Genomic DNA, 144,179 nt, shown 5'->3' on the forward strand with positions numbered 1-144,179 from the left:
GTGTAAAAATTGTAATGAAATTTTCATTAGAATCATCAGAGACCATTCTCAGTTTCTTGGCAATGGACTCTCAAAAAAGACAGTTTGCTTTTCCACACCAGGAATAAAGATAATCTATTGGCATGATGGATGTTATAATCTTCTCTAACCTAATCACAGATGTGGCATCCCTCAATATTACTCTATTTTATTTTTAGCAGCAAGTTCCTCTAGGGAAAAGGGAATACCAGTAGGTGGGTGTAATTAAGGGCTATCTTAGAGGGTGCATAGTACTCACCAAAACCAGATAAAAACATTGAAGAAAGGAAATCTACAGACCAATATCCCTCATAAACATAGATATAAATATCCTCAAGAGTATAACAGCAAATTGAATCCAGTGATATATACAGGACTTGTTTTAACCTAATACAGACTATCTACTAAAAATCTAAAGCTAACATCTTTTTAATGGTGCTCCCCCACTATTGTGTACTGAAATGTTTTCACCCCAAATTCCTATGTTTATACTCTAACCTCCAATGTAACTGTATTTGGACATAGGACTTTTAAAAGTGTAAAGTTAAATGGAATAATAAGAGTGGGGGTCCTAATTCAATATGACTAGTGTCTCTGAAAGAATAGGAAGAGACACTAGGGATGTTCATGTGCAGAAAAAAGGCCATGTCTGTATAGCTAAGAAAAGGCAGCTGTCTGCATGTCTGGTAGAGAGGCCTCAAGAGAAATCAAACTGTTGCCACCTTGGTCTTAGACTTCCTGCATCTAGAACTGTGAGAAAATAAATTTGTGTTGTTTAAGACTCCCAAACTGTGGTATTCTGTTGTGGTAGCCCTAGAAGACTACTACAAGTTTGTGAAAAATGCAAGGATGTCCTCTCTCACTATTCTTCTTAAATATTATATGGGAAGTCCTAGCCAGTGCAATTGGCAAGAAAATTTTTGCAAATATATAAAGCCATCTTTATTTGTAGATGACATGATTTTTATACAGAAAATCCCAAAGAATATACCCAAATTTCCAAGATTTCATAAGTGAGATTAGAAATGTTGTGGCATAAAAAAATATATATATATACAAATGTCAATTACAATATATCATCAACGAGCTAATATTGATATTTGATACTGGTATTTGAAATTTAAAAAATTACCATAGCCCCAATAGAAAATAAAATATTTGATATAAATTGAACAAAGTGTTGTCAGTAGCCATTTGCTAAAAAGCTACAAAAAGCTGATGTAAAGAACTGGCAATAAGCTAAATAAATGGAGATATACTACATTCATGGATTAGAAGATTCACAATTGTTGTGATGCTAATTACCGCCAATTTGACCTAAAGATTCAATGTAATTTGAAATCCCAGCAAACTTTTTGTAGATGTTAACAAGGTGAACTCAAAATTTATTCAGAAGAAAAAGGGAAGTATACAAACAATCCTAAAAAATAAACACAGTTGGAAGACTCATACAATAAGATTTTAATATTTACTACAAATCTATAATAATAAAGATAGTATAAAGTCAATGAAAATATATATACACAGATTAATGAAACAGAATAGAGACCCCACCAAATAACCCACATAGGGTCATCTGATTCATCACAAAACTGCAAAGGCAATTCAATGAAGAAACTTTAGTCTCTTCAACTGATGATGGTGGAACAACTGTATATCCAAATGCAAAAAGTTTAATTTAAACCCTTATCTCACAACTTAGACAAAAATTAATTCATAATGCATCACAGACATTAATGTAAAATGTAAAATTATAATATTTGGAGAAACATAGGAGAAAATCTGTGTGACGTTGGGTTTTGCAATGAGTTTTTCTAGACGGTTGTGTTGCTGATTAACATCTGAGTACCAATGCACAATTAAGCCTCATCCAAATCCCACAAAAACTTCTCAGCTAAGTCCAAGCCTAGTTGATAAGTTACAGAATCATGAACTAAATAAGTGGCAGTTGTTTAAGACATTAGATTTGGGGCAAATCTGGGGGTCAAATAACTGTTATGCATGAAAAGCTAGCTTTAAACAAAATAATAAATGTGATGGGTGACTGAAAGAATTTATGTTAGGTCCATAATCAGACACTGGTGTAAATAGGCAAATATTTGAAGGTTAAACTCTACATATAGAAAAGATATAAAAACACTTTATGTCTAAACCTTTTATTGTTAATTCATATCAGTAATTTGTAATAAATAGCATTTTTAGGTTAATTTAAGGCAAATTCATTTCTATTTGCTAATATGCACATCAAAATAATATTTTCACTAACCTATTAAATTGAGTACATGATTTAGGTATTAAATCTATCTGGTTATTAATGATTCCAGCAAATCACAAAATACTTTGGTAAATACTGTAAATATTAATAATTTAATCTTATTTCTCATTCCATATGGAGAAATTAATCCCAGTACACACATTTTAAGTGATTATGCCTGAAAAGTTAGATAAACCTATCCATGGAGACTTGGAACAAATTTTGGATTTAACTTTAACATTGAAATTGTGTTTGATTACACCAAGAAAAATTATATTTAATAACAAAATATTTCAGCATGATAATCTATGGTAAGGTAAGTGACAAAGAATGATTTACATTAAAATTCTGGAAAATAAAAATTTTAAATGTTAATCATGTTTTTTAAAGCTTACTAAAGTAATTTAATCTTTTTATATAGTTTACTTATGTTAATTGATTGATACATCACTTAAAAATACAAAATGACATATTTTCCTAAATAGTACTCACTGATAACACAGCTCAAATTTAAAAATGCTTTATAAAATTTGCATAAAGACATATGCAAATACTTTCTCTTTATTCTTGATGAAGGCTCAAATTAAGTCTTAAATTTCTGATTATACTAGTATATTTAAATTTGGAGTTTGTCTTTCAATTTTCTTCTTTCTTTTCTCTCTTCATTCTTTATTTTGCACTTTCTTACTACCTATCTTTTCCTTCTTTCCTCTTTCTCTCTTCCCTCTCTCTCTCCCTTTCCCTCTCCATAGCCCACCTCTCCCTCTCTTTCAATTTAAACTAATAGTTTCTAGATAATATTTTTTCTTTATCCCCAGAGATGGGACATTAAATTATTTCTTTAAATTAATACTATTTCTACCCTCAATACTAAATCAATAAAATCAGTAATTACTCTTTTTTTTCCAATCAACAATTGAGTCCAAAGGAATCTTATAGGTTGATTTTATAAATAAGACACATTGCTTTGAGTAACCCAGGCTACATTAGGGTTACAAGACATGCATTAATTTCTTCAAGCTTCATCTATATTCTAGGATCTTTGGGTACTTGGTTACAGAGGATGAAAGAGGAATTTATTCCTGTAGTTTACTAGAGGAATTCTTTAGAATTACAGGCTTAAAAATAAGAAGGAATAAAAGGAGATGAGGCAGGCACTTACCCTGAGAAACTTCCATGTTCATTGCTGCTTCGTTCATGATAGCCAAGATATGGAAACAATCTAAATGCACAGTGACAGATGAATATTTCAGGAATAGGTAAGGAAAATATGCACACACACAATGGACTATTATTCAGCCAAAAAATGAAGGGAATTCTGCCATTTGTAACATGGATGGGCCTGTAGGTTATTATGCTAAGTGAAATAAGCCAGACACAAAATGGAAAATACTGTATGAGCTCACTTGTATGTGGAATCTAAAATAGTAAAACTCACAGAAGCAATATGTAGAAGAATGGTTGCCAGTGGCTGGGGAGAGGGTGAATCGGGGAGGTGACGGTCAAAGAGTATACATTTACAGTTATACAAGATAAATAAGTCTGGAGATTTACTATAAAGTATAGTGCCTATAGCTAGCAGTGCTTATTGCATACTTAAAATTTGCTAAGACAGTATATTTTTTGTTCAGTGTTTTAGCCACAAATAGTATTAATAGTAGCAGTAGTATGGGTAGTAGTAGCAATACAGGGGCAGAAGGAAATTTGGGAGACGAGAGATAAATCTGTGACCTTAATGATGACGATGGTTTCACAGATGTATACTTATCCTCAAATTCATTGAATAGCATATGTTAAACATGTACAGCTTTTTACATGTCAATCCTACTACAATAAAGTGGTTAAAAAAATTAAATGACTGTGATTGCTTTCAAATCACCCACCTATTAATGGACCTCACCATCATCAGATCATTGCACACTCACACATACACACGCAAATGGTTTTATACCAGCTAGAAAAACCATTTATGGATTATATGCATCTATTTCAGTTTAAAATGTTGAGAGTCTTTGCCATTACTCAGATGGACAGTGAAGAGGATCAAAGAGAATATACATATGAATACATTTTTAGTACAAGAATAGTAAATAAAAAATAAACCTTAAAATTAGAGCACTGTAATAAAAATCAGTGAATAAACACGCAGAGAAAGCTATAGAATGTATAGCTTTAATATACAGAAGTTAGAACATGTTAGAAAGACTCTGCTTTGAAAATTAAATGCATTCTGAAAAATTTAAAAATGGTGAGCCATATAAAGAATAAACTCATGAAAATAAAAAGTAAAATTTAATGAAAATTACACTGACTAGATAACCCTAGTAATAAGATTTCCATCTTAGGAAAAGTATATAACAGAGAGATATAGTTAACCAATGAGAAATATACTTTACAAATGCATGGAAAAGAAAAAAGATAAAGATGGTAAGAGACAATTATAGGTATGAATAATTCAAAGCATATATAAATCTATGAATAACCAAAACCCCAGAAGCAAAAAATTACAAAGCAGTAAAAACATTGGTAAAATAAAACTTAGATTCTTGAAAGAATCAGAAAACATATTTAGAGGATTCATATTCTTGGGTTGAAGAGGGAATATATTATTGAAGGTTTTGGCATCCTTATAGCACTGAGGCAATGCAAAATCTAAGTTCTGTGTCTGACAAGCATAAGCTATAAACATTAAACGAGGATTCAATGTGATACAAGTGCTATATTTACAGACTAGGGTAAAACTGAAGGTGTCAGGTGTACTTAGTCTACAAATATGCCTTGATTGGGCACAAATCCTGATTACTTACAATCTTTCTATGTCCATGCTAATTACCAGAAAATGAAATAAATCCTTTACTAGGGAGTAACATCATCCACAGTTCCCTCCTTTTTTTCATACAAAATGCCTAACATTCACTAAAAACTAACTAGCAAGCTTTTTGTTTAATAGCAACTGAGAAGTTATTAAAAATGTACAGAAATGAAAGGAACCAAAATGTAGTAGAAACAGTTTTTGCTGCAGGACCTAAACTACAAAAATGCCAATAATTTCTATAAAGTTCAATAAGCAAGACAGTATGGTATTGCTATAAGAGAAGATTATAGACCAAAGGGATGATATGTTAAATTCAAAACAGACCTAAACATTTAAGGACACTTGATTTGACAAAATGACTTTACAGGTTAGTGAGTAAAGGAAGAAATTTTTAATAAATAGTGCTGGGTAAATAATCATATAAAACATAGTTTTCCAATTAGTCCTCAAAAAGAAAAGGAAACATAGATTGAAAACATAAATAGATACTATTCAGATCTACCAAAATGGTTTAATTCAAAGAGACACAATACTTAGTATTGGTGAAGGTATAAAGCAACTGGAACCCTCTTACATGGCTGATGAGGGTATAAGTTGGGACAACTACTTTGGAAAAGTACTTGACAGTATCTTAAAAAACTGAAAATAGGAATACCTCATGATTCACTGACATATGTATCCAAAATGTGCACATATTTATTAAAAGTACATGCGCAAGCATGTTTATAGCAACATAACTCATAAGGGGAAAGTATAAAATCAACTTAAATGTTTAGTAATTACATCATGGAATCAAGTCATAAACTGAAACTACAAATGACAGCTAGATAAATCTAAAAAAAAAAAAAAAAGTGATGAAGGAAGCCAGGAGCCAGATACAGAAATGAAAATGGAGTATGATTCCATTTAAATAAAGTTTGAAAATAGAAATATTTAGATTTAGAAGTTAGAATATTGGTTATTCTCACATGATCAGAATGGGGCTCAAGGGGGATTTGGTGGTTGTAATACTCTATGTCTTGATTAGGATGTGGTGTTAGGGGCGAGTTCACTTTGGAAAAATATAGTGGAGTTGTACGTTTCAGATTTGGTCAAAATATTTCTAAATTGAAAAGTATCTACCGAAATTAAGTTTTTTCTTTTTATAGTCTTTGGAACGTTTCAAAAGTTTCAGAGAATGAATTACTGTTAATCTGAAACTAAAATTCTATACTAAAAAAATAAAGATACTACAGCATTAAAAACAAAAATTGGTGGAGGGGGAAAAGAAGAATGACATAGATATTGTAAAGTAAAGGGACATTCACTTCTGTGACCTCATCTTGATAAGTGGATATTCCCTTACGTGAAATAAGGCAGGATATATCCCAAAATAATATTAGATAAATATACACATATGCAGGTGCTTTACAAGCTATTTCTCCTTGCTCTTGGGCTTAAGCAAAGTGTGGCCTAGTATTTTTCATAATATTGTCATCAGCAAAATACATATGTTTTTTAATTGAGGTATGAAACAATCAGTGAATTGAATCCAGACACGACTAAAAAATATTAGAAAATGTAACTGTTCTGTGGTTCCAAGTTATTTTGTTGTTGTTGTTGTTGAATAAAAATAAGAAATTTAAATACAGTATGAATAAGATGGTCTGGGGAATAAATGTGACCAGTTATTTGAATGTATAAAAACTACAAAACATTTTTCCTCAAGCCAAAAATTAAAAACATACATTTTGATATTAACTTATTTTCTAACTAGTAGATTTTTTAGGGTAGGAAAATGTTGAAGAACAACACTGAAGATAAAAACAGACATAAATAGCATAAACATGTTTTTTAGCCTAAGCCTGTACCTTAGATAAAATACTTTTAGGCCAGTAAAAGACATTAATTCACTTGTTATTCATTTAAATATGCTCTTACAGTCTTGTGTAAACATTGAACTTATATGTAAAAAATTAAGGTAATGTTCCATGCCAATTACAACACATAAATTGTGTCCCACAATTCTGTCTGTCCTTTCTCTAGATGGCAATGTCCTCCATCTGCCCTTTGGCTGCTACTTTGTGGAACATTTATTTTTGTTTCCATAAACCCTTTAAATAAAAAGCCATTTAATTCAGTCATCTGAAGCATAACATATGTTTTTTTCAGGGTTATCAAAATATCTTACTCTTCTTTTAAAGGATCTTAACTATGCAATTCCAGTTTTGGGCTTTCTTCCAAACAAGACTGAAATAGAATTGCAGTTGCAAAATAAACAAGAGTTGCTAATTGCCAATTTTGTAGAATTTCTTACAAAAAAAGGAATATCACTTCAAAATGTGTTCTGATGGAACTTTTTCCTCTCTATTCATCTTGTTTCTGATAACTCAGGACTATTTCTTTGCACTTGTGCATTTGAATTTTGCCTATGTTTTGAAAGACAAGCTTCTTTTGTTTAATTTTCTCTTCACTAAATGCATTTTCTGCTTTTCTATTCTAGAGTTAGAGTTGTAGTAATTTTCAAACTTTGTAATTTATCTTTACAGCATTATGCTTATGTGTTCATCTTCAAGTAGAAACTAAGAATCTTAAAAATCATGATTAAAACAAATGACTTTAACAATGTAATCAATAGAGTTTATACTTACAATCATTTATCAGTGTGTTGATGTTGCCCTCTGTTTTATTTACATTCACTCCTCTGGACTCCTATGTGCTTAATTTTGAGATAAAATATCATCTTTAAGAAGGCCTAATTGCCAATGATTAAAATAAATCTCCCATTAGGAGAATATGAACAGCTTCAAACTTATTTTACCTAATTCTCTTATTATGAACTATGATTTCTATATAATAGCTATTTTCCCCTGTGATTCACAAGAAAAGTTTGAAAAAAAAACATACATGAAATTAATTATATATTAAAAGCATGGGAAGGAATGATTATTAATGAAATCATTTGAACATGACATCTACTTCAATTGATTTTTTCTTAAGAACATTATAAAATAATTTTATACTACATATTTTGTAGCTGCTTAATATAAAATCTCCCAAACAAATCTCTCCCACTAGCCTTTCCAGGATACAGAATTCTTTATAGGTTTCTGAACTACCAAGCTGTCAACTTCTGAGTCAACTGAGAAAGTTTTTATATATTGTTCTTTACCTCCAACCAACGCCTTTCATCCTCTGATCTTTCTCTCACTCATGTTTTGGATCTAAGCTAATAAATCACATTTAATACTCCTTGATTCCTTACTAGTTAAAATCCCCTTGCTATGTGTTTCCATAACTCCCCTGTGTAGTAAGTTGAACATATACTTGCAATAACATCTTAATTTTAGGATTGTCCCAATGACTTCAATCTTCTTTATGTGCAATATTGATCTATATTTCCAGGAGCTAGAAATTTTGTTGTTATATCTATCATCTATCTATCTATCTATCTATCTATCTATCTATCTATCTATCTACCATCATTATTATAGATTATAGACAAATATAGATAAATTTAGTAATGAAAGACTGTATTTTATGTGAGCTATTGAGTAGTAGAGGGATTCTGGACAGCAAAACAAGTGGGAGAATTCTCATAACCAAGAGTTTGTAACTCATATCAGATTATAAATATTTGAAAGAACTAACTTTAGGAGGAGAAAACAAAATTTTGAGACAACTCAGGCCAGAAATGGCTTGAGACATATTTGGGTAAACCATGTTTTGAATTAAGAGATGAATCCCATATGCAAGCCAGAAAAAGGACCACTGCCAGCACTATGGAAGCCAAAGTCAGCTTGATCAGCTCTAGGAAGCCATCAGTGGAGTTAGTTTTGTGAAAGTTGCATGACCAGTACCTATTTCCATTCCAAGCCAGACAGGCAAGCCCAGAGACTGGCTTACAATTTCAGTAAAGGAAGCATGTTGGAGGTTGGATTTGTATGTGCCAATGCCTCCTGCTGCCTGTAAGCAAAGGCTATGGCACAGTTCCTGATTGTGCAAAACCTAGCCAGTACTTTCAGCCCAGAGGCAATTTTTCTGACACAGGCCACATGCTAATACAAAACCATGAAGTGAGGCAATGAAGTGCAGGTTGATATAAATATAAATAACTGTTATAAGGTACAAAGTGTCAGACTGTTTAACAGAAGTGTGAGAATGTATGGAGGGACATTGCTAATGACAGCTCATCAAAGACGGTACACAACAGAAGTTTTTAGAGAACGGGAAAAGGTAGAGAATTAGGATAGAGTATTAAGTGTCCTGAATAGAATCTAAGTGGTAATAACCTGGGGTTTAGGAATTCTAGTGCTGCTGCAGTGAGTAGAATGCTTGTCTTTTAGAGAAGTGGTTTTGAAAGTATAGAAATGACTCCCAGGTTATATAAAAACTTCTCAAGGGGAACATGGGTGTGGCAGTTTTAATAACTTCAATTTTAAGTATGTATTCTCTTAAGAATCAATCTTCATGAGATTGCTCTTTTAAGAAGATGCAGATTTCCATTCCCACTTTTCCTTTCAAAGCTCTCATACTCCTGCAGTGTCCTGCAATTCAAACAAAACAAACAAAACCCTCCAAAACACCCTCTGGGAGACCTAGCAAAAGGACACTGAAATTGATATTGGTGTGTTAATATTAAATAGTTCTAAAGGCTTCACAGCAATTCCACTTTCAAATCAGATTTCTACTCTTTGTTTTCTAGTTATTTAAAGAGGGAATCAAAGCAATTACCAGCTAATAGGTCATGATAAACAGTTTTAGATTAAGGCCTTGGATATGGTTTAATTGTCTTTAAAAGGAATAAAATTTTTCTGCTGATAAGGAAAGAATAATAATTCTAGACAAAAGAACGATATGGGTTTTTTTGGCTTAAAACTCACAAGTAATTCAAATATCTGAATGATATTCCCTATGTCCTTATTTATATGAAGAGAATTATTAAGATTTTAGTTCTATAGAAACAGAAAACAGAATAGTGACATAGAATGGATGATAAATACTATCTTACAACAAGACATGAAATTTATTCAAGTAAATGTACATTGATTGTGAAAAGTACAATCTTAGATCATTAAGAAATTAATTTTAAAAGCCCTTTTATGTTCAATGGCTATTTATCCAGTTTTGAAGTATTTTTACATTGTTTTAATCAATCGTGTACAGACATACCTCTGAGACATTGTAGGTTTGGTTCCAGACCACTGCAATAAAGCAAATATTTCAATAAAGCAAGTCACACAAATTTTTTGATTTCCCAGTGCATATAAAAGTAACATTTACACTACTGCATTCTACTGTGTGCAATAGCATTATGTCTAAATAATATATATACCTTAATTAAGAAATATTGCTAAAAAATGCTAATAATCATTTGAGCCTTCAATAAGTCATAGGAGCAACATCAAAGATTACTGATTGATACACACTGCTATGTATAAAATAGATAAACAAGGACCTACTTTATAGCACTGGGAACTGTATTCAATACCTTGTATAATGGAAAAGAATCTGAAGAAGAATATGATATGTAATTGACTGAATCACTTTGTTGTACACCTGAAACTAACACAACATTGTAAATCAACTGTACTTCTATAAAAAATTGAAAGAAAAAAACAAAGATCACTGATCACAGATCACCATAACAAATATAATAAAAATGGCACCAATAGACTTGTTTGATGCAGGGTTGGCATGAACCTTCAATATGTAAAAAATTTAGTATCTGCAAAATGCATTAAAGCTAAAAGCAATGAAATAAGGTGTACCTGTAATCATAAAGATCAAGCAATCCAGAAGACATTTTTTAGTACTTAGACTCCTACTGGAACAATAACTACAACAGAAAATTATTTACATTCAGAGAAGTATTATAATTTAAATAATTTTAAGAATTTCATATGTCAGTGAAGTATATGATTTTATGAGAAAATAGAAATAGACTTTGTGGAAACAAAATCATTTAAAGATTCTCACTATTAAAATTATTGCTCAAAAAATTTGCTCACACATTTAATTTAACTTTATTAGAAACATTTTAGGCATATAGAAAAGTAGGGGGAACAATATGATGAACCTACAGTACCCATAATGCATCCCCAACAATTATTCATCTTCTGTAACTCGACTTCCTCTCTCTATTCACAGTATTTCAAAGGAAAACTACAGACAGCATATTCTTTTGCAGATGATCACTTCCACATGTATTCCTAATATACATTTTTTAAATATAAGCACAATAAATTATTAACAAAATAGACAATAATCCCTAAATGTTATCAAGTAACCATTTGATTTTCAACTTTACACAATATCTTGAAATTGTTTTTAAAAACAATTGGGTTCTTTGTTCTTGCCCAGTCACTGGGTTCATCAGTACCATTTTTTTAAGATTCCATATATCTGAGTTAGCATACAGTATTTGTTTTTCTCTTTCTGGCTTACTTTGCTCTGTATGACAGTCTCTAGGTCCATCCATCTCACAAATTGAGTTCTTTGAATCAAGATCCAAATAAATTCCAGAAAACCCATACCTTATATTTGGTTGATATAGCTCAAGTTTCATCTAACATATAGACAACCATTCATTTTTTCTTTTTTGGTAAAATTCCTCACACTCTGCCTATTGTTGAATGCATCTGGTTTGTTTCTTAAAATCATATGTTTGGTTGTATGGTTGACCAATTTATTTCAATACCCCAAAGTATCTCAAAATTAGTATGGCTAATGAAGAATTCATGAGATACAGTGACCCCAATTTTGTTTCTACCATTTATCTTTTCTCTTTGCTAATGGTTCAATCCACTACTTTGCTCACGGAAAAAAACTTTAGAATTATCATGAGTGCTCATAAAAGTCCTCTGAGGACTCTGCTTCCTCTGACACCATTCCCAGCAGAGAATTTCTATTGTAAAAAAAAATGAACCATTTGATTAAAATGGGAGATAATACATTTTGAAGACTGCATAAACTTTTGCAAATGTTTTTCTGCTGTCATATACATTTTTCCTCACATCACTGAGAGCTGGAATGTTGTTCAGTGTCTTACTCTCCATTCTTGATTCATCACTCTATACGATTTAATGTCTCTGTGTATTAGTTTTGAACCATTAATTTTATTCAGTTCCTTGACTTTCTCAACTTCAAACCCCTTCATGGAAGTTCAAATATTTATAGCTGTAGTCTTAGCATAAATCTTGTTAGAATGCTAACTGGCTTGCTGATGAAAATCTTTAATTCAAACAGTGTAATCAGTAATAACTACCCAACTGTGTGTGCATTTTTAATAATCCTAGATTCCTAACACACATGTTCCTGCTGCATTTGTTATTTGGACTTATTAAAATATTATATTCACTTTTTCTCCCTCAAAAAACTTTGTCTTTGACTTCATTTCCTATTTTTTTCTATTCATATATTCACTGTATGTTTTATTACACAGAATATATGCTAAGGTTTTCCTAATAAATACATGAAAAAATAACTATAATGGCTTAAGCAAGATAGAAGTTTATTGATTTAACACTGGGTTGTCAAACTATAGTCAAAAGGCCAATTTCATCTGGATTCCTGTTTTGCACACTGCAGTCCAGGAAGGAGAACATTTCTGGCTAATGATAAACAATAACAAAAAATAGTAAAATCTATCATTTTCTGCCTCTTTTATATCTTTTTTACCTCCTGTGAATAACTTCTATTATAAGGTTTCTGTAATATTGCTAAATTATATATTTATATGTTCATGTACATGTGTGTGTTTCAATATTATGTCTTGCATTTATTTAAGAATTTGAAGCTAGGACTGTCTTTTTTTCCCACATTGCCAATTTCTAACTCAGTTTTCTTATGTACAGTAGGCACTATATAGATATTTGTTAGATAAGGCAAGGAATGAATAAATTGGTCATCCATGAATGGAGTAATTGCTTTTGGCATTTTCTAAGCATAATATTTGTTTCATATGGTGGTTTTATTTTTGTATTTATTGCATGTATTATTAAATTATAGAGAAATTTTATATTATTACCCAGACACTAAATACTATGATAAATATTGTATATTTTTATGAATGAATATGCTCTATTTACTTAACAATTCCCTGGTAATTGATATTTTACAAACTTTCAATTTTCAAAGGTGGGGCAGGGGCAGGCAAAATGTGTGAAGTGGTCAAAGGTACAAACTTCCAGTTATAAATAAGTTCTGAGGAAGTGATGTATACAGCATGGTGACTATATAGTTAACAATAATGCATTGTATATTTGAAAGTTGCTGAGAGAGTAGATCTTAAAAGTTCTTATCACAATAATAAAAAAAAATTGTAATTCTGTGTGGGGATGAATGTTAACTAGACTTACCCTGGTGATTATTTTGAATATATATGTATTTTGCATCATTATATTGTATACCTGAAACTAACATAATGTTATATGTCAAGTATATCTAAATTAAAACAAATACTTAAAAAGCTATTTGTGCATATGCCCTATATTTGAAATTATTTTCATGTACGTATTTTCATTTGTAAAAATAGTATTCTCTGGTAAAAAATTATATAATATTTATACAAATATATACAGAATAACAATGTATGTATATATTTAATATCCATGATACAATTTTCTATGTTTATTTTAATGGGTTATGAAATATTATTATTCTAATAATAATATAAAAAAATTCACCTAGCACAACAACTTCAATAACATCAACTGTTATTCAATAACTGTAATTCAATAACTGTTAGAAATGATGGAATATTTCAGGTACACATGATAGAAACACTGCAAATCAGAAAGACTTTAAAACTGTGCTGTTTGGAAAAGAAATCACTAGATAGAAGTCCCTTTTTTTTTAAGTTTAAATTAAATTAATTGCTATTAGATAAATTAAAACTTTGGTTTCCTAAGTCATACTAACCACATTTTGTGTGCTCAATAGTCTTATGTGGCTAGTGGCTACTATGTTGGAAAGGATAGATATAAAACATTACCATCATCACAAAAGTTTCATAGGAAAGCACTGTCTAGAGTTTCAGGTACTGTACAAGAAACAATTGTTGGAGGATGTGGGAAAGTATCTGTATACGTGGTATTCTTTTTTTTCAGGTTGGAGGTCAACAAACTACAGTAAGTCCCTGATGTATGAATGAATTCCTTTCTGAGAACACATTCATAAGTCCAATTTGTTTATAAGTCCAGCAAAGTTAGCCTAGGTACCCAACTAACACAATCAACTGCATAGTACTGTACTGTAATAGATTTACAATACTTTTCACACAAATAATACATAAAAAAACAAACCCCCAAAATAAAGAAAACATTTTTAATCTTACAGTACAGTACCTTGAAAAATACAGTAGTACAGTACAACATCTGGCACACAGGGGCTGGCATCGAGTGAACAGGCAAGAAGAGTTACTGACTGGAGGAGGGAGAAGAGGTGGGAGATGGTAGAGCTGAAGGATGGTCAGCAATAGGAGGTGGAAGGCAAGCTGCACTTTCACTTTTGCCTGACTTTGATGGCACAGGTTCTGGTTCCCTGCCAGATTCAATTCCATCTACCCTCTTGAAAAAAATGATCCAGTGATGTCTGGGTAGTAGCTCTGTTTTTCATGTCATAGATGACACAGTAGCACTGGATTGCATTCTGAAGGGCTGCTGCAACCTTTGTGTACCATCGTACGTTCGGGTCCTGTGCCTCAAAAACTAACAGTGTCTCCTCAAATAAAGAAAATCCCCTTGCCATCTCCTGTGTAGTGAATCTCTTTGGTTCCTCAGTTACTTCTTCCTCTTGTTTCTCTTTGTCCTTTCTCTGGGCCTCCAATTCCATCTTTTCTCCTCACTCCACTCTCTCAATTATTTTCACTTTTGTTTCCATTGTTATCACTTGGCACTTCTTAACAGTACCAGCCATGCCACCACTGCTTTTATGCTTGTTTCTGGACAGCTTGGGCTTGAAATAAAGATGCTGTACTTCTGTACTCTATGTAGTACTTTACAGTAAAGTACACAAAAGCACAACCACTTGTAGAAGATGCAGGCATATGACAATGCACGCCAGATGTGTGAACTAACATGTGACTGGACATAAGAATGCACATTCACATCTTTGAAAGTTGGCAACTTGAAGGTTCATATGTAGGGGACTTACTGTATTAGAAGAAGGTTGAATTCTTGCCCACTGCCAATATCTGTATGGCCTATAAGATAAGAACAGATATTTCGGCAGGGAGGGGGCATTTCCTTTTTAACGGCACATGGAAATTATTTGAATTTCAAATTTCAGGGTTGATGAATTATTTCTTAGTGAAACATAGCCACTCACATGTATTTAAATATTGTTTTTTCTGTGCTATAAACATCATAGTTGAGTAATTGTGACAGAAAGCTTAAGTCCTATCTCTCTCTCTCAAAACTTTTGAGAGTCAGGATAAAGAGAAAAGGAGAATGAAGAGAAAAAGGAGAAAGGAGAGCTGAAGCCAGGTAAGCAGTATCACCCAATAGATTTTCATATTTCATCTATTATCTTACACATACACTACTTCCAGAAATAGGAGTTATTCGCATTACATTTGCATAATAATATCCAAAATACTGATGATTATTCTTATAAATATGTTTCTTTTACAAAGTGAGAAATGGGAGCATTTTGGAAAAAAAAAACATTTTTTTTAAAATCCAATCAATAAAATGGTATATTCACCATTTAAAAAATTATATTGGATAGATTGTCAAATATTAATAAAGCAGAAAAGGGTGAAGGGGATCAATTTTATGGTAGTGGATGGTAATTAGACTTTTGTTGGTGATTACTTTGTAGTGTAAACAGATGTTGGATTAAAATGTTGTACACCTGAAACTTATATAATGTCATATGTCATTTTTACCTCAATTAAAAAAAAAGAAAGCAGGGAATTACATATAACTGTATGTGTGTGTGTGTGTGTGTGTGTGTGTGTGTGTAATTTTAAAAACAGCATTGTCCTTAGTGAAAATTTAACTTTTCAATACTTTTGAGGGATCTACAACTACCAAAATCTCTATTATTTTTACTTTGGTTTTAAGTGGTGTCTAAGTTTTATGAATAAAAGAAGTTAAAATCTTTTTAATTGCTCTTACCCCAGATGGAAATGCCAAGGTTTTTCATTTACGGTCTATGTTTTAACTGGGAAATTTGAGGAGAGCTCAATAAATCATCTCCATACATTGGTGTGGGCTGGGATAGGGAACCTACAAAGGAAACACAGCACTGCTGGGCTACTCACAACAGGACAGTTCTTCTAACCCCAGCACTGAAGGAGCCAGACTGATAGAGAGGAGGCATATATAATATCCCAGAAATCTTCAGAGAGCAGCTAATACAGGGCTTTGACAGCCCCTAGTCTGGCACCTGACTTTCATATTTTAGTGTCTAGTGTGAGATGAAGATCAAGGTTCCTAATCCTTCTTGTCATTCAGCAGGTATTTTAAAATTAAACATAGACATACATAAATGCAGGGTTCATACACATGTGCCCGATTAAACACAAAAAGCGTATGCACAGTCCTCTTAAAGAACAGCAATGCTTCTTAGAGAAAGCAAAGCCTCCATTCATGTGATGGAAAGGCTACTTTGATCTAAATATAAAATCATATACTCAAATTGTCATGCATATAACAGAGAAACCTTTTATGTTATTTTTTTATAAAAAGTGTTGTTCCAGTTTTGTTCACCCCTGCCTTCTGAATGTCTTTTCTTTAGAATAATTCAGTGTGGCTTCTCTAGTACATATAAAAACAACCATTAAAGAAATGCAGACATTTTGAACTCCACACACTAGGTAATAAAGTCCTGAACTAAAATTTGTATCCAAAGTCAAGGTGATATTGAAGTGCACATGGGAAAGCAGGACACATGTTCCCCTTAGAAAATGTTTCCTCTTACAAAAACATGCTCACATCTAAAACATGGGTGGGTTGATCACAGAACGGTTTTATTTCTAGCCCCTGGGCACCTACCCTGGGCCCCATCTGGAAATACTGACCCCACAAGCTAAAATACCTAGTATCAAGTTTTGAAGCAGGCAAGATCTCTGTTTAGCAGACTTAGCAACCTGTCCTAAAATTATGACAGACTTCATAAACACACACACATACACACACACACAAACACACACATACACTCTTGGAAGGATGTTGTTTCCCCACACAACAATAAGTCATTTTCTAGAAGTGTAGTTTTGGATTCTTCTACCTTGTTTTTAGTTGCAGGGCATGTATGTGTTAAGCACATATAAGGAACAACCTACCACTAATCATTCAAAAAATGCCTTATTTTCATTTTTAATGATTTAAGATTTACATTATGCTAAAATAAAATAACTCCTTTTTCTTTCATATTTAAAACTGTCTATATACCTGTATCTTGCTCTCATTATCACTCTTTCTCCTTCTATTTCTTCTGTTGCTGATTAATTAAGAGAATGCTTTGCCTATTATATTTGCAAACAATGGGTACATAAACAGGTTCCCAGGGCAACTCTTCTAGATAAATCAGAAGAGATTAGAAGCTTTGACATCTCCTTCAGGTGTTAGCAATTCCATCTTCCTCCTCTAATTCACTGTTAACTTCTCTACATCTGTTACTAATTGGTTTAGAGAGAGAGCTTTTTTGCATTGTTTGGGGTATTGTTTTTTAGGAAGACCTTTAGTTATTTAATTAGAGAGGACAAAAATGCAGGTTTTCAACTACATCTCCTATGGTCAGTAAATTTGTTCAATAATTTAATTTAATTTGTTCTATTACAATTTCTGTATAGACAGAGTCCACAAGATACTACACAGCTAATTATGAGCTAATATATTCTATTGAAGAATTTACCAGAAGTTTTCAAATTACAGGGTTATAGCCAATTTACTCTTCACAGTCCTGCCTATCATGTGGCTCTTTGGTTATCATGCCAGATCTTTAAAATACGTCAGATAACATTATCAGCCAAGATTCTTCTCCCATTTGAGACTGAGCCAAAGTTTGAAGAATAGTGGTAGAGGTGGCTTGATTTTCATAAATTATAGATTTTATTAATAAAACCAGAAATCAAATGTTGACATGCAGAATGGTCACTATGGTCTCTCTTTTATATGATTATGTGAAGATTCTTTAAATTCTATAGTGCTTTACAATTTTCAAAAGTTTCACACAAATGATTTCATGGTCTCTCTTTTTATGGACATCTGGATGAAGTAGCTGATAAAATCCCTCCTGTTCTGTCTCATGCATTCTTCCTGTGTTTCACATTGATTTAGAGGACATGCCATATGGAGGTAAATATGTAGTTCATATTAATAGCTGAAACTAACTTGTCATTACTTTCTACATCTAAAACCATTAAGGATAATACCAAGACCATGGATTACTATAGATAACACAAAATAGGTAAGGCATCCTGTATCAATTAGGTTCTGGAGAAAAAAAAAAAATTGGACAACTGATCTCCCAAACTAAATGGCATTCAACAATAACATCTCATGCTCAGTAGCCTACAGATCTACTTTAGATTAGCCAATCTAAACAAAGCCCAATTTGGGGACTCTGCTTCTAGTCAGGGACCCAGTTTGACTCTTCACTGCAAGTTAGTATGTATCAGTGTGTTACAACTGGGTTCACTCTGGGACCCAGGCTCAAGGAGCAGCAGCTACCCAGGAAAACCTTCTCTCTGTGATGGTAGAAGCACAAATGGGCCATGGAAGCACAATAGAAGCATCTGCAAATATCACATCAGGTAATATCTCATTTGTCACAGTGAGTCATATGGCTGAATCCATAGGCAAACTGGAAGGATAATCAGCCCATCTTGTAGCCAAAGCCCAACTAAATTGGACTTAAATATTTTCTTAAGGAGATAGGAGGTGGGAGTGAATGATGATGAGGAATAATCTAATCTATCTCAGAATTTATTTTAAATTTTATGTGTTGCTTTTAACTACATATTGTTTGAGGACACAATAATGAAATTGTATTCTTTAGAAATATATATACATATGTATATATACATTTGGAGAGTATTGGTGTTGCCTAAATTATAACAATCACACATTGAAAACTAATGATTCTTTAAAAAGAAAGACCATGGATTTTGTAATTTTCTATATTCAGTCTGTTCTTCCTCTTTTTACTTATCCTCCCCAATGAATTTAGGTATTTTATTAATCACCATGGGGAGATAAATTTTTTAATTAATTTGAATGTAATTCAAATTTATTAAACACTCAACTTCAAACACAGAAACATGAAGTTGCAGGTTTAATGAATTTGAGTGTAATTGTTATTTGAAAATGAGTTAGAAGTAAACTTTTGAAGACATTTTAGATAAGCATTATTTTTTAAATGTCAAAATTTTACTGAGTCAGTCACTAAAATAATGAACCAAAAACTTGTGTTAATATATTAGTAATTGTTTAATCATGAAGTCAAAATAAATCAATTTTCAAAAGTATTAGAATAAATTGTATCTACTTTAGTTTTTTTTTTCAGTAATAAACAATTATTTATGTTCATGTGGGATCATGAGAAATAGCTACCAATTAAAATAGCTTAACTGGCATAGTTAATTTAAAAAAATACAAATTCTTAAACAATTACAGGTAAGGGCTAAACTGAAGGTATTTAAAGAAAAACTTTTAAAAGAAAGCAAACTGCCATCTAGCACAGCAGTGAATTTAGTGGTACTAGGCACACAGACTATCGTTTATATTGTAACACATTTTAACCTAGGACTGGAAAAAAGGCTAACATTTTCCCTTTGCTATTAACAAATCATGTCATTGAAAAGTGTCATTATTTCAAAACCTCCAGCCATTTCAATTAAAAAAAGCAAGCTGCTAATAATCCAGATGTTTCATTTTAATTACACCAAGCATCTGGATATTTTAGAACATCTGTTTGGCTCTGTTTTACAACATCCAATTTTAACTTTCGAATTTAACCATAGCATTTGTCTATTAAGAAATATGCAGTGTACATACACATACCCATAAGCTTATATCTTCATGTAAAAACTGTCTCTAAAATCATAATCCACAAATAAATTAATGACTGTAACAGGCCTTTTAAAACCACATTTAATGATAATTTTATTAGCAGCCTAATAAAATATGCATACATATCTGTTTATATCTGTGCTTTGTGCACACATAGGAATGTGGTTTATATAATCACATAAACAAAAGGAAAATTAGGATGTTTAAGGTGACTAAAAGAATGGTATCCTGTGGTTAGCAAAAATGAAATCTATGTCATATATTAGAAAGAAAATCAATTTTCCTTTAAATGCCATCCTCATGTTGTTTCCAAGATACCTAAAACTTGTTATTGAAGTTTAAACTCAAAAAATTTAGAAACCTGACACAAAATCTCTATTATTTTCTAGCAAATACATGGAAATACAAGTCCCTAATCTATGGATGTCCCTTTAACTAGTATAAACAAATCTGAATGTAAGTTGTTAATCCACAAATTGTTAGTGATCGTGAATGTGCTCTTCCTTTTAAAAAGTTTTAGAATAAAGCTGTAATAATTTTAAAATGATGAAATTTGTTTCCTTATATGACTAGTTTTCCCTAAATAAGCTCAAATATGATATTTTACGTATTTCATAACCTGTTTTGATAATAATGCCACTATTTCAATGAAGTATAGCGCTACCAAGGAGTACTTAGAAATGTACAGCATTCAGTTTGGAAATAGCACAAAAGAATACAATGTTTTCACAAATACTTGAATTTTTACATGTGTAATTATGTTATAATTGCATGATATTGTGACATATATCTGGAAACAAATCCTGGCTAGTGTTTTGAATATTTACAGTTAAAATTATTAACTGAAGAAATGCATAACTCAATTTTCTGTAAATGGATAATTAATTTATAATCTCTTTCATAATAGTGTGCTTTTATTTTTTAATATGGTGTGAGAAAGTAGTCCAGTTTAATTCTTTTGCATATAGTTGTCCAATTTTCCCAATATCACTTATTGAAGAGACTGTCCTTTCTCCATTGTATGTTCTTTGCTCTTCTGTCATAAATTAATTGTTCATATGTGTATAAGGTTTATTTCTGGGCTTTCAGTTCTGTTCCATTGATCTGTGTATCTTTTTCTGCCAGTACCATGTTGTTTTGATTACTATAGTTTTGTAATATAATTTGAAATAAGGGAATGTAATACCTTCAGTTTTGTCTCCCTATCCTGCCCCCTCAAGGATTGCCTTGGTTATACAGAGTCTTTTGTGGGTCCACATAATTTTTAGGATTTTTTTGTTCTATTTCTGTGAAAAATGTCACTGGGATTTCATAGGGACTGTATTGAATCTGTAAATTGCTTTAGATAATATGGACACTTTAACAATGTTAACTCTTCCAACCCAAGAACACAGAATAATATCTTTCCATTTCTTTTTGTCTTCTTCAGTTTTTTCAACGTCTTACAGTTTTCAGTGTATATACAGATTTTTCACCTTCTTGATAAAATTTCTTTTCATTGGGATTTTAAATGGAATTGTTTGTTTTTTAAAAAATATTCATTGGAGTACAGTTGTTTTAAAATGTGTTAGTTTCTGCTGTACAGCAAAGTGAATTATTCATACATTCTGCTAGCTCGTTGTTAGCATACAGTCATGCAACACATTTTTGCATGTTGATATTTATTGAACAACTTAGGGGTGGGTGTGTGTTGACCTCTTATGCAGTTAAAAATCTGCATATATATATACATATATATATATTTTTTTACAGTGGCTTCCCCATATCTGCAGTTCTGCATCCACAGATTCAACAAACTGCAGATAATCTAGTACAGTAACACATATTTATTGAAAAAAATTGGTGTATAAATGCACCTGTGCCATTCAAACCCATGTTGTTCAAGAGTCAACTGTATTTTATGGTTTTGGATGCTACTGTAAATGGCAATGTTTTCTCTATTTCTTTTTTCAGATAGTTCAACTTCATTGTTAATGTCTAGAAATGCATCTGACTTTTATGTTAATTTTTTAATGCAGACACTGAATTTGTTTATTACTTCTAACATTTTTCAGTGATTTTCTATACACAAGACATCAGCAAAGATATTAATTTTTTATGTGGATTGCTTTGTGTGGATGACTTTTATGTCTGTCTTACCTAACTGCTCTGGTGTTGATTTTCAGTACTATGTTGAATAGGAATATCTTGTTCTTGATCTTAGAAGGAAATTTTTCAACTTTTCATCATTAAGTATGATGTTAGCCATGGTTTCCTCACATATGCTTTTTATTGCGTTGATGTATTGAGATGATTACATGATTTTTCTTTTTGATTCCATTGATGCAATGTATCACATTTATTGATTTGCACACATTAAACTACCCTTGCATCCCAGAGATAAGTCCCATTTGATCATTGTGTGACTTCTTTAATGTACTGTTTAATTTGGTTTGCTAATATTTTGTTTGGATAGACCTAGAGTCTGTCATACAGAGTGAAGTAAGCCAGAAAAAGAAAAACAAATACTGCATGCTAACTCATATATACGGAATCTTAAAAAAAAAAAAAAAAGGTACTGTTCAGAATTTTTATATAAGCATACGTATTGTGGGTTTGGTTCCAGACCACTGCAATAAAATGAATATTGTGATAAAGCAAGTCACAAGAATTTTTTTGGTTTCCAAGTGCATATAAAAGTTATGTTTACACTATACTGTAGTCTATTAAGTGCACAATAGTATTAAATCTAAAAATGTACATACCTTAAAAAATACTTTATTGCTAAAAAATGCTAACATCATCTAAGCCTTCAGTGAATCATAATCTTTTTGTTGATGGAAGATTTTGCCTCAATGTTGGTGGCTGCTGACTAATCATGGTGTTGGTTGCTGATGGTTGGAGTGGCTGTATAGTTTTTTAAAATAACACAATGGTGAAGTTTGCCACATCAATTGACTCTTCCTTTCACTAATAATTTCTCTGTAGTATGCAATGCTTTGATAGCATATTACCCCCAGTGCAACAATCTTCTTAAAACCTGTCACTGCTTTATCAACTGTAATATTCTAAATCTTTTGTTTTCATTTCAATAATCTTTACAGCATCTTTACCAAGAGTAGATTCATAAATGGCTTAAAAAATCAGGAACACAGATAATATATTAAAAAACTCTATTTAGGTATACCATTAATCTTTTTTATTATAAAATGATTTCATGAAAGACCTAAAGTATATATAATTAAGAGTTTAATCTATCAAGTTTCCTTTTGATAACTCATAGTTATCAATATTATTTTCAGTTCTAGAAATATCAGCCAATCTTTTTGCATGTTTTTAACATTTCTCATTTATTGATAAAGAATAAAGGTAACATTAAACATAGATATTTGTGCAGACTAAGTCCTAGTGACTAATGCAGTCAAGAAATTTAAAAGATGCTCAACATTACTAATCATTACAGAAATGCAGGTCAAAGCCACAATGAGGTATCCCCTCACACCAGTCAGAATGGCCATCATCAAAACATCTAGAAACAATAAAAGCTGGAGAGGGGAGAAAAGGGAACTCTACTGCACTGTTGGTGGGAATGTAAATTGGTACAGCCACTATGGAAAACAGTATGGAGGTTCCTTAAAAAACTAAAAATGAAACTACCATATGACCTAGAAATCCCACTACTGGGCATATACCCAGAGAAAACCATAATCCCAAAAGAAACATGTACCATAACGTTCATTGCAGCACTATTTACAATAGCCAGGACATGGAAGCAACCTAAATGCCCATCAACAGATGAAGGGATAAAGAAGATGTGGCACATATATACAATGGAATATCACTCAGCCATAAAAAGGAATGAAATTGAGTTATTTGTAGTGAGGTGGATGGACCTAGAGACTGTCACACAGAGCGAAGTAAGCCAGAAAGAGAAAAACAAATAACATATGCTAACTCATATATATATGGAATTTAAAAAAAAATGGTTCTGATGAACCCAGAGACAGGTCAAGAATAAGGTGGAGATGTAGAGAATGGACTTGAGGATGTGGGGTGGGTGGGGAAGCAAAGGGGAAGCTGGGATGAAGTGAGAGAGTAGCACTGACATATATACACTACCAAATGTAAAATAGATGACTAGTGGGAAGTTGCTGCATAACACAGGGAGATCAGTTCAATGATGGATGATGACTTAGAGGGTTAGGATAGGGATGGTGGAAGGGAGTCACAGGAAGGAGGGGATATGGGGATATATGTAGAAATACAGCTGATTCAATTTGGTGTACAGAAAAAAACTGTCACAACAGTGTAAAGCAATTTTATTCCAATAAAGAGCTTAAAAAAAAAAAGAAATCTACAACCAAATTAGACTGACAAGATAATACTTACTAGTTTCTAATCTTAAGAAAAAAATCATGATTGAGTCTGCTACAAAGTATACACTTTATTTCAGTAGGTTAGAAAAATGACCAAAACTCGATTTTTGACAAACACAGAAAACAGAGACATTTCTGAATCCTGACTAAACAGTCTGATTGCAATATATCCCATTGCACAACACTGAATTCCAAAAGGCATTTTAAAATATTTTATGAATTATTTGTATTGCTCTCCATTGAATAAGTTCTAATTTTCAGAAAGTTAATATTATAATTAAATATATGTATAAAATGAAATATACATTTATAAAATATTTATAGATGTTTATAAATTTTCATACATGCTTATAAAATAAACATGCATCAAAGCTTTTATATAATTCAGTATGATTGTATCTGATAATATTTCTGATAGTGTATTTCAAATATCTCCTATAACTTACTATATTGCTTATCGTAAACAGGAGAAAAAAAATCCTGCAACCAGATGTGATTCTTAAAAATGACTTTCATCATTAAAAAAATAATGCTTATTATGAGGTTGACCCAATTTAAATGTGCCTAACAGTCCTAAAAAATTATAAACAAAACAAAGCTGGAAGATCATACTTCCTGATTTCAAAACTTACTACAAAGCTGCAGTAATCAGAACAGTATTGATATTGAATAGTGGCAGACATACAGACCAGTAGAAGAGAATAGAGAGTTCAGAAATAAATCTTTGCATGTATGTTTAAATGATTTTTCATGAGGGCAAGACAGTCTTTTCAACAAAAGAGTGAAGTTGGACTGTTACTTATGTCATACAAAAAAATTAACTAAAAATGGATTCCTGACCTAAGTGTAATACCTAAACCTATAAATTTTAGAAAAAAAAAATACAGCAAAAGCTTCATTACATTGGATTTGGCAAAAATTTCTTGGATATGATACCAAAGGTACAGGCAACAAAAAATAAAAATAGACAAATTGGACTTCATGAAAATGTTAAAAAAGGCAACCAACAGAATGGAAGAAAATATTGGCAAATCATATGTGTGAAACAGATTTAGCAGACAGAATATATAGAGAATTCCCAGAATTCACGAACGACAACAACAGCAAGCAACCTGATTCAAAAATGGGCAAAGGGATTGGATAGACATTTCTCCAAAAAAGGTATACAAATGGCCAATAAATATATGAAGAGATGCTCAAATCACTCTTCACTAAGGAAATGCAAATCAAACTGCAATGAGATACCACCTCATATCCAACAGGGAGACTACTATCAAAAAACAAAATAAAAAAGTAATAACAGATAATGGGAAGGTTCTGGGGAAAACAGGATCCCTTTTGTGCACTGTTGGTGGGAGTGTAAAAAGTTAAGCTGCTATGGAAAATAACACAGCAGTTTCTGAAAAACTTAAAAATAGAATTACCAATGATCCAGCAATTCCATTTCTGAGTATAATGAAAATAACTGAAACTATGACCTGGAAAATATATTTTTGCACCCCTGTTCATAGCAGGATTGTTCACAACAGCTAAAGTATGGAAGCAATGCAAGTGTGAATCAACAGATGAAGGGGTAAGCAAAATATGGTATATACATGCAATGGAATATCATTCACCGTTAAAAAGAAAGATGATTTGGCAGTGTACTACAACATGGATGAAGCTTGAGGACATTATGTGAAATAAATGAGTCACAAAAATACATATAATGTATGATTATGCTTATGTGAGCAAAAAGGGAAATAAAGAAGCCCTAGAGAGCCAGGTGGGCAAGAGAGGGCATCGATTGGGGGAGAGAAAGATGCACTGCCCATGGTTCATTGAGAGTCAAGGAGTGAAGTAAATGTGACTCAGACAGGAGGTTTCCACAATTGCTTGCCTTCCATTAATGTGTGACTCTTTTTATCTACAATTTTTTCCCCTCTACTCATTTGAAAGATGCATCCATAGGAGAGTTGCTGAAACTCTATATCCCAGTTGCCTTCACTAGGAAAATAGGTTGGGAATTATTTTACCTACCTGAAATGTTGTTATAAAATTAAATTAGTTTAATGCATATAAAGTACACTTGGAAAATAGTACAAATATCAGCCATTATTATCCTTTCTCATTTCATATTTGGATTTGTTTTCAAATGTATTATAAATTGAAGCCTTAACTAACAAATGGAAAAAATAGATTGTTTTACATACAATATAAATTATTTATTTATATAATAAAAAATCTTTAGATCTGTACCCAACAGACTAAAAAGGTTGGCTTTTAGTTTCCAGTCCTTTCATGTACCATCTTGACAAAATGCAATGTATCACTTAATTGGAATGATGATTTTCTGACAACTATTTCCACAAAGGAAATTATCTCTATAAATCTGTACCTATATTTACATATCTGAATATACATAGAAGATAATCTATATCTATATTTATGTATAGAGTGATCTATATAAGACTGACATAAAGATAGACATAGATAGATATAGAGATATATCCTAAGTGTAAGAGCCTTTGACAGTGTGAGATGCATGGAACTATGTTTTTCCAGTGTATGATTTTATGAGGGTTTATTTGAATAGTAAGTTATATTAGTACATAGTTTATCCTGACCAAATGGGTGTGGAGGTAATAGTAATAACTGTTATATTTTTTCAGTTTCCAAGTTTACCTTGGTAGTAATTTTTATACTTAGAAAACTAAACTGTTTTAATGGGCTGTTGAGGTCTTTAACATTACAAGGGAAGTGTGTTAAATAGTACCCTAGAGGCCTAGTGATTAACGCTCAACTATCTTCAGAAAAGTCGGTTCATTTAGAATTCTACCTCCCTCAGTTCTCTTAGTCTGCTCAAACCCATACATGCTGAATAGTGATAATTCATGTTCATAATAATAACTCACAGGAACTCTAAGACTCTAGTGTACTTTCCAACTCTTAGAAGGAATAATAATATGCTTTGCACTGAACTAATTTTATTAGGCTCTAAGACTTTAAATAGCTAATCCCCATATTCTCTAGAAAAATATAATAATTAACCAAGATTTCTCATACCCCCCATAGCATTCTAGGTAATTAAATTTACTGTATGGAGAATTAATTTGAACTCTGTGGATAGTAGAACCCGGGGTTGTTTTATTTTAAAAATGGCCTGGGCAGGTTTACTTATCTTTTGCTATGTTGAAATTTTTTTCATTTTTACAGCTGTAGTATTAACATGCAAGTTGCTGAGTTAAGGTCTCTGACATGAAATAAGGATGAATAAATGAGTGCAGTTGTTGTTGTTAGACCTTCTGTTCTACTATATTAGTTCATTCCATAACCTTCACTGGCAGAGATGATGAAAGCAGTGTGGTCTAGTGGAACAAACATCAGGCTGTTTTACAGCTGGTCTATATTCAAAGTTTGGATCTCACACTTATTAGTCGAGCTCCTGAACCTCAGTTTTTTTCATATCTAAAATAGGATTATAAAAGTGCTGTGCCCTATAAATTTATTCATATATGATAGGAGTTGGTAATTTATAACAGCTTATTAGTTATTGTTATAAGTAAAAACCCTTGCTATAAACCAGGCTTAAGTAATTAGCCAATTTTTTTGAATGTATATATAATAAGCATACAACTGTAAAGTTTAAGATCCAAAAGGACTGCTAATACTAACAACCTTAAGAGTTCACTCAGAAGTTTATGGAACTAAAATGATGAAGTATGCATGTAAAGAAAGAAAGGATCTCTACTTCTTTTGTACAGACAATTCCATATCTATAATGAGAATCAGAAAGCATTATTTTTGTTTTGAGGGAAAAAAACAAGGTTATTATCTGTTGAAATGCCATTTCTGCTCATTATATTTAAACAATGTAATCACTTTGTGAAAAGTTGCTTATGTACTAAACAATTAATACACTTACAGTTTTGATGAAGATAGTCATAAACTAGTCTGCAATTACGATTGTTTGATTTTAAGAAAGCAAAACAATTCCATTTTGTGATGAGTGTCAAGGAAGCACAGTATGATAGCTTGTTTAGTTGAATATACAATATGCAAAATATTGTTGTTTTGAATATTGTTGACTTGTGGAAAAATAATAACATTTCCAAATGCAGATGTTGCCACAATTATACAATTCTCAATGCAGGGTAGTGAATCAAAACATATGTTAAAAATAGTCAAATTATTTTCATCTACAGATATACCTACTTAGTTTTTAAAGGGACTAAAATTATATACAGAATACTTAAGGCTTTTTAAATTACTACAATTTAAAGTAGTGTAAAAATTCAATAATAGATGTTTATCTTCTGATAATAGATTAAAATGCCAGTAAAATTCATGCAATCATCATTCTATATATTTGCTGGCAAAATAGCTGTGTCCTTTAGCTACCCTCTGGGGTCAACATATGATGTGTTTCATGGTTCTATGTACAATAATTTATCCATTGCAAAACAAATGAGTCAAAGTCCAAATAACTGTATAAGGAAATAATATAGAAAGGGATTTGGTCTCTAAACTCAAAATAAATCTTTTAGTATGAATTACACAATGGTCAAATGACAGAAGAACATTAAGTGGATTTGAGATTGCAACAAATCTAGAAATCAAAAACAATATAGTCACAGGACAAATCAAATATTTTTCTTTCAATGATGCCCATCACTACAAAATCAATCCAGTAACTAAGTGGTGTTTTTAGTAGTGTATACTTAAATACATGGGCTCAGTATTGCCTGATAAAGCAAAAAATCCATTATATTAAGCCATAGCATACTATGTTTAGGAGAAACATTACCATTATAATATGTGGTAGGTTGATAAAGTGGGGAAAAAATCATGCTAATCTCCTAAGTCATGCTATTGAATTAAAGATTGTCCTGCAAAGGAATCGAGACCAACACATAGTTAATATATATTATATAATAAAAAAATGGAAAGGAATTAGGTAAATATAGGTAAGTGTGTCATAAACAATCTAAGCCTTTCATTCACTTTTCTTTCTTATTGAATTTCTCTGTTTCTTTGTCTACATTCTCTTTTCTGAAAGAGGTGCATCAGAGGGAAATGGAACAGAAATCTGAATATTTACCCCAGCTAAGCATCTGAATATCTTGGGAAGAGTGTTTTGTTTGTTTGTTGTTTGTTTGTGTTTGTTTTGTTTTTTAAAAATGGATAGCCTCATCATCAGATGGTTCTAAAGCATTGGTTCCCACAAATTGACTGTGTAGAATAATCTAGGAAATATTAAAATATATATAGGGAAGAATATATTGCTAAATATTAATATATAATTTATATCAAATATAAAATTAATATAAATATTAATATACCAAATGTTAATAAACTGAGGATACAACTTTGGAGAAATTGCAGTTAAAATCCATATTTCATTACGGCAGCTTCTCCAGAGAAACAGAATTCAGCAATAGAATAAATTTAGAACAGAAGACTATAAAATTTTCCCTTGTGATATCAATGTCAGAAAAGCTCCAAGCAAGATTTTGCAGTCAGGTTAATAATTTATAAATTAAAATGGAAGAATAGAAATCAAGGACTGTAAGAAAATTAACTTAGTGTGGATAGTTTCTGTTATAAACAGTGTATGCTCTGTATGCAAAGAAAGTGGGGCCTTTAGGAGGTGATCAGGTCATGAGGGCAGAGCCTCATGAATGGGATTAGTGCCTTTATAAATCTATATGTGGGGTTAAAGTAAGCAGATACTTTCTATTGATAAGAAAATAAGCCTTTATCGACACCTTGATCTTGGACTTTCCAGCCTCAGAGTGGTGAGAAATAAATTTGTTGTTTATAAGTCATCCTGTGTATGGTATTTTCTATAGCAGCACAAATACACTAATACAATCTCTGTATTTGATTTCAGTTACCCCACATGGATTTCTAGCCACTGACAAAAATTGGTTGGAATCATGGCAAACTACTAAGCCTTTGCTTTTTAAGCTTTTAATCACATACATTTATTTCTAATCTAGTCTCTTCCACAGTATGTATTTACATTATCCTGTGGTCTAAAGTCTGGTAAGAAAATGTGGTTCCAGATTTCAGTGTATATAAATGTTGATTCTTGCTACTGGGTTTGTAGCTGATGCTAAACAGCCTCATCAATCCTGTTGAGCATTTGAAACTTTGTAGAATTGGGTCAACAAGAACACAACCTTAGTGGAAGTGTAAATTCATTTTGCTAAGTCTGAAGATGCTACACTACCAACTTTGAATGTCTTTGCAAAGTATATCTGCTGAAGAAGAAAAAAATCTGCACTCAGGCAAGTGGACTGATGCTGAATGAAACCAAAATAATAATAATAATAATAATAATAATAATAATAGAGGAAGTAGAACTGTGTGGGAGGCATGGAAATCAAGGAACCACAACGTTGTCAAAAGCTACTGACAGGAAAAAATAGTGGGCTGCTGGAGGTGAGAAGATGAAATCATGATAGATTTAAGCGCTGAGATGAGTGTATGGAAAATGTGGGGAGCTTGCAGAGGGATGAAGTAGTAGGGGATGAAGTAGTAGGGATGAAGATGCCTACATCATCATATACTAATAAAAGTGTCTTTGACTGCGAACTCTCATTTTCTGTCAAGATTTCTTCCATAAATCTAGGGTATCAATATAAAGTGATAGATCCTTGGCTCCTTTATTTCTAATAAATGCATGAAGTAATAATCTTGAAAAACAAATGATGTGCAAAACTTTCATCACTGAAGAGAACTTTAGCTTCTCAATCAAATCATCAGTTTTCTTAATAACTTCTGCATTACCTTCAGTGGAGGCACACCTGCTTTACTGTTTTTACTCACCCATCTTCATCACACACGCTCAAAAGTATATAAGGTAGAGGGTAAAAAGGTATTATTAGATGGTAATAAGAAAATAAAGATAAAAATATACTACATAACTTGCCAAAATTACCCTGATTTTGTCTACAGTGAAGATTAAACCAAAGTTGTTTAGCTCTATCTTTCCCTGTAAATGGAATATTTATGTTACACACAAGCTGTAAGTATTTAGGTTCTATTTATCATGACAATCTTTTGCAAATTTCAGTGAATCTTAACATTTCTTTACATAGTACACTGATTGGATTGCAGTTTTTGCTGACTTCTGTTGCTCTACATTATCAAGAATAATTAGCTAATCTGTGTGTACACCCTAAATACCACTTAACTATATTAGTAAACATGTATTGCTGTTGTTTGATAAAACCAAGACCATAACTAAACATATGCACTTATTTGCTATTAAAACTGGAGAAAAATAAAGATGTTTAACATGGAATACATAACAAGAAAAGACACTATGAATTTAGTTACACAAATTTTAATGGGTTGTATTACATTCAAAGAGTATGTGGGAAAAAAAATAACATGGCAAACTTTAACCTCAAATAATTCAGTTTGTTCAGTGAGAAATCTTATCAGAGTATTATGTGTCAGGTATCTTAGATTACAAAACAAACACATCTGTGCATTGACTGGAGTTCAGGTGATCTTATGTGCTTCTGCTCATTCTGGCAGGGTTTGCTGTTGGGTCTGTGGGATTCTGGGCTCACTCATGTGTCTACTAGTTGACTGGGGCTCTACTCTAGGCTGGGCTTCTTTTGAAGCTTCTTTAGACCAACACTGCTATCTGTGTTCCTCATTACCCTGCTGAAAACAGTGGGCTAGCCCAGGCATACCCTTCTAATGGTGATGAGAGAAGAACAAGAGACAAGCAGGAATGTGTAAGTGCTTGTCAAATATCTTCTTGTGATATGCCTGCTGACAACACAGTGATCAAAAAAGCCAAATGGAATCAAACTGAGAGAGAGTTGTGTTCCAGTTACCATGGCTGTATAAAAAAACAGCCCGCATCATAATGGCTTAATACAACAAACATTGTATTATACATTTTGGATTCTGAGTGTCTAAACTATAGGTTAGATTGGCCAGGTGATTCCCTTACTTGACATGGCATTGACTCTGGTTACTGAGTAGTTAGTTCTGGGCTAGTGGACAGGCTGGGCCAGAGGGTACAAGTTGGCTGCATTAACCTATCTGGGATTTGGGCTGAAATGTCTGCAATTTTGTTCTCAGCTAGCACTATTAGCCAGAATGGGTAGATATGACCACTCATGCATGATGGTCCCAGATTAGTTAGATTTCTACATGATGACTTCTTCCTCCAGAGAAAGCATCCAAAGAAAGCCAGGTAGAAGCTGCACGAACTTTTCTGATTGAGCCCTGGAAGTCGTGCAGCGGCTATTACATCCCATTCTGTTCATTACAAGCAAGTCATAAAGCTAGATCTGATTCACTGGGAACAGAATTAGACTTTATCTTTTGATGAGAAGTGGCAAATCACATTGTAAAGGGATATGGAAGGTGGAAAATATTGTGGATGGACAATTTTGAAAAGCAAAGTTTTCCACATGCAGTAAAGGTACATGGTAAAGATCATGGATATAGGAAGAGAAAAAGAACTATACTAAGATAATTCACCAGATAAATTTATACTATTTATCAAAATTTTAATATTTTGTGATTGTTATAAATAATATTAATATAATATACTTACATTAATAAATATTCATTTTCTATGTTTTGTATATGTTGTCATTTTTGTATTTCATGCCACTTTAACACAATATTAAATCACCTATAAAATATCCATAAGTAAATAAAATGTGAATACAAACAATTGGAGTTTTTAAGATCAGTAATTAATATTGTTATACAAAGAACATTAAAATCATCTTATGTAGTTTCAGTGAGGACATATGTGTGTATATATATATACACAATATATAATATATACATATATGCATTAAATCTCAAAATTTGCTTTATAGCTTTAGCTATAAGGATATTCTTAGCAGCATTTTTAGAATAATGAAATCCAGAAGGATCGCAAATGTTCAAAAGTAGAAATATAATAAAAACTTTAGAGCTTTTTGAAATGATAAAATACTATAAAACATTAAAATATAAGCATATTTACATATGAATATGGAAAGAATAATAAAAAGTTAAATAATGTTTTAAGTCAATATATGCAAATGTTATCAAGATTTTAAGCTGTTAAACAATATTCACCACGTCCCACTTTGTGCACATAACTAAATATACATCTCTGGAATCTGCAGTTAATAAGACCATATTACTAATTTTTATCTGATGAAATATTGCAGTGAGATACGCTTTGACTGGTGCATGAAAATCTCACATATACACAGGCAGGCTTCTCCATAGTTTTCTCTCCTTCCAGGTAACTGGAGGGACAATAACATGAGTGACTTTAAAATCAACATCATCTGCTCTAAACAGTTACATGGGAAAGAAATAAACTTCTTGTTCCTTAAATCACTACATCTTGTAGTCTCCTTTGTTCCTTCAGCTTTTTCTGACTTCACTTATTCAGTAATGCTGTCTTGTTGTTGTAAAATTATATTAGCATAGTGTAGTTCTTAAAAGAAATGTCTCTGGAGACACACTGTATGAGTTCAAACCTTGGCTCTGATCCTTTCTAGATATATAATCTTGGTAAAGTTATTCAGTCTCTCTTTGCCTCAGTTTCTTCAATAATAAAATGTGCATAAAAGAGTACTTATTATTAAGAAATATTTCAATAACTTGAAGATAAGACAAAAAAGGTGGTTGAATGACCTTTCAGTATCATGCTAGAGCCTTGTCCATCAGGTGAATCCAAGGATTACTTAATTTTCTAGAAATTTGCTTCTGTGTGCTATTTACTTCCTGAAGGTACATGTTAAAATGGAGGTTTCCAGTAATCAGAGATTCAAGATTTCTAGTTAAAAAAAAAAGCGCTGTGTATTTAGGATTATTATTGCCTGAAGGATATTGAAAGTATGTATCTAACCTTATGATTTTTATGCCAACATTCTTTCTTTGATGTCTATAAATACTCAATTTTTCAAATACTCTTTGAACATTCTTTTAATATCTTGGCAGTTCCTCATTAGTGAGTTAAATTTTTTATTTATTTCATTCCTTGGAAAATACAGAATATGTGCATAGCAGACACATAATAAGTGTGTAAAGAGTGTATTACATAAAATTTGACCATAGCAAATAATACATGCATGTCATTGGATATTCTGACTAAAGCATATTTCGTAGCTTGGAGGAATGAAACTAGTTAGGAGTTGGTTTCAAATAGAGAAGAAAGTTAATGGGCACAATATAGTTGTTCTTTCTCTTTTCATATCTCCCCAAATTTTCCCATACAATGAGATTGGACAATCAGAATAGCAAAACCAAAAACCCATCCACAACATCCAGGTGAAAAATTATTCTGACCAACTTCAAACATGAAGGAGTAGTAGAGTAGACCAGTGATAGCTACAAGACCAGTATGATATGAGTAACAGTGTGGGAGGCATGGAAATCAAGGAACCGCAGAGTTGTCAAATGCTACTGACAGGAAAAGATAGTGGGCCACTGGAGGTGAGAAGATGAAATCATGACGGATTTTATAAGCACTAAGATGAATGTACAGGAAGTGTGGGGAGGTTGCAGAGGGATGAAGTAGTCTGGGGGCCTATGAACCTGTAAAATTAGCAAAATCTATTTAACCTGGACAAAGATCCCTGTACTGAGTAGAAACTGCTGAAAATAGAATCCAAATTATGCAAGAATGGAGAAATTGTAGAGAGAGAGATGTGCAGCTGAAAGTGTGAGAGGAAGCAGAGGTGGCTGATGTCAGAAGATACCATGCCATACTTTATAAAAAACTTCACAGGAATAAACAGAAGAGGGAGCTCTGGGATCGTGAAATGAGAAAATTTATTCTGATCTCCTCATCCTAGAGGAAAATCATGTGACATAAACTTGAGCACTAGAAGGCATTATCAAATAAGTGAACAATTAGTACTGGAAGATTAAGAAGCCAAAGAAATACCTAACAATAACAAAGAATGAATAGAGATACATATAAAAAAATCTGAAGCTCTAGCCACTATTTTATAACTGAAAAATAAATTTTAAAAAAGAAAGGATCTGTGAAGAAAGCAGTAATTGGTATGAGATGATTGAAGAATAGGAAGATTTATAAATAGGGTGACGGAACTCTAAAAGTAATTAAATGCGTTAATAACATCCTTGACTGAAGTAAAAGAGATAAAAATTAAAGAAATAATTAAAACAAGAAAAATAGAAGATGAAAAGAAAAGCTGTAAAAATAAAGATAAAAAATACTACAGAAAGTTCACAGAACAAAACAAATATTAAAAGTTACAATTTAATAAAACATTTCTGAAATCAAAAAAAAATAGTCTTAGGAAATGCAAAGAGTGGTGCAGGACTCTTTCAAAATAAAGAAGACCTAGGACATGGCAACTAAATTTAATGCACAATTCTGGATTGGGTCTTGGAGTAAACAACCAATCTCCCCCAACCAAAAAAAAAAAAAAAAAGAGAGAGAGAGAAAGAGAGAGGAGACAAACAGAGACAGAGAGACAGAGAGAGACACACCAAGAGGCTTGAATCTGCAAATTAAAAGAACACATAATTACTCAACTGGGAAAATCAACCAAGAATGTCCAATAAATAATACATATTCCATACACACTTTTCAGTAAAAATTATGGCACACTAGTAACTTCTTCCCCAAATTTGGGAAGATTCTCTACTAACTATAGGGCTTACAGAAATGAAAGGTAAAAATAATTGGTAGCTATTATTCCATAGATATTTGACAAAGAGCAAACATGCTTCTTTGAAAGACTAAGAACGTGATGATCTCTGCTCCTCTGCTTCAACACAAGCTTCAAGATCCAAGATTTGTACCCTTCAGAAAACCAAACAAACAGAAACAGAAATTTTGGTTATTGTTCTTCATGTGGGGTTTTTCCTTTTTTTCTCATAAATATGTATATTTCAATAATACATTAAGAATAAGTTGGAATTGGAGGCCCCATGTCTTATGGTCTTAGAGCTGAGATCATCAACAGTAAAGCTTTCATAATAAGGCATAATAAGGATTGTAGAATTTTGTGTACTGCTTTGTTTCATTGTCTGTAAAGGATATAGAAATTTAACCTAAAGTGAAATGACAAAATTGGAAGCTGAGTATATATTGAAATTGGGATTTTGGCTCATCAACTCATCTTTCTGTTACAAACTTGAACAATGCTACTGAGTTTCAAGTTTGTTTGTTTCTTTTGATTGGTAGTTGTTATTTTTTCCTACTAATACACATACACACACACACACACTGACACTTAGAGATTATTACCACTTTCATATTTGCTTTTACTTAAAAAAAGCTCATTGTATTGTAAGTACAGTATAAAAATAAACATTGGGTCTATGATTATATAAATAATTAATATTTTTGTAAATAATACATTTTATATGTGCTACTATAGCCCCTGGTACCTGACAGTTATGCACAAGTTATAAAAAAAATGCCTGATACTTGACAGGTTCATTAAATATGTCAGAGGCATGTGAGGATAGACTTTTCACAATACTGAAAAAAATATTAAACGGATGCCAGATTTTCAAACATCTGACACGTATCCATGAAGTGTCATCACACATGAGCCATGTTTGGCTGACAGCCTGCTCTTAAAAGAGTTGGTAAAGAAGCAGCAGCAGTGAAAATTTAAGACAACTGCTGTGAGACACTGTATTTAGAGTGTGACCTTTCAGTCGTTATGATGATTACCCTAGTTCTACACTAGCACAAGTGTGAGAGGCCAACATATTGTGAAGCAGATATCAAAAAGGGGCTCAGAACTTAGATTTAGATACCATATGATTCAAGACAAAAGCTAAAAAGGAATAGAGTAATGATGACAAGATATCTAAGACACGCAAGGAGATAGTAAACCACTTACTGAGAGGCATTACACACACACCCACAACTAAATATCTAGATTATTTGCTAAAATTTAGAATTTGCAGTATTATCTAAATTTATTTGGAGAAAAATATGTTATATGATGAAAAATATGTTATAAATCATAACAATTATGGAGCAACACAGTACAATGAGGTTATTGAATTTCCTTATATATTCAGAAATTATTAATAGGCATATACAAATCTTACATAGTATGAGCAAAGTATATCACCATAGAACTGGATCAAAATTCACTAGAATACAAGAAGAGAATACCTGAAGATTTGGAAAATGTCTTTCCCAATAGTTTGAAGAAACTTTGTAGTAAATGCTTTTCTCCACAAGTGAAAGAATAGGTAAAACAAACTGTGGAGGTCATTGATGTCTAAAATAAACTATAATTAAAATCTGAGCATTTCTGTCAAAATATTTTGGAACTGGAGCTATCATATGCTGAAGTTATCCTGCATGTTTATTTTTCTAAACAACTGTATAGTATGTTGAAAAATCTGGTTAATGAAGTATTAATATATTTAAAATTTTCATATATGTGAATGCCTATAATTTACATAAATTTGTAAATGTGTAAACATATAAATAATCTTTCTTTACAACTGTGATTGTGAAATTTTACTCTGTGTCAATCCAATTGGATTTCTTGTTTAATAGGCAGGTAATTTGTCCTCATCACCAACATTCTGTTGATGTTTCCCATTATTACTGCATGAATTTGCATTTCTAATCAACACCCCAAAAATTCCATGCAAGTCATTGAGAAACCACAGTTTAAGAAATATTGGTATAAAGAATTGGTACTAAGAACCAATTGAGGACTCTACTTTACACATAAAGGAACATATAGATTCAGAGCAAATGGATGATAAAACATACCATGGTAACAATAATAAAATGAAAGCAGGAGTAGCTATATTAATTTCAGACAGAGTTGACTTCAAAGCACAGAGAGCTATCATGGATAAAGAACGACATTATGTAGTGATAAAGAGCTGATTCTCCAAGAAGACATATTATTCCTTAATGTGTATGCACAGAAATTATGTGAGGCAAAAAGTAATAGATTTGCAAAGAGAAATAATTGAATCCATTATCATAGTTGGAGAGTCAACACTCCTCTACCAGAAATGGACAAATCTAACAGGAAGAAAAATCAGTAAGGACATAATTGAACTCAACACCATCAATCAACTGAATTTAATTGATATCTATAGGCTACTTTATTCAACAATAGCTAAGTAAATATTCTTCTACAGTTCACATGGAACATTCACCAAGATAGACCACATTCTGAGGCATAAAAACACATCTTAATGAATTTAAAAGGATAGAAATCATACAATGTCTGCTCAGATAACAGTGGAGTTAAGCTAGAAATCAATAACAGAAAGACAACTGGAAAAATCCCAAAACACATAGAAATTAAGCAATAAAGTTCTAAATAACATATGCATTAAGGAAGAAATCTCAAGAGAAATTTTAAAAATATTTTGAACTAAGTGAAAATGTAAACACAACTTACAAAATTTTTTGATTCAGAGAAAGTGGTACTTGGAAGGAAATTTATAGCATTGAATGCATATATGAGAAAAGAAGAATGATCTAAAATTAATCACCTAAAATTTCACCTTAGGAATCTAGAAATAGAAGATCAAATTAAACCCAAAGTAAGCACAAGAAAAGAAATAATAAGAATAGAAATCAATGACATTGAAACAGGAAAATGATAGAGATAAATCAACAAAACCAACAGTTTGTTCTTTGAAAAAATTAAAATTGATAAGCCTCTAACCAGGGTAAGGAAAAAAAAAAAAACAGTGAAGCCAAAAATTATTAATATCAGAAATGATAAAGGGAACATAAGGATAGATCCTAAGGACATTTAAAAGACAATAAACGGATCCTGTGACCAACTTCATGATCACAAATTTGCTAATGTGTATGAAATGAACCAATTCCTTGAAAGAGCCAATCAATAAAAACTCACACAAGAAGAAACAGACACTATGAATAATAGGCCTATACCTAAATTTAATCAATAATTAATAACATTTCAAAACAAAAAGCACCAGGCCCAAATGGGTTCACTGTTAAATTCTACCCATATAAGGAAGAAATTATGTCAACTCTCTAGAATTTCTTTCAGAGTTTAGAAGCAGAGGAAATACTTCCTAACAATTTTATGAGTCCAGAATTACCTGAATACAAAAACCAGACAAAGATACTACAAGAAAAGGAAACTACAGATCGATACCCCTAATGAACATGCAGGTAAAATTCTTAAAAAGTTAGCCAATCTAATCCACAGTGTATGAAAAGAACATATCATGTCATGTATACATAACAAAGTAGGGTTTATCCCAGGTATGACAGGCTGGTACAACATATGAAAATCAATTAATATGTTACATCAAGAGAGTAAAAACATTACATGATTATACCAACAGATGCAGAAAAAAAAGCACTTGAGAAATTAAACATGATAAAGACATTAAATAAACTAGGAATAGAAGAGAACATAGCTTTGTTAAGACTAAAGAAACCTACAGCTGATATCATACTTAATGGTGAGAAACTTGAAACTTTCACACTAAGATTAGGTACAAGGCAAGGATGATCGCTCTCACCACTCCTTTTCAACAATGTACTAGAACTCCTTGCTAATGCAAAAAGGCAAGGCAGGGGAGTAAAAGATACAAATTGGGAAGCAAGACATAAAACTACCTTTGCTTGCTGATGACACAATTATCTATGTAGGAAATCAAAAAATAGACAAAAAGTATCCCAGAACTAAAAAATGTCTATAGAAAAGTTGCAAGACATGAGGTTGATATTCAAAAGCTAACTACTTTCTTATACACCGGCAATATACAAGTGAAATTTAAAATTGAAAACACAACATTGGAAACTCCCCAAAATGAAATATGTAGGGACAAATTTAACAAAATCTATATGAGGAAAATTATATAATCTGATGAACAAAATCAAAGAACAAAGTAAGTGGAAAGATAGTCCATGACCATTAATAGAAAGACTCAATATTGACAAGGTATTATTTCTTCCCGACTTCACCTATACATTCAGTGCAATCCTAATCAAATCTCAGGAAGTTATTTTGTGAATATAAACTGATTCTAAAGTGTATATGGGGAGGCAAAACCTAGAATTGCCAACATTGAAGGAGAAGAACAAAGTTGGAGGATAGACACTACCTGTATTCAAGCCTTACTAATAAGCTACAGTCATAAAGATACTGGTGAAAGAAGAGACAAAGAGATCAATGGAAGGAAATAGAGCACTCATAAATACCCCTACAAAAATACAATCAACTGATATTTGACAAAGGAGCAAAGGCAATACAATAGAGCAAAGAAAGACTCTTCAACAAATGGTGCTGGATCATAGATCTAAATGTAAAACAAAAAGGTATTCAATTCCTAGGAGATAACATAGGAAAAAAAAACCTTGGTGACTTTGAGTGTAATGATGCCTTTTTAGATATAACTCCAAAGACATGGTCCACAAAAGAAGTCATTCATTTTCTGGACTTCATAGAAATTAAAAACTTTTGCTATGCAAAAGATAATATCAAGAGAATTAGAAGACAAGCCTCAGACTGGGAGAAAATATTTGCAAAAGACATTTGATAAAAGACTATTACTCAAAGTACGCAAATATCTGTTGAAATTCAACAATGAGAAAACAATCAATCTGGTTAAAAATGGGTCAAAAACCTTAACAGACATCTTACCAAAAGAGACATACAGATGGCAAATAAACATGAAAAGAAGCTTCACATCATATATCATCAGGGAAATACAAATTAAAATAACAGTAAGATACCACTACACTGCTACTAGAATGGTCAAAATTGGAGCATTGACAACAACAAATGCTGGTGGTGTTGTGGAGCAATAGGAATGCTCATTCATTACTGGTGAGAATGAGAAATGGTACAGTCACTTTGGAAGAGAATTTGGCAGTTTCCAACAAAACTAAGCCTAGCACTGGAATGTAAATTGGGACAGCAACTATGGAAAACAGTATGGAGGCTCCTTCAAAAACTAAAAATAGAGCTTCTGTATGATCCTGCAATCCTGCTCCTGGACATATATGCAGAGAAAATCATGGTCCAAAAGGCTACATGCACCCCAGTGTTCATTGCAGCACTGTTAACAATAGCCAAGACATAGAAACAACCTAAATGTCCATCAACATAGGAATGGATAAAGAAGATGTGGTACATATGTACAATGGAATATTACTCAGCCATTAAAAAGAATGAAATAATACCATCTGCAGTAACATTGGTGGACAGAGAGATTCTCATACTGAGTAAAGTAAGTCAGACAGAGAGATATTGTATGATATCCCTTATCTAAAAAAGAAAAGATACAAATTAACTTATTTACAAAATAGAAACAGACTCACAGACTCTGAGAACAAATTTATGGTTACTGGCTCGGAGAGACGGGGTGAAGGTATAGATAGGGAGTTTGGAATTGACATGTACACACTGAAATATTTAAAATGGATAATCAACAAGTACCTACTGTATAGTACAGGGAACTCTGCTCAATTTTATGTAACAACTTAAATGGGAAAATAATTTGAAAAAAAAGATACATGTATATGTATAACTGAATCACTTTTCTGTATACCTGAAGCTATCACAACACTGTTAATTAACTATATTCCAATATAAAATAAAGTTAAGAAACAAACAAAAAACAAAAAACCCCTAAGCCTACTTTTACTATATGATCCAGGAATCACAGTCTTTGGTATTTACCCAAAGGAGTTGGAAACATATGCCCCCATGACAACCTGCACAAAGTGTTTATAGCAGCTTTTTAAAATAATTGCCAAAAGTTGGAAATAACCAAGATGTCCTTCAATAAGTGAACGAATAAAGAAACTGTGATACATGCAAACAATGAAATATTCTTCAGCACTAAAAAGAAATGAGCTCTTAGCCATGATGATATGGAGAAAACCTGAATGCATATTACTAAGTGAAAGAAGTCAACCTTAAAAGGCTACATACTGTATGATGCCAATTATATGGTGTTCTGGAAAAGGTAAAACTATGGAGGCAGTAAAAAGATTACTGGTTACCAAGTTTGGGGCTGGGGAAGTGATGAACAAGTGGAGCACACAGGATTTTTAAGGCATTGAAAATACTCTGTATGATACTATAATGATGAATACTTGTCTCTACAGACTTTGGGTATGTCAATGTAGGTTCATCGATTGTAACAACTGCACCACTCTGGAGAGTAATGTTGGTAATAGGCATGTATGGAGACAGGGGATGTATAGAAAATCTCTGAACTTTTCCCCCAATTTTACTGTGAACTAAAAATACAATTAAAAAAGAAAAAAATGCAATAAAAAAAGTAAAAAAACAACAACAATCAATATTCAGGAAGTGATCATTTGCATGGTTTACTTTTAAGAACTTAATAACTGGTTTACCAAAATGTACCAATTCATTATAATAACTAAAATATTTTAATGATCAATTAGTCCCGTGTAAGCATATACTTAGGGGTGTGTTAGTGCTATCTTTGAAACACACACACACACGCAGAGGAATGTAAGAAAATGTGGAAAATAAAGTTAAAATTTAAAATGCAAAACTAAACAAAAATAACTGCCATATTTTATATTTGCTATATTAATTTAGGAGAAAATATTCTGGAAAAAATATTGAAAGTACTATTTCAGAGAAAAATAAAAGCAGCATTTAAGGCAAAAATATGACACAATTTGTATATTTTTCTTATCTATCTTTCATTAGTTCCTGTTGGATCATTAGTCTTGCATAACTTTTTTTTTTCCCTATAATCATGAAGCTATGTTAAGGATCTCTCTCTTATTTATAGTCGGGAATTTACTTTGTAGGTATAAAATATGGTTTTCAAACATATATATATATAGAATAACTATGTTTCTTTGAAAGGCTTTATGTGAAAAGAATTTGAGTCTGATAAAAGTCTGTGTGGTGTAACAAAGAACAGGGATTGAGTTTGACAGGAAATGAAGGGAAAGGTGCAGTTTGAGAGGCTGATCATAGAAAGTAGTAAACCAAATATAGCACGTTAGATAGATATCTAAAGTGTAATTCAGGACTCTATTCAGAACAGGGGACATGTTTTGATACCACGGGGATAAGCCTCAGAATATTCAGGTGAAAGGCACAGGAGGCAAAATAGCAGCAGACATAGTATTGGGAAAAGTAAATGTGTGTGAAAATCAGCAAGACAGTTCAGTTTTCCTGGAATGAAACCTAATATCAACCAGCAGTTTCAAAACCCCAGTCAATGATCAAAACTTGAGGCTACAGTATCAGGAAGAACAATTGGCAAAATATCAAATATAAATATAACAATAATTTTAAAATTGCAAGGAATCTATTAGAACCTCTGTCCTGTGACTGAACTAATGAAAGGGTTCAGGCCACAGATTCAGTTTACAATGATGAGGAATTATAGGGGAAACACAGAGTTCTAGCAATTATTTAGTATTAGGTTTGAAGAACCTAACATTAAAATTTATTAGAATTCTCAGCTAACTTTGTTAACTTCCATCTTTAGTCACATATTTCTCAGGAAGTGGAGAATAATTTATTACATGGACTATGGCCCACTTGGGAAGTTTTATAAATACTCAAATAAACTTCTTATCCCTAGATCTTTCTATTTGTTCTAATCCATGTTCATTCTCCTCCATATTCTCCAAAACATAATTTAACACTCCCAACACCTCCATTAAAATATAGTAAACATCATTCCACCATAATCTTCCCTTTACAAGACCCCTGGGGGAAAAATGTCATTTGCATTAATTTCCAATCCTTCCTCTACATACTTCTAAATGAATCCTTTTTCTATTCTTCCACCAAGGTGCTGAGAAGTGATAGCCCGTTTATGAAGACAACTGTCTTTGTAGATCCGTGTTAGGTAGTGGGTATTGCCTGCTCTAACACTGTTCTTTCTGGTCAGCTCTTTCTTTCTCTACAGCAGAAAGAAATCCCTAAACTGTTTCCTTATGGTCTCCACTAGCATTTGTCAAATATGTGTGGTTCTACTCTGATCTAGGAACAGGATAGGACTGAGTCTGGGGGGGGGGGGTTCGATATAACCATTCAGGCCAGTAAACTGTGAATAGAAATGCCATGTATTTTTCTGGGCCAGCATATTTTATTGGTGGCTTGAGACCCTACAGGTCTCTCTCCCAGTGCACAGAAATGAATATTCTATATGATGGCAGTAGTGTCAGGCTTGGTTCCTAAGTGTATACAATGAACAGACCTCCCTCCTGGCCCCCAAACAACAATGGATGTATCACAGTAATGAAATACAGCTTTGTTGTTTATGGACAATGAGATGTGTGCTTTGTTCCTTAGTGAAGTATGAACTAATCCAGTCTGTCTGATTTACCTCCTCTCCTCACATTTAGTTTAATCTGTTCGGAACAGATTTTGGTGCATCAACATTGTAAAATTAACAACAACAACAAAAACCAGAAAACAAACAAAAAACACCTCCTCTCAATTTTCAGCTTATTTTAGCGTGACTTCTTAAGTCTCTCCTCCTAGGCAGCTTAGTATTTGGCAAAGAGTTCAAGAAGAAAATGATTACATAATTATATCATCTTCTCTGTGCTTTTATTTCCTTGCTGGGATCTAAATTTCACAAGATCTGGCTGTTTTGACACCTCTTCAATGCCTTTTATAATTATAATATGTATATTTTTAATAAATATTACATATACATATATTTCATTTATTGTACTGAGAAATGGGGTACATTGTTCTGGTGTAAGAGATCCTGTTATTGTCAAAAGTAGAAGATTTCTCTACAATCTTCAATATATTAAAAATTATCTGATAGTTTATTTTTATCACACACTTGTATTCCATTTATTATGCATCACTTTCTAGTAAAAACATTCTTTTTAGAATCTTGGAATCTGACCCAATTGGATTACTTTTTCCATCTTGGGAGAAAACAGTAAGTAGGAGCACCTATAGAAAGCATCAGGAGCTTTTAAACTCCCTTAAATGACCATACTTAGAGACAAGTAAAAATTGAATGATTTATATTCTAAAAATGGATTCTAATCTGAAATGGCAGAGGATAACAATATATTATATTTGTTAAAACCATTTTAGTTTTTCTAAACGGATTTTTTCATGCTTGCCAGATATTTTATTCTATACTAGTAAGCTAAATTCAATCGTTGCTGAAGCCACATACTGTCGGAAAAAGAAACTATTTGCATTTAAAAGATACAAAGTATCTGGAGAAAGAGAAACTATGAAATCTATACACTACATTTGATCAATTCCGGGTATTGAAAGAAAAATTTCCTTTGACACTGATTTACTATAGTGGGCATAAAATAGAGTGGATGACATTCCCTGTCAGAGCTGATTTGGACTTGGATTGAGAAACAGAATTCTAAGCCACAGACGTAGAAAAATCTAGTTGGGCTTTAGACATATTATAGGTGCCCTTACCCTTATGACTTTTAAAGATTAAATTGTATAAAAGGAATAGTACAAAATTAACCTGACATCATTTCCTGATATTATTTTTTGGTGGAATATCATACTTGTATGATAAAAATACACTCAATATCTCAAAATAATTTGTCCTCACAATCTAATACTAGATATAGTAATGTCATGATAATGTATATCCTCCTTGGAAATTCAAAATAAGAAGTGAAAGGTATTATGTCTTCTCTTATATGTATTTCAAGATAGCATTGTGATATATTTTAGTATATGTACAATGCTTTTAAATGATTATGTAATTTTATGACAAGATTAAGAAGTCTTTGAGAATAATCTTGCATTTGATTTTGAAAAACTATTGAGAGAAAGACTGAGTTGCTGAAAATAGTTAATCAATTATTAAGTCAATGCAGAATTTATTAATTTATTCATATCATATTCTGATTATTTGAATGTATTTCACCTTCCATTCACATAAACATGAGAAAAAACCTTGGCAATCTTTATACTGTCTACATTTTCTCACAGATCTGTTGAGACGGGTTTCAATTCCTCTACTTCTTTCTACCTGAAATACAAACAGAACTATGGTCTAAATTAGTTTTTCTGATAATGAATTATAAAGAATAAATAAAATCTAATAGAAATATTTTTTCATACTACAATTTACTGTATCAAAAGATTTTGGAATTAGAATAACCTATTTTTTACTGTAGTTAGATATAGCCAGTCTATCAGAATCTTGCCAAAGAAAATTTGGTCCTGTTGGTCTAAATGACACATTTTAAATCACATTTTCACATTAAAATTAAAAGCATAAATTCCAAGTTAAATATCTTGAATAGTGAAAATTATACATGTGTATATATATGACTTTCTCTTACAAAGGAAAAATACCATTATCTTTTCTAAGATTAACAACAATCCCAAAGTATAAACTAATATATAGTGTATATTCAAATGTCTCAAAAATAGTTCAGTTATTCTTTCTTAAAACTGAAATTCAATCAAGTTTCCTTGTTATATATTTTTGCTATGTTTTTTAAGTCACTTTAAACATTGAGCGATAAACCCAGTTCTTTTTTTTCCCAAAACATTGATTTTTGTGAAGGGACCAAGCCAGTTTTCATGTAGAATTAATAATAGATTCTTGATCTGTTTGTCTTTTCATAATGTCATTTAACATGTTCTTCTATTCCCTGCAAAGTCTAGGTTAGGCCTAGGAACCTGGCTACATTCAGGATAAATTGCTGGAACTCTTCCTAAGTAAGGATTTCTATTTCATGCCATGTTACATCAGAAGGCACTAAATGGCAGTTTGTCTTAACCTTAGAGATAATCTTTCATAACATGTAATGGTCTTTTCTTCCCTTTATGTGTATTAGCAGCTATTATACTCTAAGTCATATCACTGTGGGCTCATTCTTTTGTTTTTAATTTCCATGTGTTAATGTCATTTATATTAAGTATTCTCTCAATGCTCCAAATATCTCAAATGTATACTTGTGGGAGCCTCCTTAAACCTGCTCCTTGTGCCTTTTTGATATTACTTTTTTTTTCTTTTTTCTTTTCTTCTTTTTGTTTTTTTGTTTGTTTCCATTCTGGAAGGACAAGAGATCTGCATTTGTCTTGTACTGTTTCTGCTTAGCGTTGCCACGGTCATTTCTCCAGAGATATATAATTCTTTTTAATAGGTAATAGTAATTAAACACAAATTGTGTTTATATGTAATGGAATTTAAAGACAGTAGTATTGAAACATAAAGATCTTGGTGCTAGCTCTTTATTACTGGAGTGTCACTGATTTTAGGTCTTTTCAGTGTACAATGCTGGTAATATGAATTTGTGCTAATGTGCAATTAAAATCATAGGACTTTTTTATTAATTAATTTTAATTTATATTTGTCTCTATTCACTTTAAGAACAATAAAAATGTTGACTCCTATTTACTGTAATACATTACATATTGATATATATATACAATTATATAATATAAACTATATATTGAAATACACATATATTTGTATATTTTATATATATTTTAATTTCAAAATTGCAATGTGAATACTACTACTATAATAAATGACAAGTATAAAAGTTTTTGTACTTAGAATATATTATATGGAGGATGTAGCATTAAATTACATCTTTCCTACAATATACTTATGATAATATTACTTAAAATACTTAAATTATTACTTAAAATGACAAAATACTTAATAATAAATTACTTAAAATAACATTTTTCTCTAAGTGGTTATATTTTTTAGTTTGATATACACCAGTTTATTTGGCTTCCTTTTATTTAATCATATTCAATTCAATCTAAATTTTTCACTTTTAATGAAATTTTATATTTGAATATGTGAAATATCTATCTATGTTAAATTGTATTAAATGAAATAGAGAGGATTTAGTATTTTCACTAAATCTTTACCCTATGTTTATTCAGTCATGCTACATTTAGGCATTGAATAATGTTATGAATAATGCTTTAATAAATAACTTTATACATATGTTTTTCCCTACTTGTGGAGATACTTTTCTATAGACTGTTGGTGCAACAAAGTGTGTTATAGTATTCAATTATTGCCAAACTAGCAGGTCAGAAATGGCATCTTCAGTGTAGTTTAATCAATGTGCAAATTAGTCAAGTAGTGTATGATATTTCATATACTAAGTTATAGCTTCAGAACTAAAACTATATCCTTTCCCTTTTTAAAAATTTTATGGTGTTTATCTTAAGTTTTAAAAATGAAACTTCTCTTATCCCAAGTAAAATAACCCTGGAATGGGACACAGATACCAACTTACTGTTAGTAGTTTGAGACACGTCATAAAAGTATTGAGCTGCTAATATTTTACAATTGGTCTCCTCTGTTAAATTACTATAAAAACTTGCACTCCCAGTTACTAAATTATGATTAAACAGGACATCAATGGAAGTAGGCAGCCATAGAATTTGACCGTATGTTCACTGCTCATGTTGCAGATTAAGATGGCGAAAATGTCCATTAATGGTTACTTGCTTGCTAAGAATGATTGCTCTAAACACTCATGCTGTAGTCATATTATAGTCAAATATAATTGTGACATAGAATTAAATATAATTTATAAATGGGTCTCTCCTAGTTACATAATCTTCAGAGGGTTAAGCATTCAGTAATGAAGCTGAGATTAGATCTCAGGTTAGGTTTTTTTTTTTAAGGTCTTTATTGGAATATAATTACTGTACACTGTTGTGCCATTTTTGATGTACAACAAAGTGAATTAGCTGTTTTTATACATATATCCCTATATCCCCTCCCTCCCGCGACTCCTTCCCAATCTCCCTATTCCACCCCTCTGAGTCATCACCCATCATCGAGTTGATCTCCCTGTGTTATGCAGCAGCTTCCCACTAGCTATCTATTTTACATTAAGTAGTGTATATATTTCAGTGCTACTCTCTCACTTCATCCCAGATTCCCCTTCGCCCCCTCAAGTCTGTTCTCTACATCTGCATCTTTATTCTTGACCTGTCACTAGGTTCATCAGTACCACTTTTTTAGATTCCATATATATGAGTTAGCATATGGTATTTGTTTTTCTTTCTGGCTTGCTTTGCTCTCTATGACAGACTCTAGGTCCATCCACCTCACTACGAATGACTCAATTTCATTTCTTTTTGTGGCTAATATTCCATTTTATATATGTGCCACATCTTCTTTATCCATTCATCTGTTGATGGGCAGGTAAGTTGCTTCCATGTACTGGCTATTGTAAATAGTGCTTCAATGAACATTGTGGTACATGTTTCTTTTTGGATTGTGGTTTTCTCAGGGTATATTCCAAAGAAACCATAAACAGGACAAGATGTCCCTCAGAATGGGAGAAAATATTTGCCAATGAAGCAACTGACAAAGGATTAATCTCCAAAATATACAAGCAGCTCATGCAGCTTAATACCAAAAAAGCAAATAATCCAATCCAAAAATGGAAGGAAGACCTAAATAGACATTTCTCCAAAGAAGACATGCAGATGGCTAACAAACACATGAAAAGATGCTCAACATCACTAATCATTGGAGAAATGCAAGTCAAAGTCAAAATGAGGTATCACCTCACACTGGTCAGAATGGTCACCACCAAAAAATGTAGAAACAATAAATGCTGGAGAGGGGAGAAAAGGGAACTCTACTGCACTGTTGATGGGAATGTAAATTGGTACAGCCACTATGGAAAACAGTATGGAGGTTCCTTAAAAAAACTAAAAATAGAACTACCATATGACCCAGCAATCCCACGGCTGAGCATATACCCTCAAGTTAGTTTTTAATTCCTATATTTTTTCTCAAAACAATAGATGTAGGCAAATGGGAAACTGGTGAACTCAGAATGACAGGATACTGATCTTTCCTTTTAATTTTCCCATCATAAAAAGTAGATAACCCAAATTAAAAAAAAATTTCATGTTAGCACTTTTAGTATAATAAGACGTAAGAAAACACCAAACCCTGACAATGGTATGAAATTATACAATTAAATAATTCTGCATGACTATAAAACAAGGTTGAGCAGCACAGAGACTTTAACTCCCAGGAGGCATTGGCATCACTCATCTCCAGTCAGGCACTTGGGGGCAGGAATGTTCGTCTCATCCTGTGTTGTCCTGATTTCATTGTTTTCCTATCTTTTTTTTGGTAGGGTTTTTCTACATTGATAAACTTTATATTAAAATAGAGGATCTCTTTTATGTCTTACCTTGTTATAGATGAAACTTACATACTCATTGTGAATGAAATAAGACAACCTATCCATTCAATAATTTTACTAAAATAATTTTATGTATAGCAAAATTATAGGAATTAGCTCTTTGTAGGTAATTCAGAAGGGAACAATAAAAATTTCATGAAAAAAATGAATGTTATTAGTCACAAAATGTGAGATTGTGAAAATGTAATTTTAATTATATAACAAGGAGTGTGGTACTGGTTAAAACTTAGGAATAAGTGATAGAAATTCAGAAATCATGTCAACTTTAATTTTATTTGGCAAATAATGCTTAACATATTTTCCCAATTTTAAAGTATTTTAAGATTCCTCTTAAAAATATTATATAAATCATTTTAAGGATGCAGTGTTTTATTTAATATTCATACTAATTATTCCTATATAGAAGACATAATTAATGAAATTTTTTTCATATAAATTTTGTCCAACATAACTCTTTTGTTTGATACTTAAAAATGTTTATTTGGTTATTTCCATCTTAATTTTTTAAATTCTACTTATTGATGAATAAAAATAATTTTTTAAAAAATTCACTTATTGATGAATAAAAGTAAAATATTAACATTTGAAGGAAAAATTATATTATAAACTTTTAACTAAATAAATCTATAATATAATAAACCCCAATTGATGAACACCAGTAATGTTTTATGGGTAGCTAAAAAACACTTTGTCATCACATTTAGAATTATATTTTTCTCTCATATTTCAGCATCTGGTCTACAAATTGAGAAGGAAATATGCAATTTTTCTGTTATTATTTTTTATTGTTGTTAGTAGCAGGAATAACCTCAGTGTGAAAATATGCATTCTGTCATCATTACAATATTTTATTTTGATGTTAAGCTGTTAAAGAAGTATAAATAAACCACTCTGTTAAAGTCCTCAAAGTTTCATCTTTGGCTGGTGTGCTATATTTTTGACAATTCCAACTTCACACTATTTTCAGGTGCTTTTTGGGTACAATTTTCTCACATTCTGTAGCTTTAAAGAACTAGACACCTCTCATATAAGCACTGAAGAAATATATAAACAGCAGTGGTTTGAATGGCTGTGAATGGATTGCATATAAGTAAATCAAACAATGGTTTAATAGCTAGTATTATATTCAGATATCCAGAAGAACATATCTGTTCTATTGTACCTTTGCAAATGGGAAAAGATCATGTTCTCAGGCCAAAGTCAACTTGAGAAACATCTCAACAAAAATAAAGAACAGAGATGGATTTAAACAAACACAAAAAATTCTATTCTTAGAGAGTCCCAAGTCCCACCTCTCTATAACCCATGATGTCAATCACTATAAACGATAACAAGTCCCCTTGATCATCCCATATTTCCTGTTGTCTAACTTTCCAAACACAGTTAAAACTTCCACAAACGTTGCTTACTGAGATGGAAGAAATTTTAGCCTTTGCTCGATCACCAGCTTCTGCAGAAAAATAAAATCTTTCTCAAACTGAAGCAAAACAAAATGAGGCCATTGACTATGAATCCCTAATTAGTCTCCAAATAAGAGCTCTGGCCTTTGCAATCTCCCTTCTTGTTATCACTGCAGACTTCAATGTTGCACCCACCCACGCAAACGCATGGAGGAGAAGAATAGGGATTAAATATCAGATGCAATACATTAGCCACTACGTACATATAGTTTTCCAGACTTAGATAATGTTCTTAACAAGGATAACATGATGACTTCTAGTTACACATTTTGGTTGGCTTAAGTTAAAATGTTTGGAATAGTTACCTGTATTTTCTTCAGTCATGGATAAAAACTCAGACATGTAGTAACATTTTATCTCTTTGTGAACAACTGAATTTATCAATTCTCACAACAAAATTATTGTTGCATATTGACATTTTGAAGATGCACTCTTACATACTTCTAAATCACTTTGCTGTTATTTAATTTCAGAGCCCTTACCCTGCCAATTTCAATGGCGAACATTCTTTTCAGTGCATACATAGAATTTGGTCATTGACTTCTCGTAACGTGAAAGAATGGGGTGATGAGGATGAGCAATGTCTTCCTGGAAACACATTCTGATTAAATCAAATCCAGAAAAATATCCAATCCTGAGAAAATCAAAGGGAAAAAGACAGGTACCAAATATAAATTGAGAAAATTAAGAAGAGGTATTTGGGATTTATGTCATGACAAAAACAAAATTCAGTTATGGATATAGACACTAAAAGCTAAGTGCCAATATTCTAATGCCTAAGCAGGTGCAGGAGGCCAATAATGTAGCTACAATTTCAAAGAGAAGGGACAAATAAACAACACTAAGCAAGGGGGCAAAAGTATCCATTGAATAAGCAAGAAAGGATTTTTTTAAAAACTTCACTAAGAAGATTCTTAATGAAGAGTGACCATATATCTTGAGTCTGCAAACTTTAAAACTCCCTATACCTTTAAATATATACCTTTAAAAAATGTTCCAACTTTTCCAGTGATTTTTTGCTTTTATGTGACTGAAGGAATAAGAACTAAATCAGTGCTATTGTATCTCCCAATATATAGTCTTAAGAAATTTTCCTAGGTACAGTCAATACAGGTAAGTCTCATAAATGATTACCTAAATAATTTGAATCATAATTTCCAAGGGTGCATTCAACTTAAAGTTGGAGCTTTTATATATTGTTTGGATAAGCATTTAACATGTACTCTCTTCATATAAACTTCATGGGTAATAGAACTGTATATGTAGTTTACACAATCTCTGTCTTAAGTGGTGTTTTAAAGAGAACAACACCAAATCTGTTTTGCACTGCTCTCAATAACATCATCATCATTCTAATAAGGTAGTGGTTAAGAACACATTTTGACCAATTTCAAGGGTAAAGATTTAATCTAACATACAGCTGAGTACTCCATCACTTGTCTAAAATCAAAGGCTAGTCCATTCTCTGCATCTGCATCTTCCTTCTGCTATATTTTGGAAGAGTTTGAGAAGGATAGGTGTTAGCTCTTCTTGAAATGTTTGATAGAATTCGTCTGTGAAGCCATCTGGCCCTGGGCTTTTGTTTGTTGGGAGATTTTTAATCATAGTCTCAATTTCCGTACTTGTGATTGGTCTGTTCATATTTTCTATTTCTTCCTGGTTCAGTCTTGGAAGATTGTACTTTTCTAAGAATTTATCCATTTCTTCCAGGTTATCCAATTTATTGGCATATAGTTCCTTTTAGTAGTCTCTTATGATCTTTTGTATTTCTGAGGTGTCCGTTGTTACTTCTCCTTTTTCATTTCTAATTCTGTTGACTTGCATCTTCTCCCTTTTTTTCCTGATGAGTCTAGCTAATGGTTTATCAATTTTGTTTATCTTCTCAAAGAACCAGCGGGGCGGGGGGTGGGGTGAAGAGGAAGCTGGGATGAAGTGAGAGAGTAGCATAGACACATATACACCACCGACTGTAAAATGGATAGCTAGCGGGAAGTTGCTGTAAAACAAAGTGAGATCAACTGGATGATGGGAGATGCATTAGAGGGCCAGGACAAGGAGAGTGGGAGGGAGTCACAGGAGGGATATGGGGATATGTGTATAAATACAGCTTATTCACTTTGGTGTACCTCAAAAACTGGTACAAGCGTGTAAAGCAATTTTATTCCAATAAGAGCTTAAAAAATAAGATAAAATAAAATAAAATCACAGGCTATACCTCCAAAAGATAATTCAAATATGACTTTTAATTGCTAACTAGGTCCACGTCACTAATTAAAAGCATTATCTACAGAAAGTATACACTTCAAAGTTATTAGCAATTAATGCCTCTTTAAATGTTTTAACATTTTAGTAATCAATGAGGGTACAATCACTTTATATAATGTTAGCTTTACATATTAATATGATCATTTTTAAATGTAAGAGGAAGGCATAGAGCTAAAACTAGCTATATATAAAGCAGGGGTCCCTACTGTCTGAACCATCCCGCCCCCCATCCATGGAAAAATTTGTCTTTCACAAAACTGGTCCCTGGTACCAAAACAGTTGGGGACCGCTCATATAAAGACTAATGGCTACTCCTACTGGAAGATCTAATGATTGTATTATTAGAATGACTAAGTTTATAAATTTATGATGGAGCCCTATTTCTCCATTTCTTGGCCTTGCTACTTTTATTTTGTTGGTTTTACTGTACAGAAATCTTATCCGTTACTGCCAGCATTCCCAGATGTAACATGATCACTTATTAGTGTCTGTAATCTCAAAGAAATACAGTTTTCTGCCTCTGATCTTTAGAGTGTAGAGCAATAGCTCTGCCCACTCTGGTGGTCTTGCTCTATGACAACCATATAGACCACATACACAAAAGCTTAACCATAGTTTGAGTCTTGGTAGAAGGCCCTGCTCACACTTGCCTTTGCACACCATCTGTGAGGCTGTCATGAGGCAGTTCTCATCATCTCTCAGGTTCTGATGAGCTATGTGGCTCTCTGTCCTGCACTGCTCAGAATAAAACCGCAAATATAAAACCACTTAGCTGCAATCGAGAATGGGCTCCTCAGCAACAAGGTATCCAAAATCTCATGGCGAGTTATTCAACCCCTTTTGTTTGTGTGTCCTCCCTTTTTATGTATGGGACAAGAATCACGGGGACCTAGCACTTATGTTTATTCTTCTTTTCATTGTCTATGTAAGCAGTAAACTGTCTAATGTATAAATGGTTGTCCTAACATTTTCTTTACCAGCCAAATCAGTTAGGCCTTGGCCTTGGCCTTGTTTTGTCTTGTGTGTGCCTGACACCAAGATGAAGTGACCATGAAGTTGTCATGGAAAGAGAGAAAAAGCTTTTATAAAGTGGAGGGAGAATTTGAAAACTTTGGGAGTCAGAAATATTGAATTGAACTTAACGTATATTTCAACAAAAGATACCTTAATTTTTTTAACTTTTTGAAAGGTACCAGATAATTATTGTGTGCATTAGTTTGCTATTGTTGATATAACAAATTTGCACAAATGTATACCTTTAAACCACTACAAATTTATTATCTTACAGTTATATAGGATAGAATTCAGACAGGTATCTCACTGGGCTTGCTCTAGGGGAGAATCCATTTTCCTGACCTTTCCAGCTTCTAGAGGCTCCCCCCATTCAGTGGCTCATGGGTCTCATCTTCCATTTTCGAAGCCAATAGTGTGTATATTTCTGACAATTCTTCTGTCATTACATTTCCCACTCACCACAGGTTAAAACAGATTTCTGCCTTTAGGATCCCTGTGATTAAATTCAGCTCACTCAGATGAGGATAATCAAGGATAATGTTCCCATCTCGAGATTCTTAATGTAATAACATTTATAAAGTCCCTTCTGGCATGTAAGATCATATATTCACAGGTTCTAGAGTTTAGGATGTGGACCTCTTTGGGACAGTGTTATTCTGCCTATTATACTTTCCTGTGCCATTGAGAAATTGCTGAGGGAAGTCCTTGACTGCTTAAAAAACATATCTGTAGTTATACTTCTAATTTTGAAAGTTAGTGGGAGAAGATAAAATTAAAATTGAGTCCATGGTCCTAACAGGCATAGGAGAAACACAGAGTTAGCATGAACAGTTGCTAGCAGGAACTGTGGAAATCAAAATATCAGGGTCATTATGAAAGGCAGAAGAGCAGATGGACCATTCAGAACCCAGGGAGTGGTCTGACATGCAGAGATCACACTGAAAATATATGGCTCCCAAGAATGAAATCAACAGGCAGCTAAGTAACTAAACAACACGTAACCAAGTAACCAGTAAAACTAAGATTTCATAATGGAAAACATCTGGGTCACCACATGAACCACAGTAGTCTAAAAATCATGGTTTTGTCCTGTTTCCAAACCTATGTAAAAAAAATACAAGCACTTTGAAAAAAAAGCTTCAGTGAGTCTGCTAAGGAATTTTGCTCTTGCATCATACACATTGAGAGGAAACATTGATCTGACCCTTTCCCAAAGGGAACTGTTACTCACTGTCTAACCAAGTAACTGACTCCAAATTAACCCCAATTCCAGCATGTGACATTAAGTTCACTAGACTGAATGCAACTTTATTAGGTGATAAATGGAGCTATCACTGAAGATCTCCTCATTATAAGCCAGGTTGCCCTAAATTGACCTATGCACATTTACTCACTCCCTGAGAGCAGTTGAATACCACATTTTTCATGTTATGATATCTGAAGAAAATGAAAAGATTTGTATAACATTTAAGGATGAAAAAATAAAGGTTCTTTTAGCTATAGGTAACAAGCTGGGAGTTACCAAATTCCAAAGACCCTGCTACTCCACGGGCTAAGGGGATTAATATCAAGGACACGATTACCCAGTCACACCAAACCATCTGAAAATAGCTGGGATGGATATATTCAGCACCTGTAGAATCCACATATTGGCAACCTTATATCATGTTGCAGGAAATCTTGTAGTAGAACTAAGCATCTGCCCTCACAAGTCATACCTGTAACACACATCCACATCTATTCAATGCAGTGTCACCAGCAGAGTTGATATTCATTTCGAATAGGTTACACAGTGTTTTTGTTGCCTGTATCCATTCTGATTTGTCAGCATTAATATGACAATTTAGTGCCTATGTTTAAGCTGGTATTATTTTAAGTATCATCCTGTCCATAGTAAAGAATGTGGATAATGCAGATGTTTTGATTCTTTACACATATCCCTTTTAATTCTCCTTTTTGGCTAAATGAATAAGTAAAATAAATTTTTAAATAACAGGACATGAGAATGACACTGCAAGTTTTAACCTAATCAAGTCATGTCCTTATTGGAGATGCAGTTCTGAACACATTCTCTTTACTACAGCACACTAATATAGCACTTGGAATAATGGCAATTAATCTGGTAAATGTATACTTCTCTATAGCACAGGTCTGTAAACTAGAACTGTGGGGCAATCTCACCTGCTTTCTGTTTTCATAAAGTTTTACTGGAGTACAACAACATTCTTTACTTACATATTGTCTATGGCTGCTCTTGCTTTGAAATGGCAGACTGGAATATTTGCAACAGTCTTCATAGCTCACAAGACTTAAAATACTTACTCCTCTGGTTTTTTACAGAAAGACTGTGTCAATCTCTGGTTTATATCAACAAGCAGAGAAGCATAAGAGAGGATTGTTTTCACCAGCAAGAACCGAAGTGTCCTTTAAGTAAGTGTCCTTTAAGTTTCTTTTTTCAGAGACATTTATTTGTTTCTCTTCTCCAAGTAGTACAAAAACATCTTATCAACTATGTATCACATTGGTCTCTACTGCTGATGACATCATGCTGATAAAACTGGGAAGAAGGGAATACTTGGCACTTTAGGTGTTTTTGTAGTTCACTTATGCAAAAGAGGGTATGAACTTAATATCAGGAATACTGAACTCTGCCATTTCAGCAAAGAATGTTAATAGAATCCAGAAAAAGAGGAACTTCTTCAGTTGGTCCAAGATACAAACCCATATTAACCAACAGATTAGTGAAATTTATTTGGCAGACTGAGATACTATATAAAGTTTGTGGCAATCTGTTATTTTGATTATTTTACTAGTCAGCCTAAATGTAAATATTGGATTACTCTGGTGTGGAGATTACTAGAGTAGATGTTGTAGAATAATAAAGAGTAAACTGAGAATTACATGAAAGATCATATGGAAGGTTTAGAAAGAAATTAAAACTTTCAATCACAAGGAATTTTACACAAGCAAGTTATTCTATAAAATAACACATTAGAAAATTATTCAAACCACATGATTCATACAGATATGCTTTGCTCTTGAAATCCCAGTCCTTGCACATTACTCTATTATGTTTAACTGTGTTTAATAAGGGGCACTAGAGATGGCAACCCTAAACCTAGGTATGTTGGATAGCCATCTACTGGAGTGAGTGGAAAAATTGCTAAATAGACCATAAATTGAAAATCTCTTATTTATGTTAACATTTCTTAGAAGTCAGAACATAAAAACAAATTGTGACTAGATGATAATCAATGACTAATACTCATATTCCATTTTGTCCACCAATCTTAATATCTTGATGTAAGCTGATGATCCCAGAATAAGATATTACGTGAACAGTGGAAAGAAAGTATAAATATCTCAACAGACTGGGTTTAGCCTCATTTGGCTAAAATTCTTTCTTAGCCATCAAATTTAGCTTAGTGATGAAATTAAATTTTGCTATCTAAAAATATAGAACATAATATTTTTCTGCATAGTTGAGATTATGGCCCATAAAATACTTGGCCAAAATATATTCATTTGAAACTCTGAGTATGGATGAATATTAGGCCAGAGTCATTTTGAATAAAAGGAATGAAATGTGACTCTAGCTCTGTTACCAGTAAGACACATCCATTAGTTTTGGTTTATACACCAATGAATATAGCATGACCATTAGAATTGGAATATAAACAATTTATGTTGAAATGTATGTTTGATTTGACAAATTTAATATTTGTGGCTTTTACTGTTGTCCATTGGCCATGAGTGTCTATGATGTGAAACATTTCAGGCATATAAAATCAAGCCAGTTGCCTGGCGAGGGAGCATACAGAAACCGTGGGTATTGGCTTTACATCTTAATACCTATTTATTAAGGAAGTGTACAATCATATTCACTAAATTGGGGTTCTGTAATTCCTGAAACTCTAGGGTTTTGGTTTTAAATATCTCAACTATTAAATGCTTCCAATAAACTTGACTAGAAAGCAATCATAAAATTTAAGGTAGGTTTCTATTTAGACATCATAAGGTCTTGATTTTTCTGTCCTTGCATCAAGTGTGCCTAAGACTCACAAAAGACAGCCTGCTGTGCTATCCAGAGCAGAGCTCTGTTATCTGTGCATCCATTTACCCAGGTTCATGTCTCAGTTTCCTGATGACCAAACCAGTTTCTATTTGAAAATTGAAAACTAAAAGAGAAATTGTATTAGGAATAATCCTTGCCAGAGCTTTTCTCTAGGATTTAGAGGAGCAAAATCTTTACTCTCAGCTCTGGACTTAGCTTTTGACTTGCTAAAAAATGTACGATCATAGAACCATAATGCAGAGAACTGCCTGATGTGGGGGATTACAAGTTCCTAATACACTCGCTATAGTTATGCTACCCTCAGCAGAGTAGAAGATGGCATGATACATCCACTTATAGAAAAAAAGGCTCAAAAGAAGGCTCTGGAATTTAGACTGCTGGTTACTCCCTTCAAGCTACATCACAGGTTAAATTTGATCCCCAGACCGTGTTCCACTTTTTTTCTTTCTCTTTACCATCAATCAGATTTCTCCTCTATACACCAGCTCCACATTTATCTACTCATCTTCTCAGATATTGTTATCTTAGTAGCCTTGTCATGCATGTCATCTTGTATAACACAAGATATGTTCCTTAGAATTAACACAACTTTTTTTTATTATTATAAGCAAGGGCTTCATAATCTACACACAACTGATTTTCCAAGCCTAAACTTTAACCTTGCTCCCTTAGACACTACCTTCCCTCTTTCTGCCAATAGGACTCTCATTAAATCTTTAAGATAATTCAAATTATACCCCTACTAGAATGTTGATTTCATATATTGATTTCAACACCAAGACAGTTTGTAGCCAAGTCTTCTCAATGAATTTATCATCTTGTAATAATTACAAATCTCTGTTAAAGCCTCTGTATTGTTCCACAGTTATGTTACTTCTAAATATGCACACACACACACACATACACATACACACACACACACACACACACAAACACAATAAAAAAAAAGTGGGAACATTTAAGGGAAATTATAACCCCTAATCTGGTAGATCAATACTGAGTATTTTTTCTTACTTAATTTACAGAATTTATTTTTGACCACTTCACTCATGCAAGGCTTTTCCTTGATTCTTTTTAAGCAATCACATTTCAGTTGGTAGATCCACATTAATAATACCTTTCTGAAGGATACTTAACTCAGGCCACATAGAAGCGTGCTAGCAGATTCTTATTTAGATTTCTGTCAGTCAACCTCTTTTTATATAATAGTCTGAAGCAATTCAAATTTAATTTAAAGTATTAAATGAAAGCCGTTACTCTGGCAGAATATTTTTCTTCTCTGGTTTGAATTCTTAATTGAACGTCTTTCCCTGAGCTCCATACTCACAAACATTGCTAAGACCAATACCTGAGGGAGGCCTTCCACCATCATATAAGGTTGTTCATCAAAGACAACTTGCATGGACCAATATGTAAGTTTTAATGGTTATTTAATGGTTACATATTACATAATCATATGTAAATAATTAATAGTGAGTAAGAATCTATTATTTAAAATAGACAATAAGCTTAAGAGATGAGCTAAGTTTCAAAGAACACATCTTTTCTATGCTAGTCCTCTGGAAATCTCACCAGTTTGTTTTACAAAGACAGCACAACCTAACAAGACAATATATATAGTTTGTGTACATGCATGAACACACAGGTTCCAGACCACTTATATATGTGGCTATAGAAGCAAACATCTAAATATAATAACACATGATTCCAAAAATATTGAAAGAGTAAGTGATAAGGATTATTTTAGAAATTCAAGGATTAGGAACGTCATTAGGAAATATATTAAATACTTCAGTTGTTGACTGAATTAAAATTGCACAACATAAGAGTTGTGAGTTTAAGTTTAATTTAGGAAACTTACTGGGGACTATAGCCTGGGAGACAGCTTCTCAATAGGTCTGAAGGAACTGCTCCAAATAGCTAGGAGAGAAGGTGTTGTATATATGATTTTTGGCTAGCAAATACATGCAGCTAAGTATACATCTTGGTAAAAGACTACTGCTAGTAACAAAAAGCAGATCAAGTTAATAATTTTAGTTATGCAAGAATCTGTGTTTATTAAAATTCTTCCTGAGTTACACACATCTATCTGTATAGGGTCCTGTCTGTCCAAAGCACAGAGCATCCTGTTATCATTTTAATTTCCTCTCAGAGTGCACTGTCCATCAGTGACTGCAGTGGATCATGACTTATTCCTTGTAGAACTGAATGGTGATGCTTTTTGTTCTTCTTTGTTTACACAGTACATCAATTATTGAAGGAAAAAAAACCAAGAGATTATATAAATATATGACTGAAAACATCTGAAAAATTTATCAGTCTATCCTTATAAAAATTCTAAGCAGAAGGAAACTACCTAAGTATGACTTTTAAATTCTTAACTTGAATACTGAACTGGAGAACAGGTGGGGGAAGTATTTATAAAGAAAATTTGGGGTATAATAAAAAATAGATTGTTCATGTTTGAGATGCTTTGATTCCCTGTTTCAGTTGATTCTGACTAAATCATGTGGACTAAAGCTGTGAAATGCAAGTTAATTCAATGAAAACAGATTTAAAAAGTGAAATCAACATATTTATGCATAATTTTGTAATTGAAAAAATTGCAAAATATTAATTTCTCCTAGTTTAGCAAACTGTATAAGATATACACATTTTAAGGAATGTAGCAACTTAAAGCAACACAAAATTATGAGTCAGGAGTCACTCAGGCACAGCTTAACCCTGTCCTTTGCTCAGGGTCTCACTAGACTGTGGCCACAGGGTCAGCCGGGCTGTATGCTCCTCTGTGGGCTTGTTTAGGGAATAGTGTGCCTCCAAGCCCACTCAGGTTGTAGTTCATTTTCATGCACTTCTGTGGCTGAGGGACCTGGCTTCTTACTGGTCATCAGCTTGAGACTTCTTAGCTCTAAGAGAGGCTGACACAGTTCTCTGCCACAAGGCTGTCTCTGAGGCTCTCTTGCAATATGGAAGCTTAATCTTTTTTTTTAAAGTATTTTTTACTGGTGTATAGTTGATTTATAATGTTGGGTTAATTTCTGCTGTACAGCAAAGTGAATCAGTTATACAAATACGTATATCCACTCTTTTTTGGTCATTACAGAGTATTGAGTAGAGTTCCCTGTGCTATACAGTAGGTCCTTATTAGTTATCTATTTTATATATAGTAATGTGTATATGTCAGTCCCAACCTCCCAATTTATTCCTCCCCCCACCCTTTTCCTCTCAGTAACCATAAGTTTTTCTACATCTGTGACTCTGTTTTAGTTTTGTAAGTTCATTTGTACCATTTTTTTAGATTCGACATATAAGCGATATCATATGATATTTGTCTTTCTCTGACTGACTTACTTCACTTTGTATGACAATCTCTAGATCCATCCATGTTGCAGCAAAACCCAGAGGAAGCTTTCTCTTGTCAGGAGGACCCAGTCACTCTTTTCAAGGCTTTATACTCCATCCAGTATAACATCCTATTTGATTAAGTCAACTGATTTGGAATCTTAATTACACCTGCAAGATCCTTTCACCTTTGTCATGTGATGTAACCTTATCTCTAGAATGTCATTCCGTCATACTTATTGGTCTCACCCCCACTCAGGGGCAAGTATACAACTTGGGGACCATCTTAGAATGCTGCTACCACAAATTATTTAAAATTATCAAACAAATTAACATTGAATAATGTTAAATGTTAATGTTAAAATTATAACACCTGGGTTAAATATTCATTTATATCTGCAGGCAGGACAGTAAGTCCCTCTGAAATTGTTTCCTAGTTCAAAAAGTTAAAAGTCTAGCTCAAATGAAAGCAAAGGTCACTATATATATTTAGATGGTGTGATTTGATACTTATAAATACAATATTAGTAACTTGTACAACTCACTTCTCAATTATACTGCATAAACGTGATGCTACAATATTCACCTTCAAGAAAAATTATGGTTACTTGGCAGTCATACTGCATGCACATCAGTGAGAGAATACAGTTTCTTAAAGAATGGTGGCAGTTCACTCAATAACAGTTATTCCTCATTATTTTAAATATCAAATTATATTTGAAATCATAGCTCCTTTCTTAAAACTTCAAAACATCTCAATTTTAACTGATGAATGTCAAGATGTAAATAATGGGGCCATATTTTGCCATTTTTAGAAGTTATAGCAGAAAACTTTTCAAATGTGTGATAGATTTGGCAATTAGAAGTCACTTCAATCTATATAATGCTTGAGGTTTTCACTATATTACAGTGATCTTGCAGCATATTACATGATTATTGAATTTGAAGACATTGAAAAAAATCATCTGAGTTTTCTACGTTTTGTAGTACATGGTGTTTTTCTTAGTAATTTTCAGTTTTAATGATACAGATATATACACCTATATTGCATAACTATATATGTGCACATACACACACACACATACATATATATATATATAAAATCTGTTTATCTGATTAGAGGCATTCAAAAATTTAAATAATATTGGCATCATTTGCAAAATTAATCTATTTTATAGTTTAAAAGACGTGTGTGTGTGTGTGTGTGTGTGTGTGTGTGTGTGTGTGTGTTTAAACCAAGTGTGACTGGTAATTTAATGTATGTTTCCCCAGAGCTAAGTAATGAAAACAGCAGCAAATGAAAGGAATTTAAAGTGGTTGCTATCCAAATTCAGCTGCTATCTAGGCTTCCCCATGTCTTCTGCCCAGAGTCAAAGGAAGGCCACTCTCATAACTCAAAGTCACTACTCCAGCAATTATCCCTTTTACTCCTGCAATATTGATTTTTCCCTTTTGCAAATTAATTCCCATCAGCCTACAAACATCTTGTTAACTTTCCCATATTTCAAACATCATTTCTTAACTTCTCTTCCTCTGACATTTCTCTCTAGTTCTCAGCTTCCCTTAAAACAAAGTGCTTTGAAATCTCAGATTTTAATCCTTCTCTTCCTGGTTTTCACTCGAGTAACTGTAGTGAGGCTTTTCTTGTGACACTACTCATTAAGTCACTTACTTTAATGTGAAGTTTTCAGTCTCCCTATTACTAGACCTGTCAATAACATTTGGTGTAGGTGTGTATTCTTCTTATATTTTATTTTCTTTACATCCAGGATAACATGCTCTCCTGCTTTTACTCTCATTTAGTGGTTTTTTTCTATCTCTTTTACTACTGTCATCTCTTTTGTCTTAAGAGGAATCTTTTATAAGTGCTATACTCTATTTGCTAGTTCCAATTAGCATGATGGCATCATCATAGTGAACCATGTGGATATTGTGCAGAATGTTGAGATTTCAAGACCTGTTTAACGTGGTTACATAGAACAGGAGAATTCATAGTCCTGTGGCGTGATCATAAATGGGTGCTGTTGTCCTTTGCACATAAAAGTACACTACCTTTAATACTCATAATTGATAGAAATTTACAAGAGTGCCTTTGTCAAATCAAAAACCACATTCTAAGATTTGTTCTCATAAAGATACCACTTCCAACCAGAGATGCCCAGTTAAAGCAAGCACCTGGTCTAGTTTATGACACTCCACCCACACATAATCTTGCATGTGTAGGAGCCCAACACATGAATGCCATGGGAGGTGATAGGGCTCACCACCCTGAATCTTTAATGTTTATGATTGCTGTCCTAGTAGGATTTATGATTCCCTGTTTTGGTTGTGGTGAAAGGACTGGTCTTCCAATTGGATCCCTCCTACTGTAATGGCTTCTCAGGTCTGGGAACCAATGTGAGGATTCTGCCAGTTGTTACATATTCATGCCAGTTACAGCTGTCCCTTGGTTTCCACAGGGTGGGGGTAAAGCTTTGGTTCCAGGAATCCCCATATATACAAAAATCCACAGATGCTCAAGCCACTTATATAAAATGGCAGTAGTACAATATATACAGTTGGGCCTTCATATTGTACCTTTTCCATGCAGGAATGGAACCACAGATAGAAATTTCTATCCGTGGTTGGTTGAGTCTGAAAATTCAAAACCACTAAATACAAACAACTGACTGTATATTTATTGAAAAACAATCCATGTATAATTGGACCCATGCAGTTCAAACCCATGTTGTTCAAGGGTCAATTCTGTTCACTTGGAGACTGAGAAAAAAGTACCAGGATGAGTCCATGGACCCACATGACCCACTGTAAATAAACTGGCTAAAAATTCACTACACACCTAGAATCTGTTTCCATTTTAACTGCAGGAATCTGATGGGGTTTGAGGTCACCTGACATTATAGTTAGTTGAGATTCTATATAAAATACTTTGAAAACCTGGGTACTCTATTTATGCAGTTCAGACCTTAGTAAGTGAATAGTGTGTATATATATATATATATATATATATATATACACATATAAACTTAGGTGGCATTATATTTTCCTTCCTCAAGGGACTACTAGTTCTCTTCAAACAGGCTGGATCTCTGACCAAATTTTTCATGCTGGTTCAAATGCCCGTTTAAGATGTGGTCCTCTATTACTGCCTCAACAGTGCATTGGATCACTGCCTCCTTGGCGAACTCCCCTCCAGTCACACTGTGCCCATGCAGCTTACTGAATATGCCAGGCAAACATTTATCTTAAGACATTGCCAACTTTTCCTCTCACCTGATTTTTTTTCCAAAGATATCTACACATCTAACCCTCTCACCTATGTTAAATTCTGGCTCAAATATTATTTTCTAATAATGCCAACTCTGATCACTCTATATACAGCTGAAAACCTATCCCCACACCAACCATCTCTGATACTCATTGCCCATAGCATGTATCACCTATTTGTATATTAAGTATTTACTTATTTATTAGGTTTAACTGTTTATACTCCCTCACTATTATACAAATTCCATGAAAGATGATTTATTGGTTTCTTTTATGTTTATTCAAAGCATGTTGATACAATGGGATACAAGGCCATAATTCAAGCACTGTTGAAAAGAGCTTAAAACAGATAGGTGTTTGGTATATAATTTTTTTTTTTATAATTGTTGAATGAAAAAATTGCATTTCATTTGACATTTGTCATGGTTTATGTTTTAATAAATGTTTACTTTTAATTTAGGACTGCCATTGTCCCTTTTACCATGACTACAAACAGGTCCTTCCTTTACTTTAAGCAGCCATTATTGCATTGTGTTTCTTTTGAATTCATGTAAATGTAAAACATCCTAATTTATAACATCCTTGTTACAAAAACACTTTGATTTGTTTCACTCAAAGTAAATACTTTCACTGATGTGCAGTACTGGATATTTGGTATTTCATGTAGGTAAGAAAAATTCTTCGATAGTATGACTGTAAAGAGAAAGGATAAATTTTGACACCGGAAATTTTGCAGCAAAACAGTCTGTATTCTTCATCTGTAGGAAACCCTGAGTGCATGAGTCAGAAATCTGGCAACTTCATATGTGAACAACAATGTTCAAATATATGTGTGTATAAAGAAGGAAACTATTTTTATTTTTCATGAAGGCTCCCCATTCTATGAAAGTGCTCTCCATTCCTAGATCATTTTTTTGTATATCAATACATTTATAATGTCTTGTATGAAGTTATTTTTCCACTTCCATGGTCATGAGAGTGATCTTGGGCTTAGAGACACGCAATAGTACCCAGAGAATATTAATCCTGCTTTAGAGATAAGAAGGCAATTTTTTTTACTTTATAAAAACAGAATTAGAGTATTATCAATAGAATAAATAAATACAGAGTACAAAGAGCCCCTGCATAAGACAAAGGAGGTACTTGTCAAATCATCAGTCACTGACCTTAAAAAAGAATTCAGATTTAGTGAAAGGTCTCCTAGTGCCCAAAATAGAAATCATCATCCTCATTTCCAACTGTAAACTTTTCCTGATTTATTTTTTGCTATCTTTTCTCTAAATTATTCTCAAAATGTGAGTAAACAAAAAATAAAGAAAAAGGAATTGTAGATTAGAAATATCTGGCACTATATATTTTATAAGACAAAGAGAAGATTATCTGGACCTTCCATGGGAAAGGTGGTTCCTTGAGGGTGCATTTGTGTGTTGTGCTGAGGGAGGGGGAAAGGGAAGAAGTGAAAAGGAGAGGATTCCAGGAATTGTCAAGATCAGGGAGAGAGAAGGCAGAAACTATTCTCTTGAGAACACCCTCTTAAAGCCTAGAGTGCATCCATGGAGGTCTCTTTCTGAAGGCCTAGGCACCACTTTCTGAAGATTTCGTGGTGCAAGAAAATGAGGTATCCATACTAAGAGCACAACAGACATGAAAATTCTCCTACCCCTTCCATCTATCTGTTTACTGCACTAACTTGGGACCAATTCCTTTAAAATTCATTCATTCATTCACTTCTTAAATGTGTAGTGGATTCTAGTGTATTTTTGTCTCATATGGGGTGGTGATAAGTGTATGGAAGTTTGTCAGATGTCTGCAGTCATCTGACAGTTACCTTTAGTATCTGTGATGTGCACCAGCATATGGTGAAAAGTAGCTATCTATGATGATCTGGAGGAACACAGTGTGCAAAATCCCTCATTATCCTATTTGCAGGGGATACACAGAAATGCCCTGAGAGCAAACGGGAAGGAATGGTCTTGTAACATGTTAAAAAATACATAACCACATCACACATTGTGCTTTTGTCTGTTCATTTAGTGACCTTCCTCAATTTTGCCATTTAAGGAAATCCTACTGAACTTTCAAAGCTCACTTCAAATGTCATCTTCCTCTCCAGAACAACTGAAGTGGCGAGCTCTTTGAAGGTGAGACTCACTCATTCTTATAATTGTGTTCCCAATGAATAGCATAACACACACTTAGTATATATTTGTTTCATGATTCAATAAGACATTCTTGAATGTCTTAATTATTTTTTTCTGGTCCATCTACTGCCACAGAAATGTTCTGATAACAATGAGAAACACTTTTACTCTTTTATATATTACATGTGGATGAGTCCTTTTCTCCTCTTTATCCCAATATGCTTGATTAAAAAATACAAAGTTTCAATATTTCCTGTCTTTCAAATTCTTTACATAAACACTGTGGATGTGGCACACATACACATTTACACACACAAACAGTAATAATTTCTTATAACTAAATATCTACTTTGTCTTAGTACAGCTCCCATTAAAAGCTGATATCCCCACAGGTTAGTTGATCTGACCCTGAAATTATGCTTTCTTCACAATATCATGCTGCCTCTACCTACGTGTCATTAATTTCTCTTTGTAGAAAACAACTGACAAGTTTTCAGGATGAGAACATAGATATCTATGTGATTAATTCATATAGAAAATTTTAATTCTCTTGTGCTCCACCCACCCAAGGAAATCTGTTTGCTTCTTCATTTTCAATTGCAGGGCATTACAGAGAACTCAATAGCTGTTCCAAGTGATTTCTGTAAAACATTAACAAGATAAAAAAAATACACATTGATTAACTGTTTGCTTAAGCATTAGTTGTGATAAGAAAAATTCTCAGAACTATACTAATACATATTTTCAAAATAACCTAAAAGAACTAATGCTTAAGGCAGGTTTTTTTGTACTCTTCCATGTATCTATTCTAAACCAATAGTACCTAATCACATCTAGAAGTGTATGCTCCATGATACAGCATTTCTTCAACACCACAAGAATGTCAAGATGTTAGAACAGACTCTTGAAATCATCCTTTGTGCAGTAGAATGCTATCCATCACTTATTACCTTTGTGGACTTGAAAAATTTAACTATCTTCTTTAAACCCTAGTTTCCTCCATTCTAAATTGAGGCTAATAATGCCTAAACTGCTTGACTGTAATTTTATTAAGTAAATTATCTAATGTGTTTGGAACAGAGGAGACATTTAAGTATTTTTAAAAATAGATTAAATTAAAATAGACAAACTTTGAATGCTTCTTACTTCTCTGGGTATTAGGTCCCTTTACATCAGAGTCAGGAGTGACATTAGTAATGAGAGAGTATCTGCAATTAGATCACCCTTACAAGAAAATACGTGATTATGTCATATTTTGTCAAGCAATGTAATCCAAAGCTTTGTCTCATTCTGATAAAAGTTACTTCCAATAGGAAATCCATTTGTGAAATGATTCATAGGAGACTATGGTTTTAAAGACTTGTTCTCTGCCTTTGTCTCTCTTTGAGAGATAATGAGAAATTTTAAAGTATGTATTTTCCTCTGGGTTTCAAAAGGTTATCTTCCAGGTTGATTTTAGCTCTGCAAAATGTTGATAACAGCTTGTCAGAGTTGACGTGTTTACAATGATTTTCCATTGGGTAAGCTACATACATATTTTGTGAAGTGAGGGTCCTTAGAGTGCATTTTTGAACAAATCGTTATTTTGGGGGAAAAAAACTAAAGTGAGTCAAAGACTTGCCTCACCCATACTCTGAAAATGCTACTGCTTTAAAAAATTCTTGCTTTAATCAGGTAATTATACAATGAACAGCAGGAAATTTTGGAGTTGAAGAAATATATTTAGATTCTTCAATATCCCATGGATATGTGGATTTTGCAGTGGAAGGACAAATGTCCTACAAACAGAAATATTAAAGCCTTTAAATATATTAGCCTTTAAAATACATGAAAAAACTCAAATTTTAAATAATGTTTACTTTTAGAATATAATTTTTCAACTAAGATGACAAAATATTTCTTATATATTTCACATATACAGTTGTAATTTTACTGTTGATTTTTCTTAACAATTAAATGAGGAAGAGGGATAGTTATCTACATCTACATAGAAATAAACCAAAAGCTACAAACCCTGGTCACAAGGTACAGGTAGCGTCGTTTAACAATCAAGAAAACTGAGAGGAAACAGAAGGGATTAAAAAAAATGCCAATACTATTGAGACCCATAATTTGGAGCCTGTGAGAATAGGCTTCTGAGAGCACACAAAAAGAGACAAAGCTTTTGTTCAAAAAGAGCTAAAGCTCTCAATCTTATCCTGTAGCCAGCACTTTCTCTGTATGGGGTAGGAGTACATAATGTTTTAGAATCATTAAAGCAATGCAAATGTAAAAGTGTCCTTTTGGAATTCTAGGAAAGTATTCTTCTTGATGTGCACTGTAAAATTACTTTATCCATTATCATTCAATGACTATATATAGATCTCTCACACAGAATCCTTCTGGGGATGTTAAACTGAAAACCATTTTGGTAATATCATATGAGCCCATTAACATCAGAGAAATCTGTGCTTATATATTTTATTTCATTTTATTTTGCTTTATTTTGATCTATCTCTTCAATGATATTCTTCTTCCTATGAGTTACTTCAAACTGGAGTTCTGGGATTTTGCTATTATATTCTTGTAATTCTCTAATTTTCTCCTAGAACTCTGAGATTATCAAGATCATGACTGTGATTTTAAAATAAATTCTGCATGGTTTTTATGGACTTTAAAATAATATTTCCAGCTGAAAAAGCATTTTCTCTAGGCTAACATATAACTGGGATATTTGGTTATTACTGATATTCTCAAGCTTTCATTTATTTTGGTTACATAAGTTATTCAAGAATCTCATCCTTTAAATTCTGCTTATGCCATTACCTAAGTACTAAACTTAATTTTCAGTGTATTTCCATTAAAGATCATGAAAAGAGTAAAAAAAAAAAAAAAAAGTCAAGTGAAGGAGCCATAGGAAATATAAAGTATTAACGAAAATTCAGAAGGGAAGCCTTCTATATTAATATTTTTATTAATGTTTTTCTATAGACACTGTGCCTTGTTTAGTGTAATATATGAAAATATGTTTGGATATTTAAGACAATTTCATAATTTAAATATAAAGTTTTCAGGTTTTTGTTATCATTATTCTTTAACAATTCATTTTGCAAACTACCATTTTAAACTAACTCATGGAAAATTTTTTAAAATTTTGGCTTATTCCTCTAATTAGCAATTTTCTGACATGTTATAAAATAGTGGTACAAAGGAAACAAGAAAATAAAACTTCAACCTTCAGGTGGTCCTGACACACTGTCCATCACAAATACACACTTTTAAAAAAATCATCTTTTCCGATAAAGAGAAAACAAGTATAGACAATCAGAAAAAAAAGTCTAATAAGCCCTGTTTCTCTAAGGAAAATAAACACAGAAAATAAAAAAAAGTATATTCCCTACTATTGATAATAATAGGTAGAATTTATTAAACACCCCAATGTATCAGACATAGCTCTGGATATGTAGATCATTTCTTCAAATTTTACTAAGTGCTTATAACATAGACATTATGTTAGGAGTTAAACAGGAAATTAACAAAACAGACATGATTTCTAACTTGACACTAATGAAACTGTAATACAGCTAACAATCTATTGCTACACACTTCAATATAAAATACTGAAGTTACTATATGAGCACATGAATAGGCATTTAGTCCATGCATAAGAGATCAGATGGGGTCTGAAGGGTCAGTATCAGGCAAAAAGAAGGTACTACTGGACGGGGGTGTCAGAGATGGAGAAAAGGAAAGAAAAGATTCCAGATGGAGGAAAACATTTATAAGATGTGGGAAGTCTTCTGAAGGGTTTGGGATTTTATCCATCTGCAAGCTAACAAGTGAGCCTATAGCAATGTCGTAAAAGCTGAAAAAAAAAAAGGGAGGGCACACAATTCCTGGATGAGGTAAAAAGGATATTATTACAGTGCAGCTAACTGCATGAGCTCCATGTTTATGTTCCTTCACCTTACTGCCTAAAGGGCATAGTGGGGGGGGGGGCGGGGGGAGTGCCTAGAGCTGGCCCCAGGGATGCGGCTCACAAAGTGGGTTTGCATGAAGGCTGAGGAAGTGAAGCTTATGAAACTTTATTCTTATAAGGGGCTACAAAACATCTACCCAAACTTTGCCTTGAAGAGAGAGATTATATTTATTATATTGGATAGCAAACAGAAGTGCCCTCTGTTCCAGAGACTGACACTGAAGCTCCTAAGGCTATTCACTACACAATCTTGAGAAGTCGGTCTTACACAAAAGGTTAAAAAAAAAAAGTGCCTCTGCTTGCAAGACAGGGAGAACATGCTTTAGTATGATTTGTATAATATCAGCAGTGTCTTTTCCCTGGAAGATTGAAATAATTCATCCATGTATATAACTAAATGTATCCCTTTGGGCTAGAGCCTGGAGAATAGTACTCTGATGACTGTCCCCAATTCTTCCACTGTTAGAATCTGTTGAGGTTTTGGATCCCTCTTGAGATACATTTTTATAATTTACATTTTCCTAGGAAATCATCTCTTTCAATGAGAAATAAAACTCACATGCATAAGATTTTGTAAAGTGTTTTTAAGGTACTTTTAATTTCCTCTTCCAGGGAGTATTATTCCCCTTTCATTTCTAATTTTCAGTGTTTGTACCTACTCTTTTTTTCCAACTAGGTTTTGAATATTTTATTTTTGTAAAAAGCTTTTGAAGTTTTAAAGCAGTTATGATCTCCCTTATTTTTATCTTTCAAGTAGTTATCTGATTTTATTTTTATTATTTCATCATTTTACTGTTTAAACTGTGTGATTTACATGCTTAAATAATTCATTTAGTCACCGGTGATGCTGTTTCTTATATCTCTAAATGCTCCCACTGTGGTGGTTTTGGTTTATGTTTTTTCCTAACTGGGATTTGCGCTTTCTCAGATATTTTCTATTTCAGATAAAACCACCTCAATCACCATTAACCCCTCCTGTTGTCATTTTATTTCTTTTGTCTCTTTTATAAGCCACTGTCAAGCAAGAGTGGTTTGTACTTCAACATTTTAGTCTTCAAATATTTGCCTTTTAATCTGACTTCTATCTATATTATTCCTCTACATTCAGTGGAAATTTGTCCTATTTATGTTGACACTTCTTTTTCAGATCATTCTTTCTGGCCCCTGAATGTTGGATTTTATTAAGGCTCAACTCTGAAGTCTCTTCTCAATAAGTTACTATTTCTAGGCAAAGCCATTCACTTCTTGATGGTGCCAAGATTCTAATATCCAGCCTAGACATCTGAATACATACAATCAACCATTAATTTAACATTTCCATTTGATGACCCAATAAATCTCAGACTCAACTTATCCAAAATGATTTATTATTGCTATGAGTTTTCCAGCTCCAAATTTCCTCCCTCTTCTGTGTTTTTTGTCTCAAAATGGGTACCAAACATCCATTGAGTTTCCAGGCTACAAACAAAGGAGTTACTATTAATATTTTTGCTTATTTCAACTACCATTCCCCACCTATCACTATATTTTGTATATTCTGTCAATTTTAGTTTCCTGATCCCATCAATTTTTGTCAGTTTTCACCAAGATTTCTGTATCCAAACCACAATCTTCAAATAGGAATAATGCAATTCCTTCCCTATCTTTCTATTTTCATTCAAATATTGATCTATCTTCCATTTCCCACATTTTAGCAGTGTGATCTTTTTAAAATGTGCAGCTGATTACTGATGGGTCCCTCATTAGGTATAAATATTTTATGAACAAAGGAACCATATATGTTTTAACCCAGTTTTTTGTTTGTTTGTTTGTTTCCTGGGAGGGTACCTAATAAAGACACTGAGGCCAGTATGCTTTTTAATTTTTTTCAGCTGAATTTCAACATATTTTCTTTATGTCTGTACTGTTCAATTCACTGATAAAAATCCAAATAAATCATGGCCCCAGTTTTCAAGGAAATCTCCATGTTTAGCAGCTTAGTAACACTGAATTTATAGACATTGCTTGTTAGTAGAGAATGACTGAGCAACCTCAAACATCCTTATCAAATGGTATCCTTTTCTGGAAACCTCCTCTTTCAAAGGTTTAGTCAACTACTCTATGCAACTCTAAATAATTTCTGCTCATTTATGACTTAGAATGAGCCAAATGATCTTAGTTGAATCTTCACCTGGAGTTATTCTAAGGTGGGAAATTTATGAAGAACAATAAAGTGCATGGGCAAAAGCTCTCTACTTCTTGACCCTGGCTTTCAATGTGTTATAAACTCATATCTTTTTCACACTGACACTGCTGATATATCTATTTTTTTAATGGTTCTCCAGCCAAATATCTAAGACAGTTACTTTCAAACTTTAGTGGGCATTGGAATCATCTGGTGGGCTTACTAACTCATAGATTGCTGGTCTCCACCATAGCATTTCTGCTTCAGCCGGTTGGGAGGAGGGAGTGATAATTTGAATTTCTAAAAATCAGACATGATGTAGGGGAACAACACTTTGAAAACCATTGGTTTAAATCAGAAAAATTTTAGACCTGCAGGAAAATGTTATAGTTTCCCAACCTTCTATTTAGGCATGAAAAGCATGCTGATATTCATTGGGAATTCTTCAAGTTCATCATTGTTAGGACCCTCATCTAGGATTCTCAGTCTAAGTCCCCAATAATCTAATGGTATTAGAAATATATGGAGGGCATTCAATTTTTCAGAACTCCAAATGAAATCATAAATCATCCCTTTAATTTTCAATTCTCTTAAATGCAATAAGAGACTCTAGCAGTCATTCAAATACTACCCAGCTCATTCTTTCTAAGATATACATATTCATACACACACAAAACACACACACACACAGTCACAAAATAAATGTAATGCTGGTAATAAGGCAGGATAGAGAGATCAGTTTTGTGATCTTTCTTGTTCCCAACCTAATAATTCAAAGTGGAATAATAAAATATAATCAACTAAAGTTCATGCACAGATGGAGAAATATGGGATCATTTATCTGGATCAAATAAAAACAACAATGAATAGTAAGATGCTATATTTAAACCACAGATAGTAAACACTGAGGGATGAACTATCCAAAGTATAGACAAAGATTGTCAGGCTGATAAAAAATAAGCTTATATACATGTAGTTTGAAATGTTTCTTATATATGAGAATATAAAAAGGCTGAGATTAAAATGATAAGAAAAATTAGCATGTAAACTCTAATAAAATTGGGTACAGTTGTATCAATACAAATTCATAATCATAATAAAGTTTTAGCACACCTCTCTTAGAAACTAGTGGAACAAGCAGACAGAAAGAATACTGATGATTTTGCCAAAATACATAACAAACTGAGATGTTAAAGTCATCAACTGAACAATACCCATTCAACTGGAACAATAACTAAATTGACCACAAGCAGGGCATAAAGCAAGTCTCAGTAGATTCCAGAGGGATACAGTCCTTGTAAATATGCTTTCTGACCACAAGAGGATTATATTTGAAGCTAAAACAACAATATAAGCAGAAAGTTCAAGTATATTACAAAATTAAAGCATCTCCTTTAAATAACGCGTGGTTCAAAGACAACATAACAAATATTTAGAAAAATGCATTATGTTGGAAAAGCAAATATTTATCTGTAAAAAGGGAAAATAAGAAAGGGTTTTTTTCCCCCAGTAATTGTAAAAAATAACAAATCATTGATTAAACAGATTAAAATTTAAACAAAAGAATTACAGGAGGCATGAAGGATTACTGTCATAAGTTAAGGGAGAGAACAGGTCTATAGATCCTTGACATTGAAAATAAAATGATACTTCGGTTGGACAACCTTTGGGAAATGTATTTGAAAATTTTACCTGGAATGGAACATATTCTGGAAAAATAGAAATTATTAAGACAGATCCCAAATAAGAAAATGTAAAGTGTTTTATATCTATTAAGTAAGTTGAGTTTGTACTGAAAGCTTTCCCACAAAGACAACTGGCAGCTCAATAGTTTCATCAGTAAATTCTATTAAACATATAAGGAAAAAATAAGGGTATTTACCTTACAGAACCCCTTGAGATTAGAAAATGATGAACTATTCTTTACTTCTAATTATAAGGTCATCTTAAGATGAATATTACAGGCCAATTACACTCCCAAGTAGTAAAATAAAAAATCTTAAAAATAAAGTGAATCACCAGTATGGCCAAAGATAATACACCACTATCTAGATGCATTTATTTCAGGAGCTCATGTTGATTCATCAATTAAAATTCACCATAATAACAGAGGACAGGAGATAGATCACATGATCATCATCTTGAGAGATGCACAAAAAGTAACTGACAAAAATCAAAACCTATTTATTGTAAGTTTTCTGAGCCAGCTAGAAATACAAGGGGATTCTTTAATTTGATAATAGTACTCATGGCAATAATAGGTTGCAATGCATGCAGAAAGTTATTGTTAAGAGAGTCTATGGCTAGAAGTTAGGCCATAGGAGAAAATTAAGTGTTTTTCACATGGACTAGGGAATAAAAATTGAGTTAGTTAAAATTAATAATTTACATTGAGTAGCAATTCACTTATGTCAAAGTACTATACATGTAAACTCAGATATGAGTTACAGCTCATATGAACAGGCATGGTGCATATCATTTGGCCCAATATCTTCTGAAACAGTCAAATATTCAGGTTACTGGGGCTCTAAGTGTCCAGCTTAACCAAGAACACCACTCTAATCTGTTAATTCTACAAATTAGTCCAGAGCATGGATCAATTAAAACATAAAACACTGGGGGAAGATATGGCTAGATTCTGGGATTTCAAACCAAACTGGAATTGATAGGCAACACATGACATGTGAATTAATCAAGAAATGTACAGGGAGCAAAGTACAGGCTACTTGGAAGAAAGGCAGAGGCAAGTCTAAGAACATAGATCTGGGATCAAAAGTTGATGCTAAACATGAAAGTTCCAAAATTTGTTTGAATATTTATAAAGCTTATCTTCAAAGATAGATTCGTATACTTTGATATTTTGCCAAAGGCAAAAGAATAATGTCACACTGAATAGCTTAATATCAGATTAAATAAATACAATGAGTATCCAAAAGTTCTTTGAATTTATTTTTTTTAAAAAACTGGATATATATCAGAAACACTTTTAAAATATTAACATAGCATAATATCCAAATGTACTTGCTGAAAACACCAAGTCTAGAAAAAGACCACCTGATCTCAAGTCCCACCTGCTCCATTTACTAATTTATTTCTTATGCCATAGGTTTCCTGATTGTAAAATGGAGATTAGAATAGTCCTACCTCTTAGAGTGGTTGTGAGAACTAAAGGATTTAATAAATGAAAGCATTAAGAACAGTGCCGGGACTATAGAGTAAACACTCTTCAAGCATTGGATAAATCTTTCCAATGTAAAAGGAAAATGCAATGAATATACTCATTTTTCACTGACACTGGACACAATATTGTTTCATAATCTAAGTTGAAGATACTTATGAATTACTATTTTGGGTAGTAAAATATTTTTAATTTATAAATTATTTTTTGAATATACATACTTAATTTCCAATGTTTCCAATAACACATCAAAGTAAATGGTTCTGGTGCTGAAGTCAGCGGAAAAAACAATGCTTTGCAATATTCAACTAGAAGATACATTATTTGAATCAATCAATTTGGAATGAAATTAATGCAGGCAATGCAAGATAATACAAAAAGTTATCCATGTATAAAAATAATCTATATTTTCTTAGTAATATTAAATTTTCTCAGTGTAATTTTTCTTAGTAATATTAAATTTTCTTAAATAGTGTAATTTTGAATGTTGTAATACACAGTGTGGACATCTTTTATTCAATGTAACTAATTTCTTACTGTGTGTGTATGTGCTTCAATAAAAATGTAAACACTGATGTGGAAATATTCTTCACCAATATGATGTTTTAAATTTGCCTTTATTCTTTGAGAGGATTAACAAAATTGATAAACCATTAGCCAGACTCATCAAGAAAAAAAGGGAGAAGATGCAAATCATCAGAATTAGAAATGAAAAAGGAGAAGTAACAACGGACACTGCAGAAACACAAAACATCATGAGAGACTACTACAAGCAACTATATGCCAATCAATTGGATAACCTGGAAGAAATGGATACATTCTTAGAAAAATGTAATCTTCCAAGACTGAACCAGGAAGAAATAGAGACTATGAACAGACCAATTACAAGTACGGAAATTGAGGCTGTGATTAAAACTCTCCCAACACACAAAAGCCCAGGACCAGATGGATTCACGGGCGAATTCTATCAAACATTTAGAGAAGAGCTAACACCTGTCCTTCTCAAACTCTTCCAAAATATTGCAGAAGGCGGAACACTCCCAGACTCATTCTATGAGGCCACCATCACCCTGATACCAAAACCAGGCAAAGATATCACAAAAAAAGAAAATTACAGACCAATATCACTGATGAATATAGATGCAAAAATCCTCAACAAAATACTAGCAAACAGAATCCAAAAGCACATTAAAAAAATCATACACCATGATCAAGTAGAGTTTATCCCTGGGATGCAAGGATTCTTCAATATACACAATTCAATCAACGTGATACATCATATCAACAACTTGAAGGATAAAAACCATATGATCATCTCAATAGATGCAGAAAAAGCTTTTGACAAAGTTCAACATCCATTTATGATAAAAGTTCTCCAGAAAATGGGCATAGAAGAAAATTACCTCAACATAATAAAAGCCATATATGAGAAACCAAAAGCCAACATCGTTCTCAATGGGGAAAAACTGAAAGAATACCCTCTAAGAACAGGAACAAGACAAGGGTGTCCACTCTCACCACTATTATTCAACATAGTTTTGGAAGTTTTAGCCACAGCAATCAGAGAAGAAAAAGAAATCAAAGGAATCCAAATTGGAAAAGAAGAAGTAAAATTGTCACTCTTTGCAGATGACATGATATTATGTATCAAAAACCCTAAAGACCCTACCAGAAAACTGCTAGCACTAATTGATGAGTTTAGTAAAGTAGCAGGATACAAAATTAATGCACAGAAATCTCTTGCATTCCTATACACAAACAACAGAAGAGCAGAAAGAGAAATTAAGGAAACTCTCCCATTTACCATTGCAACCAAAAGAATAAAATACCTAGGAATAAACCTGCCTAAAGATGCAAAAGATCTGTATGCAGAAAACTTTAAGACATTGATCAAAGAAATCAAAGATGACACAAACAGATGGAGGGACATACCATGTTCCTGGATTGGAAGAATCAACATCGTGAAAATGACTGTACTACCCAAAGCAATTTACAGATTCAATGCAATCCCGATCAAATTACCAATGGTATTTTTCACAGAACTAGAGCAAGAAATCTTACAATTTGTATGGAAATGCAAAAGACCCCGAATAGCCAAAGCAATCTTGAGAAGGAAAAATGGAGTTGGTGGAATCAGGCTTCCTGACTTCAAACTATACTACAAGGCCAGGGTGATCAAGACAGTATGGTACTGGCACAAAAACAGAAAGGAAGATCAATGGAACAGAATAGAGAACTCAGAAGTAAGCCCAAACACATATGGGCACCTTATCTTTGACAAAGGAGGCACGAATATACAATGGAAAAAAGACAGCCTCTTCAAGAAGTTGTGCTGGGAAAATTGGACAGCAACATGTAAAAGAATGAAATTAGAACACTTCCTAACACCATACACAAAAATAAACTCCAAATGGATTAAAGACCTACATGTAAGGCCAGACACTATCAAACTCCTAGAGGAAAACATAGGCAGAACACTCTTTGACATCCATCAAAGCAAGATCCTTTTTGACCCACCTCCTAGAATCATGGAAATAAAATCAGGAAGAAACACATGGGACCTCATGAAACTTAAAAGCTTATGGACAGCGAAAGAAACCATAAACAAGACTAGAAGGCAACCCTCAGAATGTGAAAAAATAATTGCCTATGAAACAACGGACAAAGGATTAACCTCCAAAATATACAAGCAGCTCATGCAGCTTCATACCAAAAAAGCAAATAACCCAACCCACAAATGGGCAGAAGACCTAAATAGACATTTCTCCAAAGAAGACATCCAGATGGCCAACAAACACATGAAAAGATGCTCAACATCACTAATCATCAGAGAAATGCAAGTCAAAGCCACAATGAGGTATCACCTCACACCGATCAGAATGGCCATCATCACAAAATCTGGAAACAACAAATGTTGGAGAGGGTGTGGAGAAAAGGGAACTCTCCTGCACTGTTGGTGGGACTGTAAGTTGGTACAGCCACTATGGAAAACAATTTGGAGTTTCCTTAAAAAACTTCAAATAGAACTACCATATGATCCAATAATCCCACTCCTGGGCATATACCCAAAGAAAACCATAATCCCAAAAGAAACTTGTACCATGATGTTTATTGCAGCATTATTTACAATAGCCAGGACATGGAAGCAACCAAAATGCCCATCAACAAATGAATGGATAAAGAAGATGTGGCATATATATACAATGGAATATTACTCAGCTATAAAAAGGGATGAGATGGAGCTATATGTAATGAGGTGGATAGACCTAGAATCTGTCATACAGAGTGAAGTAAGCCAGAAAGAGAAAGACAAATATTGTATGCTAACTCACATATACGGAATCTAAAAATGGTACTGATGAAGTCAGTGACAAGAACAAGGGCGCAGATGCAGAGAATGGACTGGAGAACTCGAGTTTCGGGCGGGCGGAGGGTGCAGGGGAAGCTGAGAAGAAGCGAGAGAGTAGCACAGACATATATATACTACCAATTGTAAAACAGATAGCCAGTGGGAAGTTGTTGTATAACAAAAGGAGTTCAACTCGAGGATGGAAGATGCCTTAGAGGACTGGGGCGGGGAGGGAGGGGGGGACTTGAGAGAGGGTGGGGTGGAGTCGAGGGAGGGAGGAAATATGGGAATATATGTATAAAAACAGATGACTGAACTTGGTGTACCCCCAAAAAAATAATAAGTATATAAATAAAATTTAAAAAAATTTGCCTTTATTAGTAGAATCTTTGATTTTGCAGCACCATAATCAAATAGTAAGATTAAAATAAAAGATCATCTTATACCACTCTGATAGTGATAAAGAAAAAAAATTCAAGCATTATGTATAAGTATATATAAAAACACATCCATAGGGCTTCCTAAGTGGTGCAGTGGTTAAGAATCCACCTGCCAATGCAGGGGACATGGGTTCGATCCCTGCTTCAGGAAGATCCCACATGCCGCAGAGCAACTAGGCCTGTGCACCACAACTATTGAGCCTGTGCTTTAGAGCCCATGAGCCACAACTACTGAGCCCATGTTCTGCAACTACTGAAGCCCACACAGCTAGAGCCCATGCTCCACAACAAGAGAAGCCACGGCAATGAGGAGCCCATGCACCACAACAAAGAGTAGCCCCCACTCAGTGCAACTAAAAGAAAGCCTGTGCACAGCAAAAAAGACCCAACACAGCCAATAAAATAAATAAATAAATAAATAAATAAATAAATAAATAAATAAATAAATTTATTTTAAAAATAGTATAAAAACACATCTATGTTATTAAACTATCTAATTATAAAAGTAATATGTATTCCGTATTAATAACAAATGAGAGCAAATAGAAGCTTTAAGGAAAAACATGTAATTCTATTACCCATAGATTATTGATATTACAATTTTACTTCCCTTTGCATTTTTAATAAAATGTATGCAATATATGTAATGTATCTGTGTCTATATTTATGAAAAAGGTATTACCTGAACCAAAATATTATTATGCTTAAACTGAGAAACTCTGTGTGTGTGTCTGTCTGTCTGTCTGTCTGTGTGTATGTGTGTATGTGTCTGTTCATTTACTTTAACCAAAGTAGGTGGAGGTAATGGAAATCCCCAGCCCATTCCTTCATCTACCCTGTTCCCTGGAATGAGGCTCTAATGGTTGGATCTGTCAGTCATGTTGGACAATAAGGATGAAGCCAACACCTGATATACTAGTCCTGGGACTGTTGGAACTCAGTTCCATTCTTCACACTCTCCTTTGCTGCTCAAAATTAAGAAGAGCTGTACTCTGCTGACTGTATTTCCAAGGCTCCTGTATCAGGCCTATTTAATATCAAAATATATTAAAATTATGTTCATAATATACATGAATACTATATTATATACATAGTATTACATAATATTAAATAATTTACATATACATATATATGTTCTTTAAATTTAAACATACCATTGTGATACATAATTAGAGAAAGGAGAAATTAACCATATGAATTTATTTTTCCTCTATCATATTTACCTATGTAATCTCAAATGTAAAGTCATGGACTCATTTTTTTTAAGCTATATTTTTTTCCTAAATATTGCTAATTCACCTTTAAGATATTTGTGTAATAACTTGAATCTTATATAGATTCCACTGTTAACCATTTTGACTTCACCCATATAAGTTGGTACAGCTTTTATCTATTAGAAAGTATGAAAATATAATTATGCATGCATAGTAATCACTATTTTAATGCTATTTTTTTGCACTTGAGCTAACATGTATTTATGGATTATTGAGCTGTTTGTTTTTTCTCCTATGGAGAAAGGCACATAAGCTTGATAAATAAGAGCAGAAAGCATCTCAGTTCTCTAAATATACAAACATATATAAGATTCAAAGAGCCTACCTTTTCCAGAGAATTTGACCCAAAAAAAGAATGTTTTTCTTCAGTCAAAAGCACCACAACCTATTATACAATCTCACTGGCTTTATTTTTCTCAAAATAGAATTCAAAACTCTCCCCATATAAAAACTCTGAGTGATGCTTTATTTCAGTATTAAAAAGAAACCTCTAAAAATAGCAATTGCATTAAAGGAATTAACAGCATTTACATTTTAATTGTATTAATACACAGAATGAGATTTGATTAAGTGATAATGGATTTATCATTGATCATCAAATTACAGCAGATTTTGAGATTTATTAAATTGCTTGAATTTTTAACAATTATTCACAGTAAATAACACAAACCCAAGTGACTATATCATCATTTATATCCCCCCCATAAACAAAAACACTCCCACTCAAATGCAAGTGTACTTTAATGGAGATAAATCAGCATCTCAAAAATTTTAGTGGGCACATTTGTTTTCTAATCAGAATTATCATTATGTATCTTTAACAGTGATTAATTTTTCATTATCTCAATGATGTCATCACCCTATAATGTGGATTATGGATTAAGCTTTCCGATTATAATGAAGGACTCAGTGAACTCCTACTTCCAGTTCAATTATTGCAACAATTTTAAATCCATGTAGAAGCTAATTATAAGACAGCGTGAATAGCCAGAATGAATACAAATAATATCAATGGCTCATGTTCTCACAGCGTGACTCTGTTAAACACTTACTATAAATAATCAAATCGTTTTTTTTTAAGAGTTGCTGGGAAAATGTGCTTATAGAATGATTTCCTATTTTATAAAATCACAAGTGACCCATTCTTCCTTTCCATATCATTCTGGTACATTTTTTTCTCAATTAAAACTCACTTTCTCCATCTATTGATGCAGCATTGAAGTTTACAGATCATGTATATTTTGCTATAAATCCAAAGAATATCTGGTTAACTTGAGATAGAATAGCCATTAAATAGGTACTGCATTATGGATTAGAGAACCTAAAAATATGTTAGGTAAAAGAAAATTTAACTTCTAAAATGATTTCATTATAATTACAGAATTAAAATTCTAAATTACATCTGAAAGAGGCAACACGATGCTGTGGGAAAAGTTCATGGTGTGCCAAGAAATGTAGATTCATATACTGATCAGGTGTGTGATAAAGGTTAAGCCATTTTATTACTTTGGTCTCTAGTTTTCATTTTCTGTATGGAGAGTTGTGCTAAATTATATCAATAGTGAAAACTGCAAAATGAAAGCTATTTTACTTACAAATTAACAAAAAAATCAATAAAACAAAGAAAAATGACAAGATAAGCTAATATACAATAAATTCAAAGATCAATTTCCCAGATTTATTTTTGCCAGATGAATTAGTCTCTAAAACTTTAAAGAAATTTTAACATTGAGTCAAGAAAAATGAATATATGAAAAAAGGATTTCTTTTAAAAACAATATTTGAAACTTTTATTCGGTATTAAAGGGAAATATTAATTTAAAGTTTATATAATATAAAAATATTTATAAAATTCACAGGGAAATAAAATAAACATTTAACTGTTTTCATTTTCCACTCACTTCAGGATAATTTTATCTGTCAAAATAGCCCTATTTTTATCTTACTAATATCTGATTACTCTGTAGAATTTATAGGTATCTAAATAATTATGGTAGAATATTATATCACATTAAAATCTGAAAATAAATCCAATGTTATTTTGATATGAATATTGAGGTGGAAAGATTAATTTCAACATTAAAAAATGTTTAACTCAGTAAGGAAAAGGAGAGAGATTTTGTTTACTAAACATTTCTTGTCCTAAAATATGTTGGTTGAATATTTTAAAATAATCTATTAAAAATATCAATATGTAATATTGAACAACACAAAGCAAAATTTCCAAAGACAGATGACTCAGAAGCATAAGTAGTATTTACATATCGGTATTAAATATCAATAAGTTACAGCATATGTGAAAACATTTCTCTTTCATTAAAAGGAGAAAGAAATCCCACATTTATTTTTAACTTGAAAAATGCTGTCATTTACAATATTTAAAGGGATATATTAAAAACAAAACAAACACAGGATGTTTCAAAATATGTTAGCAAAATTATGGATGACAAATTATCAAAAAGAGTATTAATACAGGATAAAATAGAATTCAATATGAACATATGTACATTGAAAACGGGTGTTTTTTTGATTCAAGGAGTATTAAGTGTACATACATATGTATATTGCATATGCAGTACCATAAAGTACATAATATTTTGTAGACATTTTTTTATTTAGTTTGAACATATTTCTACATTTTGCCATAGAAATTTAACACATTTATTTTTATTTTTACTTCTGCTTAATATTCGAAAAGTCCACTTTGGATTTTCTTTCTAACCTTGAGATGTATGTTTTAATTCTAATGAATTCTGTTATTTTTTTGGTAATCTCTTGGTTTTTGCTATTTTCTCATTCTAGAATTTTTTCTTTAATTACATATAAGACATCAGCGTTTGAGCTCTAATTTTGGCTTTCTTTCTCCATCATTTTCTTTTTTAAAATTCTCTTCTCTACAACAGGGATCAGTAATATCAATTCCAATTCCAGTCTGCTGCCAATTTTTGTAAAATTTTATTGGAGCACAGCCTTCTACTCATTTAAATATTTTCCATGGGTTCTTTCCCTCTAAAATTGTAGATTAGTGGTCATAGATATTGTATGGCCTGCAAAGCCTAAAATATTTACTAGTTGGCTCTTTAGAGAAAAAGCAGAATTTAGAAAGCACTGTTCTAGAAAATTACCCAATATGTTTCAAACTTCTTTTTCCACTGTGATATATTTAGTTTCTAGGGACATTCTTTATTCCTCGCTGTTTCTTCCAAAAACATGCTTTTCTTGCTTTGTGGAAGCAATTAATTCTACACTCTACCAAAAAATATATTTCTTTTTTTTTGTTTGTTTATTTACCTGTTTTTATTGACATCTTTCTGTTTCTTCTGAGTTATTTCATTTTTATTTTGGCTTTCATATCAGAAATTTCTTCTCATGGAAACCTTATTGTCCAGTACAGACATATAAACCGTGAAGCATTAAGTTTCTGATTGAAATCTGGGCGTGTGATTGTAGATGTGCCTGTACATTGGGGGATTATTAAATAGCACACTTTAGCAGCTCAGTGTGGTGAAAACTTTTTATTTTTGAGAGAAAAGTATCCAACAATATAACTGTCTGCATATGTATATATTAATATAATTAATTTTTTTTCCATGGATGCTTCCTTTGTGCAAGAGGAGAAACAGGTATCTGCTTGCATTTCGCATGGATCTAAGATTTGGGCTAAGGAAGAGTCAACCACTCTTCAGACAGATCAGAAAGCCAACCCTCATGTTATCCTCTGGTTTTTATATCAAGTTACTCATCCTCGACCCTTGCTCCTTTTTGAAGTTGTTTCATAATATCTCCCATTTAAAACACACACACACACACAAGTATAAAAATTCTGTATATTATGTTACATTTTGTGGTATGAGTGTTAGGAACTGGAGAGAATTGTATGATGGTGACTACAGTAATAATTATTTTCTAAAATAAATTTGAGGGACCTCCCTGGTGGTCCAGCGGCTAAGACTCCAAGCTCCCAATGCAGTGGGTCTGGGTTCATTCCCTGGTCAGGGAATCAGATCCCACATGCTGCAACTACAAGATCCCGCGTGTCACAATTAAGACCCAGTGCAGCCAAATAAATAAATATTTGAGAGATAAAAATACAAACACAAGTAAGGGAACCCCCTGGCGGTGCACTGGTTTGGATTTGGCAGTTTCACTGCAGAGGCCTGGGTTTGATTCCTGGTTGGGTAACTAAGATCCCACAAGCCACATGGCCAATAAAATAAAATAAATTTGAATCAATGCCCCTGTTTTTAGCACTCTGCTGTAATTAATTTCAAAAACTTGAGACCCCCAAAGGATGTTTCCTGGTTGCTCACTCATGGCTTGCTACTGTTTTGGTTTTGATTTGCCTGTGACATGTTTTTATTAGCATTTCCTTCTGGAGGGCCTATGCTGCCACTTCCTCCCCTCTGTTAATTCAGGTACAATTGCATTGTCTGCTTTCTGTATTCTAAAAATGTGTTGAACCATTTTATGTACTGTTGTCTCTTCTTGAATTTCTGTGGAGAAACTTTAATTATTTTACTGACATTTTAATTAGCTCTTTAGTGAGGGGAGGGAGAGAGAAATTCAAACACTCAATCCTTGTAGACTTATTTTTCTTCTTAAAGTAAAAGCTTCTATGATATATTTGAGTGTTACTCATATAAGTAAAACAAGATAAAGTAGTAAGTATTTGTGTGGAGAGCAGCTTCTGGGAAGTTAGGGGCTGGATTTTATCCTCACCATTCTAATTTTCCAGATTCAAAGAACAACTACATCTATTCTGGACAAAGCAGTAAGTATCTTAGGAGGAAATGAGGGAGCCCTGGGCTCTTCTGGAATCTTGAAAAAGAAAGTCACTCTTGATTTGGCTTTTCTCTTGTTGCAAAAGCTACAAATCTGGAAGCCTGGAAACAGAGTGAGGGTTATAACAATCTATGGATTCTAAAGATATTGAGTTCTGCCACCTTTGTAGCCTTCATAGGCCAGCAGAGAAATTTGGGTGAATTTGATAAAAACTGGGTCCATATCAAGCCTTAAAGGCCCCCCCAAGAGAAGGAATATGTTACTAAAATGTAGAATTATTATCTAAACAACAGAGCTTTAGAACTTCCCAAATAATATCTATGGATTACTAGATTAAAAGAACCACAACCTAACAATCATACCCTCTGTCAAAGGATGCAGAAAAAATTGTTTAGATATGCAAGGATGTAGGAATCTTAATACTCATTAACTTCCTGTTGTTACCTTAGCCTTAGTGGGGTACTTGGGTTGCCAGAGTGTTTTACTTAGTGTTCCTTCTACAGCCTCAGCTCTCATCACTCTTTGAAGCACTTCTGTCACAGAAAACATCTTTCTCCTATTCTTGCCCTCATCTCTCTGCTTTAGTAGCCTTCTAAGGCTGAGCCATACTTTTGTCACAATGAGGAGGTGGGTTCTCTTTGCTCTTCTGGTTCAACCTTGTATTAATTTCCTATTGCTAATGTAACATATTATCACAAACTTAGTGCCTAAAAACAACATACATTTTTATTACAATTGTGGAGTTTGAGTTCAAACTTCATATTACTGAACTAATGGCACGGTATCAGCAGGGCTAGTTCTTTCTGGAGTATTTAGGAAAGAATCCACTTCCTTGCCTTTGCCAGCATCTAGAGGTCATGTGCATTCCTGACTCATAGGCTCATCACTGACCCAGCTTCCATCATCATATTGCCTTCTCTGCTTCAACCTTCTGTCTCCTTTGTATAAAGACTTACTATTACCTTGAGCTCACTGATACTCTTCCCATCAAAGGACCCTTAATTTAATTACATGTGCATGGTTCCTTTTGCCAGTAAGGTAACATATTCACAGGTTCCTGGAATTAGGACGTAGGTATCTCTGGGAGCCTATTATTCAGCCTACCATAAACTGCAATCTTAGGCAGGTTGTAAGAACCTTGTCCTGTGGACAGTCCTTGTCAGCATTCCTGTACTTCCTCCTCTCAGCAGCCAAATTCTGCCTGCTTTCTGTGGTGGGTTTTGGGCAGGCAAGAGTTTTCTGCCCATTCTCGGTGTTATAAGACTTCTTTAAATTGTCACAGAATCTTGAGCCCAAGGATTTTGTACCTCTCTCTCTCTCACTATACGCTACTCCTGTAAGCAGTGCCTGGATCCTGGTGAGGGATTATTTCCTACATCTCTTATAGTAGCAGATATATTTTTGTTTCTGCCCCTCCTCCTGAAACAAAAGATTTGTCATGGCCATATAGGGGAGGGTGGCTTTGATGCTTTTTTCCCATCAGCTTAAGTCTTTTGTCTCACATGAGAGAACAATGCAGAGGAAGTAGTTTTTGTCTGTTCCATAGTGGCAGCCCATCACCTCCCGCATGGGTGCATCTCCAAGGCAGAGGTGGTGCTGTGGGATGGGGATTATCTTCGGTGCCCTACCTTGGCTCACATTTTCTAAATTTGGGCATTATTATCACATCAAGCCAGATAATTCTTTGTTGTAAGTGACTTCCTGTGCATTTTAGGCTGTTTAACAAAGTCCCTGATCTCTACCCACTAGATGCCAGTAGTACTCTATATTACTTTTCTATTACTGCATAACAAATCAACACAAATGCAGAGGCTTAAAATAACACACACATTTACTATCTCACAGTTTCTGTGGGTCAGAAGTCTAGGCCTGGCTTAGCTGGGAACTCTGTTCAGTTTCACAAGGCTGCAATTGAGATATTGGCTGGGCTATGCTTTCATCTAGTGCTCAGCTTCTCTTCCAAGGTTACATGGATTTTTGAGATTCAGTTCCTTGCAATTGTAAGACCGAGACCCTCAATTTTTAGAGACAACCTATAGTTTCCTGCCATGTGGCCCTCTTGATATGCTGTTCACATCACAGCAACTTGCTTCTTTGGTGACAGCAAGAGAAAGAGAGACCCTCACTCCATGGCTAAGATGGATGGAGTCTTAAGTGATGAAACAGTCACTGGAGTGATACCTCTTCAACTCTGCCAAACTGTTGGTTAAAAATGAGGTGATAACATGAGGGTGTAGATCATTGGAAGTGATCTTAGGGTGTGCCCACAATACCTACAACAGTTGTGACAACCAAAAATGTGTACAGGTTGCCAAATGTCCCTGAGGACACAGTTCCCCTAGATTGAGAGCTACTGCCCTAAGTTGATTATACTTTACATTTAGGACATTATTAAAATTTTAGCTAGTTTCTCCTTAACTGATTTTATTTTCCCTCCAATGCTCTACCAAAGATGAAGCAGTCCATATGTCTCATCTCTCCTCTGAGGCATTTATCACTTTGGAATTCAGTTTTTTTCCTTGTGAGTTTAGATTGCTGAGGTTCAGTTTAATTTATGATATTGCACATTATCTGGATTTTTTCATTTAACACAGAAACAATAATTCCTAGTGGCTTTCTACATCCTCTGTGGGAATGTAACTTCCTCGAAGTACAGATTTTTGATATTTTACCACATAGAGGTGAAAATCCAGGCTAATTATTGCATTGGACAGTGGAAATTCCCATTATTTTATTATTTCAACAAACAGTTATCAATAACTAATAGAACTTCCTATACTAGGCAGCAGAGGTTAACTCTAAGAAGAGATTTCTTCTCTAAAGTAGCTAACAATATGAGACTCTCTAATCACTGTCTAGTGCAATATAGTCAGAAGGGAAACATGATAAGGAAGATTACTTTTCCCTAGAGTTTCCACGTGAAAGGAACATGAGAACTGAACTGTGATTTTTCTGTGCTCCTGTTTATAAATATTTTACTTATTTTATAATTTAGAAAAATCCATTTTTAATAAATGATACAGCTTTGCATGGGAGACTGGACATTTAAAATATATACTGAATGTGAAAAATCTTATTAATACTTATTATAAAACCACTTTATGTATTTATTTTAAAAGATTTATTTTATTATTTATTTTTATTTTTGGCTGCGTGGGTCTTCGTTGCTGTGCTCGGGCTTTCTCTAGTTGCAGCAAGCAGGGGCTACTCTTCATTGCAGTGCCAGGGCTTCTCAGTGAGGTGGCTTCTCTTGTTGCAGAGCACAGGTTCATGGGCTCAGTAGTTGCAGCACTTGGGCTCCAGAGCACAGGCTCAGTAGTTGTGGCATACGGGCTTAGTTGCTTTGCATCATGTGGGATCTTCCCAGACCAGGGATTGAAACTGTGTCCCCTGCATTGGCAGGCGGACTGAGGATAGGGGGTAGGGGGGGCAAAGGGGAATCTAGGAAGAAGTGAGAGAGTAGCATTGACATATATACACTACCGAATGTAAAATAGTTAGCTAGTGGGAAGTTGCTGCATAACATAGGGAGATAAACTCGATGATGGGTGATGACTTAGAGAGCCAGGACAAGGAGGGTGGGAGGGAGTCACAGGAGGGAGGAGATATGGGGATATATGTATGAATACAGCTGATTCACTTTGGTGTACCTCAAAAACTGGCACAAGAGTGTAAAGCAATTATATTCCAATAAAGAGCTTTAAAAAAAAATAAAGTGAGGGAAGCGGTTTTTATAAAATAAAAAAAACACTATTATAATAATAACTGATTATGAATACTCTGACTTCCCAGCAAATATAACATGCTTATAACTTCTTTGAAAAAGTAGAAACTTTTAAGATTTTCAAGCAGGTGAACCCTTCAATAACAATATATTTTTAGATCAAAGAAAATATTAATTTACATATGTGTATTGTGCAAAATTTCTAAGATTTTTCTAGGTATTAGAGCTGTCCATGTAGACTAGTAAATTTATACTTTAAAAAAAACAGTGAAACAATGGATTAGGAATAAAAGATTGGAAACTGTGCTGTGTATTTACTCATTTTATTATGTAGACTAGAATAGAGGGAAAATGTATTAGAATAAATCTTATGAGATTTTCTTTATTGTAGGTCAAAAGAGTAAAATGTTATTCAATTCCAAAAAATAAAAATAGTATTATTTTATGTCATAATATTGATATTATTTAAAGCATATTTAGGATAGCTGAAGTTATCTGAAGCTGACAATATTATGCTGTAAATTTTAAAATTTCATCATTTTTCTACATGTCCCACTTTTGGGGAAATATATTCTCTGTTGTAGCTTCTTTTATTTCTTTTTAAACATAAGATATTGTTATGTATATTATTATATATTGCTTTGGAATCTGTATGTCTACAATCACATATCTGGATAAATATTAAAAGGATATATAGAAAAGAAACACAAAACAGGGCATTTAAACATAGACAAAAATGAACAAGGGACTGCTGTAATACTGATTAGCAGACATTTGTTTTATTCTTTCAGGATATACATCATCTTACTTTACTGATTTTATTTTTTGCCATATTCATACAATTCTTTTCTATGCTCTTGATTTATTTTTTATGTCCTTTTATTTATAATAAACAAAATATATGTGTTCTTTGAATTATCCAAGTAGTTCCAACTTGTTGTACTAGCTGTAGAGTGTGAGCATGATAGAATATAATTTTGTCCCTTTCTTTGTTTCTCTCTTTATCACTATCCTCTTTCTTTCCTTGGAGCTCAAACTATAAAGCCCATTTGTTAGTGTCTCTCCTAAGGTTACAACTTTCAGCTTCAAGCTGATGTTATCTGTGCAACTGGCTTTTTCCTCCAGAACATACTGAATTAGTTTCAAATTGGCTGAAATCTCTTGTTGTCTGTTCCTATAATTGAACTTCCCAGAACCCACCGCAAATTTTTATTCTTCCTGGTAGGAACTAACCCTTGGGACTTGTTCTCCTTGAGCCTTTAAATTTATTTTGTAGTGGCTTTTCCCTATAGTACTTAAATCTTGGATGACCTAGATTTATGGAAGAGTTAACATTGTTGTCACTTTCCTTACAGTGACAACAATGTTTTGTTTCTTACTGCTCTGGGAATCTAATAATAGAAAACTGATTATTATTTTTAGTTATATGAGTGTTTACACACTGTAAAACAACAATAAAATCAGTAAAAGCAATTTTTAATCTTACCCAGATTCAGAATATTTGTTTTAAATTAGGAGTTAGGGATTAACATATACACACTACTATATATAAAATAAACAATAAGGACCTACTATATAGCACAGGGAACTGTATTCAATATCTTGTAATAACTTATAATGGAAAAGAATCTGAAAAAAGTTTCATATATTTTCATATATATATGTTCATATTCATATATATATATATGAATCACTTTGCTGTACACCTGAAACTAACACAACATTGTAAATTAACTATACTTCAATTTTAAAAAATGGTTAAAGGAAAAGAAAAGATGAATTTTAACCTTAAATATTAAACAAAGTACTCTCATTTTTGTTTTACTTTTAAGCATGCCTATCTTCTACTTTTCTAAAAAAATACTTCAGCTCCTTTCATTTGTTATGGTTAATAATAAGCCTACTCCTGTATTCAAGGACTAATTCAAATTTTACCCAACTGTATAAATCCTTTGATATGTTTTTATTAAATTAAGATTTCTTCTCAAATTTTACTCAAATGTAATTTTTAGAGAAGCTTGCTTGTTTGCTTTTTTAAAAAGGCATCATCATTGGGCATTTTAGAAGTAAGTTATTAAAAAACCAAATCATAGCCTGAGGAGGGAGGATGCATAATAGCAGAAGTATAATGAATGGCTACATGAGTCTAGATAAACTACCAGGGATATGGACATGTTGAGGGCATTTACATCTATGAAGTGATGACTAATCAGAAACTGTAGATATTTCATGAAGTCCATTCTTCCCTGCAAGGATGAATGATATTTGATCTTGGTGACTATATCTTACTGAGCTTCTGCAAAATTCTTATATCCAAGGACCCAAAAAAAGCAACTCTTGACCCTGCTGCTGTGATTAAAACAGCTCAGTCATTACAGTTCATTGGGTTTTCAGATAACACAGCATTGCAGTGATTTGGGCGGACTATTTGAGCATTAGTACTGTAGTACAAACTGTATGGCATGCTTAGGATAGGAGAATTTGTCAAGTAAAAATGACACTGGGCTTCTGACAGGTGAGAAGTTTTGCATTTACAGTAGGGTCAGAAATGTTAATACAGAGAAGAGCACTGGCAGGGCCTGAGATAGAGATCTGGTTAGGAAAATAACAGATCAGTGATTTTCTGTAGGTTTGACCTGATTTAGCATAATCCTTTTTCACTACTAAGCACTCTCAAAGAGCAAAGAGGATGTGAAAGAGAAAGTGATAGCAAATGAATCCCATATCCCATACTGGTTTCAATGCACAATCACAAGTCTTTTACCTATCGAAGGAGAAGACTCCCAAGCATAGAGTGTCAAGATGAGAGAATATGTCTTGTTTGGTCATGAATTAGTGGTTTAAGGATAAACACTGGAGTTTAATGTTTAAGGTTTTATACCTACCTCTTAATCATTCTCCATGTAATGCATTTTTGCTCCTGTGAATACTGTCTCTGACAGCAATTGCAAGAGGCAGAAACTCTAAGTTGAAAGTTGTCATCAAATATATTTCATGGTTCTAATTTCCTTTTGTATAACCAATACACTCTCAAGCAATGGGAGATTCCTTTGGCCTCAATGCACAGCTTCAGTGAACTAACTTCCAGCTGTACCGTACACTATGCCTCTATCCCAAATGTTTTCAGAGATGTGTTATGCTGTGTGTTTGTGAATGCATGTGTGTGCATGTGGTGGAGGTGTTGCAGAGAGTCCAAAATATAGATGCTTTGACTTTTTGTATAGGAAATGAGCAGAAAAAACTAGTTTCTATAGAACATGTGCAGAATAATGTTCAAATATTTTAGTTAAGTTTTTGAAGAATTAATCATTTAATTAAGTATATGTAGGAAATCCATAAGGAAAATATTTTACATAAAAGGATTCACTGATTTTAGACTTTTGATTTTTCATCAGAGCAATTAGAAGTCTTTCATCATAACCATTTTGAAAAGTATATTCAAACCAAAGGAAACAAGAAACAGATACAATCAGGGATTTAATTTCTTTTAATCTTCCCAAAACCTTTGTTTAAAATGCCACTAAATTTAATAGCTTAGTCTCAGTTGAATAATGGAGAATTTAGGAAGGGTTTAAAACCCACCTGTAGCAAAGCAGAACAGATTATCATCCTTCTGCAGCCCAGACTGTCCTGTTTGTTACCAGTAAAATGGCAAAACCATGAGGCTCTTGATGTCATCATGCTAGTGGAGTCATTTCAAAATGAGTAGAGTACTACATTTGTCTCGGTATACATAGGGGATTGGTTCCAGGACCCACTGTAGATACCAGAATCTGTAGATGCTCATGTCCCATAGTTAACTATCTGACTATGCAGATTCTGCATCCTAAGATTCAACCAAATGAGGATCATAAACATAGTACACCAACCACAATTGGTTTAATCCATGGATGTAGAATCACAAATATGGAGGGCCAACTGTATATTTATTGAAAAAAAATCTGCATATACATGAACCCTTGCAGTTCAAACCCTTGTTGTTCAAGAGTCAACTGCACACCATGAGGAATTTATGCTAAAAAAATGGGAAGCAGTATTTTTGGAAATTCTCAGGAAGAATTTGTATCTGCTAATTTCCAGGTAACTTCAGATGAATATGCCATTGTGCTTTGGTTTACACAAAATTCAGCTAAATATATTTTCTTAGTGAGTTTATGCTTTGTTATGAAAGAAAAGTAATAAGATAATCAGATTAGAGGTTTAAATGGTGTGCTTTATATTTAAGATCTCAATGCCAAAAGCTAGGAGCAAAGAGCAAAATATATTGCTTTGTCTGCATAATGCCATACAGATCAGCAAACTCTTCATATGGCCAAACTACATAAAATTATAGTTTAACTCATTATGTCTCCTTGAATCATAAAGTCATAGTCATAAGATCTCTACATAAAGTGCTATACAACGTGCTATTATAGTTGCATTTAATATTCTAGTATGTGTATATATAGTATATGTTTGTATAGATTCTAAACAAACACTTTTATTCTTCTCAGATAGAAAAATACTTATTTTTAGTCAGAACTCATATGACTATCGCACACATTTTGTAATTGATATTATGAATTTGTAAATATAGCACTATATACCTTACAAAGTACTTTCACAAAATAATTTTTTATTTTGGACCTAAATTACCACTGTGAGGTAAATATTAGTAACCCCTCTTTACTACTCTGGGAATATTAAGATTATGTGTGATAAATACCAAAGCTGGAATAGAGTAAAATGAACTTATGTTTCCAAAAATGTTTCCAAACTACAATTTTTTCATTACTTTGCTTTCATAAATAAGTTCTTACTCAAAGCTAACTCAGCATGTAGTGGTAAAGGAAAAGCTTTGTTTTTCACCCTCACACTTTTTAATGATGCTAAGTATTCATTGGTATTTGAAGGCTATAAAGATACAATGGTTACAATACATTTGGCCTCATATCTTTGAGGCTATAAATCATATCGGGAAATTGGAAAACACCACCATATATTTGTGATATTTTTTAGAGCAGGTTCATAGTAAAATTGAGGGGAAGTCACAGAGATTTCCTATATATCCCCTTCTCCACTGGTTCCTTCATCAACAAATCCCTGAACAGCCTAATACATTTGTTACAATTAATGAACCTACAATGACACAACATACTCAAAGATCATAGTTTACATTACTCTTCACTCTTAATGTTGTACATTTTATGGGTTTGAACAAATGTATGATGGTATATATCCATCTTATGGTATCATAGAGAGATTTTTTCCTACCCTAAAAATCCTCTGTGCTTACCCTATTCATCAGTCCTCATTCCTGCCACCTAACACTGGCAAACACTGAAATTTTTCCTGTCTCCATAGTTTTGCCTTATGCAGAATATCACATAGTTGGAATCATAAAGTATGTAGTCTTTTCAGACTGTATTATTTCACTTAGTAATGTGCACTCAAGTTTCCTCAATATATTTCCATGGCTTTGATAGCTCATTTCTTTTTTAGAGCTGAATACTATTTTATCATCTGGGTATACTACAGTTTGTTTATCCATTCATCTAGTGAAGGACATATTGGTTGCTTCCCAGTTTTGGCAATTATGAATAAAGCTGCTATAAACATTTGTGTGTAGGTTTGTACGCGGACGTAAGTTGTCAGCTCCTTTGAGTAAATACCAAGGTGCACAGTTGTCGGACCCTATGCTTAGTTTTATAAGAAATTACCAAACTGTTTTGCGAAGTAGCTGTACTATTTTTTATCCCCACTAGCAATGAATGAGAGTTCCTGTTGCTCTATATCCTCACCAGTGTTGTCAGTGTTCCAGATTTTGGTCACTCTAATAGGTGTAAAGTGGTATCTCACTGCTTTTAAAATTCGCTTTTCCCTAATAACATATGAGTTGCACATTTTTTCATATGATTTTTTGCCATCTGTGTATCTTCTTTGGTGAAACATGTTGAGGTCTTTAGCCCATTTTTTAATCTTAGGTGTTTGTTTTCTTATTGTTGAGTTTTAAGGGTTCTTTGAATATTTTAGGTATAGTCTTTTTTTAGATGTATCTTTTGCAAGTATTTTCTCTGAATTTGTGAGAGTCTGTAATTTGTCTTCTAAATTTCTTGACATACTGTTTCACATAATAAATATTTTCAATCTTCATGAAATCCAGCTTATCAATTATTTCTTTCATTTTTTTGGTGTTTTATCTGAAAACTAATCACCATTCTGAAGGTAATCTAGGTTTCTTCTTAGGTTTCTAGGACTTTAATAGTTTCGCATTTTACATTTAGGTCTGTGATACATTGATACATTGTGAGTTTTTCTTTCTTTTTCTCTTTTTTTTTTTTTTTTTTTTTGTGAAGAGTGTAAGAGTCTTCCAGCTTTCCGTATAAACTTCAGAATCATTTTGTTGATACCCAGAATATAACTTGTTGGAGTTTTGATTGGGATTGCATTGGATTTATAGATCAAGTTGAGAAGAAATATCTTGAAAATATTGAGTCTTTCTATCCATGAACATGGAATTGCTCTCCACTTATTTCATTCTTTGAATTTATTCATCATAGGTAGCTTTTCTCATATAGATCTTGTACATATTTTGTTAGATTTATCTCTAAGTATTTCATTTTGGTGGCGCTAATGTAAACGGTATTGTGTTTTTAATTCAAATTACACTTGTTCATTATAAGTATATTGGAAAATGACTGACTTTTGCATACTAACCTGGTATTCTGCAATCCTGCTATAGCTGCTTATTAGTTCTAAATGTTATTTGGTAGATTCTTTTGGATTTTCTACATAATCATGTCATCTGCAAAGACAGTTTTATTTCTTTCTTACCAATATGTATAGCTTTAATATCCTTTTACTGTCTCATTGCATTAGCTAGAACTTCAATTATGGTGTTGAAAAGGAATGGTTTGTATGAGTTGCTTTGTGGAAAAGCTTCTAGTTTTTCCTCATGAAGCATGATGTTAGCTGGAGGTGTTTTGTAGATATTCTTTGTCAAATTGAGGAAATTTTTTCTATTCCTTGTTTGCAGCATTATTTTTTTATATCTCCCAATATTAATGTTTATTTTATTTTTATGCTCTTTTTTGGAATATAGTTGCCTTACAATCTTGTATCAGCTTTTGAGGTACACCAAAGTGAACCAGCTGTATTTATACATGTATCCCCATATCCCCTCCCTCCCATGACTCCCTCCCACCCTCCCTGTCCTGGCCCTCTAAGGCATCTATTTAATACTGTAAAAATAAAATTCAGTTTTAAAAATGTAGAAATAAAAATATTTTATAACACCAACATATGTCAGGTTCATATTTTGGTATATTTTGATTATGTATTAATACTCTTGAATTTGAACTGTTCAAGCTGTACTTCATTATCCACCTCAAGAATTTCAGTGATGTGATCATGTGTCTCAGCCTCCTACACAATATCAGTCCTTTTTTTATACCTATTTTTTCCATTTAAATTCAACTTTTTAAAAACCAAATAAATTATACAAATGTTCATCCTGAAAGAAAAAATAGTTAAAGTATATATCTCAACTGATAATTTCTCAAAAGAGTTTAGAAAAACAATTTTAATTAGTGAATTTTTAAATAATATATACCTTCTAATCTGTGTATTATTTATCATGTGCATTCCCTTATTTCTGAAAACCCATCAAGGTGACTTTTAACTACAATCTATGTACTTAGAATGTTCCCAAATGAAGCTTTTATCATAAAGCTCATGTTACTTCTCTGGTTAGCTTACTTTTTTCTGTAATCATACTCTTTTGTTAGTTACTTCAAGTCTGAGTGTTTTTAAATGATTATAAAATATTACAGGATTTGAGAAAATTATTATTTGTTATGATTAGTATTACATTTATTTTCAAGTGAAGAAAAAATACTAGCAAGAGGATATTCACAATTGTAGAATTCAATGATTGTTCTTTGATCTTCACTCTAAGTACTAAAACAGTTTGTTATATTTAACCTCAACCTCAATTCTTGGGTTATAAAATCTAATGAATCATTCCATTCTAGATAATTCTCAACCAATAGCTTTTTTAATATTGCCTCCTCCTCATCCTTTCCATTGTCTTCTGAATTCTTTTTTTTTTTTTTTTTGAGCATTCTCAATGAAGTTTTTTTTTTTTTTTTTAAGCTCTTTATTGGAATATAATTGCTTTACACTCTTGTACCAGCTTATGAGGTACACCAAAGTCAATCAGCTGTATTTATACATATATCCCCATATCCCCTCCCTCCCACGACTTCCCCCCACCCTCCCCACCCCGGCATTCTAAGGCATCACCCATGATCGAGTTGATCTCCCTTTGTTATCCAGCAACTTCCCGCTGGCTATCTACTTTACAGTTGGTAGTATATATATGTCTATGTTGCTCTCTCACTTTGTCCCAGCTTCCCCTTCGCCCCTCGCCCCCCCCCCAACCCAGTGTCCTCCAGTCCATTCTCTGCATCTGCATCCTTATTCTTGTCTTGTCACTGGGTTCATCAGTACCTTTTTTTTTTTTTTTTTGGTACCATATATATGAGTTAGCATACAATATTTGTTTTTCTCTTTCTGGCTTACTTCACTTTAGATGCTTACCTAAGCTTCCATCCTCCAACCCTCAACTGTTTCTCTTCTCTTTTCAATCTTCTTTTCTCCCTGTGTTATATTATGATTGATTTTTTTTTTTAGTGTTTGAATTCACTAACTCTCTCATCAAATATGTCTAATCTGTAGTTTATCCTTTTTTAGTTTTATGAATATTTATATGTTCAAGTTTGCTGCTGTGTATATTTTATATCAGTCATTTATAGTTTTATAACTACTTGTGGGTTATTTCATTACTTTTTTTGTTTTGAGCACTACATTTTTGTTAGATAACTATTCATATAGTTATATTATAGTGCTCTTAGTGTGAATTATCCATTTTTGTTAGCCTTGCCCAGTTCCCTTTACATGTTATAAATTTTTGTTTGAGTGCTCATTGTGAATTAGTGAACTTATTGTTTTTCTTATTCTCTTAATAGGCTGGATACTCACTAATGCATAGCTTTGCAGTAATTCAACCCATCAGTTGACTCAAAGCTTATAGATTATTACTTAAACTTATATTAATGGCTCTGAGAGGTTGGCCTATGAATATTTTACAATTTTTATGTTTGGATCAGAAGATGAAAGTTTCTTTCCTGGTTGACTAGAGGACTACTACCCAATTACCCACACAGTATGGTGAAAAATTATTAGCCCTTCAAAAGCCTAAAGTCAAGTCCAGTCATCTGGCTTCACTCAGGGAATATGACTTCGGTTTTCTCTCATATTGTGCCAAGTGATCTCAATTTTTTGCTTCATTTTTAGTACAAAGAAAATTTCTGTTCTCACTCTAGGTGATAAAAAAATTATTATTTACATTCTATTCTGAATGTTTTACAAATTTCTTCTTATATTATGTATTTAAGATGGATAAGTGGAAAGACTCCCGTATGTATTTTCTTCTGACAGTTTAAAGAAGTTTCTAAATTTTATTGATATGGCAAAAAAAAAAAAAAAAAAAAAAAGCCATGTGTACCCCAATGTTCATAGCAGCACTATTTACAATAGCCAAGATTTGGAAGCAACCTAAATGTTCACTGACAGATGAATGGATAAAGGAGATGTGGTATATATATATAAAATGGAATGTTACTCAGCCACAAAAAAAGATTGAAATAATGCCATTATATCCATGCAACATGGATGGACCTAGAAATTATCATACTAAGTGAAGTAAACCAGACAAAGACAAATATCATATATCACTTAAATGTGGAATCTAAAAAAAAAATCATACAATTAAATGTATATACAAAACAGAAATGGACCCACAGACATAGAAAACAAACTTATGGTTATCAAAGGGGAAAGTGAGGGGAGGGAAAAATTAGAGTTTGGGATTAACATATACACACTACTACATGTAAAATAGATAACCAACAAGGACCTGCTGTATAACACAGGGAATTATACCCAATATTTTGTAATAAACTACAAGGGAGAAGAATCTGAAAAAGAATGTATATATATTATATATATGCATGTATAACTGAATCTATGCATGTACACCTGAAACTAACATAACATTATAAATCAACTATACTTCAATAAAGAAATAAAATTAAGACACAGAAATATTACACGTTTAGTCATTGCCAAGTTGAATTCATACATTTTCCATACTTTCCATTTAAAAATATTATCATTTTAAGCATTCAAAAATATAATTGTACATAACTTTATTATATTTAACATAAAGCCTACTACTGGCTTTATATCATATTTGAATCATGCAATCTTTTAGTGCTTCTTTGTTACAGATACTACCTTACAAAATACCAAGCACAAGTGATACCTAAGTAAGTTGACTTCAGACATATGGTACTTCAACTTCCATTTTGGGGATGTTTGGTTCACTATAAGGCAGTGGTCCCCAACCTTTTTGGTACCAGGGACAAGTTTCATGGAAGACAATTTTTCCACAGACCTGGGGGTGGGGGTTGGAGATGGTTCAGGTGGTAATGCAAGCAATGGGGACTGATGGGGACTGATGGAGAGTGGTGGATGAAGCTTTGCTCACTTGCCTGGCACTCACCTCCTGCTGTGTGACCAGTACTAGTCCGCAGCCCAGGGGTTGGGGACCCCTACTATAAGGCTAGACAATTGTACCATTATTCTTTATACATGTGTAGCACAAATTTTCACTGGATTAAATTTCAAAGTTCTGTCTACAGATATTCTGAAAGGTTTCTACTTAATCATCCCAAATCTAAACAGTATGAGATTTACATCTGCCTTTATAGTCAAACCAAGATACTGAGGACATTGTCTAAATATTATCCATTCAATCCTTTATAAAAACACCCAGAAATTTTTTCCTGTTCTTAGAATTTACGTGTAAAATGATGCACTGACTAGAGAATTTGATATAATGTCTTCTAATAATAATTAGGGCCATGTAAGTTTGTTTCCTTTAAAATCTTCCTGCCAGGAAACTTTTGGCACAATGAAATACAGTTTTGAAAACCTAATATTGTTTATAGAATATGCACCATTAACATCAATGTTTTATTTAAAATAATCTGAACTTTATGTTCATTTCTGAAAAATCCTTTTGTATATCCTAGATTTTAAATATCTTGTAAAAACAGAGTATATGCTGAATATTTCTGTAATTTTCCTATTAACCCACACAGTTTGGTTTATGTAATAGGCATAAACTATACAAACTATACAAACAATTAAAATCGTACAAGAAATGAGGTTAATATTCAATACAACTATAAAAAATAACATATATTTGTTAATACATTTTATACAGATTAAATTTAGTAGCATTAATATTTTACTTTTTTAAAAGATGAGAAAAGTGAAGGTGTGAGCAATAAAGATTTGTCCAGAATTTATAGCAAATAAGTTACTAATTCATTCATAGAACTCAAATCTTTTAGAAAAAAAATTAACTGTCCCTTCCATGACTGCATGGTCTTTGCTTACAAGATATACAATCCAGTAGACAACTTAAAATTCATTATTTGTCTTCCTTGTTTGACTCAATCTCAGATTATGTCTACTATCCCAAGTTTATGATTGAATGTTGACTCTTCTGATTTATGATACAGGCACAGATTGTGATAACTAGTGGCTTTTTGATTTTAAAATTATTAACACTCAGAGTTTCATTTTTTGGAAACTTTCATGAAAAATGAAATGTCTACTAGTCTTTCTTGTCCATGAGAGTAGTTTTGTGGAAGAAAGTTCAGACATTCATCATTCACTCAAAAAGCATTTTTGAATGCTTTATGTTTGCCAGGTAGACGGTCAATGGCTGGGAATACAAAGATGATGAGAGTCTCTGTTCTGATGAAATTAATCTCTAATATCTATATAATTATATAAATGTGTGTGGAATTTTGTAACTAAATAATGCCAGTAAATATTAGAAAATGATGATAGCAAACTATCCTGGACATTGTGGGATCACAGGAGAGTTGATATACAAGAATGCCTACAGATATCAGAGATATTAGATGTTCTATAAAAGAGATATGAGACTTGCAGGAAATATATAAATATACCTCTTAGAGAAGTACAGAAATTACAGTTGATACAAGCAATACATACATACTACATTCTGAAAGGGAATCATATATTCTAAGAACCACACATACTTCTTTACCTGATTCAACAAAATTGTTCAGAACAGAGTGCTTCAAGGTAATATTTTGCAGCTAGTGGATATAGTATCTCTCCTTCTAAATTATTTCTATTGAAGTAGAGTTGATATTCAATATTCAATTAGTTTCAAATGTACAGAATACTGATTTAATATTTTTATATAATATACTCTACTAAAAGTTATTAGAAAATAATAGCTAGAATTTCCTGTACTGTACAATTTATACTTGCCACTTATCTATTTTACACATAGTAACATATATCACTTATTTCCATACCCCTATGTTGTCATTCCCATTTTCCATCTCCATGCTGGTAACCACCAGTTACTTTTCTACATCTGTGAATCTGTTTCTGTTTTGCTATACACATTCAATTATTTTATTTTTATATTCCAAATATAAGTGATATAATACAGTATTTGTCTCTCTCTGACTTATTTCACTAAGCATAATATTCTCTAGATCCATCCATGTTGCTGCAAATGGCGGAATTTCACTCCTTTTATGGTCAATATTCCATTGTGCATGTGTGTATTTACCTTGGCTATTGTAAATAGTGCTGTTACAAGCAGTGGGGTGCATGTATCTTTTCAAATTAGTGTTTTTGTTTTTTCCAGATATATATCCAGGAGTGGAATTGCTGGATCATGTGATAGCTCTATTTATAGTTTTTTGAGAAAACTCTGTACTATTTTTTATAGTAGCTGAACCAATTTGCATTCCCACCAACAGTATATGAAGGTTCCCTTTTCTCCACATCCTCTCCAACAATTGCTTTTGTAGACATTTTGATGACAGTCATTCTGACAGGTATGAGTTGATATTTCCTTGTGGTTTTGATTTGCATTTCTCTAATAATTAGCAGTGTTGAGCATCTTTTCTTGTGCCTGTTAGCTGTCTGTATGCCCTCTTTGGAAAAATGTGTTGTCATGTCTTCTGCCCATTTTTTGATTGGGTTGTTTTACTGATATTGAGTTTTATGAGTTGTTTATATATTTTTTGATATTAACCCCTTATGGGTTATATGAGGGTGAGTCAAAAATCATCCACACTCTGGTTATATTAAAACTTCTATTGGCCGTACTGTCTTGTCAGCACTTTCCGTTCAAGGCTACAGTCTCCCCAGTCACTGCTGTGCAGGTGTGAAAGTGTTAAATCAGTTCAGGTGCAACTGCAGTGTGAGCAAACATGGATGCCCCACTTGTGATTTGCATGAAAAAGCAGCATGTAGTGATTCATTTTTTGTGGCCTGAGAGCGTACTTGATGCCATTATTATCAAAGACTTTGTCTGCAGTATGGAGAAAGTGTTTTGTTGTGAAGAAGTGTGTATGAATGAATAGAGAAGTTCAAAGAAGGTCACACTAGTGTTAGCAGCCCTATGAGGATGAAGATTCACTTCCGATGAAGAAGTGACAACAGCGGTGCATTTGTGGCTTGCAGCTCAGCCTAAAATATTTTTTAATGAGGGAGTACAAAAGCTTGTTGACAGATGGACAAAGTGTATTGAAAAGCAAGGAGATTATGTTGAAAAATAATGTATTTGTTTTTTTAAAAGTTAATTAAAATAAATTCCACAGCCAGAGTGTGGATAATTTTTGACTCACCCTTGTATCATTTGCAAACATGTTCTCTGGTTCTATAGGTTGTCTTTTTGTTCTGTTAATGGTTTCCTTTGGTATGCAAAAGCTTTTAAGTTCAATCAGGTCCCATTTGTTTATTTTTGCTTTTATTTATTTTGCATTGGGAGACAGATCCAAAAAATATTGCTATGATTTATATCAGAGTGTTCTGCCAATTGTGTCTTCTAGGAGTTTTATGTTTTCAGGTCTTACATTTAGGTCTTTAAACCATTTTGAGTTTATTTTTGTATATGGTGTGAAGAAATGTTCTAAATCTCATTGTTTTACTTGTAACTGTCCACTTTTCCCAGCACACTGTCTCTGTTTCATTGTATATTCTTGCCTCCTTTGTTCTAATCAGCTATAGGTGTGAGGGTTTATTTTTGAACTCTCTGTTCCCTTATATTGATTTATGTGCCTGATTTTGTGCCATTACCATGGTGTTTTGATTACTGTAGCTATGTAAAATAGTCTGAAGTGAGGGAGGGTGATACCTCCAGCTTTGTTCTTTTTTCTCAAGGTTGCTTTGTCAAGGGGTCTGTTGTGGCTCCATATAAACTTTAGGATTATTCTAGTTCTGTGAAAAATGTCATGGGTAATTTGATAGGGATTACATTCAATCTGTAGATTATTTTGAGTAGTAAGGCCATTTTAACAGTATCAATTCTTCTAATCCAAGATCATGGGATATATTTCAATTTCTTCATATCATCTTCAATTTCCTTCATTAATATTTTATAGTTTTCAGAGTATAGTATTTTCACCTCTTGGTTAAGTTTATTCCTTTTGTTATTTTACTCTTTTTGATGTGATTTTAAGTAGCATTTTTTTAAAAACTATCTTTTTCTGACAGTTTATTATTAGTGTATAGAAAAACAACAGATTTTTATATATCAATCATATCTTGCAACTTTGCTGAATTAACTTATTAGTACTAATAGTTTCTTGGTTGACACTTTAGGATTTTCTATATAAAACATGATATAATCTGCAAATGGTGACAGTTTTACTTCTTCCCTTTGAATTTGGATACATTTTATTTCCTTTTTCTGTTTGACTGTTATGGCTAGGACTTCCAGTATTATGGTAAATAATAGTGGAAAGTTGGCATCTTTATTTTGTTCCTGAATTTAGTGGGAAGGTTTTTAACTTTTCACCATTTGGTTGATATTAGCTGTGGGTTTGTTACAAATGGCCTTTATTATGTTGAGATATGTTCCTTCCATACCCACTTTGATGGAAGTTTTTATCATGAATATATGTGGAATTCTATAAAATGCTTTTTTGCTTCTATTGAAATGATCATGAGATTTTTATCCTTCCTTTTGTTAATGTGATGTTTCATGCTGATTGGTTTGCAAATACCGAAACCATTCTGTGACTCTTGAATAAATCCAAATTGATCATGGTGTATGAACCTTTTTATATATTGTTCAATTTGGCTTGCTAATATTTTGTTGAGGAATTTCGCACCTATATTCATCAAATATATTTGCTGGTAACTTTTCTTTGGGGTAGTGTCTTTGTCTGGTTTTGGCATGAGGGTCATTGTGGCTTGTAGAATGAATATGGGAGTGTTCTGTCATCTTCAGTTGCTTGGAATAGTTTAAGAAGCATAAGTACTAATTATTCTTAATATTTTGGTAGAATTTTCCTGTGGAGCCATCTGGTTTGGAATTTTGTTTGCTGGGAGTTTTTAAATTATAAATTCAATTTCACTACTAGTGATCAATCTGTATAAATCTGTTTCTTCTTGACTCAGTCTTTGCAGCTTTATGTTTCTAGAAATATGTCCATTTCTTTTATGTTGCCCAATTTGTTGACATGTAACTGTTCATAGTATTTTTTTTATGATTTTTTTTTGTATCTTTGTGGTATCAGTTATTTCTCCTCTTTCATTTCTTATTTATTTCAGTCTCCTCTTTTTTATTTATTGAGGAATATAGCTAAATGTTTTTTATCTTCAAAAAACCAGGTCTTGATTTCATTGATATTTTCTATTGTTTTGTTTTCATTATTGTTCCCTATTTCCTCTCTGATATTCAGTATTTCCTTTCTTATGCTGACTTTGGGACTGGTTTCCTCTTTTTCTAATTCTTTTAGGTGGTAGGTTAGGTTGTTTGAGATTTTTGTTTTTTTCTTGAGGAAGGCATGAATCACTGTAAATTTCCCTTTTAGAGCTGATTTTGCTGCATCCCATAGATTTTGGAGTGTTGTATTTCCATTTTCACTTGTCTTAAGGTATTTTTGGACTTCCTCTTTGATTTCTTCATTAACCCCTTGGTTTTTCAGTAGCATGTTGTTTAGCCTCCATGTGTTTGTTCTTTCCCCATTTTTCTTTATGTAATTGATTTTTAGTTTTATACTGTTGTGGTTGGAGAAAATTCTTTAATTCATTTATTTGTTTATTGGTTGCTTTGGGTCTTTGTTGCTATGCGTGGGCTTTCTCTAGCTGTGGAGAGTGGGGACTACTCTTCATTGCAGTGTGTGGGCTTCTCACTGTGGTGGCTTCTCTTATTGTGGAGCATGGGCTCTAGGTGTGTGGGCTCCAGTAGTTGTGGCGCTTGGGCTCAGTAGTTGTGGCTTGTGGGTTCTAGATTGCAGGCTCAGTAGTTATGGCTTATGATCTTAGTTGCTCTGCAGCATGTGGGATCTTTCTGGACCAGGGCTTGAACCCGTGTCCCTGCATTGGCAGGCAGATTCTTAACCACTGTGCCACTAGGGAAGCCCCTGGAGAAAATTCTTGATATAATTTAAATCCTCTTAAATTTGTTGTGAATAATTTTGTGGCCTAGAATGTGATCTATCCTGGAGAACTTTCCATGTGCACTTGAAAAGAATGGGTATTCACATTTTGGATATAATGTCCTGTGGATATCTAATAAGTGCAACTAGTCTATTGTGACATTCAAGATCAATGTTGCCTTGCTGATTTTCTGTCTGCATGATCTATCCATTGATATAAGTGGGGTGTGAAAGTCCCCTACTATTATTGTACTGTTGTCCCTTTCTCCCTTTATGTCTGTTATTTGCTTTATTTTTTTAATATTTATTTATTTATTTATCTGACTGTACCAGGTCTTAACTGTGGCATGCAGGATTGGAGCACGTGGGATCTTTAGTTGTGGCATGCAGGAGTCTTAGTCGTGGCATGCAAACTCTTAGTTGTGGCATGTGAGATCTAGTTCCCTGACCAGGGATTGAACCCAGGCCCCCTGCATGGGGGGTGCGGAGTCTTAGCCACTGGACCACTAGGGAAGTCCCTGTTATTTGCTTTATATATTTAGGTTGTCCTATGTTGGATGGATATATGTTAATGCATGTAATATCCCCTTTGTGTTTTGATCCCTTTATCATTATACGATGCCCTTCTCTGTCTTGTGTTATAACCTTTGTTTTAAAGTCTATTTTGTCTGATATGAATTTTGCTACCCCTGCTTTCTTGTCACTTGTTCGCATGAAATATTTTCCATGCCCTAACTTTCAATCTGTGTGTCTCTAGCCCTGAAGTGAGTCTTTTGTAGACAGCATATAGAAGGATCCTGTTTTTTTTTTTTGTTTGTTTCTTTTCCCCAATCAGCCATCCTTTCTCTTTTGATTGGAGCACTTAGTCCATTGACATTTAAAGAAATTATTGATAGGTATATACTTTTTGTCATTTTATTATTTGTTTTCTGGCTATTTTTGTAGTTCTTCTCCATTTATGTCTTCTTTTTGTTTCTTACCCTGTGGTTTGGTGATTTCCTTTAGCAGTATGTTTGTGATCCTTTTTTAATTTTGTGTATCTATTGCAGGGTTTTTTAAATTTATGCTTAACACAGAGTTCATACATTGACCTCTAACTATATCTGCTTGTTTTAAACTGTCATTTAAGTTCAAAAAAACTCTAAAATACCTACTTGTTTTAATTCTCTATCCAACATTTTGTGTTTTTGATGTCATATTTAAACCTTCATATCTATTCCTTAACTGTTTATTATTGTTATACTTGCTTTTACAATTTCTTGTCTTTTAATCTTTGTAATGGCATATTTAAGTGGTTGATCCTTGGTCCTTACTATATATTTGCCTTTCCTAAGTCCCAATGGGACTTTTCCTATTCTATACATTCTATTTCTTTTCCACTCAAAGATGACCCTTGATCATTTCTTTTAGAGTAGGTTTAGTATTTATGAACTTTGTTAGCTTTTGCTTATCTCAGTTCTTTATCTTACCTTCAATACTAAATGATAGTCTTGCTGGGACGTGTATCTTAGGTTTCAGGTTTTTCACTTCTGCACTTTGAATATATCATGCCACTCCTTTCTGGCCTGCAAAGTTTCTGCAGTGAAATCACCTGATAGCCTTATGGGGATTCCCTCGTATATGACTGTTTTTCTCCTGTTACCTTTAGAATTCTCACTTTAACATTTGCCATTTTAATTATATGTCTTGGTGTGTGTCTTTTTGGGTTTATCTTGTTTGGGAACCTCTGTACTTCCTGTACATGGATATCTATTTTCTTCTTCAGGTTTGGAAAGATTTCAGCCATAGTTTTCCTCAAATACATTTTCTATTCACCCCTCACACAGCTTCTTCTCAGATCCTTACGAGTGTTGCTAAGCTTAATGTTAAGCCAGAGATCACTTAAACTTCATTTCTTGTTGTTCTTTTTGTTTGTTTCTGGTTTTTTGCTGTTCTAATTGGGTGATTTCTATGATTCTATCTTGCAGATCACTTATGCATTCTTCTTAATCACTTAGTCTGCTATTCATTCCTTCTGGGTTTTTTTTTTTTTTAATTTCAGTTATTGAATTCTTCATTTCTGATTGGGCCTTTTTTATATTTTGTAGTTCCTTGTTAAAATTCTCACTGTGTTCATCTATTCTTTTCTCCCTGATTCAGTTAACATTTTTATTACCAATGCCTTGAATTCTTTATTTGGTAAAATTATTTGTTTCATTATTTTTTCTGGGATTTTCTCTTGCTCTTTCAATTGAGAGCAGTTCCTCCACCTTTTCATTTTGCTTAACTTCTCTGCCTCTATGAATTTAGTTGAAACAGTTACCTATGGCAGTCTTGAAGGGATGTTCTTATCTGGGAGAATCCCTATACAGATTGCATGTTCCCAATGCCTTTGGTTGGAAAGCTGAATTTGACATAGGCACAAGTCACATTATTCCTCAGGGTGTGTTGGAAGCTATCACCTTAGTAGGTGTGAGGCTACAGATGGGGGGGATAGAGGTATAGCTGGGTGTGAGGTGGGACTTCCCCTCTGTTCAGTGCCTGTCACCATCCCGTCTGGGACAGGGTCTGATCCCAAGTTCCTGGAGCAGATGTCCTGAAGTTCGTGCTTGAGCTGACTCTGTTCTCTTTAAGCATGTGGTTTCCCCTCTGCCAGCACCAGGACCCCCAGAGATGGGGAATGCTGAAGTAAAGGGGACCATGAGTGCTCTTGGCTCATGGTACCTGCAGACAGAGGTCCCAGCTGTCTCCAATGTGCTACCTGCATAGGTGCCCACAGTTGTTTCCCTTGCTCTGCTCAGATACAGCCTTGAGTGCAAAACTTCTTTGTTCTTCACAGCCAGTCACTGCCCACCAGCCTCCACTACTCCTGCCCTGTTGTGGAGTCACACTGAAGGGTAGACAGGGCCCACATGGATTCTCAGCATGTAATGTCCTACTTCTATACACTTGTTTACCAAAGTGTGCTTCTTCCCAGTTCAGTAGGTTGACAATATGTTTTGCACGAATACAAATATTCCTTGTTCAAGTAAGTTTGGATTAAAACTTTAAACACATTTATTTAAAAAGACCCTCTCATATAAACATATATCATGGATCTTTAAGAGGAAGTGTTTTCCATACTTAGCTACAGATTTAATTTTTATAGAACAGTGTAGTGAATAACACATGCATACCTACAGCCACCCTCACTCACACATGCACCCACACATCCTCATGTTCATTCACCCTTAGACACATTTATGCTCATTGGACATCAATCACTACTCCCCCCATACATACATACACACACACACAGAGTAGTGCCCCTCTCCCCCCCCCTTACTCTTTCTCCCCCTCCACCCACTGATTCTTTCTCCCTCTTACTCTTATATCCACACAACTTAGACATCTAAACTCATATCTTCAAACTGACACCACCTTTACTCTCCTCTCACAAAACTAAAAATGTTTATATTTTAGAAAAATGTTTGGAATTGTCTTTCAAATTATTATGTATTCTATAAATATACTAATTTGATAATACTTTTAAAATTATTAAATTGTATACCATGCTATACATAAATACATATTAATTTTTGTTTTATTTTTATATGTAATTGTAGATTCTAATATTAGTAACAAAATGTTCATGCATAATCATTTTTAATGAAAAGGTAACAATCATTTTTTATTAGAAAATAGTAACTGAACTTTAACCTTAAGGTTTTGTTTTTTTTTTTCTAACAAGAGAATGTTACTCTGGTGAGAGTTTTTCAATTTATCATTTATAAATGTTAAACAACCCTCACCAAAAAAAACACTCTATCTGTTTCTATCTATCTGTATAGATAGCTATGTATATACATACATATATGTATGTATTTCTGTTCTACAAAACAAAATAAGTAAATTAAACTTTTAAACAGTATGTTTAAATTTTGGCTGACTAGGAACTGATAATATATTCCATCTTGCTCTTTTAGTATTTAAGTGGCTGCAAAACTGCCTAAATCTTTCTATATTTTATTTTTGACTATAAAACAAGCACTTACTATAACTGAGAATTGCTTGTGCTGTAAAATATTAAATATTTTAAGTAACTTTATTAATGTTAAAAGAAATGTATCAATTTATAAACCTGAAATACATCAGAATCATTATGATAAATATTATACTTAAATTTAAATACCTTTATTTACATGTTCTACTTATAAAAACAATATATGCTTGGCATGCAGGAACTGTAAACCACAGAAACATATGTCAACTATATTACTATCTTCCAGGGGTATTGAATATTGAAGTTTTGATGTTTGTTGTTATTTTCTTGTGCCTACACACATATACACGCACACTTTAAACATTTAATATATACTATTTGTGCATTTTCTATAATATCATGTATCACATGATATATATGATGAGCATTTCCTCAGGTTATTATTTTTAAAATACATATTCTATATAATTTTTCTTGGCATTTCAAAGGTTTGTGAGCAATATTGGAATAGCCAATATATCTGCTCTCCATGGAACAGCTAAGTTCCAGTGAATCAAATTTGGTTCTGGGATTAACCCCATGTTAACATGGTATGCAGAATACAGGGTTGGGTGTTAAATCCAAATGTTAAGATAGAACAAATAGCTTGGGAATTAATTCAAGTTTGGTCACTTTCTCATTTTTTCTATTTTCATTTCCTGCAATTAGGTGGATAATTCAGGGTAGAGCTGCTCTTTGTACCTGGGAAATTCAGATCCAAAAGGGAGGACATGGAAAGACACACCAAGATTTCTCCTGGTCTAAACTGTGATCTTCAAATTATTTTTTTATGTGGTTGATATACACTGGCTATTTTTCCATTCATTTACTAATATAAAAAGCAAAAGTTGATAACCCTTCTCAGTAATTCTTTGTATACCTTTATGTTCATTTATATTGATGGAGAAACATTTACCAAAAGCCTTTCCCAAATTTTTAATGATAACCAACTCTTAGATAACCTTTAGCACAAAAAAGCATAGAGAACTGTATTTAGACTTATACAGGTGAAACTGCTTCAACATAGCCATAAAATAAAAAGCATTATCAATATTACATATTCATAACATACTGAGGAAGCAGATGTTTAAAATCCATTTGGACATGCCAAAAGTGTCCCTTTGGGCAACTTCCATGTTTCACCGTGTCAATTTCAGAATTATATTGGATATAATTGATGCATGAACGGGCCATATCATCTGTTAACTTAGAGAAAAGTTCCCTAGTGGCATTTCCTTAATATCATATTAAATATATTCCTATTGTTAAAGTTTATCTCATGATAATTTTAGAAAACTTCCATGAAATTATCTGATACCATAAGCTTCCTGTGGAGGTATCCCCATGGATTTTACAACCTGATCATTCCCAGCACTTTCTTTAAGAATTTGGGAAAGATTCTAGGCATCTAGGTTGCGATATTTGAATTTATCTATGAATCTGTTTTGCTGTTTTTTTAACAGGTCCTTTCATTAGAACTTTTGTAAAAGCAGCCTCATCAACATGATGATTAGCAGATTTTTCACCTGCTCAAGGTGTAAAATATCAGATGGTTTTATTTATTAAGAATTGATAGTTATAATTAAATATACAAGTGATTCTATAAGATCTGAAGATGATTTGCTTAATTTATTCCAGTAAGCAATTGTGCTGAAGTTCTTGAATCAAGAGATAGGCTATTGCTCTTGAATCATGCTTTGGCTCTTGAATCAAGAGACAGGCTATGATAAGCAATGTTTTTTGAGGTGGGCTATGTCGCTGAGTTAATTCTCATAAAGCATGACCTAAATATTCACACACATACAATATAGTTATATTATAATTGGGGAAAACTTAACCTGAAATATGATAAGCTCTGCTCCAAATGTTACACTTATAATTGGGCAGAGTCTTTTGCCAATAGGAGTTCTGCAGTCATATTTAATTATTGAGTTATTTCTTGAGACATTCATAATGCATGTATACTAACATCAAAATCAATTTGAATTTGGTTGTGGGGACAAAAAAATTTGAATTTCTAGTGGTAGACTTCCTACAGGATATTTTATCTGGTAGTTCCATTTGTAAATTACTTTACTATTAAACTTACAGAGGTCATATCACAGAGAATAAAGGAGTATTTTTCTAATAATGGTCTCAACTGATTACAGTTAGGGACATGTGAAAGAACTTAGTATTGGCAACCATTCTCACTTCACTAGTGATTTTAGCACTTCAAGGGATCTGATATTTATCGAGCATCAGTTACATATAATGTCATGCATGTCAATAAGAAAGCTGTATTTTGTGCATCTATATTTATTGAAAATTTCCTTTGAGAATTTAAAGGAAAGGTACAACACTGTTGGGGCTAAAATCTCCTACATAGTGGCATCCTTTTATACATTTCTTACATCTGTCCTTCTGATTCTTAAACAAGAGTGAACATTAGCTTTTTTTTTTTCCAATGACCTTTATGCTTGTAATTTCTACAGGTGTCCACACCCAAAAATTTCCAGTTCTTGGAGGACAACAGATAAATTAGTCTTGTTTTCTTTTAGGGAATAGTAATTTTATTTAAAGTGCCATAAGTCTGTTTTGATTTTCATATGTTTTTACCTTTCAGCTCTTATTTAAAATGTTTAGCTACTTGATGATCTTCTCGCTTAGAAATTATGCATTTTAACTTATTCTTTCAACCAAGTCTACTTTTCAGATCTAAGCCCATTTACAAAAAAGAAAACAATGTTCTTTTACTTTGGATATTGGATCTATCTTAGTACATTGTTTGAAATATTCCTGGATTCTATTTTTTGAAATTTTCTTAATCTTCTTCCACCACAATTTTTAAGCGTTTCCCTTCTATCCTTAAGGAAAAAACTCCAGAAACAGTTTATGTAAGTCATTCACTCTTCTTTGCTGTTTTCCCCCTCTCAAGGCTAAGGACTATTTAAAAATCCTAGAGTAGCAAAATGAATTCAATAATTATTTAAATAATTCAGAGCTGAGATGGTGACAAAAACATTTACTTGGCAGTGAAAACAACAACAACAACAACAACAACTGAACTTGGGCCAAGATGCCTAGTCATAATGTCTCCATGTCCAAAGTTCCTATAGAATGCTTCCAAATGATAGTCTTTAAAATAATACTGATTGAAGCTTCAATTATCAAAGAAAGAAGTACCATTCAGTATCAGAACAAAAACCTGAGTTTATTATTAGTCAAAGAAGGAAGATCTGTGGTGTAGTACACTGTCTATCTGAACAAAGCACACTGTCCTCTGAGGATTGTAGGAAGCATAGAGTTCAAGTGCTGGCAGCCTTTCAGAAGAGTGGGGTTGCTACTGATTGACTAATATTCTGTATCACAGTTACTCTTGGAAAGTTGTCATTGATTATGACAGGTTTAAAGCTAGTTTTAGTGGTTACAACTTGCTATGTTTAAAGAACAACCTGTCCTTTTCTTTAAGAATGCATAAGAACATCTATGTATTCTAAGACTATGCAGTGAACTATGGAGACAGCACTTAAGCTGGCCAATTACAGATAGCCATAGAAATATTTTGATTATTGGAGTTCATTTGTAATGTGTCTCTTTCAAAGAGTTAAATCACACATAGCCGTAGTGACTAAGTCCTGCATTCCTCTGCATAGATGTTAGGGGTAAATGACCAAAGACACCTCACAGAGGGTCCAGTGAGAGGGCGACTTGCTACTTGCATTTGTGTGCATACACATTCCTCTTCTGAATATTGTATGAAGCTACTATAATTTATGTTACTTAATGCCTGGCCAGAAACTACCTTTTATTATCTTTGCCCAGAAATATTCAGGGTACCCTGCTCAGTCATATTATAACTAAGAGGCAATTAAAATCCCATTCTTGTTTGGTCCAATCCTACCTAAGAAACTCATCCACTGTATGACTAAACACAGCTCCTTCTGTGCTCTCCATTTCATTAAAATGCACCATAACTCACACAGACAGGACAAAAAAACTAGGCAAAACCATGGCTCTATTTTCTCATATCCCAAAACATATTCAAGTCCTGAGGGCTCTGCTTTCAAATTATACTCATAATGTCCATCACTGCCATCCTCCCTTGCCTACTCCATTGGAATAATTCCCCGTTTCTCACTATCCACCTGCTTCCCATCCCCCATTCTGCTCTTATTCAGCATCCAGACTGATTTTTTTAAAAAAACAAAAATCTTATTTTGACACTCTCCTATTTGAATCTTCAATGGTTCCATAGCTATCCCACTTAAAATACAATTAAACTAATTCTGGCTACCAACAGCATCTCCAGTCTCATCTTCTGTTACTCCCTCCCACTCTGATTCATTCCGACCCTCATACACACCATTTAACAATCAACACAGAGCCTTGTATCTGCTATCATCTCTGGAATATCCATCTCAACATATCTATGTGGCTTACTCTTTTATTTATTCATGTCCTTTATAGACCCTCCAACATAAAAGAGTCATCCCTATATACTCTAGTCCCCTATCTTGCCTTCTTTTTTTAACACATTTTTATCTAATATATTTATAGTACTTCTGTGTCTCATTAAAGGGAGAATTTTGTTCTCCATTTCTGTTGCTTTATCCCCAGCACTAGAAAAAAAAAAAAGTCACATTTTAACTCTTTAATAGTGCTAAAATAAATTAAACTAAGCACTGATCATTGAATAGCTTATCCTAGAAATTCTAGTGGAAGACTGGAGATTGAGGTGTGATGTGTGCTGTCCCTTCTTTCTGCCACAACACCCATTAAATAGAACTCTAGCTCTCCATTTCAAGTGGCTGGTGTTGAGCACACAAATCAAGCTGAATCATGGCAATGAGCCAGGAAGGGCTTTCTTGAATTTATGTAAAATCCATTCTGAAACAGTACTCTTCTAAGAGAGATTTTTTCTATCCATTCACTTGAGTCATGTAGCTCTCTTCTCTGGTTTAAAAAAAAAAAAAAAAGATAAACAAAATGGAGCTTGAAATTCCTGAAAACATTCTCCAAGTGAAAAATTTTTCCAAATTCAGGCATAATGCTAAGCACTGGTGACTCATCATGGTAAACTGCTCCTTCAACCATGTGAGTATGTTTAGTCCCATGGTAACCACTTAACTTATTATTCCTCAGCTAAAGAACTACATGCTAATGAAAAACAAATGAAGATATTGATATAAAAATTTGGAATTTATGTTTAGTTATTAGTTTATAACATTTATATGAATCCTATATATTTACTCTTCAGTTATTCATGGGAAAACTTATCAAATGCTTAGACTGTTTTGTTAGTGAAAAGTAACAGGAATCCTTTTTGGATTCAAAATATGTCTTTTGTTGTTACTCCTTTCAAAGAGCAATAATGAGAGAAAATGGTTTTTCGACATACTGAAATTTCATCATGCGCTATCGGATTTGTTAAATGCTGTTCATTCACTCTTAGATAATTGTGATTTCTATTCATGCTATCATCAATATAAATATCTGCCAGCATGAAAATTATTCAGACTAACCTTTCAACCAAATTCCTTTAAAAATCAAAATTAGAAAGTGAACAAAAACTCAGTTGACTTCAGTAAAGAGGATTATAATTTTCTTTCCACTCAACATTGCAGTTCCAACTGTATCTGGTCATTTCTTTCTTTTATAAATGCCTAGAATGCCTAGGCACTCTCCCATTTCAAATATAATTATTTTGGATATTAAACCCTTATCCAATATATGGTTTGCAAAAGTTTTCTCCCATTCTGTAGGCTGCCTTTTCATTTTGTTAATTATTTCTTTTTCTGTGCAGAGGCTTTTAAGTTTGATGTAGCCCCATTTGTTGATTTTGCTTTTGTTTTTGTTTTTTGTGTGTGTGCTTTTAGCATCATATCCAAAGTCATATACCAAAAAATCTTTTCCAACACTAATGTCAAGGAGCTTCGTCCCTGTGTTTTCTTCTAGGAGTTTTATAATATGAGGTTTTATGTTTAAGTCTTTGATTCATTTCAAGTTAACGTTGTGTGTGGTGTCCAATAGGGGTCTAATTTCATTGTTCTATAAATATTTAATCCAGTTTTCCCAGCACCATTAATGCAAATTGGTTCAACAACTGTGGAAACATTATGGAGTTTCCTCAAAACATTAAAAATAGATCTACCATATGGTCAATCCCACTTATACCAAAAAAAATAAATAAATAAAAAGAAGAGAGAACAGGATTTCAAGGAGGTATACATGTACACTCCCATGTTGACTACAGCATTATTCACAATAGTCAAGAAATGGAAACAACCTAAGTGCCCAATAATAGATGAATAAAAAATATGGGAGCTTTGAGAAAGGAGGACATCCTGCCATTTGCAACAACATAGATGGACCTTAAGCATATTATGCTGAGTGAGATATCAGACACAGAAAGACAAGAACTGTGCCACAGCATTTGTATGTGGAATCTAAAAAATCCAGACTCCTAAAAACAGTAAAATGGTGATTACCAGGGGATGAGGAGTGGGGGAGAGGACAGATGTCGTTTAAGGGTACAAACTGAAGAGGAATAGTAAATAATCCTAGAGATCTAAAGCACAGTATAGTAAATATACACAACAATATTGCATTATAATCAAAAAACTTGCTAAGAGACTAGAACTTAATTATTTCAACTACTAAAAATAATTCAATAGTATAATGTGATAGAGGTACTAATTGTAGCTACAATGGCAATAACATTATAATATATAAATGTAACATTAACATGTTGCATACCTTAAATTTATACAATGTTGTATGTGAAATATATTTCAATTAAAAATGGATTATATGAAAATGTTCATATCCTGAAGTATGGACCACATCAAGAATATTTGTGTGTGTGTAAATGATTATATGAAAATACTCTCAAATTAAATCATGATAACTTGTGTAAGAATTGTTAATAAACTTAAATGTTAGAAACTAGTTACTCACAATGCTTTGTTCAGAATAGTAGAAGCTTTTTCAAGTCTCTCTTGGGGTAGAGACTGTGATGACTTTTTTGTTCCCCACTGTGTCTCATACCATTGCATGAGCATGTGTTGGGCATGGCCCCAAAAAAAGCCAATAGAGGGGGAATTCTGTGCCTCTCTTCACAGCTTCTCTTTCAGTGACATCATGATAATAGCTTGAAATCCACTATGATGGGATTATTTACACCGTGTAAATTGGCAAACATTACAAATCAGAGCTTTTTGTGAGAGAGTGTGTAGTTTACCAGCATACCACTAACAGTAGTAAGTCAACAAAAAATGTATATTGAATAAACATTTGAACAAGTATGTTTATTGCAAAATGTCTATTATTAAAATAGTTTCTTTCCAAAGCCTTTGGACTTACATTAGAGTCCATAAAGGACAGATAGTTTGGGAACCAATCTGATGTGACCAACATATTTCATGAATTATGAAAAGCATCTATTATAATAAAAAAATCTAAGCTTCATATTTCTGTGAATGTAAAACTTGGAGTATAGCAATTCCATAAACTTCATGAGTAAATAAAATACATAAGCCATTATTCTTTAGTGTTATTAAAACTAAAATGAATTTCCAGTGTTTGGAAATCCATTCCTAGCTTGTAGAATGCTCATTTTGCATTTTACAAATCCACTTCACATGAAGTGCCAAGTCTAGGTTAACAACAAAATATCCCTAATGAATTTTCTGTTACTTACTAGTTTGTATTTTAAATTGTAACATGAAACTCACGCACCATATTGTATTATTTTGTGAGTTTTTTTGAAATAGAGAGGATATTTTCTCCTGAGAAAACTGCCTCCCTACATTTCAATACTTCTGATATTAATGTATTAGAGAATTTTTGAAATCCTAATGTAGAAAACATTATAATGGGTCTCAAATCATGTTATTTTTTTACTATAGTCAAAACCAAAGTAATTAATCTTCTTTTAAGGTAGTAAATATTTCCTGTTTTTAAGCAGCTCTAATTTGATAATCCTGTTTTTGGAATATGAGTAAATTAGAAATTATGACATCCTAACCTAAGAAAATGTTTATATTTTCAGTTGTGTGAGTACATGAACTAGAATTCTTAAATTTTTTGATAAAATGTATTTTTTAGTTTCATCTTTCAGAGATAGAGAAAAGATTGATGTATTTCCAATTCCAATCTAAATTTGCAAGTTCCTTCCCTATTAGTAATGCATTATTGAATAATTGTTAAGAGTGTGAACTTTGGCTTTGTTGCTTACTAATTCTGTGATCCCAAGGGAGTTATTTAAGCTCTCTGCCCACAATTTCAACAGTTATATGAGCATAATTATAGTACAAGGCTCAAGGTTTTCATGAAGATTAAATGAGAAAGTGTGTGTAAGATATTTAGAACAATGTCTGGCACATTAATTACTGATCACTAAATAAATATCAGCATTTAAAAGGTTTTCTTCCCATTCTTCATTTACTTCCTATTCTTTCAACACATATTCTGAAATGACTGGTGTGTGATAATCTGTGTCATAGAAATTGGCATTGATGAGATAACATTTAATAAAGACTTTTTATTTTTAGAAACCCAACTAAGTATTATTAAGCAGCAAAACTTAATTAGTACATGCAAATTTTTGCCATTACATTCTTTATACTTTGTATCTACTAAATCATTTCTTTCCATTTTGAAGCATTTACCTAGCCAGAGATTGGCACTGGCTCCTTTCCATTCCCTGTCAATATTTTTAAAGTCAGTTCTCCAAAGAGATGCTCTGACTATTAAAATTAGTAATGACAGAGCATTCTGTAAGAAGGATAACTTCAGGGAACTTCCTAAAAACATGCATCATGTTTTTTTCAAGAACCAGTACAAATAAAATATTATTTATGTTTCAGTTGTCACTTTTTTGCTATATTAAATTTGTAAGTGGGAACTATAAATAATTGCAGCTTTCAAATGGAGGAGTAGCTTACTTATCTTTGAATCACTTAAAGTTTGGATAAAATCAGCAGACTTGCATACTTTAAGGTATTCATAATTTCAATTCCATTTTTGGATTCCTTTTGACATGGAGTATTAGAACAGAGACATTTCACCGCCCAATGGAAGGGTATAAATAGAGAACAGGAAATCAAAGTTAGAATTATGAAGATGAAATGAATGACGATACTCAGTTCACTGAAAATTATCTAAAGAAACAAATTTCACTCTCCATTAGCTTTAGTACACACAGAGAAAGGAGATGCTGATTGCTCTCTCCCTTAGATGCTATATTCCAGGAGCATTATATGCTAGTTTAAGGGCTTTCATGCAAGGGCACATTTTACCTTCTAACTTTTGTAAGGAGCTCGGATTATCCATTTATAATAATAAGCACAATTGATAAGATTACAAAAAAGAATGAAGGGTTGGAGATGATTGCTTCTGCTCTGCCAACCCATCCTGCTGATCAAATATTAAGACAAATTTATTACAATTAAATCAATAATATGAACAAAAACATTCAATTAGTCCCATTACTTAATAATTTAACCATAAGGTATTAAATCTATTTGAGTTTGATATGTGAAGATTATTTTATACAAAGGAAAAATAGTGGATACTTTAATTGTTTACCAGTTTGTTATTTGGGTATTCATAACAACTTTACTGTCACTATAGCATTTGATGTTACATAGAATAGTAACATATAATAGTTACATAGAATGTTTATGACAAACGAACATTACTATTGCACATTATTTACAGGAGAATAAAAGGATTCTTTCAGTAAGTAAAATAAAGTATCCCCCAAATTTAAATATTAAATATCAAGAAACATTTTAAAAAAGAGTAATTTTCACTTCAGTGTAAGCCTACTAACTCAAGCAAAACTCCATTTACTGCCATCAAATGCATTTTCAGCTATTAAAAAATAACTATTAAATTAATCCAGAATTGCAATGAAAGAGTCTGTACAGCACTAATGCATGGCTATTCCTCAATTATTGAGATTCCTCAGGATGTTTAGTCAACACTGAAACTTCTTGGTTACTTTAGTAAATCAAATCATAAGTACCATGGCTATAGTTATATATATTTTAATTTTCCTCTAAAAATAAAAACATTAGAATATAGAATATAATTGATTCTTGAAACTCTAAGGCAAAAACCTTGGTGCTGCATATGCACTCTAAACAATACTTACTCAAGGAAGTAATACACTGCATGTGATTTTCAGTAAAGAGGAATAGGTTTCACAAGGTTTACCGTTATACTCTTCAATGTAAAATAAATCTTTATCTGAAAGTAAATACTTTTGTCTTTAGAAAAAACATTTTAGATTTCATGTTATATTTTTTTCTTAAAATATTTTGAATTTTGAGATTTCTTGTGTGAATACTTTGCACTTACTTGTAAATTCTAAATGACAATTAAGAACCTGATTTGTGGCAGGAGAATTATCTCTGCAATGTTGTCATAGGTTTTTCATTTAGATGATCATAGAATTATGTCCTTTAGAATAAATATTTCCAATGCTTAAACCTTTATTCCAATAACTTCCAGCTATTAGGGAACTTAGGAAACTGTAACAATAGGCGGGTTTTGAGGGGTTTTTTTTTTTGGTGTTCAACAGTTGAAATTTAAAACCTAGCTACTCAAACTATTCCTTGGAACTGAGAATTTGATATAAATTCATATCAGTCCTATTGCAGAGCTACCTCAGTTTGAAAGTTGAGGATTTCTGTCTTATAAAATTATAATGGAGGAGGGCACCATACAATTTTATAGAAATTACACTTTTACCTAAGATGATGTTTTATGCATAAATGGAATGTTAAATTTGATTTTGACTAAATTTCTATTACCTTTATGTGGCAAATATTGAATTGCTAAAATTTAATTAGAAATATATGTATTTAATAAAATCTAGAAAATCAAACCTTTCATAATACATACCAATATTCAATTCTGAGTTATCTAGTAAGAACTAATGATAAGAGTTTTCATTTTAGAAAGGTAGGAAATTACTGACCTATTTTAGGTAAAAGGAAACTAGTTTTAAAAAGGAGGCCATTCATTTCCATAAGTAAATATTAAATATATTTTAGATTTTGGTTTATTTTCTCAGCAGGCACAATTATTTTTTGTTAAGGTATAAAGAATGCAATTAAAATTGCAAAACAAGATTGTAGAATAATAAAAGAAAAACATAACTATTTGGTAATTAACTGAGAGTAACAATAATGAAATTAAGTTTTAAGTTTCTTCTAATTACAGGAAGTTATTCAAGTAAATTAGAAAATTAAACTTTATATCTTTAATCTAGTAACACTGAATTTAAATAAGATATTTACCCATCACTGATTATTATTTCATTTATAGGCTAAACCTAAAATGGATTTGAACTAAAGCATTTTCTCTAACAAGTAATATAACTCTATAAATGAAACACTGTTTTCATCAACTCCTATTTACATTTGGGTAACTGAAAGATCCCAAGATGTTCAAAAAAATTTTAACATTTCTAAATCATTCCAGGCTGGAAGACTTAAATGTTATCATGTCATACTAAGTATATTTTGCACAGTGTATGGATGTAGGATTTTTCTAATTGTCAATTTTTAATAAATGGATCATCAAGTTAATCAATTATTTTCCTTTTTACAATTTTAACTATGATAGTAATTGGATTTTGGATTTTTTGTTGCTGGAATTAAATTTTTAAAGAGGTATAAAGAGGTTCTTTCAATGATAATAACTCATAACTAAAGCAATTCTTTTCTTGATATTTAAATGTGACCCAACTTTTCTTTATTTGGCTTTCTCGTTAGAATGCAATTTTAATTTTTATTATTTTCCCCTAAGCTCAAATTCATTTGTTTTTCATATATTTTAATTACTTCCAAAGTATTAAATATTTAAAAAAAGATTCCTATTTTTTGTTAATGCAGTAAAGAGTTCATGTCCTATTGTTATTGTATTTAGAAGTCTTGTATTTGAGTTCTGAGCCTTGAAGTTTTGTAGCTCCGTGACCTTGTAGAAAATTGAGTATTTATTACCCTATTTTAAATATATTATCACTCTCACAGAATTTATATTGAGAAATAAAAATAATATGAGTAAGTTGCTTTTTGTAACCTGCAAGTTTCTGAGTAGAAGTTATTATTTATATGGACTACAAGGTCTCATTCCTCATTTAAAAATGAAGTCCTCTCAAAGACATTTTTAATAACTATTCTTTTTCTTCACGAAACATGCTTTTAAAGTACAATAGAAAATGATGCACTAAAATTGTAGCCAAAAGACTGATAATATCTTGCTTGCTGGACTTTGTATTTATTTTATATACATGACATCTTAAAGATGTTCCAAATAATTAACACTTTTACTACAAACAAAAAGGATGGGCTATGATTTAAAAGTGGCATACAGATTATTATTATCATGATGATTAATCTCTTTGTATGGAAATTTTAGAATATACTTAAAACTAAATATTTTATGTTGCTTGTGATTATAAGCATCTTTGTAGAGGTGCTTGGTGTCACTAATACCACTGAAGCCCACCTTCTGCTTTCTTCACTGTATTGTCTATGTGCAATTCTTATACAAATACAAGGAATCATTATTTTCACTATCCTCATTTTAAATGATCAGAAGTAACATTTGGGAGGCATAGTGAGATCTTGACATACTCACTGGTCAACTGATTTTAAGAGATTTTTACATTTTTTGTTTGTTTGTTTATACAATGTCTCAGTCCTACCATTTTCTGTCTAGATTTAAAAGATCTGTTTTTAGCTTCCTTAACTACTGTGTACATTTTCCTTGAGTTGGCATTTTCTTTGTTTTTTACCACTTGAGTTAAATTTATTGTTTTAATAAAGTTTTAATTTTGTTAAACTTTAATGTATTAAATTTTAATACATTTAACTTATTAATTTGTTAAATTTTAATTTATATTCTATGACAATGAAACACTTTATGCTACTTATTTCATCTGATTTAGGCTTTAGCGATATCCTACATATTTTAATAGATTGAAATTTCAATGTTGTAAATTTGTGGTTATTTTTCTGTGATCCAATCACTTTTAAAAGTTTTTTTTTTTTCAGATTTAGAAATGGATGGGTTATTTTACAAAAGCATTTGTATGTGGATAAATATAAAATTGAGATTATCTTTTTGTTGCTACTTTCTAACCTCATATTCAGAAAACGGCTTGTGCAAGTTCTACACTATGGAGTTCATTGTGATTTCCTGTGTACTCAAATATAAAAATTGTTTTTGTGTTGGTTTAACAGAAATGAAAAATATGTGCCTCAATGTGTTTTACCTTTGACTGCAAGCCACAGTAAGATGATGTATATTAAAATGACACAAGCATATGCACACACACTCAGAAGCATATATAGTAAATGTAGAAGAGTTTGATGAAAATATGCAGTTTGAGATACAACACATTCTATTTGGTTTCATTCCATTTTATTTATTTAACATCTGTTTTTAACATTAAAATGATTTCTGACCCATGTTCTGAGAAATATTGTTTGAAGTACGTAATTATTTGCTTATATTAACAAAAAAAAACTATTTTTCTTATCTTCGTGGGAACATTAAAAAGATACATTGATTCTCAGTGTACCAAATAGTCTCTGCATTACCAGCAAATTTTTTTCTATTAAATACCAACATTTGTGGCTCTGACCATTTTTTTTTTTAATTTTTATTAGAGTATAGTTGCTTTACAATGTTGTGTTAGTTTCTCTTGTACAACAAAGTCAGTCAGTTACATGTATACATACCTCCCATCTTTTTTAGATTTCCTTCCCATTTAGGTCACCACAGAACACTGAGTAGAGTTCCCTGTGCTATACAATAGGTTCTCATTAGTTACCTATTTTATACATAGTAGTGAATATGTGTCAGTCCCACCACCTCCCTTTCCCTTTGGAATCCATAAGTTTGTTCTCTATATCTGTGTCTCTATTTCTGCTTTGCAAATAAGTTCATCTGTACCATTTTTGTAAATTTCACATATAAGCGATATTATACATTATTTGTTTTTCTGACTTACTTTACTCTGTATGACAGTGTCTAGGTCTATCCATGTCTCTGCAAATGACACTATTTTGTTCCTCTTTATGGCTGAGTAATATTCCATTGTATATATGTACCACATCATCTTTATCCATTCTTCTGTTGATGGACATATGGGTTGCTTCTATGTCCTGGCTATTGTAGTGCTGCAATGAACATTGGGGTAAATGTATCTCTTTGAATTATGGTTTTTCTCTGGGTTTTAAGCCTAGGAGTGGGATTGTGGGGCCATATGATAGTTCTATGTTTAGATTTTTGAGGAACCTCTACACTCGTTTCCATAGTGGCTATACCAATTTACATTCCCTGCAACAGTGTAGGAGGGTTCCCTTTTCTCCACACCCTCTCCAGCATTTATTATCTGTAGATTTTTTTGACAATGGCCATTCTGACCAGTGTGAGGTGATACCTCACTGTAGTTTTGATTTGCATTTCTCTAATAATTAATGATGTTGGGCATCTTTTCATGTGTTTGTTGGCCATCTGTATGTCTCTGGAGAAATGTCTATTTAGATTTTACCCCCCAATTTTTGATTGGGTTGTTTGTTTTTTTGATAGTGAGCCAAATGAGCTATTTGTATATTTTGGAGATCAATCCCTTGTTGGTTGCTTTGTTTGTAAACATTTTCTCCCATTCTGAGGGCTGTCTTTTTATTTTGTTTATGGTTTCCTTTGCTGTGCAAAAGCTTTTAACTTTAATTAGATCCCATTTGTTTATTTTTGTTTTAATTTTCATTACTCTAGGAGGTGGATCAAAAAAGATCTTGCTGCAATTTATGTCAAGGAGAGTTTTGCCCATGTTTTTCTCTAAGAGTTTTATAGTGTCTGACCTTACATTTAGGTCTTTGATTCATTCTGAGTTTATTTTTGTGTGACCATACTTTTTAAAAATAGTTTGATTTGATGATAACTTAAAAACTATCACTTTTATTAGCCAGACAATATTTTTAATCACAAATTAATTCTTAAAGCCAAATCAATCTTGGACATTTGCTTATAACTTCTCTACCCCATCAATAAGCTTTCCTTTTGCAAACCTACTGAAAGGAAACTACACATTAATCAAGTTCATCAGGCTGTGGAATTAATTTGCACACTTATTTCCTACTATTTAAAACTATCATTCTTTTTTTTTTTCCATGTTTTATTTTAAGCTCTGTCAGTCATTACTCAATAAACTTATATTCCACTTTATAGTTGAAAATATGCTGATAATTACATATAAATGAAAGCGTGGTGGGTGAAAGGAAAATTGACTTAAGTACTTTATAATAGTATATTAAACAGGTGAAGATAAGGCATAAAAATAGAGTATCAATTTAAATGAATATACCAAATGCATATGTAGTTGTTAATCATAATAATTTACAAATAGCTTTACAAAACTTTATCTGACTCTAAAACTTTAAAAAAGAATCTTTGTATCTCATATCCTTTATACCTTTCATTATTTATGTTTACAGAAAAATAACTGTTTTAAAATAATAATTTCGACAAAAATCTCACTTCTAAAACAGGGTGTATGAGTTATCTATCGCTGTGTATGCCACCACAACAAAATTGAAAACAAGTATTTAAGTTGCTTATGAATTAAATGCATCATGTTTGGCTACTCTGTGCTCAACTCACAGCTCTTCTGCTTGTCTGCTGTGATACATTCATGAAGTCACCTTCATCTTGTGGTATGTCATCTAAGACTGTCTCATGCACATGCCTAGTGTTTGGCGGTAACTTTTCCCCCAGCTTTACTGATACATAGTCCCCATATAACATTGTGCAGGTTTAAGGTGTGCATTAGATTTGATACATTTATATATGACAAAATGATTAGTACCTTGAGTTAGCTAACACCTCTATCACATCACATAATTACTTTTTTGTGTGTGTGTGGTGAGAACTTTTAAGGTTTACTCTCAACAATTTTCATATGTATGATACCTTATTGTTAACCATAATCAAAATGCTGTGCATTAGATTCCCCAGGACCTATGCATCTTCTAACTGAAAGTTTGTAGTCTCTGACAAACATCTCCCCCTATGCCCCTCTCCAACCACTGTTAACAACCATTTTATTCTGTTTCATTTTTATATTTCACATATACGTGAGATCATACAGTATTTGTCTTCCTGTTTCTGACTTATTTGATTTAGCATGATGTTTTCAAGTTCCATTCATGTTGTCACTATTGGCGGGGATTTTTTTTTTTTTTTTTTTTTGGTCATGACTGAAAAGTAGTCACATATACATATACTCTTCACTAAGCCTCTCTCTGCATGTGGTCTCATCCTCATAGAGACTACACAGGACTTATTTTCATAGTTCTCGCAGGGGCTATAGAACAAGTGGGTGAAAGTCAAAGAAGCAAAACCTTTTGAGGACCATTCTCAGAAGTCCTACAACATCAACCCTCTGTAGTATTCTGCTGGTCAAGCCAAATCTTAAGGTAAGCTAAGAGTCAAGATAGTGTGGAAATTGATATTCTTACTATCAAGAAATAAGAGCCAAGTCATATTTCAGAGGGTGTGCACTGATGTGTAGGATAAATTTATGGACATTTTTGCAATGTGCCACATATCTCAAACTTTAATAATATTAAGATACCCTTTAAATGGAAAATAAAATCTCTATGCACCCATGTTGGCATGATTTTTAAAAATGATTTAAATTAAATATCCACTAACATAACTTGTTCTTAAAATCCTAACTCATACAATTTTTATTTAAAATCAATATATAAATTACATAAAACAAAAATCAAAATCCTATAAATCTAATAAAGCATTTATCTTGATATTATGAATGGTATTTTCTTGCTTGGTTCAATTCTCCCATCTGGGTTTAATAAGAAAAATATGCATTTGTAACTCCTATATTTGCTTGTTAATTTGATTCTTTTTAAGGATGATAAAACATCACATTAACAAACATTAATCAACATTATCATTGCTGAATAATAAATATTTCCATTTTAACAATAAGTATAACCAGTTATTTGCTAAGCTTTGAAGAAGCAATCTGTTTGATATCTAGGATGATGTACTGAAGAAAAAATGTTGTTCCATGAATATTTCTCATGGAATATTGAAATGGGAATGTTATTTTGGCTGATCTGCATATGCCACCTATTCTTGCAGTGTCTGTATTTTTGGTAAAATGTACTTCCATTATGGTTCTGGTCATTCAAACTGATGTATCACTTTATTTCAGCCATAATCATATCATCTAGGATTGCCCCTTAAATGTGTTCTTTTCCTCTGGGAACAGATCGTGGTTTAGGCATGGTCTGGTAAATCAACTTGGTCAAGAGTCAGTCTGGTTATTTTGAATAGAAATATTGCTAACTTGTTTTTTTGTTCTTTTCCTGGAGCTACTGGTGACAATCTTTTGTACAATGTGAGCCTACTTTACCCTGATACGTATAGCTTTGCTTAAATCACTTAGAAGTGGTTTTCTATCACAAGCCATAAGGAGTGTCAACAAATGAAATATTTATCAACAATCTTAAGTGAATTTGATGAGTGGGTGTGAATAAATAGGGAATCAGAGTAGTGAATATATCAACTTTGTGGAGACAATCAGCTTTTTCTTATTTGAATGTCTATTCTGTGTAATGAGCATATTCTATCATTGCCTTTTGCTATTTGGAATACCGTGAAACCTCTGTTCCTAGAGTGTGGCATGATGTCATTTACTCTCTACCTGGCATGGAGGCATAATTTGCATATTAAATGGGATCATTTATTTATTTAAATTAAATTATTCCTTCACACTTTCATTGTGTCAAGATAATATTTTAATATTACTCTTTATAGGATTAAAATGCAAATACTTTTCAGTTGAGTTTATCAGGGCAAAGACAGCAGAATTCAATATTAGCACAGGACAATTTCAGTTAATGTTAGTGTCAAGACATGGGTATATGAGCAGCTAGGCATGTTTGCAAATACAAAGTGTGTGGCAGAGAACAGTTATAAGCTCTATAATAATTTTCAGATAATATTTTGCATTTAATAATTTTTATTTAAACATTTTCATTCTTTAATCATTTCTCAAGTGATTTGAGGAACTCAGTAATTTTAAATATAAATATAGGTAAATTACTTTGTCTGTTGATAAAATGATTATTTTTTCAAATTGTCATAGATTTAACTTCCTAATAAATCTCAATTAAATTTGTTTCATTTATCAATGTCATTGATTAATACTGGCAACTGTTCTAAGAAAGTGTATATTTCATCTATTTAAAAGGTAATCTGTAGGGATTTCCTAGGTGGCACAGTGGTTGAGAATCTGCCTGCCAATGCAGGGGACGTAGATTCGGCTCCTGCCCCGGGAAGTAACCACATACTGCATGGAGCAACTAAGTCTGTGTGCCACAACTATTGAAACTGTGCTCTAGAGCCCATGAGCCACAACTATTGAGCCCATGTCCCACAACTACTGAAGCCGGCATGCCTAGAGCCTGTGCTCCACAACAAGAGAAGCCACAGCAATGAGGAGCCCGCATACCACAATGGGGACTGGCCGCAGCTTGCCGCAACTAGAGAGAGCCTGTGTGCAGCAATGAAGACCCAATGCAGCCAATAAATAAATAAATAAATGAAAGGTAATCTCTAAATAAATGGCCTCCAACTGAGTATCGATATTCCTTAAGGAGTCTGTAGTTTTCATTCCCACCGTCAAAAGTACATGCTACTCCAGGAAACCAGTATACCTATGTATAAACTCTATATCAAAACAAAGTAACTGTCTCAACACAAATAGTAATAAATGCTTCATTGCTTTTCCCTCATACAATATAGCCAAATATTGTTCAAGGAAATTTTGTAAAAATTATGTGACAGTACAAAGAAGAAAAGAAAAAAGAAAAAAAAAAACGGTGATTGAGGAAGAAGAGACAGTGGAAGGAAGATCAAAAGGGAAAAAGAAATTTTAAAGTAAAACTAGCACAAAATGCTAAGTTGCCAGGATATACCTTTCTGATTCTAAGAAATCTAATGTAAATAGTATAGATTTAGAATGGTCCAACTTCCTTAATAATGTCAAAAAAGTTTCTTTAAATTATATTTCACTTTTCTTGGTTTATTTCATCCCTTGTTCTTTCCCTTTGGGAATGCCAGTCCTAAATGTATAGGACATACACATTCAATGGGACCACCAAGAGCCAAAAGCAGTTGTCCACAGAAGCATATCCTAATTTAGTTCATGGCCATTAAGTATATACATTATATATAAAAAAAAAGCATCCTTTGGAGAGTCAAGCAAAGTTTTCTAAATTGTTTTTAAGTAGAATAAGAACTCAGGCTTTCACACAGACAATGAAATTAAATGAAAACTCAGCCATATCTACAGGATATTTGATGGGAAAAAAGAAGACAGTAAGAATTTTTATTGAAACAGGTTGTATTCAAATATAAATTTAAGAGTTCTATAAAACCATACCAAGGAATATTGTTCCCATGCACCCTCTTGAAGAAAACAGTTGAAAGATTAACTATCTCCCAATAAAGATAACCTATGAAATTACAACAAAAAGCCAGAAATAAGAGTTGGTACATTTAACTGCAGAGCTAAGATGAAAACCAAATTGGATGTAAGTATGACAATAGAATGTATATGTGTTTTTTCCAACCAGTGTCAACATGATGCAAGAAAAGTTAGAACAGAAAAGAAATAGAATATAGACCATATAATAAACTTGTTTATTGTTCTTTTTTAATAGTTGGAAGCTATAAATAATTATGTAAACATGGCAAATGAAGAAGGTTCTAAGTATATTTAAAATATGAAGGTAAACACAAAGAATAATTATTTTGATTAAAATTGTGTAGTGGGAGACAGACAATGGAGGGAGAAGAAAGAAAAGGAAAAAAATGTGTATGTCTATATCATATATTGTGTCAGAGGTTCCCAAGATTACACTGATTCAATGATTTGCTAGAAGGACTGACAGAACTGAGATAAGTTATTATATTTTATTACCACAAATGGTATGGCATAGCCAAAGACCCCATGTACAGACACATATAGACACCATTAAAAGATATTCTTATCAGGCATAATATTCTAAGGGTTCATAGAATATCTCCCAACAGTGAGTTAAAGATACACCTTTTTTTTGGAATCAGCAGAGTTTGAGCACCCCAAGTCCTCAGTGAGTTAACCCATTACTGCAAATATATATCTATAGATATATATATGAAAACTAGCAATGATAAAATTTTTCAGTTTATTATTTGAAAAAAATAGATCAACTGATAATCTCATGACTCAATAAATACCTTTTTAGAAATAAAAATAACCACCAAAGAATTGGTTTAAAAAAAAAAAGACAAAATGATAATTTACTTAACTCTATGCAAAAACATTTAAAAATTGTATAAAATGAGTAATTTTTAATATATGTTACCAAAAGAAACTTTTAACAGGCTTGTTTACAATGAGAAAATACAGAATTTTTCAAAGAACTAACCTTTCCCAAACCCCTGGTAAATTCACCTAAACACTCAACTGAGGATTTAAAGATTAGACAATTCTTAGAGTAATACTTTCAAAACAGAAAGGAAATTTTAAGTTTTTATTTTTAAATTTTTCATTTAAATAAGTTGACATACTACTATTAAGTTAGTTTCAGGTGCAATGCATATTGATTTGACATTTGCATACATTATGAAATGATTATAAGTCAAGTAATCATCTGTTCCCATATTAGTTATTACAATATTATTGATCATATTCCTTACACTGTATATTACATCCCCATGACTTATACAACTGGAGGTTTGTACCTCAATCATCTTCACCTATTCCTCCCACCCCCCAACTGTTCTGGCAACCACCCATTTGTTTTCTGTATCTATGTGTCTGTTTTTATTTTCATTTGTTTTATTTTTTAGATTCCACATATAAGTGTGGTCATGCAGTGTCTGTCTTCCCCATCCTGACTTATTTCTTTATGTCTCTTTGAATATATGCACTCCAATGTTTATTGCAGCTTTACAATAGCCAAGATATAGAAGCAACCTAAGTGTCCATTAGTAAAGATGTGGTGTGTGTGCGTGCACACACGCACACACGGGACAATTACTCAGCCATTAAAAATGAGTCGTCATTTGTGACAACATGGATGAATCTAGAGGGTGTTATGCTAAGTGAAATAAAATTATTTTTAAATCATGTGTAACATTTTCACTAAAACATAACAAAGATTGCCCCCTAAAAGAAGTAACTGCATATCAACCTCAATTACTGATATTAATAAAAAAATTTAAACATTAGCAAACAGAATTTAGTGGACTGCTAAAACATGACTAAATTAGTTTATCCCAGAAATACAAAAAGAGTTCAATGATGGAGAATATATAACAAATATTCCTCTTTTTATAAACCTAATGAGTTTATTAGTTTTCACAAACAATGAAAAGGAGTTTGACAAATTTCAACACATGTGCTACATAAAGACATTCAAAAACCAACAGGAACTACCTTAATGTGATGACACACATCTCAGCCTAAAAGCCATCATCATACACAAGAGGGAAACAATGAAACACCTGAGACACATTCACTAAAGCCAGGACCAACACAATGATAGGAACTGGCTACTGTGCCTATTTATCATCCTTTTGCACATATTGGCTTACATTAAATGAGGGAAGAATTTAGAAATATAACAATTGGGAAGGAACAGGTAAAACTGTTGCTATTCACCACTGATATGGTAGTATAATAGAATGATTTTCAGAATCAGTTTACCATAAGCAACAAAAGAACACAGTCAAGTAGCAGAGTATAAAATTACCCTGTAGACCATCCCTCCCTTTGTGTGCATGTACGTGTATCAGATAAAGATTCGGTGTATTTCTTTATTAAAATCCTATGAATGTGTATGTGTATATATATATAAACACACACACATATATCTCAGGTAAAGCACATAAGATCCATTTTACAACAGAAAAACAAAAGTACTTAAAAACTATTTTACAAAGAAAAGTATCAACACTGCTGAAAATATTAAAAAAGAATTCCATTAAAATTATGTTTAATTAGAATCATTGGATTTTAGTAATTTACCCATTTCCTTGACTTATGTTTCTAATTAAAAAGTCAGAATATTTGAGTTACTGATGCAATAAAATTGTGGTATCTGTTTTGGGGTGAGAAATATTCACTCCAAAACTGTTTTCTGAGTTCTCATCCTCTCTTCCCACTCCCTCATGTGATGCATCTGCCTTAGAAATACCAAAAAGGAACAAAGCTTGCATTTGAAAAACAGCAGGAATAGAGTCTCATTTGTTGTTGCACAAAGATTTATGTCAAGCAAATAAAAAGGATGCTAACCTCCTCTGGTGGACAGTAACGCCTCCATCTAAATGCTACTATGGTTGGTCTCAGGCTTTGAAAAACTCTCACAGTCAGAATATTCACCACAGAATGGCAATCTGACAACTGGGTGTGTTTAATGTCATTTATCTATAGAAAAGGCTAAAAATTGCCCCAAACAGCCTCTGATAGATGGTATCTCTTAACAGTGTCTCTTTCCACTAATATTTCCATTATCTACTTTATTGTTCATGAAAATATTTTTTCCAAGACAGCAATGTTATTTGCATGCTATTTGTATTCAGAATTGCTTATAGAAAATTAAAATATAATGTATGTAATTATTATATAGAAAATAATCCATGTGGCCTGTAAGTCATCTGAAGTTAAAAAGTAGTCCTAATTTCAGTCTCAGCATTTGACAGAGCATATGATGTTGTGAAAAACAAAGCTGTGTCACCCTAAACTCGGAATCAGGAATCAGGTTTACTTTTATCAATGTATGTAATAAATCAGCACTATTATCAATATGATTCAATATTAAAATAAGTTGTTACATTGCTGGTAAAATCATACATTTTCAAATGAAGCTGCCTAAGTTTGAATTCTGGATATTCAACATATGACTGTGTGACCTCAGGCAAATTACTTAACTTTCTGCACTCAGTTTCCTCATGTGTGGAATGGGGACAATAGAAGTAACTCCTGAAATGATGGCTGTGAGAATTAAAGGAGACAAATCTGAAGCAATCAGTAGAGTATTTAGCACCTAATCAGTGCTCAGTAAGTGTTAGGTGTGTTTATTACTGACATTATTTTTATTATTATCCATTTTTTCAAGATGTAGTACATTAAAAATTGATTAGCCACAGAGCCCTAAAAAACAATTTCATTGTTTGGTTCTTTAAAATTCAGTTTTGCCCACTTCTTGACATTAAACTAATACTTCACAGCAGTCAATAAATTTGAGATTGATCTTACAATTCCTTGAATTACCATCCTAATTGTACTTCTTATTTGCTAGTCACAGCCCATGTCACTTCTTGATATGCCTGATTATTAAAATATGAAAACACATATCAGCTTCAAGGTCAAGGCAGAAGATGGAGCACATATTAGGATATACTTTACTGCTCAAAGCACATTAGTATACTTTAAATGTATTTTAAAATACTTTGAAATACATTCTCAGATGCAAAGGTAACCAAGAAAAATCTCTAGAACTAGAATAGAAAGGAAATCTGTAGCACTGAATGTGGGAGAAATAAAGTTGCAAGATGGATACAGCGCAGATATCAAAGGCAGACATTAGGGGTTGTGGTTTGAAAGCCATTATTAGATAGGAGCTGGGGCTACTCTCCTAGAGTGCCTCAGAGCCCACTCAGGGCTTCCTGTTGTACGTCAGAGAAGGATTCTGCGCAAATGTGGGCCAAACTAACTTTTTCAACATTAGCCATGTTTGGAGCAAAAAATAAATTGCCCATTCCTCTCCTTGCTGATCCAATGGAAAAACTGATTCAAAGCAGGAGAACATTTTAAGATCAGAACAAATTAACACAGTGCCCATGTGTGTGCACACAGGGAATGTGCCAGAGTCACCTTCTGGGAAAGATATTATCCAGGAACGATAAGCTTACAGCAAAGAAACACACACACACAAAGTGGTAAAGTGGAAAAAATCATGAAGTGTTGCAGTCACTCCCGAGAATGTGAGAATTCATTCTATTATGAGAGATTATAGAGCAATCTAAAATATATATATAGTATGTAAAGTTTAAAAGACATAAAATCTAGGACTTCCTAGGTGGTGCAGTGGTTGGGAATCTGCCTGCCAATGCAGGGGACATGAGTTCGATCTCTGCTCTGGGAAGATTCCACATGCCACGGAGCAACTAAGCCCATGCGTCACAACTATTGAGCCTGTGCTCTAGAGCCCATGAGCCACAACTATTGAGCCCATGTGCTGAAACTATTGAAGCCCATGCACCTAGAGCCTGTGCTCCACAACAAGAGAAGCCATTACAATGAGGAGCCTGTGCACCACAATGAAGAGTAGCCCCCACTCGAAGCAACTAGAGAAAGCCCCTGTGCAACAACAAAAGACCCAACACAGCCAATAAATAAATAAAATAAATAAATTTTAAAAGACATAAAATCTGTATTACCCATTGAACATAAATATGGAATATACTATAAAAACATGTTTAAAATAATCAAGGAGGAATATATCACCATGGTACTAAAAATGGCTCAAGTATGTGAGTGCTTAACATTCCTTTTTCTAAGACCTCTGTATGTTATATTTCATTTAATCCCTACAAAACCCTATTGAAACAGCCAAAAGGTTATACAATGGTAGTTAAAATTGGCAGAGTCTTTGAGAACATACTCAAATGTAGAATGTTTAATATCCATATTATATCAATCATCTATAACAGCTAAAACACACTGTATCTGCGAAGCTCCTTTTTTTTTTTTTACAGTAAGCAAGCCAACCTGATAAAATTCAAGTGACCCACCCTGATGTTAGAGTCATGCACAGAGAAGAGATTGGTCACTGTTCCTTTTCCTTTCCAAACATCCATATTTTGACCGACTATCTGACATGAATTGCAATTAGCTATCACTGTTGGGAAAAACAGAGAAAAACTGCAAAATTGACAAAAATGTACTACGTGTAAATAATACAGATATTTTCAGATCAATTCTTTACAGGAAATTAATAAGCTGTGGTGAAACATTCTGTGTCAAATATATGCATTTGTTGTTTGTTTATATTAAGACTTTTAGAAATATGTGCAAAATAATTCAGTCCATAAATCTCAGCACAAACAGTTCAGTGATGAAGTATCTGAATTTTAAATGATTTTTGAAAAATTTTGTGGCTTCTCTATTTTAGGGTAAGGTGATAGCCTTTGCCATTTGTGATTCAAACTTATGCCTCATGGGAGACCTTAAATAATCTTATCAATTGGGTTACTTTGGAATTTCTCAATATATGTCAAGACTCCTAGTAGGAGACATTCTTTTTATTTACTGCAAATATATTAAAGCCATTTTTGTCTTTCCTCAAATCAAATAATCAGTGTGATTTTAGATAAATATAACACTATAATTTCTGATCTGTTTCTTTTCTTTTCACCTCTCCTACATTTTACTTTAAAGATTTTCTTTTGACGTAGACCATTTTTAAAGTCTTTATTGAATTTGTTTCAATATTGCTTCTGTCTTTTGTTTTATTTGCCACGAGGCATGTGGGATCCTAGCTCCCCAATCAGGGATAGAAACCCATAACCCGTGCATTGGAAGGTGAAGTTTTAACCACTGTACCGCCAAGGAAGTCCCCATCCCACATTTTACTTTAAAGTGAAGCACGTGCTAGTTTCAAAAAGGACTAAAGTTTGTTTTCAGCAGTTACCCACTCCTCCAAATGTTGATTCTTTATTTCCCCCTTTTTGACACTCCCATTTTAGGGGTCTAGTGCCCTCTCTTCACTCCCTCATCTCTCACTGTTTTTCTCCACTTCTCTTCCTCCATTATTTTTCCATGAAATGTTGCTTTGGTTCTCTGACAATGTATTCAGTGTGTATATACTTTCCTTTTACTGGCATGTTTATTCATTATATCAATACATAAGCATATTCATGGTCACATATTAATGGCTATATATAGCTGATCTGTCCTGCTACCAGTTAATGTGTGAATCTAACAGAGATTCCTACTTTTTTTTTTTAACTGCACATTTTAGCCAAGATGATCCTCTCTCTGAGGCATGTGTTATTTGACCCAATGAAACATGTAAGAGAGGAAGTTCAAGTGCTATGGCTAGCCAGCACTTTCGGGCAAATCTGTCTTAGGATGACCATCAAACATATACTCAAATCAGTTATTTATTTGTATAGCTGAGTGGTAATTTGCTCCTCCATCAAAGAGAAATTAGAGTGAGAGAGCTCATCTTTCCCCATAGCCCATTAAAAGGTGGTGGTTAGAACAGCCCCATAAAATGCAGTGGAAATCAGTGTGTATTATTTACTTACATATGCCAGATATCAGGTTAAAAATTTTTAACAACACAATCTGGTACAGTAACCCTAACATTGTACTAACTGGGGTTAGTATAACACTCTTTCTCCAATTAAAGCTCTTTGTTTCTACTATATTGTGATTGCTTTTTTGTCTATTTCCCTATAAGTTCTGTGATGAAAGTCTGATTCTTCACTTTATCTGCTGAGTCACTAGGCACAGAATCTGAAGCACAGGAGATGTTAGTAAATCCAAATGAAGAGGAACTGCTTTAAAATATCTCTATATTCCTTCTACTGGCATGAGCCCAACATCCATTACAGGTTTAAGTAGTCCAGAGTGTTGGGAAAATTATTCATTGTTTAATTTCAAGCCTTTTGGAAACAGGCACATTTTTCCCCCTTTGCTTTATTTGCAAATTTAAAACTTGTCAAAATCACAATGTCAACTAAAGGTCAATGTCCCTGAACTAATGCTATTGTATCAGCAATATGTAACACTCATGAGTGGGTTTTTGATGACTATGATATCCCTAAACCAGCCATTAATGTCCTTCAAACAGGGAAATCACTGTTTTCATGGTAATAAACCACATTTTCTGTGACATCCCATTCAGAACCATCTCTGTGTTCAAAAGGGAACAATGGTCATCAGATCATTGGGCAACAGAAGCTATATGTCCAGTTACAACAAAATCAGGAACTTATTTAGCATTATAGAAAAGTTGCAATCAGCAAGTTACTTCTGCTAAGTCAGAAAATCATCATTCAGATGAAAAATACCACATATGTGGGACAGAGAGAATATATTTGAAATAGAAAGGATTTCCTGAAGATGTGGCAAGTAAAATATGGAGAAGAATGATGTTTGGGCAGAAAAAATTAGGTTCTTATGGAATGACTGCAACAAAAAAAAGTATTATGAATTGAAAAAGCATACCTTGGGCTTCCCTGGTGGTGCAGTGGTTAAGAATTGCCTGCCAATGCAGGGGATATGGGTTTGAACCCTGGTCCGGGAAGATCCCACATGCCACAGAACAAATAAGCCTGTGTGCCACAACTACTGAGCCTGCGCTCTAGAGCCTGGAGCCACAACTATGAGTCCATGTGTCACAACTACTGAAGCCCATGTGCCTAGAGTACTAGGCTTCTCTGCAACAAGGGAAGCCACCGCAATGAGGAGCCCACACACCTCAACAAAGAGTAGCCCCTGCTAGCTGCAGCTAGAGAAAAGCCCATGCACAGCAACGAAGACACAACACAGCCAAAAAATTAAAAAAATAAGTACTAAAAATAAATTTATAAAAAAGAAAAAGCATACCTTGAAACAGCAGCTAGATATTTAAATTATTAAATTTTAAATAAGATGATTTGAAAATATTTGCACGCAGTTTGATGAATTCACCTTTGGAAATATGTAAATGTAAGATGAATTAAAACATGCTTTGAGAAAACAAATTCATGTTGATTTAAAAAATGTATTCTATATATTATCTCTCTCATGATATTACATATATTACATTATATGAAACTCTGCCTTGAGCACAGGATTGAAGGCATTTGAAATAATAATCATGTGGTGAATAGAGAGATCAAACAAACATTTGGATGATGCATGCATATTTATTCTGCTTTTCATAGATGAGAAACCTCTAACCTGGACATGATAAACGTCCTTTAAATGTATTGAATCTTATAGTAAATACCTGCAGCGTTTTATTCAAGGAAATGTAACACCAAGGAAGACTCTACTGAATGAAAAGCATAGGTTTTGTGATGTTCTTAGGATAACAAATGACACAATACTAAAGAGAATAAAAAAGTACAATAATTTGTAAAGGAAAATTGAATTTGTGCCACACAGAAAAGTGTACTCCTATATCAGAATGCTTGGTATAGAGTATTTTCATAAACATGATTCCTCTTGTAATATATGTGTTTAAAATTGGCCACTTTCAACAAAAAGATCTCAAACACAGTAGACACCTTGGATTACTTATCAATACTTTCATTTTCTTCCCCTCTTAATTTTCTGTCTCCCAGAATATGGTTCAGTTGAAAGAAAAAAATAAGCTGAACAAAGATTTGGAGTTATTATTCCAAGACGCTTTTGTTGCAGTTTTTATATTTTTTCATTTGATAATTCAACTATAACTTCCATTGAAAAAAGAATAGGGATCAACAGAATAAAAACTAAAGATGTGTTCACTTTATCTTGATATTGTATTTTATATTATAATCCTGAATTGAATCAAAATCTCATCTGGATATGAAGTAAAGAGATAAGATATTTCTGTGTTCTTGGTGACATAATCTTGCCATCAACTAACTAATCCATTCTTATTGTAAAACTTTAAATCTCAATTATGAAGATTTCAAGGTGTTAGTATTTGGCAATATCCCAAATCTAAGACTGAAGTAAAGTCATTTGAGAACTGTTGGCTTTTTGCCTTGTTTGAATAAAACATTTAAATACTATGCCAGCAATTAATAGCAAGAGTAGGCAAATGTCCCAATATGATAATCTATTATGCACTTTTTAAAGCCTTCTACCACTTACTCTACATTTATTATAGGTCATTATATTCATTATCTCATATAACCTTCAAAAACAGTTGATGTAAAAGTTCTCTCTCTCCCTCTCTCTCTCTTTTAAACAAATATACAGTAACTGATGCTCAGAGGAGTAAAGCCCTTTCCCCAGGTGCCTCGTGCCATATTTTGACTCAAATCTGTTACATCAAAACTCCATTTGTCATTAACTTATATTGACTTCATTTGGTACTTTTAAGTAAAGAATAACTTGAAATATTAAATTAACAAAAATTACCTTGTTTCTTTAATATATGTTTTAAAGTACTAAGTGATTTCCTTCTGTCTTGAGGCTTTTCCTCTGTAGTGTAATCAGCATTATTATTTCAGACATGATTTTCATGGAGAAATATAGCTTGAATCAATCATCATCCATCTGATTTAAGGAAGATCTGTCATTTAAAATGCAGACAAATATCTAAATCATTCCAGAAGATCTGTCAATTGTTAACTTTTTTTTTTAAAGACTGAGTCAAAATACTTAACTCAGAAGAAAATTTTTGTTCTAATATTACTTTTGCTGTTGTAAGAGTAGCTCTAGATAAAGTAGAAAAAAATTCTGAATGCTATGCTGTTATACTTTTGCTATATCCCCTGACATTTTAATATTTTTTAGAACTTTAATGTCAGTAAGTTCAAGTGAATCATTACAATTGCAGCTAATTTTAACATGAATTCATAAAATAGTGAATGAAATAGATATTGAATTTGTGGTGCTAATAAGATGATTTTGCACTCTCATCTCTTAGAATTTTTGTTTTAGGATTTTTTTCTCTTTCAAGGAAAAAATATAGAATGAGACTAAGTGTTATGTCTTTCTGTAAAAATATATTTTCTACATTTATATGTAAGGATTCAAGCATAAACAGTTTTAATTTGCATATGTTTCTCTTTTCTTCATATTAATGTTATAGACTACCGTTTCATTTGGAAACTTTATTCAGTGATCCATGTTTATTCCTAGAGGTATCCAGACTTTTATTTCACTGAATACAATTTCAAGATTATTCATAGTTCTGTGTTTGTCCATTTTCCTTTTTTTTATTTTTTATTTTTTGGGGGTACACCAAGTTCAATCATCTGTTTTTATACACATATCCCCGTATTCCCTCCCTTCCTTGACTCCCCCCCCTCGAGTCCCCCCCACCCTCCCTGCCCCAGTCCTCTAAGGCATCTTCCATCCTCAAGTTGGACTCCCTTTGTTATACAACTTCCCCCTGGCTATCTATTTTACAGTTGGTAGTATATATATGTCTGTGCTACTCTCTCGCTTCTTCTCAGTTTCCCCTTCACCCCCCGCCCCCTCCCATACCTCGAGTTCTCCAGTCCATTCTCTGCATCTGCGTCCTTGTTCTTGTCACTGAGTTCATCAGTACCATTTTTAGATTCCATATATGTGAATTAGCATACAATATTTGTCCTTCTCTTTCTGACTTACTTCACTCTGTATGACAGATTGTAGTTCTATCCACCTCATTACATATAGCTCCATCTCATTCCTTTTTATAGCTGAGTAATATTCCATTGTGTATATATGCCACATCTTCTTTATCCATTCATTTGTTGATGGGCATTTAGGTTGCTTCTGTGTCCTGGCTATTGTAAATAGTGCTGCAATAAACATTATGGTACAAGTTTCTTTTGGGATTATGGTTTTCTTTGGGTATATGCCCAGGAGTGGGATTACTGGATCATATGGTAGTTCTATTTGAAGTTTAAGGAAACTCCAAATTGCTTTCCATAGTGGCTGTACCAACTTACAGTCCCACCAACAGTGCAGGAGAGTTCCCTTTTCTCCACACCCTCTCCAACATTTGTTGTTTCCAGATTTTGTGATGATGGCCATTCTGTTCGGTGTGAGGTGATACCTCATTGTGGCTTTGACTTGCATTTCTCTGATGATGAGTGATGTGGAGCATCTTTTCATGTGTTTGTTGGCCATCTGGATGTCTTCTTTGGAGAAATGTCTATTTAGGTCTTCTGCCCATTTGTGGATTGGGTTATTTGCTTTTTTGGTATTAAGCTTCATGAGCTGCATGTATATTTTGGAGGTTAATCCTTTGTCTGTTGTTTCATAGGCAATTATTTTTTCCCATTCTGAGGGTTGCCTTTTAGTCTTGTTTATGGTTTCTTTCGCTGTCCATAAGCTTTTAAGTTTCATGAGGTCCCATGTGTTTATTTTTGATTTTATTTCCATGATTCTAGGAGGTGGGTCAAAAAGGATCTTGCTTTGATGGATGTCATAGAGTGTTCTGCCTATGTTTTCCTCTAGGAGTTTGACAGTGTCTGGCCTTACATGTAGGTCTTTAATCCATTTGGAGTTTATTTTTGTGGATGGTGTTAGGAAGTGTTCTAATTTCATTCTTTGACATGTTGCTGTCCAATTTTTGCAGCACCACTTCTTCAAGAGGTTGTCTTTTTTCCATTGTATACTCTTGCCTCCTTTGTCAAAGATAAGGTGCCCATATGTGTTTGGGCTTACTTCTGAGTTCTCTATTCTATTCCATTGATCTTCCTTTCTGTTTTTGTGCCAGTACCATACTGTCTTGATCACTATGGCCTTGTAGTATAGTTTGAAATCAGGAAGCCTGATTCCACCAACTCCATTTTTCCTTCTCAAGATTGCTTTGGCTATTCGGGGTCTTTTGCATTTCCATACAAATCGTAAGATTTCTTGCTCTAGTTCTGTGAAAAATGCCATTGGTAATTTGATCGGGATTGCATTGAATCTGTAAATTGCTTTGGGTAGTATAGTCATTTTCACGATGTTGATTCTTCCAATCCAGGAACGTGGTATGTCCCTCCATCTGTTTGTGTCATCTTGGATTTCTTTCATTAATGTCTTAAACTTTTCTGCATACAGATCTTTTGCCTCTTTAGGCAGGTTTATTCCTAGGTATTTTATTCTTTTGGTTGCAATGGTGAATGGGAGAGTTTCCTTAATTTCTCTTTCTGCTCTTCCGTTGTTAGTGTATAGGAATGCAAGAGATTTCTGTGCATTAATTTTGTATCCTGCTACTTTACTAAACTCATCAATTAGTGCTAGCAGTTTTCTGGTAGAGTCTTTTGGGTTTTCTATATATAATATCATGTCATCTGCAAAGAGTGACAATTTTACTTCTTCTTTTTCAATTTGGATTCCTTTTATTTCTTTTTCTTCTCTGATTGCTGTGGCTAAAAATTCCAGAACTATGTTGAATAATAGTGGTGCGAGTGGACACCCTTGTCTTGTTCCTGTTCTTAGAGGGAATTCTTTCAGTTTTTCCCCATTGAGAATGATGTTGGCTTTTGGTTTTTCATATATGGCTTTTATTATGTTGAGGTAATTTCCTTCTATGCCCATTTTCTGGAGAGCTTTTATCATAAATGGATGTTGAACTTTGTCAAAAGTTTTTTCTGCATCTATTGAAATGATCATATGGTTTTTATCCTTCAAGTTGTTGATATGATGTATCACGTTGGTTGATTTGCATATATTGAAGAATCCTTGCATCCCAGGGATAAACCCCACTTGATCATGGTGTATGATTTTTTAATGTGCTGTTGGATTCTGTTAGCTAGTATTTGGTTGAGGATTTTTGCATCTATATTCATCAGTGATATTGGTCTGTAGT

This window comes from Hippopotamus amphibius, chromosome 15, assembly GCF_030028045.1.
Source record: "Hippopotamus amphibius kiboko isolate mHipAmp2 chromosome 15, mHipAmp2.hap2, whole genome shotgun sequence".
Lineage (NCBI taxonomy): Eukaryota > Metazoa > Chordata > Mammalia > Artiodactyla > Hippopotamidae > Hippopotamus > Hippopotamus amphibius.